The sequence below is a fragment of the Solanum lycopersicum genome, chromosome 10 (assembly GCF_036512215.1).
Source record: "Solanum lycopersicum chromosome 10, SLM_r2.1".
In the NCBI taxonomy this organism is placed as follows: Eukaryota; Viridiplantae; Streptophyta; class Magnoliopsida; order Solanales; family Solanaceae; genus Solanum; species Solanum lycopersicum.
The window spans coordinates 35,819,429-35,963,607 of record NC_090809.1 but is presented as its reverse complement, the minus strand read 5'-3'; the positions used below and the strand labels follow the sequence as shown (position 1 = coordinate 35,963,607).

At 35.1% G+C, this 144,179-nt stretch overlaps 2 pseudogenes; both read right to left on the bottom strand.

Annotated features, from left to right (window-relative positions):
- Positions 1 to 179: 179 nt before the first annotated feature.
- LOC109121265 (gibberellin 20 oxidase 2-like) lies at positions 180 to 1,942 on the bottom strand (annotated as a pseudogene).
- Positions 1,943 to 67,967: 66,025 nt separating this feature from the next.
- On the bottom strand, positions 67,968 to 130,730 carry LOC101256633 (gibberellin 20 oxidase 1-like; annotated as a pseudogene).
- Between the last annotated feature and the right edge of the window lie 13,449 nt (positions 130,731 to 144,179).

Genomic DNA, 144,179 nt, shown 5'->3' with positions numbered 1-144,179 from the left:
GTTGGATAGAAAATGATGAAACAAATGTATTTTATCCAGCTTCACCCACTTAAATGATGTATAGTAGGATAAATAATTCAACATATTGTAATGTTCCATTTCTTGTGAATTTATTTTTGATTCAGTATATATACAAAAGATTCCAAGGCCTTCAATCTTGAACTCCATATGCATAGCTATTAAACTTTTGTATTATTGTCTTGAAGCCACATCGAGTAAGCCCTAAGAGTGCCTGTATCAGCTCTATGATGCTTTCGAGTAAGCTCAAGGAGAGCAGGCCGTGTGAAGTTGCAATATAGTCGAGGATTGTTATAGTCCAATAATTCAGCTGGTGGACTCACCAATTTATCTTTATCTGGACAAACAAAAAGAAACAAGTGATATTCTAGAAGTCTTATTTGTAACCATTGCTCTATGCAAGCAACTTTTGTATCTTCCATTTGATAGCGCCTGCAAAAGGCCAAATATATTGTACGTCTAAGAATTCGTGATGTATCACATTGCGCTGTCATGTGAATAGATCTTATAATATTTGTCACCTATAAATGTATTGTTTGTCTATTTGACTCTATTTATATCACTTGTATACATAATACATTAGCTTATTATATAGTTCTGGTGTGTAAATTTTCTAACCATAAATGTGTCACCTATGTTAACCACAAAAGCAATGAAATTTGGACGGATGAAGTACGATATGTTGTCTACAAATACCTAAAGTCCGCTAACACAATATTGATGGAGAACAGTCAATGATATTGGATCATAAAGCAAATAGTTGAGTCTCGCTATGGATTCATTATCTTCGAAAAACTCTTTGAAGAGGCTGTTTTGTACACTTAAGCTCATCCCTAAGAGTTCCATGATCCTAAGAGAAAGTATGCTCATGGAATTGCAATATTCTTGATAAACATTCATGTGTAATTAAAGGCAAAAAATGTTAATTCATTTACATAATAAAAAAATAGAAAAATAGATAATCTTTTTATTTTAATTTGTTCGTCTATTTCGATATGACACGAAGTTTAAGAAAGTAAATAAAGACTTTTGAATCCAATAGTCTTAGATAAAAAAAACTTATGTAAAATGTAGAAGAATATCATTTAATTAAGTATTCTTAAAAAAGTAATTCCAAAAATTTAAAAAAATTATGTTTTTTATAGACATACCAAAAAGAAAAAATCGACAAACAAATTGATAGAGATAAGTACTAAGATAGTCAATTTTCCTTACCCGAGATTGTTAAAACTTTCACTAATGTCCTTTGAAAATACTGTTCAACTATGTGAGGTGAATCTTCTTTAGGAGAGTATCTTAAATATAGTGTATCTTTCCAAGGTACCTTCGAAGAAAACCTTCTGGTAAAGCTACTGGCATGACTACAATGCTCACAAATATTCCTACAAGACATGTGTAATTTCCCCATTTTAAAGAATCTTGATCAGCATCTGAACTATGCTGAAAGACAATGTAATCTATATCTTCTTTAACTCGCTCTCCTTTTTCCATCAATCCTTACACTAGCTCTGCTTATGGTGAAGTCTTTTCCCACAAACTTGGAGACCTTGCTTTTTTTTCTTTTTTTTACAGCGTTATTATCACATATCACTTCTATAATAGTTGTTGGAGGTTGTATCTTAGGATTCTAAACACTCACTCAATTTCCTCTTAAGGGAGTGTTCAATGTCATATGCAAAGAATGGATAATCTTTCAATGAATCAATCTTTAGCTGCTTCCATTTATATTTATCTCTAATTGTAACACTCTGCTATTTGGAAGAGTTGGAATTGGAAAGAATTATTTTTGGAAAGAATTAAAAATATCAAAATTTAGCAAGTACGTTAAGTATGAGTTAAATTTAAACGATCGTAACTGCTGGTACATGATGAGTTAGGTGAGCTACAAGGTATCAAATAAAAGGTCATTGAATTATCCTTCAAACGCCACAGAATTTGCTAATTTTTGAGTTTGTATGAGGGAGATATGCTCGTTTGAGGTTATGATGTCTAGATAAGGAAAGTCAACAAAATTTAAGAGAGGTATTTTGATATTTTCATTACCCAATTAATTTATTTCATTTTTAGTAATCTATTTGGGTCTAAATTAATTTAGTTCTATTTACGCAATTAAGAATTATGTTAGTTCATTGAGAGAAGATAAAATAGGAGAAAAGTCAAGGTGTTCATGGAGATTTCATGCGGAATCAAAGTCGTTTCGCCAAGGGGTGATTCCTAAAGAGATATGTGAGACTTTCACAACATGGGTTCGTTCAACCACGCGCAAATCATGTTTAGTTAAGCGAAATTCGTTCTAGAAAGTTGAATATTTGATGATCTTGAATTGTGTTCTTCAAATTGGCTTTCGTTCTTAAGATTTGATGGGTCTTACGTGACGGTTGTCAATTAGAGAAACTCCCACAGAGATATTTGTATTTTTATATACACAAAGTATACTTGTATTTTCATATGCAAACAAAGTTTACATTGTATCCTTGCATACAAATTGAGTATATTTTATTCTTAAATACATTGAGTTGTTTTCTACTATTTTAAAATCTTTCCATGCATTGCCTCTCTTATTGTTGCTTTATATTGAGTTGAGTATTCTGAGTTTGAGTACCACGAGTCGAGTGCATTATTTTTGAGTTGAGCCTTATTTTACTGAGTTGAATATCTTAATATTGATTTGAGTATCATATCTTTGAGTATCATATCTTATTGTTGAATTGAGTTGATTTGATTTGAGTATGTTTGAAAAAAAGTGAGAATGTTTCCTTGTTATTAAGTTCAAGCATATGTTATGCTTTAGTATTCCTCTTACATGCTCGTGTATTCCACGTACTGAGTCAGTTGGTCTGCATACTTTCATGATGAAGATTCAAGTATTCGAGATCATCAACAAGAGCTTCCTTGATACATCATGGAATTCGAGTTAGCTATGATGAGCCTCCTTGCTTCCGGATGAGTTTATTTACTTTTCTGTTTTGTCAGGATGTCATGGGATTTGTCCCGACTTTCATCTTTTTCATTTAGAGGCTTCATAGATAGAAATTAATGTTAGAGAAGTTCGTGGCTTGTTGAATATTCAGGGTTATTCATTTGAGTTAAGGATTTGTAAGTTTAAAGAATTTTATTCAATTTTTAAGCTTTTGCATGCTTTAGTTAGTCTTCCGCTTGTATTCAGTCAGGTTGAGGATTCTTTTGTGGTCCAGCAACGACCTTTGAGTGTCAGCCACGTCCATGGAGTAGACATACGTCGTGACGGATCATGTTTCATGTTTTATTTCATTTCTCTTATACTTAGTAAATTTCACGTATTAATACATATTTGTGCCTACATTGTTTCACTAATGTAGGGCTTGATGACTATTATGTCTGCGTTCATGGCTTGTTGAGCATTTTAGAGAGTAGAAGACTTGGTGGGTCCTCATACTTTGAGGACGATGTCACCTTTATTTCTTTTTTATATTTATATGTTTTGAATATTTTATGATGTGTACCAGTTACATCCCGACTAATCCTTTTGAAGTTATAGAAGACATGTCAATACTATATTAGACTTTCTTTTTAAATGTCAAAATCTTTTCTTGATATGAGGTTCTCTACTTTTACCTATTACTATGTGTATATGTATGGCAAGTGTATTTTGTAGGCGCCTCTCAGGATATTATATGTCATGTCACATCTAGGATATACTTGTGGTGGTGACATTTGCAGAAGACCTTACTCCTTTTTGAGTTGACGACCCAAAACTTAAAGTTGATTTGGATTATGCTTGGTGTTTGTTGTCCCGACATAGAGTCCTTGCTCCTCATTATAGCTTTGAAACTTGCAAAGGTAACACCAATGATTCCTTATTCTTCAACTTAGAACTTGTCTTCAATGGTCTAGAGGAAGTTGATTGGAAATTGAACTTCTCCGTTTCAATATTTTTTTTATGCTTGAAAAGTTTAGATGTGTGGTAGAGATTGTCCCACCGGGTAGATTAAAATTTAGAGACAGTATAATTTGCATTGAGAAAATAATAATCAAGACTGAAAAATATATCAAGAACCATAATATTTAATTTCAAATACCAATATTACAATCTCTATTAATCAGTTTATTCTTCTTTTTAAATATAAATTCAAGGGATCATAAACTTGATCTTGACTTGTACTTGGAGTCAAAGGAAGTTGAGCGTGATCTTGAATATAATCTTGGAGAACTTCAACTTGATCTTGACTTATACTTGAATCCAAGGGTTTTTGAGCTAGTTTTTGAATTCGTTGGTTTTGATCTTGAGTCGCTCTTGAACTTGTAGCTTGTAGAGAAATTTATTGCGGTTAATTACGAGCTCTCTTTGGCTTCTTGTTAGAATTTTGGCGTCTTTTCTAAATTATGAGACCCCTAGTTATAGTTATAAAATAGAGGAGTTATTATGAAAATGATTTTTCCTTAGGCAAATCAAATTTAAGTGACATGTCATATTGAACTTTACTAAAGTGGGATCATCATTTGTACGACAAACCAATGGACTATCCCAATGGAAATGAGTTTTGTTTAAATTTATATTTATTGAATTAAAATAATTAATCTAATTATATTAACTTATAATATTTATATAACTAATATATCCTGAATTTAATATATAACCCGAATCATTTTATAAACTTGTATCCATTAAACTTTGAATGATTGCACTTACACTTTTCTTTTGCTTCATTATGTTTTTGTAGTTAAAAAATATGTTATTAGGGTTAGGTTGATGACTATTCAAAAACATACAAGAATTGGGAAACAAAATACAAGAAACATGTTTTCCCATGGCAAAACACTTCAATTTCTTGGACTAGCACACATGGTCTTGTCTATCTATAACCTATGACATTCAATGCTGCTACTCTCTCCGCATTTCAATTAATTTATCTGATTTTAATTTGATATTTTTTTTTACTTATTTGGATGTGACTTTGAATTTAAAAATATATATAAAAAAAAATTCAATCTTGAGATATCAAACTAAAATTAAAGTATGTAGAATATATCACACTTTCATTTAATCTCGTAGTTTTAATCATATCATGTAAAAGTTATGAGTAAAGAAGAGTTATGAAAGAAAAAGTAGGACAAATAAATTAATACAAGGAAATCTAGTACATCTAATTATTTTCTTTAAGATAATATTTTTCTTCAAAAAAATATAAAATAAGTTATAGGAGCCGTATAAATAAAAAGAATAATAGACGACCTAGCTTATTTATTATTTCAAAGAAAAGATCAAATATATCTCTTAACTAGTCTAATACACTCTATTAAACGATGTTAAGTGATGGGAAAATGAGACAAAATTTCTATTGGGTAAAAACCTAATTGTATTGTGCTCATTTATTTTTATGTATAACTATTGAGTCACTTGTATGATTGACATTTGATATTCAACAATTTTGATTAATTGCCACATTGAACCCTTTTTTTTGTTATTGGGTATACAATGTTTTCAAAAAAATAAAATAAAATTGAGGCGAGTCTCGGGGCAGGCGGGGTGGAGCATACCAAAAACGTTTCGGGGCACAGAATGAAGGAGTATATCTTTAGGGCGTAAGTCCTAGAATTTAGAGTGTAAACTCCAAACTTAAAAACATATGCCCTGGGCGTTTATTTATTAATTTTTTTTTGAATTTTGAACCTTTTTTGCTATAAATCATATTTTTTTTAATATTTGGTGTAATGTTAATTCTCAAATAGTAATGTAATACTTTTTTACTTTATTATTAGTTATTAATACCTTTCTCGAATAAAAATCATAATATTTTTTCTATATATTATAAGTTATTTATTAAAGTTTAGTTGAAAAATAATTGAATGTTTTACTTTTGCTTATTTTCTTACTAGTAAAATTATAAAATTGAATATACATGAGACTATGCTCTGTAGATCCATATGACTCACATCATATGTCTTACATCTCGTCCCGTATTACAAAAAAATATCGCTTCACTCCCCCACCTTTTAAGACACTAATTGGGAGAGGATGACTTGATTTTGTTCTATCACATGACTATGCTTCATGGGTTGCATTCTTGTTCGATGTGTCACATATTCTCAATGGCATCGCGTCATAGTAGTCCCAACTTATCACTTTTGTTCGTGACATATTAGCTTATAAATTATAATTATAATTAACGATATTAGTAATCTTCAAAATCAAGAAAATCTAAGCAAACTTACTCTACGACAAGTTATGACTTATATCACAATAATTTGCACTTAATAATCCATTTTAAGACAAAACATACACAAGGAATAGAATGTGTACCAACGTAAGTCCTAATTGGCATACAGAAATGACCATATATATATATATATATATATAATATGGTTGTGCATGATGCTAAATAGAGTGACTAATGAGTAGATATTATGTTTGTTTTTCAATCTTACTATTAGGGTCTTCCCCATTTTCTTACCATAATTGTTGGAATGAAAATCGAGATAGAGTATCGAGAGTGAAGTGTTAAAAACAATATCGACACATCATAGTCCAAATCCAGAGCAGCCTTCGGTAGTAAAGTGATAATACAACATAATAGGTGAACATTAATCCCAAAATGAACTGAATTATTTGACAGTCTGTGACTAGCTTTTTCCACCAAGGCTTCTTTCCTACAGCACAAAGGAAATAATAAGCGTACATTACAACATGAACTGACGCATTGATGATAACAATAATATGGATCAATGACTGCCTAGTGTAGTTCCCAAGATAACAAAGAAGAGGCACCATCGTATGGTGGTACACGTGGAGGAATGAGAGACTTTGCGATCGAGATCTACGAAGAATGATCAGAAGAGTGTCTATAAATTCAAGAATCTTTGACAAGTAATAAAACTGGATCCAAAAGAACATGGATCCGCGTGGAAGAGTAACACTATTATTGTCGACAGGGGAGCAAAATACCCATCGTCTCCAATCATGTCGTGGCATTTGGTTGAGGACAACAAAGCTACAACCAAAGATCATGATAAGAGAGAAAAAGAAAAAGGATGAGGTTGTGCACTGCCGTGATGCGGTGGAGGGTGGTGATTCGGAATATGGGGAGGAGTGATGAAAAACGAAAAGATAATAGTGTAAGGAACAAGTAAATAGAAATTGAGAGTGTAAAGAAAAAATACTGGGTATCTTAATCTAACGAGGAATTGAGAAAAAGAATCGAATTCAAGCAAATTGGGGTTAGAAAACAAAGAAGGAAACAGTTGGACAGAAACTGGGTACGACACAGACTTGTTCGTCAAAAATAAAACTTTTCTCTCTGCGACGCAGAGAGATCCAAGACCCCTCTCCCTCAAAATTTATTTTGCGAACAACTATTAAAATGAATCTCTGTGTCTCGAACTTGCTTCCAGACTATGATTTCTTTATATATTTGTTCATGTTTTAATATCGAAAATCACCCTAAGCATCCTGAGACCTTTCCAATCACAAATCACAATCTTGAATTCATAAATCATATTCAAGGTAGAGTCGAGAGTCAAGTCTAGAGGGTTCTTCGAGTCATTCTTAAGGAGACTTTTACAATTCATTTAAACTTGTTTCAATAATTAAGCATTGAGATTGAGAATGAGTAGAGCCAAGTTCATTTTCTTTAATATGTTTTATGGGAACTATGTATTCCCAAAGAGTAAATTTTTTCACATTTAAGATGAAAGGAAACACTGATTGCCAAATGAGTTTTCATGAGTAATTTTGAGTTCCATATCTTTTAAGAGTTCTTAAGAGATAAGTTTTTTAGTAATAATATCAAACCATTGAGAAAGAGTTATGTTTTTAAACATATGAGCTGAGTATATTTTGGAGTAGTATTGAACGCCAATATGGGGGAAGAGTTCATCATAACTAAAGTCTCCATAAACTATTTAGCCAATGTGGGTAGAAAGAGTCATACCTTTTAGATTATTTCTTAATGCTTTTAGCATAGACTAGTGGATCCACTTATTTGAGGTGTTCTATATCCTGACAATTATAGGACAGTTTTGACAGCGTGAACAAGACGGTGTATCATCGCATAACTTATAATGATGGTTGTAGGTTAGAGAAACTCCCAATATATTGCTTTATTATATATATATATATATATATATATATATATAAAAGTTGAGTTGCTACTTAATATTTAAATATTTTATATAAACTGCATATTTAGTGTGGTTTATTTCTGCATTAAGTGGAGTATCTATGAGTTGAGTAAAGCTAAGGTAAGTATTTCTTTTAGAGTTTAGTCAAGCTTACATTTTTTTAGGATTCCCCTCACATGATCGTACATCAATGTACTGATGCCATTTGACCTGCATCGTTTTATGATGAAAATAAAGGTAACTAGTATAAGAATCCAGCACTTCGTGATCCAGTTGAGCATTTTGGAGTCATTTGGTGAGCCTCTTTGCTTTTTGGAGGATCCCTTTTATTATTTCTCTATCATTTTTGTATTTAGGATAATTAGGGGTCTTGTCCCAATATTCCTCATAATATTAGAGGTTCCATAGAAAGATAACTATAGTTCTTTAGTCTTTGCATGTCAATTGTTTTGTTGTAAGACACAAGACAATTTCATCAATTTTTATCCTTGTTGACTCTTGAATACAAAAGGAACAAACTAGGAAAAGAAAAGCAGATCAGGAACAGCCTGTGCATTCTTCCAAATCATATACTAAGTGAGGCTGGTTAATCTATGAAAAAGGATTTTACGACAACGGGAAATTCATCCAGTGATTGCAACGGAAGAAAAAGGTAACTATGACTATCTTGAGATGATGGAAGTAACTGAGTGATATGATGAAGCGAACCTATGTCAGTCTAAAGAAACAATCACGACATTAATGAATAGAACAACCTCAAAAGATGATGATGATGACAAGATGTCCAAGAATAAAATTTTCATTTGTATTCAAATAAGAAAATAGAATCTCTATTTTGTACCCTCATAGATGCATGTCACTGAACATATTCTTAAAAATCGAAAACGTCAACAACTATGCATCTCTAAGGAAAAAAATGAGAATCTTAATCAACATCTTCATGTAAAAATAATCAATGATTTCATATCCCACAGCAAAGAGAAAAATAATAAAAACAATGTTCACATGGAGATAGAGGAAACTGTAAAATTCTTAAGTAACAACGTGTATTCCATGATCAAAAGACAAAAATAAAATTAAAACATGTGAGATGGAATAAATCCTCCATAATGCTTGACAAAATCCGTCATTTAAGTAACTAACCTTCCCCAGACCCCATTGTTGAAATTATATTGGATATACATGTTCATACATCAATCTACAGAAAAAAAACTTGAAAGAGGCAATGCACATAACCGTGGTTGATAATTTTAACAACTCAAAAAGCAAGAAAGACAACATGTTAAGTGAATGACATAGACGTTCTTGTGAAGTAATTTCATTGACAAACTAACTGTACTTAAAGATAAATCAAGTTTGTCTACTATGAAAATAAGAAATTTCAGAGCTAATAAACACAACAAACAATAAAGAAGAACACGACCCAACAAGATTCAGCTAATGCTAGGGGGCTGCACTTGTAAGATCTTAGTCTCTGGACTTTCATTCAATGCTCAAATATTCATGTCTGGATACAACATAGACACCCATTCTCATTCCCGTCTTATCGTTACACAACATGGTGCCAACCGGATTCTTGAAGAATGAAGCAAATCTATGTCCTCCGCACTATTCTATATCTCTTTAAATCATAATCTCTCTCCTCACTTCAAACTCCAATGTTTGCTTCCGAGAAACCTCTTCTGCAATGATCTCTTTCCTAATACCCTGATTACAAATCTCATTCCTTATTTCCTCAAGCACATTGCCACTACTGTTCAATGAATCAGTCTCCATCGAACCAACTAAAACAAAAGGATGGTATACAAAAGTTTTTAACGCCATAGCCACAACAACAAAAGTTTTTAAGGCACCTTTACAAAAGTTTTTTGATATTTAAATCTAATTAAATATTTCTAACCAACATTCTTATATTCTTTAAATAGATTAAAGCCTTTTTTCAACATTCCATTTTTACCTTGGGTTTGTTGCTATTGCTTTGGATAAGGTGGATGTTAGTAGCCTGTTCTTCAATCTAGTTCATGTTATGGCTTTTTCACATATTTGTCTCAAAAATTTATGTTAACTCTTTATAATATTCTTTTGTCTTCTTATGATTAGTTTAGGTCAAACATATCATAAATTCTATTGATAGAATATGTGCGACCACTACCAGTCAACGGACCAGGTCCCTTGACAGAGCAAAAACAGTGCAGAAGATTAAACAGTATGAAGAACACAACAGAAGCACTTTACGTGGAAACCTATTTGCTCAAGGGAGTAAAACCATGACCTGTTGCACAGGATTTACAACCGTCTTCACTAATCTTCTCAAGCAAAAGTGAAACCCGGTTACAATCAATGTGAGAAAAAGTTATTAATCTCATGATCAAGTAATCTACCTATTACTTGAAGAGCCTAAGCGGATACCACACCGCCTACTAAACCACCTAACTCTAGATGACTTAGAATTTGACTAAGCAACAAAACAATGTTGCCCACTAAATCAGTTAACCTTAACTGATTTAGACTTTTACAAACCCAAAACAAATATCTGAATCCTTTATAGATTAGGAACAAATTTAAAATGTAAGTACATAGACACAAAGCTCTAAATATAACAAAGATTGTTCTTTACTCTATCAGGTCCTTCTGTTGAGTTGAGCAATGTTCTTCCTAGAAGATGGCCTTCTGTTAAAGCTTGTGAATTTTCAGAGAAAATCCAAATTTAATTTGCCATGTCTTTTATTTGTGTTTGTTGGAAAGAGATAATATAATTTCCCACAAATTCGTTGAAGTCATCCCATTGGCTGAAGGCCTGCTGTTGGAAAAGCTGTGCACCTACCGCATCATAGATGACAACTTTTCTGACAGCTGTCTTTTCGTCCTTTTAACGTCGCAATCTTGCGGGTACCAGGTCCCTTGCTTGGGGGAAACAGGTCCCTTGCAAACTTCTATATGTGTTCTTGAAAAGGCTTACTAGCTGACTTCCTTCTTTGGATGAATGAATATAATATGGTGTTTGTCATTCTAAAAGTATCAAACATGAAGAGTTATTATCCGTTGGACAAACACCCTCCTCCATTATGATTGGTGTAGTACACTGACGCCTTACCAACCTCTGACGTGACAGCTTTACAACTTTAACCAATTATGTATCTGATGGAGGAAACTCTTCTTGGTACCAGGTCCCTGAATTTGTGAGATACTGAAACATACAATCTCGTCCGCTTTTCTTATTGGTGTAGGATACTGCACTTTTTACCTACCACTTGACATGACAACTTTTATGACTGTACCCCATTTGTATCTGGATGAGAGCACTCTTCCAAGAACCAAGTCCCCACATTTGTGAGGATCATCAAAACACCTAGAATATAACATTTTCCCCTTTTTTGATAATAGCACACAAATATACCTCACACTGAGTTTATCATTTGTCTTATTGTCAGCAGTTCCAATAACAAGGATTTGGTTCCTTGTTAGATCGATAAGTTTGTTAAATCATCAAAACTTCATATCAAGTTCGAGCTATCATCTTAACTCAGCTTTGAACTAACATTTTCCCCCTTTTTGATGATAACATACTTATTCACCCGTTCCCCCTATCAAAAAGAATTCTTAGGGTAACTTGAGTTCATCATCTCGAAGTTTGTCAACTCATCAAGATATCAACATAGCATTTTCTTCCTTTTTGATGATGACATACTTATTAATCAGTTCCCCCTATCAAAAAGAATTCTTGGTGTAACTGGAGTTTAATCATCCCTAAAGTTTGTCAAATTATCAAAACATCAACATATCATCTTCCCCCTTTTTGATGATGACAAACATCTTCTTCTGCCTATCGACAAGACCAGGTCCTCACCAGGTAGCAAGCAGCAAGCATTTATTCCCGCTATCAGTATGACCTATTTCTTCAAGTAGCTACCATTGATTCCTCCTATCGATGTGACCATGTCTTCTTCAAGCAGTTATAACACTATTAATCTCATACCTTACCTTAACAACTTTCCCCCTTTTGACATCATAAAAAAGGGTTAAAGCAGTAAACCAAGTTGACAGAAATACAGTTCTTGCAAACTCATGGCCACTTGGGCAACACTGAGCAAGAGTAAAAGGCATAAAGTAATGAGACAAGCCAGTAGAAACAAGACATTTAACATCCATAAACAAAAGATCAGTCATCAAAGCATTGAAAAATTGATTACAAATGAAAACCAAAACAATGCCCAAAGAGATAAATAAAGACTGACATAGAGAGGTAGGAAGAGAAGGGATGATTCAGAGGCAAGGGATCAAAAGAATAAAATTAGTAGAGCATATCCCTAGCATAAGATTTTAAGAATCTTCTCTTAGCGTACAACATGATGTGCAGCCCAACCTGTATGTTTAACCTTCAGGGCTGCCAATTTTTATTTTTTACTTTTTTTTGGCACCTGGTCCCTCCGATAGTGTTGTTTCAGAAGCTGGACTTTTAAACAACCCATTTCAGTATTCCAGTTAACACGAGTAACTGCCAGAGCTTCCAACACCAGCCTAAGTTTTTCATAACAGAAAGATTGGTAATATAAACAACTCATGGCCTCTGAGATAAATTGATCAACAATTGAGGAACCAAGAAGATTTTCTTTCTTATTTTTTTTACACCTTCCTCTTCAGAAAACTTTGAGTTCTCAGAATATCAACTTCTCCTTTTTTTTTGAGCATCATCTTTTCCACTTCTTCAGTTTTCATGGCGGACCTGATCCCTCTTCACACTTAAAACATTTTCATCAAAGAATTCTCCAGCAAGAATCAAGGGGTTAACAATTTGAAGTGTGTTTGAAAAGAAGAGAAAAGAAAATTTTGAAGCACCTTGATATTTGGAAGGCAACTCAATTTTTCTTGGGAAATAGAAAGAAATATGGAATATAAAGAAAGAGAAAATAAGGTATCATTTTGGCACTCAAAAGATTAGACAATAGTTAGATTCCTGAAGGACAGACATGTGGCAATTTCAATGGTTCTCATGCATAATTTAAACTGCAATGTTAAGATTGCTAACCTTTGAGAAAGAACCAGGTCTGTAGTTTGAATGTCATTGCCTAGATCTATCCTGACTTCCCTTTTTCTTCATCCCCTTTTCCATGTGTGTATTACACCTACAAAAGGTATGAAAATGAATTTGCTAAAACATACATAACCGAAAAGCAAGGATACCTGCTACCTTTTCATAGTCATTAAAGAGTTGACTGCTTCAGGTAGGATCCATTCAAGAAGGTTTTAGCATTTCAATCATCATCTTGATTAATTCAGCCATATTTTTATGAGCTTCAAGATGTTTCCTGATCCACAAAAGTTGAACCCATCAAGCTGCACTTGCTACATTTATTGCCTCAATTGATGAAAGAGCAATTGAATCTTGCCTTTTAATTCCACATGAGTGAAAGATCAGTGCATAACATAATCCACTCTTGAGGTACTCAATCTATCATCTTGATACTTAGCATAATCAACAACACCATGTACAATAAATCAAAAAGTATCCTGATAGACAGAATAGATACAGGTCCTCTATCTTCTTCAGATTACTTAAGATTTTCTCAGCAACCTTTAAAATATTTTCCTTTGTACATGAGTAGAGTCTTTGAACCCAATTGATCAGCATCCAGCTTCTATTTAGTGCCCAAGAAAGTATGAATTGTCTATACACCCAAAACATGAAGCCCTTTCAGCAGCTTTTTTGAACTGGTACCAGGTTCTTTCTTTGATCAGAAATCAATGACCCCTGAATGTTGTGCTATCTTCTTCTCTGTAGCTAAGCTCCTATGAGAGTATTCGACTGGTCCGTTCTTAGAGCTTCAGTGAAGATGTCATCCACTTGATCTTCCTTTTTACAAAGCTTCATGATGACATTATCCCTCTTTATCATTGTCTTAACTTCAATTATTTTACGCCATTTGAATAGCTCATTAATGTGCTTTTCTAGACAACGAGGGTACCTTTAAAGGTGTGATAAATCTATAGCTCTAAGAAGAAATTTAATTCTTCCATTATGCTTATTTAAACACTCACTTTCAATGAGTGAAATAGAAATAAGCTCTTCATACAACACCTCAAAGATTCTCTCAAAGATGACATCATCAATATGTACCAGAATGATTAGCTATTCCTTGCATATTGAATTCAAAGATAAGAGTTTTTGACAATTTTACCTCTCTTGAAGACATTGTTGAGGAGCAACTTGGACAACCGATCAGCTTGTTGAGGAACCGACTATCAGAGTTTTTTTCTTTCAAACTGAGCTTGATTAGCTTATTCATTCTCACCTTCAAAATTCACATTATCAGTTTGAACTGCATCATCTTTGTTCAGCACTGTCTGGAGGACCAGGTCCCTCATCAGGTTCATCATCTGCATCATCTTCTTTGAGATTGTTGGATTCATGAAGAGGATGTTCTTCAGCAAGCTCACTATTAAAACCATCTCTCTAATTCTGAAGCAACTCTTCTATCTCAGAAACTTCTTTCCTTGCAAATTCTAAAATCTTCTGAAGGATGGTCTGATCTGCTTCTCCTTAACATCATCGTCACAACCTTTGTCATTTGGAAATATCATTTTATGCAAACTGGAGCAGGTTCCCCGACATAGGTTTGTGAAGCAAAGGAACACACACATGAGCACGTCTGTTGTGCCATACATCAACATTCTTACCTCGAGCATTAAGTTCAGTGAGACTGTCACAATGAGCATTAAACAGATAAGCAATTCACATGTTCTTGCATCTATCATCTACCAAGATCGTTGCCCGATAGTGCAAGTTGGTGACCACACATTCTTTCTAATAAGAACTTCACATAATTTCATTCATCACAAATCTATGAAACACTTGAAAGATTGTACTTCAATTATTGACATAGTACACATCCTCAATGGTGTATTCCGTAGAATTTCCAAACATGTCTTTAAAAAAACATACCTTTTTTTGCCATCACCAAATACGACACCTCGACCTTGAAGTGCCTTGAGAGAGAGGAAGTACAGTGCTTTTAGCATCCACTGTTCATGAATCGACACTGGTTGTTGCCACTTCCTCTCACAAGAATGTCATATCACGTGTTATCCTTGGGAACCCACTTCAGTTGAAGTTCCCAGTAAGCGGATAAAAGTGTGATAAGAGAATTCTTTTTCCAGTGAGGCAAATTGATATTTTTCAACTTAGGAACAGAAGCAAGACCAGGTCCCTTCTTCTGCAAGTTCTTCTGTTGTCCATACACAGGACCATGTCCCTTCTTCAGTCTATTCCGAGGTCTGGAATAGTTTGATGAACTTTCTCCACAATCTTTAAGCATAGGACAGTCTCTTTTGCAGCTCAGATCTCCTTTTATGTTGTTTCCTTGACCGAATATATTTGTAAGGATCTTAGAGGAATTAGTCCATTTGAGAGAATTTTAAAGTTCCTCTTTTACACGGTCCAGGTCCCTCTCCAATGCATGATTTCTCTCGAAAGCCACTTTAATCTTCATTTCAGCAGTATGCAGCTTATTTTCAAGGTCTGCAATCTGCTAGCCTCATTCTTTTCTTTGAAAATTTTAGTAGTCGCCCCTTTTATCTTTTCCTTTAGTTCTAGATTTTCTGTTTCTAAAACAACCATTTGACTTTCAATATCAGATATTTGGGCAACTAAAGCAATTTTTCCATCTTGAAAGATGTCTACGTTGTTGTTTACGAGATCATTATCATCCTTTATCTCACTTATCAAATCAATTAATACAACAACCAACTTTCTCAACTTACTAGTAGAAAAGGTATTCAAGTTTTGCTTGAAATAAGATAGAGTTACCTTTTCATCAGAATCTTCCTCGTCTGACTTTGCCATAAAGCCATTATCTGTGTTTTCAGAATCATCTGAATCATTTGAGGATTTTTCCCATGCAGCCATTTCTCTTTTTACTGCCCCGAAGAAGACTTCTCTTCTGCTTATCTTGGGACAGACCTGGTCCCCTTCTTTGTCTTTACCATCTACAGTCTTGACAATAGAAACAGGTTCTTCAAGGAACATGAGCTCATCTGTGATGTTAGAGAATCTGGTGCGCACTTCATGAATGAGTTCACCATCATTCATGGTGAAATCTTCAAACTGAGTAGAAAATAGATCTAACTTAGATTTCCTTATTTCCTTTGTGCCCTCATAAGTTGTTTTTAATAGATCCCAGATTTCCTTGTCTTATTCACAAGATTAAATCAGATCGTATTCATTTATACTAAGGCCACACATCAATAGCTTCCTTGCTTTATGATTTTTTTGGACAAATAGTCTGTCAGAGTCATTAAATTGTTTACTAGTTTTGGGAATAAATCTTGTGACCTCTCCATCTTTAACCTCCATAGTTGGCACATAAGGACCTTTACATATGATGTCCCATACTTCACTGTCCTCATCCATGAGATAGTCTCTCATCCGAATCTTCCAATATTTATAGAGCTTACTATCAAACAGAGGAGGTCTTGCAGGAGACTGATTTCTTTGCTTATTCAGTAGTGATGCCATTTCTCGCAGGAACTTCTCTCTTGGTGTTAACCAGATAGAGAGCACCCGCTCTGATACCACTTGATAGAATATGTGCGGCCACTACCAGTCAACGGAGCAGGTCCCTTGACACAGCAAAAACAGTGCAGAAGATTAAACAGTATGAAGAACACAACACAAGCAGTTTACGTGGAAACCTCCTTGCTCAAGGGAGTAAAACCACGACCTGTTGCACAGGATTTACAACCGTTTTCACTAATCTTCTCAAGCAAAAGTGAAACCCGGTTACAATCAATGTGAGAAAAAGTTATTAATCTCACGATAAAGTAATATACCTATTACTTGAAGAGCCTAAGCGGATACCACACCGCCTACTAAACCACCTAACTCTAGATGACTTAGAATTTGACTAAGCAACAAAACAATGTTGCCCACTAAATCAGTTAACCTTAACTGATTTAGACTTTTACAAACCCAAAACAAATATCTGAATCCTTTATAGATTAGGAACAAATTTACAATCTAACTACATAGACACAAAGCTCTAAATACAACAAAGATTCTTCTTTACTCTATGAGGTCCTTCTGTTGAGTTGAGCAATGTTCTTCCTTGAAGATGGCCTTCTGTTCAAGCTTGTGAATTTTCAGAGAAAATCCAAATTTAATTTGCCATGTCTTTTATTTGTGTTTGTTGGAAAGAGATAATATAATTTCCCACAAATTCGTTGAAGTCATCCCATTGGCTGAAGGCCTGCTTTTGGAAAATCTGTGCACATACCGCATTAGAGATGACAACTTTTCTGACAGCTGTCTTTTCGTCCTTTTCACGTCGCAGTCTTGCGGGTACCAGGTCCCTTGCTTGTGGGAACCAGGTCCCTTGCAAACTTCTATATGAGTTCTTGAAATGTCTTACTGGCTGACTTCCTTCTTTGGATGAATGAATATAATATGGTGTTTGTCATGCTAAAAGTATCAAACATAAAGAGTTATTATCCATCGGACAAACACCCTCCTCCATTCTGATTGGTGTTGTACACTGACGCCTTACCAACCTCTGACGTGACTGCTTTACAGCTGTAACCAATTATGTATCTGATGGAGGAAACTCTACTTGGTACCAGGTCCCTGCATTTGTGGGATACTGAAACATACAATCTCATCTGCTCTTCTTATTGGTGTAGGATACTGCACTTTTCACCTACCACCTGACATGACAACTTTTATGACTGTACCCCATTTGTATCTGGATGAGAACACTCTGCCAGGAACCAGGTCCCCGCATTTGTGAGGATCATCAAAACACCTAGAATATAACATCTATGTAATAAGGTTCCTTTGACCAAAAAATTGCATTATGGATACATGTCACGAAGCCTCGAGATAAATTTATTTTCATTTTCTTTTTGGCTTTTTTGTTTTCTAATCCCTAACTAGACTTAATTATGGTCTTTGAGATCAGTTATCTAAAAGCTTTTCAATAGCTTCAGGTCGTCGGAACTATGTCATGTCCTGTATTAATTGTAAAATCAAAAGCAACAGAATTGAACTTTTTTTCACTGGAATCGTGGACTCTATCTTTTTCAATTTTATTTTTCTTATGGTAGACCACTAATGGTCTTCATATGACAGTAAAAAGATAAAAATAATCTCCAACCTTGAAAAACAAGTACTTAGTGCATATTATCCTTTTTATAATGACGAAAGAACCAGATGAAGTGTTTAAACATTAAAATATGGCATAAGTGTAATAATTTTTCTAAAACTTTAATTTGAATTTTGGCATGAAAACAACCTCATCCAGAAAGTAGGCAAAAGATTGAGTGTCCTACCCTTTTCTCCTCGTTGACTTATAACTACAACTTGATTAGATAACTTCATCAAAGACACTTAATCTCGTTCAAAGAGTCAGCGATCGTTTGTCCATATATAACGCAACCAATTAGGTTGGGATCATTCCCACAGGGAGAGTTACATGTTAAATATTCAGTAGAAAAGTACGAATATGTTAAGTCAGCCGTAGGATTAGAAATTATCAATTAAAAAAATAATGTAAATCAGGGTTGGTACAAATGTCAAATAAGGAGGTTTTGGTTTTAATTATCAGCTACAACAAAAACAAATGACATGAAAATAACAATATCGAGACGGGTGAGTGGATTATAGGGTAATATAACAAATGGGTAATTGAAGTTGTTAGAAAATATCTATAAAATCAGTGAACAAGCTAGACTTTAGTGGGGATAAACTTTCTCTCGAACAATTTACCCCCGAATAAAGATGGTTTCTCTCAAACACCAACAAGCAAGAAATTAAGAACAATCGACGTTGTAGCACATTCACTCTCTCTACCTGAATGTGTGGAAAAAGGTTTATGATTCACTCTGTTAAGCTGAACCCATGGCCATCCATTACCGACATACCCTCAATAATGAATCTTTATTTTAAAACCTCTCTCTCGAGCAATCCAAAAACACAAAGGTAAAAGTGCATTTTCAACTATAATCCTTAAAAATAAACCTCATTATTGATTGAAATCACTTATAAACAACATTTAAACTAACAATTAGCAATACCCATAAACTAAATCAGCCCATAATCACACCCCAACAATTGGGGTTTTTGCTAGACATCATATAAAGATAGGAATAGTTACCAAACATAGTTTCCATCAACTCTGAAAGATTAATTTCATCTTTACAAAGGTCTAAATTGATGATTGTAGAAGACCCACTTCCAACTTCTCAAAAATGGAAATGTTGAATTCTTTGAAGTTAAGGAAAACTTGCTTCAATACTCGGAGTTCAAAATAAGATAGTAGATATTGATTGAAAACTCTCTATTATGATGATAAACTAACTGTTCAAAAACGTATTTATAGTCACCAAAAATATGTTGTGAAGGACCATTCAGTTCATTAAGCCGGCCTTGGCAATCAGCTCGGTGATCAGCCCTCTGGTCAGTTCCATCGCCTTTTTTACTTTGCCCTTCACCATCCTCAAGTTCTGCACTTTATACGATCCAAAACTGCATCGCGTAACCACTTGGTGACTCAAAAATTTTCCTTTCTTTTGCTTACTAGATTTTATCCTTCAGGGCTTGTCACACTGTAACTTTAGGCTAGGTAGTATCCATTCGCCGACTCACCAAAGGGACTTGGCGATAACTACACCTTTATTTCTTCATTATTTTAGCTCACTTTGTTCCTTTTTTTCAAATTAGTGTCCATGCTTTGTTCGTCAAACCAAATCCTTGAAATTCAAATATTTCACATCAGTTATTTGCACAAAATAAACATTTTAGGAGTCTAAATCAATCAAAATAAAGACCTAAACAAGTCCAGATTCAAGACTCATCAACACCCCAAACTTAAACATTTGCTTGTACTCAAGTAAATACCCAGCTTAGCAGTTCAAAAAGGATGTCTCAAACAGTTCTACACAAGACTAATCATGAATGCTCATAACAAGACCCAAATTGCTCATGCAAGGATCAACTCTGCACTTCAAAGATTCAAGTTGTGACTCTTATTAATCATTCTCAAGTTCACAATACTTGCTTCAAGTGCAAGCTCAAGCTCAACAAAGATATTCAAATGCCCTCACACAAATAATGATTCCATAATCACACACAATGGTTCAACCAGTTATAGCTTCAATATAACTCAAAATAACATCAAATCTAACACTCACAAAGATGTAGACATGAATGACTCAACCTATAGATTTGTCCTTGTTTTCCAACCAATAATTTTTTAAGCTCACTGAGGATCAAAAAGGTGCTTTTTCAAGGCTTAAAACAGGGTTGAATGTAGAGTTATGGTCAATTAGGCTCAGTGACTCCTATTCCCTATAAATGATGTGTGAACAACACTCATTTCCTTTTCTTCTTCATTCTAATTCATGCTCAAAATTCACCCCATTATTCATTTCCCATAAAAATTTGGACACCACATTTCTTTTTGCAACTTTATTTCAAAACTTTTTCATTCTTTTTCTTTTTGACTCCTATGCCCTATAAATGAGGTGTGAACAACACTCTTTTGCTTTTCTTATTCATTCTAATTCATGCTCAAAATTAACCACATTATTCATTTTCCATACAACTTTGGACACCACATTTCTTTTTGCAACTTTGTTTCAAAACTTTTTCATTCTTTTTCTTTTTCATTGTTATTTTCTTTTCACTATTTTTTTTGTATGGAGGGGTTACATCTCTTTCCAAACCATGGTAAGAGGGAAATTCCTTCACATTTCTTGAGTTACCTTCTCTTTTTTTCACTCAGCCAACTTAGGCTTTTGGAGTAAGTAGGCTACTCAAACAAATCACATCTCATGAGGATTAAGGCTGAAGGTTAAAACAAAGGTCACAATTTCATCCAATTTCATCCATGAATGAATAAGGCTCAAAGGGTATTTAAGAAACGTTCACACAGTCATAAGATAGGCCACAAAAGAGGCATAATATCAAATAGTTTCACTCTTTCAAATTGTTGCCTAAGATCATTTCAAAGCTCACATTACTTGGTCACCGGACCAACGGGGAAAATTCTAGGCATAATCATACATGGACCATTGTAAGCTCATCATACAAGGCATTGACACCAATGTAAAAGAAAACTCCATAATTTTGCTATTGTACAATGTTCATCACAAAAGACTAAATTTGATGGTTGGCTAGTAACAACAAGATGCAAAAAGTTCAGATATTGCATATGAAACTTCATTTGGCCTAATTGCAGCTGCACATTCATGTTTATTAGATTGATAAAACTATTAAAGTCATTGATATTAATAAGAATTGACACTCGAATATGCACGAGAACAACCATAATTAATTACCCAAGAGGTGGTACAAAATTTTCAAAATGTTTTGAATATCAGTTACATTTAAAATAAGAAGCCACAAGCTCAAGTATCAACAAAAACATAGTAAAAACACAATATATTTCATAAAACCGAATATATAAAAAATCATCAATCACAAGAAGTAGATATATAATATGTTACACCACCACAAAAAAAACAATTGTCCTCAAATGCAATGTAAATATCGAAAAAGTAAATAAAGATGAAAGAGCGGGAGGTAAAGACAAATTATGCCTAAAAGGTCACTCCATCTGTTGGGGAATCAATTCCAGATGCATCACTTTGATCTTGGGCCTCAGTTCTCGGAGTCACATCAACTGTACTGGAACAAGAGGAGTCACCAAAAGGTGTATCTGCCAAAGATGCTTGAATACGTGCATCTACCATGGCCTCCTCAGACTCTGTAAGTCCCTTGTAAGAATCCTCCTCGACATCACAAAGTGTCTCCTCATACGTCTCAACTTCTGACTCGGGATCAACAACATCTTTAACTCAAACATTATATCCGGTGGTAACCAAAGGCATATCTTGCTCAACTAGACAATCTGGGGATTGTCACCGCCCTGAAAATCATATACATGTTAGTGGACTTTAGCTGGTCCACATATCTTCTCAGTGCAACAATATTAACTTTTAGACCCATCACCTCCTTAGTGGGCCCTTATCCACACTCACACACTTTTATCATAGCCGCAAGGGTATTGATGGAAGCATGTAAAGGTGTCACAGAACAGGCGAGGGCTTTCTGAATAATGCCCAGAATGGAGGCCTCAAGTCTTGTAGCATGATGATTCGCAGAATGGTATAGCTGCCCCATCTGTAGCAATGCAACGTAGGTATGTGGAGGTCAGCCTGAAGCAGCAGCAGAATAAGATCTACGAGGCACATGAGTAGTAAAGGAATTAGAGTAACAAAAGAAGCAACACATGATGTACTTGAAGGACTAGGGGCCGAAACATGTTGCCTCTGTAGGTAGTGTCTAAGGATAAAAACCGGGGATATATCAAACGGGGCTGAATTATGCTTCACTGCCTAATCTTTCGAGTACCCTACTTCAATCCTCCGGATGAAAGTAGAAGATGTGGGAATCACTTTCTCATCCTTTTTCAAATCTCTAGGAACTCGAGCCCGTCTGAACAACTCTGCAATCAATACCGAAAAGAGAAGGGAAGTCTAGTGCTAATTGGAGCTCATAAGCATCTCTTGTGCAACAACCCAAATTCAGCCTTGTCCAATCAATGATGCAAACACAACATGATTCTTTTGTGTGTTTGAGAATTGACTTATTCTTGGATGACATGATGGTAATGCTAATGAAGCCAAACCAATACCTCCCTGCTACATTAGGTCCTTGTTTTTTTAATAGTTTCTCCAACCTTAGCCACGTAGGAGTATTGTCTGATATCAAGAGAGAAAACCACTTCTTCATGTATTTAGCATTTTTCTCCTAATCTTATGTTGACAACCATCCATAATTTTCGTATTACACTCTAGGACTGTACTTATGGAATCACTATCACACTTCACCTTTGTACCCTGAACGACTATATAGCAAACCAACTTGAATTTGGCTAGCGGCTTATTCCCTTGTTGCACCAGGGCACTTTAGTCACTTAGAATTCTATGGCCGACATTGGAACATTAAGGCCTCGGGGTCGAATGACCAAGTGAAACTTGTGTGACTCATTGCAACTCATAATCTTTTGATATCTATCAATGACCCCATCAATATTCTTCACTTCTATGATGGTAATCCATCCCTCGGTCTTTAGTTTTTTCATAGACCGGGGAGCAGGACCATATACAACCTATTGTGGAATAACCTGTGCTAGAGTAGGCACCGTTAGAGTGGCATGTGTAGCAATGATCCTAGAAGGATAATTCCCTTTCTTGGAATGAACCTCAAGCCTCTAGGCTGTTAGTAGCTCAAGTTCAGGCTCAAAATTTATAGCCTGATTCTGTTGTAGCTAACCCTCACTATTAGAAGTGGTGAATTTAGTTGCATAGATGGCGTCGTTGTTGGATCTGGCCTCTTGTGATGATGGTGCTATTACCTTTTCATTTCTTTTTTCCTTCCCATCTGTTTTGGGATGTTTGGTAGCCTTATTCCAACCATGGATGCCACTGCATCCTCGTTAAGTTTTTTTCCCTTGGCTCTATTGCGGGGCGACATGTCTCTACCAGCTACTTTAAGCCTATCCATATCTCCAAAACAACGAGGAAAGTTAGAAATGGCTCAAGAAAATGCTTAGAAATATGATTATAGACAGACTCACTGAATCGATCGATCAGTTGCCGAATAAGTTTAGCAAGCTAGATTGGGCTTGCTGAAACGATTGGCTCAAAATTATCTACAAATTTTTGCTTGTCGGTGATGAGAAGGGCATTTTGGGGAATCGCCGACACCATTCGGCGAGCAAGGAATGGCCCAACGAAAATTATAATGCTTTTAGGGATTAAGGGCACATAAAAAGGAAGATCGAGGAAAACATTCGACGAGTCAACGAGTGCAATTGGCAAACACAAGATTCTCGTTGAAAGTTATAGAATCTTGCTCAGCTCACCAAACGGTCCATAGTTCCTACTTTCAACCCTAACTTCCGAATGCGACCCCATAGACCCCAAAAATAAAATCAAAGCAAGCATAATTTCAATTATACCTAGACACATTATACCCTTGCCCCCGTGATACTCAATCTTCTCCTCGTTTGGAAAAATTTGGCAATTTGATGGCTTTTAAACTTAGGAATGATGTCATGTACTCCATCACTAGGAAAATTATGCCATTTGGAAAACATGTGGGTTACTTCTATTTCACCCGATTAGACTAAAAAACATTTAAGCAATACCCAATAATATTAATCAATTCGAAGGCACAAAATCTTTTAAAATCAATATTATGGCATTTTTGGCATCATATTTTAATTAAAATAGGCACATACATACACAATTATGAATCTAAGAGGCCCATCACACATCATAAGATAAATATCATTGCATAAGAATAAAAATCGCTAAATAATAATTTGGGGTTCAAAAAACCAATATGAAAAAATGAATAAACAAGATCTAAAGTTAGGCGGGAATAATATAAAAACCGACTATTGAATCACCAACTAATTCAACAAAATGCATGAATATAGGAAAATATAATGGGAGTGTGAGTTTGGAAAGTTTAAAAGTGAAGAAAAGTGAATGATTTTGAAAGTTTAAACCTTCGGCCTTTAAGAATTTTCTATTTCTCGCCCCTTCACTGACATTAGTCTTTCTTGCCAACCCACTCAACAACATGCCGAATAGGTACTTACCTGGATTAGTATTACATGACCTCCAATAAAAAGTAGGGGTCCAAACGGCGGTCAACAATGTCATCACTAACAAGGTCGACAATTGGCCAATCTTCTCCCAGGCTCGCTGAGTTTTACACACTTCTATTTTAAAAATATCATGAGTGAAACTGTGGTCTAACTCAGGCTTGCTCACCTATTCAGTGAGTAGTCGACCGGACATTTTGCTTGTTGATATGCACTTATTAATGATGTTCCACACATTAACCTGCACAATCAAGACACTATTTTCAAAAAGAAAAAGAAACCTATAAATATTTGGGTGTACTCCCAAGAAGTGCCTTAGTTAACGTTGTAGCATGATGCAAGTCCCCACATAGGTTTCGTTCCTTTGTTTTCCCTTAGTGTCACATTGCACCCTTCTTGTTGCTTTGGGTAGGAAAATATATCACTTGGTCCATTTTGGATGCTATTATCTACATGATCATAGAATGAGAGGTTGTCACCTAATTTAGCATCAAGACATTCTCTCTTATCTCCTTAAACATTTTGTCATGTTCTTCGAATTTAAGTAGAATGATCAAGAGGACCTCTTAAATTTTCCAACCCTCTTGCTTTTTCGTCCTTTGATGCTCGTGAGAGGCGACGTACCTGTCCTTCTTTTTTGACATTACCTCCAATTCTGTGAGTTTCTTGGTAACGAAATCCAGGTGAGTCAACAATGTCACCAATTCTTGGTATTTTTCTGTCTCCTTGTTGGTCTCAATCAATCAAGGAGTTGGGCTGTTATTTCATAGGGCTGTCGAACCAAACAACCCGAAAAGAGTTGATCGACCTCTATTCTATTTTCCGAACAAAGATCCCTGTAGAAGCATTTATTTTTTGAATTCCATGAGTTGTTTGTAACCATGATTTAAATCATGGCCACAACTCATGGATGTTTTCACGCTCTAATTTCATGAAAGTTAGGATACCATCCCTAAGAATCATCAATATCAAAAGGGGGTGGTCCATTTGTGCACGTTCCTGTAAGATGTCTTCAGTTTCTATGCTCAACAAGCAACACACAACCAAAAGTAATACTAAGTAGATTCAATGATAACTAAAAAGAACAAATTCAACTTAACCAAAGAATATTAACCAACAAAAATGCTCGGCAGCGACGTCATTTTGATTGAATAACCCTATCAAAGACACTTAATTGAGTTCTAAAAGTCATTGATTGTTAGTCAGTATATAAGCTAACCAATTGGGTTATGATCATTACAACAGTTAAATGTACATGTTTAATATTCAATAGATTAGTATGTATATGCTTAAGTCAGCCATAGGGATTTACCCCAATCAAGTTGCTTTCTCTCAAACACCAACAACCATGCAATTAAGAACAACCTACACTTTAGTCCATTCAGTCTCTCAAGATGAATGTGTGGAAAGGATTTTTGTATTGTCTCTCTCTAGCTAAATCCATGACAACCCATTACACATAAACAATCAATCAAGAACCTTGATTTTAAAACCTCTCTGTCAAAGAAGCCAAAACGTGAAGCTAGAACTACATTTGCAACTAAAATTCCTTAAATTAAACCTTTAATGATTAAAATCACTTCTAAACAACATTTAAACTAAAAATTAGCAATACCAATAAACTAAATAAACCCATAATCACACCCAAGAATTGGAGTTTTAGCTAGATATCATAAAAATATAAAAATATTACCAAATTGAGTTTACATCAACTGGGTAAGACTAATTTTGGCATTACAAAGTTCTAAATTCAAGAATCTCAAAGACCCACTTTCAATTACTCAAAAATGGAAAAATTTAATTCTTCGAAGCTAAGGAAAACATGTCCTAATGCTCCGAGATCAAAATAACATAAGAAATAATAAACGAAAACTCTTTATCATGAAGATAAAATAAATGATTAAAAAAACATAATTATAGTAACCAAAGATATGATGCAAAGGACCATTTGGTGAAATAATTTGGGCTCACCGATAAGCTAGGTGTTTTGCCCTTTAGTCAGTTCCATCGCCTTTTAGCTTTGGCCTTCAACATCTTCAAGTTATATAACTTTAGGCGATCCGAAGTGCGTCACGAAACCACTTGTCGCCTCGTTGGGTGCTCCTTTCTCTCAGTAACTTGATTATATCCTTCATGGCTTGGCACACTGAAACTTTAGGCGAGGTAGTGACCATTTGGTGACTCACCAAAGGGATTTGGGGATAACTAGGTTTTCATTTCTATGTTCTTTTAGCTTGCTTTGTTCCTTTTTGCAAGTTAGTGTCCATGCTTTATTCCTCAATACAAATATCTGAAATTCAAGGATTTTACAGTAGTTATTGACATAAACTAGGCATTCATGGACACTAAATCTATCCAAATATAGACCTTAATGAGTCCAAATGTAGGACCCATCACAACTTCACAAAAATATTTGTCTGGACGCATGAGATAAAAAATAGCAAGGCACGTGATCCTACAAAATAAGTACTAAATGGTTTGGAATATGTCAAAATACTTATCAAAATACCTTATGAAATTACTATAATCAATTTATGAAGTTGACTTCTAAACCTAACATGACTAAAAATGTACGGGATTAAAATGCTAACATTTACGGAGATTTTTTATGAAACAATTTTTGAAATGTGCCCTAGGTCATGGTATTTCTCTTATGCAAAACCTATTGGGTGATAATGAGTGATTTTTGGAGTTTTCCCTATATTTACAGAAACTTACACGACTATAGTGGCCCAAACCAACTACTTTTATGTCCGCTCGATTGCCTTTCTTTCACTTCTAATGATGGGATGTGTTGTTACACTATCATATCTTAAAACTAATAATATGATAGTATTAAAATTAGTTTTATTTATAAATTTTAAAAACCAACACGTAATTTATTTTGTATTTTGTAAACTCATAGCAACACGGTCTATATACATGGCTAAGCTTAATTATTTAATAATCATTCATTCAAGTAGTTGAATCTATTAAAAGGGTTGAAAAGTAGATGCAAGAGTTGTTTGAATGTCATCTACAAGATGAAGTACCGTACTGGCAAGGAATGATAGAACATTACTCAACAAAGCTACAATAACACAATTTCATTATGCTGGAAGAAATTTGATGTTAGCATCTTTCCAATGCACATATTATTTTCCTGTTTATGTGAATCAGATTCATTCCATAATCTAAAACACCAAAACCATGCGTCTGGAAGATGAGCAAAATTTCAGTAATTCACTATATTCAAAAAGGTATAAGTATAAATTTAGTTTCAAGAAATGAAAAACAAAGATTTTTTTTTAAAAATATTACAAATTATACTATCATAAATATTTCTAAAATTGATTTTTTTTATAAAAAAAGTGTATACATATGTCATGACTTAAAAATGAGTGTGTTGACACTTGTAACACATGTAGCCAAAACATACCAAAAACCATCTTTACATAAAAATCTACAGCTGCAACCAATGGTGTCATCGATGGACCGTAGCCTGGCCCACGGTCTGTCATGCACAATCATCGATGGGATCAGAAACACTCAAAAATTTCAGCCCAGAAATATTGGTTTAGTCTTGGACGACGGACGAACTTACGATCCGTAGGTCAGACGACGATCCCTAGTCCGTGACCGTCGATCGATATCACCATTCACCCACTCTCTGAAAAGAGCTACGGATGACCAGCAGGGTCCGTAGGTGGACCTACGGTCCGTAGGTGGGAATTACCAGAAAGTTAAGGGGAAAATGCAGTTGGGTCAACTTCAAATTGTCAAAACTCTTAGCACAAAATGAATTAGGTGTCACATGACCTAACCACATATAGTAATTGAATAAGCTTTCCATAGGCATTGATGTTGCTAAAATCAGACCTCTGAGTAAAAAGTTATGCCCATTTTAATAAAGGAGTGTCGAACAAGCCCAGTCGACGGACCCAACGATGGGGCGTCGGTCAGACGACAGACTGTCAGTCCTGGACATCATTTTGTCCGACAGACTGTCAGTCCTGGCCGTCGTTTGGTCCGACAACAACTTACCCAGGGGTCTTTTAATCTTTTCCCACTTCGCTTAAACTATAATATACGTCATTTTGATTCTAGATCGTCAGATATTAGTAGCTCCCACAATTCAATTAGACTCTTTGTGTTGACCAATTATCCGTATAATCAGTATTCTATTTCACCATGTTATAAATTTGTTATTGCATTCAGTTAGCTCAGAAATTAAGTATATCATGTTCAAATTATTATACTTACTTTTGTGCTTGTTCAGTTATGTTTTATTTCAACTTTGTTTTATCCTACATGCTCAGTACCTTTCAAGTATTGACGCATACGTGCGCTACATCTTCTCGTGATGTAGGTTCAGGTTCTCCGCATCCAGATCGCACAGATTTATTTCCGATCTCCAGTTCAGCAAATTCAATGGTGAGTCCTCATTCTTTGAGGACAACAGTCACGAGTGTCATTTTAGTCTTTAGTCATTTAGTTTCAGTTTTTTCTACATTTAGCTTGGGGCTTGTCCTAGTATTTCTAGTCCAGTTTAGAGGATTATTTCAAACATAGTAAATTTCATCTTAGTATTGATTTTATATTTCTTTTGTATTAAAATCATTGTTTTCAAATATCTCAGTTATAGAATATGGGTATTCCCCATCTTTTTCAGATTAAATTATGATTTAGCTTCTGCATCAGTTTATATTCTTTAGTATGTTCATGATTATGCCAGCAGGGTTAGTTTATGATCACTTGTGGTTCTAGGTTCTGTTTCCGCGTCTCGGGGGTAGCTCGGGGCGTGACAAAACTTTTCTTAGCCCATCAAGGCATTTTAGGATAAAAACAAAAAAATGACAGTAAAAGTGCAAAAAATAAAGTATAAATGACTTAAATGCGGATAACCTAATAAACTCATAAATAACCCAGAAATGTGGTTGTCTCACAAGTCATTAATGTATTACAACTGAATTGACAGAAATAACGCCACTCAAATGTCTTTTTTTAAAAGTTGAACAAGAACATAATAAAGGAACAAGATGGGCCACTTAGATTAAAAAAAACCTCTCAAGTATCCATAAGAAACCTCGAGCAAAGTAGAGAATAAAGATAGTAAAAAAGATCTAGGCTTGTAACCTAACAAGTGTAGAAGAAAGAAGTGAGTACCAACAACATAGATCTAATAAAGTATAACACTAAGTAAAATAAAGCAGGATACCGGAACTCCTAATCAAAACTCCATAATGTAAATTATGCATACGACTTAGACCAACCTAACATTCCACAAATCATGGAATACATAGTACAATAGTAACATATAAACAAGTACATATCAATCACTTTCAAGTATCAATTAAGTCAATCAAAAGTCTCATAAAGATGATCACAACATCACAAATGGAAATGATGTGCAATTAAATGATATATCAAGTGAAGTGATGCATGTCTTTCCTACAATAGACATCCGTAAAACTCGATATGGAATCTATGGGGTAATTCCTAGTAAATGCATATTCCATAAGCTTGTGGACCAATCCTAATTTAATCTCAATGTATCTGCCACGAACTTATAGATCGTTCCCTTTTTCTACTTCATGTTTGCGCAACGAGCGTGTTTCATAATACATGTTTCCTCTCATTCTCATCAATATTATTACAACAGTAGTACATTATCAACACATATATAATCATGCAATTATCAAATAGAGGATGATAATTCAACACCAATACCCAACAACAATCAATCAAAGCATATCACCAAGTGAATCATCTCTTTGGTCGATTGCCCACAGCATAATCAAGTCACACAAATCAACAAGATTCTCATTCCAGCCCAAGTTTAGCAAGTTAACATCATCAATCTACCATACACAATTCTCACATTTATGCATTCACTAATTTCCCATAAATCCCCAACACATAGAACAAGGAAGTACGAGACTCGACATGCTTAACAATGGTCTAGAAGTTCATTGGTCTGAATGAGTCAAGCAATTACTCTGACACTTATGCTTTCCTCTTCGAAACAATATCAAAATCAACACAATCTATTCAACAAAGTAAAAGAAACTATATTTCGAAACTAGAAACACCCATATCATGATTTTTGGAAAAGTAGTGTTAAATCGAAACCTAAAAACTTATTTTGAAAACAATGTTGTAAACACTATTAAGGTCATATTTGAATTTATTTATAAAAACTACAATTTTACCTCTACCGTTGTCTACACTGAGACATTTTATTGGATTTTGAAATTGATTACAAGCTTAGAGAAAAAAATTCAAATTATGAAAGGTATTTCGTAGACAAATTTTTATATATTGAAAAAAGTTGACAAAAGTCTTTTACTTGTCTAATAATAAGGCTAACTTGATAAAAAAATTTCACCTTTTTATCAGTTTCTTTAACCTTTTTCATACACGGTCACATCTGAATAATTGAATTTTCATCTCCATTGCAATATCATAATAAGTTATATGTACATTAACATAGTTCATCACTCAAACACCCACTACCCTTATAGTGTAATATAATGTTGTACTTATGTAAATCTTCAGATTCATCTATCATTTGAAAAGAAAATGTAGAATCTATTACTGTGAGTATAATATACATCTCTATTAGAATCGCAAATGATACAAATCCAACACAAAAATATGTAACCCATCATTAAAATCTAATTAATTTTGAATTTTAGTTATGAGAACTTTAGTTTTTAAAAGAGTTGAATTATTTGTATCACAGTTTATGATTACTGCACATTTAACTGTGTACACTTCTTAATTTTGATTTCCATCTTCTTCTTTTTTAAAAAAAGAAAGAATAGGTGTCATGGCAAAAAAAATGGATGTGATGGAACTCGTCTTATAAAACAAAGACATGTTAGTCTAAAACCCAAGTAATACGATAAACATGAAAGTAAACCTAGAATAAAGTCTAATACTATAAAATAATTTAGAAATACTTGATGAACATAAATATACCCCCAAAAAGTTGTTGATATGTTACAAGTTTCTATGTATTAGAATAGATTTGAATGAAATAAACAAGTCTTAAACGATATTGTCTCTAAAGTAAAACAAGATCATAAGTATGATTAAAATGTTTGCTGAAACGACAATAAACTACCTCAGAAATCTCCATACAAAGTTTTGGACGAGAAGATAAAAGAGAGTATCATGAATATTAGAGTTCATAACCTACACAAATGTAGAAGGAAAGGTTGAGTACTACTAACCCACACGATACTTAATAAATGAATTCCTAAGCACAAGTTAGGAATATAGAATATGGGTACTCCTACCACCCTAATCGAACCTCCAAATCTACAAATTTCAATCCATTTATACCAACAAAATACAAAAATCCTTGATTTCCTTTACACACGTATATTTCCTCGACTTTTTTTACCCCTAAGCTTGTCATTCTAATATCAATATGATGAAATTACCAATCCTAATAATATATGCGAAATACACATCACAACCTGAACACATTATTACCTTACAAAAATCCACCACTATAGTTTTCCTTAAAAACAATGATTAACCCCTTTTTTGGTCATCACAAACTAGTTGTCTCTCAAATATGAATGAAACATCAAGTATCATTTTATGAACATAACCGATAACTCCTTAAATAGTTAGCATTCAAACCATTACCATGTCGTGGAACTCAATCTGTTATATATCCACCACTAGAACATATCATACCTAACAAAATATTGTACCCAAATAGCCACATATTTCTTCCCATTAAATAACTACAATACACAGCCAAATCGACATACGTTCCTCCGCAGATAAGGTCGATAGCAGGAGTAACACACTTCATAACTCTAACCACGTAAGAATCAATATCATTGTAGTAGTCGTACCATGTCTCTATTGACATACACTCAATTTCTGATATCATAATTCTGAGTTACCTTGATTGATGCAACATAGGTCTTATCATACGCTAAGCAATCCATACCTGTTATGACATATTTACTAATTGTAGTTTTTAAAGACACAATGTTCATACCTAGTTATTCCTTTAATAATTTCACTTCTAATTGTTCAACTACTTCAAATTTTGCATATACCACATAATTGCTATTCACAATTGTTGGGTAACTATTTCAAAAAAGATAAAATTTTATGAAGTCCCTCAGACCATTTTTTCAACCTCATCATTCAAATATTCTCAAAATGCTTTGCCGAGCAACCTAACTCAAACCCTTTAATTTACTGAACATTTGGAAGATGACCACACATCATTTTAATTAGTCTAGCACTTCCACCTTACTACTAGGTCTAACATCAAAGCCATATATAACACATCAAATTCTTATAATAAGAAAGACGCGTGAATCACCATTATAAGTTACAGAGAATTGAATAAAGATATAAGAATCAGATCAAATCAAGGACGGACTATAAAGATTCAGAAAGTGATGATTTTCCTAAAAGTCACTTGCCTATTGAAGATAAGAACAAGTGTCTATGCGATAAAACTTGAAACTCTACAAGACATGGCTTGTAAATACACGAGAGCTATAAAATTGGGGATCTAATACCATTTACTCACAACCTGAAAATTGATTTGTTATCACTCATCTTATCCCACAAAGACAAGTTATCATTAAACCCAAATAATATAATTAATATAAAATAATATTTACAATAAAAGACTAACACTTTAAAATAATGTGGAAATTAAAGGATTATTTACAATATCCCCAAAATCATGTTGTCATGTATACATGACTCCAATGAATTACAATAGGTTTGGAAGAAATAAACACATCTCAAAAGATGTTTTCTCTAAAGTAGAACAACATCATAAGTAGGAGTAAAATTTTCAACCAAGATGACAATCATCTACCTTATAAACTTTAAGAAGAATATAAGACAGGGTATTATGAAGATTTGAGCTGATACCTATTCAAATGTAGAAGAAAGAAGTGAGTACCAAACCACACGGTACTCAATCAGTAAATTCCTAAATAGTAGTTAAGAATATAGAATACAGGTAGTCCTACCACACTAGCTGAACCTCCATAATTACAACATGCATAAAATCAATAAAACCTAATTGTGCACAATTTCATAGAACACAACTAAATTACAACAATTACAGATTAGTAACACACAAAATCAATTTCATCAATCACAAGTTCCACTAAAAGTCATTCACAACTTGACAAATGATAAAGATATGCAATGAAAAGAAATATAATGTCAAGTAGGGTGATGCCTGTCTGACCTAGGATGCACAATTGTTGTTTTTAATCCAGGACTCATAGAGGACATATCTGTCAATCCATTCATTGTAGCATATGATATTGTCCTCGATAATAAAAATTTGTCATGGCGTGTATAGCGTTCCTTGATAATAGAATCTATTGCAGCGTGCGACATGTCCATCTATAATAGAATCTATCGTATCAGCACATCTCTTGAATCATAATATATGTCGCTGTACGTAACACATCTTTCAAAATTTACATACTCTTTAATTTCTTATTCTTCCTCAATTTGCACAACACTTGTCACAATCATGCGTCTAAACCAATGGAAATGACATGTTCACACAATTTAAGAGGATATGAACTTTTACATAACAATGCACAATTCATAAAAACATATCGTTATACGACATCAAAAATTAACTAATATGTCTTTAAATATTTCTCCATACATCCGGCACAAATAATTAATCATATTCCCTTTTATTACCCCCTTTCATCATTAGATTTATTTAATATGGACAAGTGAAACCATGACCAAGTCCCATTTATCCCCAATACACACCAGAATGAAACACACAATTGTATAAATTTAACAAGGGTTGAGAAATCTACGTGCCTCAGATAATCGAAAAATCTATTCAAATAAATGATTAGTATAATATTTTGAAACTAAAAACACCAATGTGATTGTATTTCTAGCCTACACCAAAATTCACTTAAATCTAAAATCAAGTTCCTAAACATAATACCAAATAACATTTCAATTCTCATATTTCCTAATTGAAGTATAGGGTTAAATCCCAATTCGTCCAAATAACATACATCTAATGGTAGTCTTATAATACATATATACTTAATATTTTATTGCCTATATATATACGTCAAAACTTAAATCATAACACAATAACCACAAAAAAATTTCAAAGAACAACGGATTAAGACACTAGTAACCTTCACAATAAGTAAATATTTAAAATTGACATATATCATATAAAATAATCATCAAAATTTTATAGTTTCAAATGATTTACTCATATTCCTTGATTGTCTGGTCATCATTGCTTAATTTACAAAGTATTTTAGTCACTCTTTATGACCAAAACCCTTTTCAACTACAATAACATAAATGGCCTTGGCCTAGCCCCTCTCTTAAAACAAATTATTATGATATTTATATGCTTGTGGAATCATGCAATTTTATATATAAATCACAAAGGCAAATGATCTTTCCTGGAAAAAAGATGTAGCACTTATCTATCAATTAGAGCGCAACCAGGTTTTTTTGGAGGTACGACATCAAACCCCTCTTTTTGTAATTCAACTTTATATATGGGTAAAGTTGTATAGGGTCTTAAATAAATTTCAAATATTAACCATAATTATCGATTAAATTGATAACCTAAAAAATATCCATTAATTTAATATCTTAGTTAATTGAATGGTTCAATATTTCCATTTAAAAGTAATGGAAATAGTCTTTTATTAAAGAAAGAGGACTAGTTCTCAAAATGACATAACACGTTGTTAGAATAGTCTTATGTCATTCTAATAAGTAGAAGAAACACAAATGTAATATTTCATGCAAATTTAGAAAATGCACTACAAATATTTGATTATTATAATTCTATTAGCTTTTTCAAATATTTTTTTGATATTTATTCTTTATCTAAAATATTTTATGTTGCGTTAGTAATCCTATAACTCATTCTTTTATTCATATTTTTATATAATAAAAGATTTAGGCAATAACTAAATTAATTATCACACCTAAGCCTAGATCGTGGGCGGAACTGAAAATCAAGAAACATTGTTGGCCCCAAAGGAACTCGTAGCATGACTTAACTCTTAGCATAAGACTTAATAATGATAAAAATACTTTAAGAAGTAAACTGAAATATCAATAAATAACTTAAAATGAATAGAGAAACAGTCACTAGCCAAAATGGCTCTCAAGTCTCAAACATAAGAACATTAATAGAAAGACTCAAGAAATAACGTCAACTAACTATCTATGAAGCATCTAATAAATAATATGGACGTCCGAACAAGATCCACGACATCCCAATGAACTAAATTGATAAAGAAATAAATGGGGTGCTCAAGAATCAAGGAGACTTACCAACAACTTTGAAGCCAAATTATAATCAAGAATGCGCTAGATATATATCCTAGTTACCTGTATCTACATCATAACAAGATGCAGGAAAAATGACATCAGTACATTGAATGTACGAGCATGAAAGGGGAATTATAAACAATACATAAGTTTGAAAGGAAATATGAAAAAAAATACATAGGCTCAACTCAACTCAACTTAGCTCATTTCAATATAAGGCATAATATGAATGCAATATAAAGAAAATCTTTTAAAACATGGACAACAATTGTGTGTATTGAGAAATACAATCATATTAAAATATACAATATAAACTCTTATTGTACATAAAAATACAACTAACTTTGTGTATGTAAAGCTACATTGTACTTTTATTAGAGTTTTCTAACCGACAACCATGACTTAAGAGTTATGTGATGATACACCATTTTGCCTCACAATACCAAGGCCCTCCTATACCTTGTCACGATGGTGTTGAACCTAACTACTATGTAAATCCACTAGATTATGCTAAAAACACCAAGGAGTTTTTTAAAACGTATGACACTTTCCTACCCATAATGGCTACATGGTTTTTTGGGGTTGAGAGTTATGTGAACTGTCGCCCATGTCGGTGCTCAATACTACTCAAAAAATATAATTAGATCATATATTTAAAGACATTACACTTTATGTGGTTTGGTATAATTACTCAATAAAAAATATAATTAGATCATATATTTAAAGACATTACTCTTTCTGCGGTTTCATAAAATTACTCAATGACTATCCCTAAGGCTCTCTAGGAAATCAATGTTTCATCTCTTACTTAATTGTGAAAGCATTTATTCTTTACCAAAAGCTAGATCAAAGTCTCTTTTGGAAGTTGGTCTTTCCTTTCTTGTTGAAATGTGAAAACTTTTTACTCTTTAGGAATACGTAGTCCCCATATACTCTTTTGAAGATAAGAACTTCACTCTTTAGTCAACCCAAAAGTCAAGTCTTAAAATAAATTTAAAGAATTTGTAAAAGTTTTTTGAAAAGACTCTAAGAACTCTATAGAGTTGGCTTTAACTTTCTTGAATTCGAATATATGAATTCAAGGTTATGATTCATGTTTATGGATGCTATCATAATGTTTAGTCGTATCTAATATTGTAAAAATAAACTAGAAATCATTGGTATGATTCAAAGAAACTAAAACACAAAGAAGTGGGAAATTGTAGAAGACGAAGCGACCTTGCACTTTGAGTGGAACCGGGAGCCAGAAGAAAAACTACGGAAATAGGTTGGGGGATCTCTAAGTGGCATGGAAACCCAAATCCCTACTTACATACACTTATATGGGGTTCTACGAATGGTGCAATGCTTCTTTTCCCAGGATTATTGAAGAATTTCTTGTTCGCTTTTCGACCCTAATTTGTCTAGATTCATTTGGTCTTTCCAATAACACTTAAATTCGAATACCCAAAAAAAGTAAACAAGAATATACTCAAAACTAACTTCAGATTTCATGAAACTAATTCAAAAAATTCCCAAGAACTCAACAATCAAGAATCCAAAAGAAACTTCAAAAAAATAAATCCATCAAGAACTCAATTTCTCTACTTTCAAAAACGTAAAGCTTAAATTAATCATGATTTGCGTGTGGGTGAACAAACCCTATTCTATGTTATCTCACATACCTCATAGGGATTAACTCTTGTCTAACTCCCCAAGAGAAACTTCAAACATATGGTAACGGCTAGGAAAATGATAGTTGTACTAGATCCTCATCGTGTGGGTTAGTTTACCCTTAAGCTGATGTCTAGGCAGTTTTAGAACTTAATTAAGTAAGCCTAGAGTGAAAATTAAGGACCTAAGCTAGAAACATTTCATGGAAGAAACCTTGTTCCTTGATGGAACTTTTGGCGATGATAGTACTAGGTTGCGAAAGTGACCTGGAGATGCACCAAAGTGCACTTGAGGTCTCATAGTGGGCTATACCATTCACCTAGGGTCCTGAACAAAGGGCGAGATATGTTGTAGCTCGCTAACCAGATTGGCAAATCTCCCTTTTCTCCTCTAGATCACCTAGTATACTACCTCCTTTTGAAACCTACTCAAAAATTAGGCGAGCCAAGGGTGCAGTTGGCAAGTCGCATAGTTCCCTTGGCATCCATAACGGTCAAAGGGAGTGCTTAGACGGGTAAGGTGTGAATTTTGAAGTTAAAACATTGCAGGTCCTTAATTCTTTTCCAAAGTTGAGCCATTTATTATTTTATTCCTTTCCTAGTATGCACATAACTTTTCAAGACTTCATATTCCTTTTATTAAGTCACTTTTTATGAATACCCAAATCAAATCAAAAGAGTTATTCCTCTAAAAATATTTCTCTTTCTAGAAGTTTCTAATGAGGAAGAATAATAATTGGGAGCTAGGGTTTGGATTCAAGGCGTTTCCTCCTCCAATTTCTTGGTGAATCATAAGCAAGATATGGTGATCCTTCATGTAGGGGTTGATTTCACCCCTAGAGTCAATTTCAAAGTATTCAACTTCATGCAGAAACTAGGGTTTTACTCAATCTCAAGGGTTCTTTCACCAAATGATTTCAAATAGTTATTCATGGCATATTATAATTGTATTAGTGTTTGATTGATGATTAATGATGAAAATACTCTATGAACCCATGAATTATCTCAATTCCTAAATTTTTGCCTTTACGAATTGAGTTGTTGAGTATGCAAGCATGTGTATAGAAGTTTTCTAAATTTCTTTGTTTATTGAATTGTATCATTGTCCATCTTTAATTATAATGAATTGTTGGTGTGTTGATGAATTGGAAGCATTAACATTGAAGAGCAAGTAATTATGAAATTACTTGTTGTAATAGAATTGTGTTAATTTATTTATCCACTAGAAAGGTGGAGGTGGTTAATTACTATGTATATTGTGGTATTGAATTGATGTATACCTTCCTGACATCCCTACAAGTGAAAAATTGATTTATGATTATGATGTGGAACTTATGCATGGAAATATAATGAAAGTATAATATTCATCTTTATAATGCAATAATGTTGTGATTAAAGGTTTTTTCTCACTCGAACACTCATAAATGATGATGAAAGAATGTGAAGGGTTTCTTCAATGTATTGTACACTTTTAATTGGTAGACTCTTGTATCATATTGTTGTATAAATGGAAGTAAAGTTGTTTGAAGTATCTTATAATTGTAGGCTTAAGACATCATTTTCTTGAATAAATGAATGAAATGATCATCAATTGGTAGAACAAGAAATGGTAGCCCTTTCATAAATGAATGGTAATGTATTCTACGCTTGAGTGTTGAACCTGTAGACGTAGTGTTGTTAACCCTTGATGATGAGTCCAGAAACTAATGAATGATAATCCTTGGACCGCAATACCTATTATTAGTAACCCTTCCATGTGTGAAATAATAAACTTTGTATCAGTAGACCTAGTGTAGATGGCACCTTCATGGAAAAATATGAGTTATCCCTAATGTACCTTGAACCGGTAGACCTAGTATTGGTGACCCTTTCTTGGTTGTGGTAGTATTTGCTTTGAAATATGCCAACATTATCTTTATGGTGTTTATGTATATGTGTTCACCGATAAAAAGAGTCCTTAGTATTTTTTTATTCAACAGAGGATGGTTAGAGTTATCAAGGATTATGACATGAGTACTCTTGTCACATCCGGGGAACACCACCAGAAGTAACATGGCGTACTTCACCTCTCGAAGGTTCATCGCATAAACATAGTAAATTTAGCGGAAAATTTACAACTTTTCATAGAACCTCATATGCTAGAAACTTTACTTCATATACATATAAAATATAAGTCATAATATGTACTCTAAGTCTCTTTTCCATCTAAGACTCAATAACTCTGGAGTAAATTATGGACATGGCCCTTAAGACACATAACAAACTATACAATATTTAAAGACTTTACAATAGATACACATTAGGACATCCTTGGACTTAAGGATTACTTTCCTTGATCTTGTGAATCATCTATCAAGCTCTTTACCATTCAACACAACCTTTGAGCATCCATAACCTACACTTCGTTTAAAAAGAAGAGAAGAATGGGATTAGCACAAGAATGTACTAAGTATTACAACCATGCATTTTAAAAAGGGACATTTTCTTTGATATCATACTTCATGTCATGTTGAGTAAATCATCATAAAACCTTAATCAATAGCATATATGTCATTTTCATACTTCATAGAAACACAATCAAACGCAAAACATCATAGAAAAGCACATACCATCATAGAAGTATAATATCACATATACATAGTTAAGTCAAGACTTTCATCACATATTCAACAAGATAAACATCATGCATAAAGACTCATGTCATGCACATCTTCATAACAAGAAGAAAAAAAATACCACAATGTCATGCATAGGGAACACATACACAGTGACATGCGTTAGAACACCTTCCTACAACTTACTAAGGAGCTACTTATGCAATGTATTGATGGGTTCATTACTTCCACCTATCCTAAGTAATATTCCTTAAGCCATTCTATTTAGGGCCATAATCATTTAACTTCCATTGTACATTTTACTTTTGGGAAACTATAGCCTTAACCGACATAGACCATGTGATGCTAAACATGGAATTCAGTGTCATAAAACCCCACGCTGATAAAGGGTGGTCTACCGGCCAAAGTAAAACCCATCATAAACGTATATTTCTAGGTGGATCCACTAGCTAATATCCTATGGAGGAAACATAGTTTAAGGAACTTGGGGGATTCATGGAAATATCAACTCTACACTCTATCTTGGGTCATGAGGCTATCCACCCCATGAGATTTATGGTAGACCTACCTTCCCACATTGGAAAGGGACAGACACTCATATACAAGTTCACTCGGTGCTAACCGTAGTTCCCTTTATTGAAAAAGCCTTCATTAACATTTATTTATAAAAACATAGGCTTAGGAGAGTCATGCTCTCATATGCTTAGATAAGAGGTCATAGAAGAGAGTTCATGAACCTAAAATAATATGAGAATATCCTTTCACATGGACATAGAAATGTATTAGCAGTATCTAGTTTAAAATGAAGTTGAACACAACTTTCAATGCTCCTCTATTGACTAGATCATCATTCGTGTGTATGAGTGCATAAATAGATGTGAGAAAACCTTTCACATAACCCATAATATCACACATTTTCATATATCAGTGCATGAGTGTATAGGCTTAATTATATGATCAATCCTTTCATATAAACCCACTAAAACACTATGCACATTCACACTTCATCCTTTCATATACATCATATTCATACCATGGTCATATATTCATCTTTCATGTAGATAGAAACCAAAACGAGGAACTATCTGATCAAGATACACATGTGCAATGTATAGAGAAGGTCCCATACCCTTCCCCATACTAGTACACCTATTAAGTCATCCTAGTAAGGAATACATAACATACTTCACATACATATACCTTACATGCATAGTAGTGGACACTAGTGAATATGAGAGCTACCTTTAATTTAGACACAATGGCCTATTATACTTGTAACATGTATGTAAGTGAGAGTGTGTTTACATTGGTCAACATGATCACATAATGTATATAAATTACTCCATGAAGCAGCCACCCTCTTAGACCGCATTATATTTCCAAGAACATACCACACAACACATAATAGCATAAGAGGAAAGACACTAGAAACATTATAGCCAAGGCTCCTAACTTTAGCTATTTATACTTTCATATAAGGGGTACATGGGTAGAGCCTACAAAAATTTTTAACACATAATTGGCAGCACCTTTAAAATACCCTAACATGAATATACATATGCTCATTGATAGCTACACAACCTAGATCACAACAAGATACGAAGATAGGCACAATTACATCATAAGGTGATCATTTAAATCTCTAAATCATAAATTCATTAATTTTCCTTCAAGGCCATGGTCAACATATATATAATGACAATAAAGTAAACACACTGCCACCATAAGTGGACCATATCACACAATACCATACAACGCTTCATCAACATTACTATAAATAAATAGAGAAGTAGAAGAGTAGAGAGAATAAGCATTCTTACCAATTTCTCACCCTTTGATCATCATTGATCAATAGACCTTATTCATCAATAAAACACACATATGTCAGTATCTAAATGTAATTCAAACATATAAGAAACCATGTACGAGTCGCTACAAGATTATACTATATCATAATACAAAACATCAACATACTAGAAAAGTAGAATAACATAGATCATTAGCTAATTTACCTTGAATTGATTTAGATCATATTTAATACATATTATAAGTCTAAGGCAGTAGCTAAACCTACATTAACCATATTGCAATTATAATTACATACTATTAAGGTTACAACATAGGCATTTAGGCTTATCGATTTTCTAGAGTATAGAAGACTTTACCAATACAATGAACTATCTAATGATCTAATAATCATTCATATTTTATCAACAATACACTCATTAGGAATTAGCTAATTTTGTATGAAATCAAGAAGAAACCATGGTTGATCTAGCAACAACTCAAGATCCATCAAACTCTTAGTTTTTTAACTTCATATCCTAAAGAAATCTAGATCAATTTATGAAAGTCTTTATTTTATTGTTCATTAAGGGTTTATAACTAAAAATTCAACCATTATATCACCCTAAAACAGTAGCTACAACAGTTCATACATAATCACAAGCTTACACTAACGATTCCATAATCGACTTCATGATAACACATAGAAACATAGGCTATTCATGTTCAAATCTTCATATATTTATCATCATATACTTATTATCATCAATTAACCATCAATTAACATAAATAAAAATAAACACAAGCAATTCAACGTAGGAGAGTCACCATTTAATCAAGAACCAGCCATAATCACAAAGCTCATGCAAGAGCTAAACAAATTTTGGAAGAAATATGGGTTCATCATGCAATTGGAGTGTAATAACATTAAAATCAACGTATTAACTTCAATTAATCATGATTTAATCATTAAAAACGTCTTGATAAAGAACCCATGGCTAGATTAGAAGCATGGAAACTTGATCATAAGATTTCGTTGAAAAACATTGAGAAGAACACTCCAAGTGAAAGGTTAATTGAAGATGGAAAATTGCCATAACTTTGTCTAGTTCAAAATATATAAAACTTGATGATTCATCCATACAAAACCCAGCTTGAATGTGTTCTTCAGTTTCATCAACAATGGTGGTTTCTAGAGAGAGTATTTTTTGAGGGAAAGGTTTCAATCTTGTGTGAGGATTCCAGAATAGGGTGAACACTTTTTTGATGATTTATATACAAAAAAAATAGATAAATAAAACTATTATAGTAAGTTTAGTACATGTGGTGAATTTACCATTCGCCCCTTTAATTAACAGCACGTAGGCTGCCAGTTGCAGGCCACCTGCGACGAAGGCAGTGACGGGGTGTCGTTGACTTGAGGGGACGTGCCTGGCCTTCGTTGTTGGTTACTTAGCCAAATATTGGATTGAGACCTGATAAAGTCAATCCACCATCTATGAGACATGATCGACAGTCCGTTTGTGGACCAACGATCTGTCGTTGGGTCCGTCAATGGACACTGCGCAGGCAGTGTCTTAGGCAGCTTTGGGTCCTTCTTTTGGAGCCTCTTGTGTGGTTCTTTAGAAGTTGTACCCGTACGTTTCCAACGTGATTACGAACCTTAACAAGTTATATAACTTCCAAATAAATTTAATCCAAAACAAACACCTATAACACGTCCAAACAGCCTTGACCCCAACATGACATGGGATGAACGTCTTAGGGGCTATCTTTCAAACGCCTTGGACGTTCCTGGGATTTTTACCTCCAAACTTCACTTTACCTCATAAAACAACATTAAACATCATATTAAACAATTTTATGACTTATTAGGATCAGTTTATACAGTTTTAGGCATGCATAGACACATGAGGCACATAAGCGACTAGTCGTCGAACGTCTTGGTCGTCCCTTGACGTACGACTTCCGAATCACTTCAAACTTTGTAAACTGAATTAAAACCATATAATAAGACATTTTATAACCTTATAACAATAAAACTCATAAAAACATTGAACCACATATTAGGCATCTAGGTGACTTAGTCATCGAACGTCTAAGTCGTCCATTAACGTTCGACTTCCAGTACCTCTAATATTTTAGCTACTGCCTATATAATATTTTTAAAGCATATTTCGGAAATTATAAATTTAACAAAAAAAATTTTAGGATCTAGACACCTTATCTTATTTTCGGGGTCTTACAATATCCCCCTCTTGGGAACATTCTTCCTCGAACGACACTTAGGGTTCTTTAATCACAACAAGGACTTCAATGCATATAAGAGCACTTCATAACATTAAAAATATCATCAAATCATTTTGGCACTCAATTTACACAAGTAAGCAAAACCATTACTCACTCACTCATTAATGCATCAAACACAAAAGGTCCTTTTCATGTTCATAGGAGAACATCCTTCTCCTAATCATAACATGATCATTAAATCTAAATTCATTATAAGAAAATCTTGAAAAGATACTCATAGGCGGATCATAACCCATACTCAAAGTAACTTAACAACTCATACTTCAATGGACATAAACTTGAGTTAGTTAAATTCCAAAGATCTTCATTAGTTAGACCTAGTGCCATAAAGGTCATACTGAATCATACCATACTTAGTGGTGTCTATGGATGGATGTCCTTCTCCTCAAAACACTTACATGTATCATGAGTTTCACACCTTACCAAGTAGAAGGTAAATTTCTTTAAGAAAAAAAATGAGAAATCTCAACTTTCAAACCAAGACATGCTCATATTTTTCTTCCTAGTGAAGTCTAAGTGGCAAGTCACACCAAGTACATCACAACAAACTAGGAAGCCATTCCACAAATTTCTTTTCTTAATATAATACAGACCCTTATAGTAAGCCTCATTTTGAAAAAATAACATATTATAGGCGCACACATGGACACTAAGCTAAACATGCTTTCACTTTTCAAGAATGAGCCTACAATTATGCATTCCAAATCATAAATGTCACATAGTTTTTAAGAGACTCAACATAATTCATTTTAAAGAGACTCAACTTTTCATTTTAAGGCTAAACATTTTACCTTACAAATGACTATTACCATGCTTTTTATCTCATCTTGTAAAGTCAAATTCACAATTAGCATATAAAAATGCAAGTCAATATGAGAAAACATGGACTTTATCAAAAATTTCCTTTCATGCTCTTGAAAAATTCACCATGTCTCCAAGATGATGTTAATCAATTCATACCAATCATATAATGATCATGCAATTCACACTTTATGGAAGACTATATTCTTGAAAAAGATTACTAACAATTCATTATTTTCCAATTCAAGTGTGAATAGAAGCAAAATGTTGACAATTTCTACAAGCTCACTCCTCAAACACGATCCCCCACTTAAGTTAAACACTATTCAAATCAACTTAACCCAACCTATAGATGATCTTAACTACACAACCTTCATTTTCATCACTTAAAGTGATTAAAACTTTAGCGGGAATTTTTATTAATTCAATTTAGCAACACTAAGGCATTCTAAACCTTATTATTTTAGTCAAGTCATCCTCAACCATCAATTTAGATCATACTATTCAATTCACATAAGGTTACTACAATGCAATAGACACTAAGGTCATACATCATTTGAGGAAAATAACAAGGAAGTTCATGACATAAGAAGAAGTTTAGAAATAACTATATGACTCATCATGTCATAAGATTCTCATTATTTATTTCCAAATAGTAAAACTTCTTTGTCACATTCATTATCATGTTCATATACATCAATTCCATACACCTTTTTAACAACATCCAATCAAAAGACAATTTAGTTGATTCTCTAAAAATGTTATAGTAAGTTGCCTAGACTTTATAGTGAGCATGCTTCCAAATATCCAAAAATTCAACATTTAGACAATTGAGGGGACAAGCATAGCAATATAAGATACAAAACTTACCAACTTATCCTTCATAGCATGCATACTATCTTTAAAACTAGGATCAAGTCTCTACAAGGGGCTCCAATTTACTTTAGCAACTTATCAAGTATCCCTTATATAGAAAATGAGACAATGCACACTTTTAATCACATACATTCATAGGATAGCATTCTTCCATAGGTAATTATTAAACATTCCAGTCAAATCCTTGTATTTGGCTACCATCATATAAAACCATATATGATTTCAACAATCTAAGAGAATTCAGTTTAACCACCATAACTTCAAGCATGCTTTAACTATATTATGACATACATTTTTCGTTAGATCTTGCTATTTCAATGTAGATTTCATATATTGCCATAAGTGGCATCACATTATCCAATAAGAGATATTTCATACATAGTAAGGTAAGATAACCAATCATAATCCCCATAGAGTTAACATGTACAATTATCAAATAAAGCCCCATAAACCTACTAAATCAAGTAACCCAACAGGAACTACAATTAGCACCGTACTCCACTCATCTATAATCTTCATGCATGCATAAGTCCATATCATTAGCACACTAGGCTATTTACATGTTTATAAGCACAAAGATCATCACATAAGGACATTTACATTAATCATCATACACGTACATAATATTAACCTCCTAAGGTCTCCATCAAGGTAAACTAGTGCAAGACATAGGTAGAGTCCCATACCCCAACGTAAGTCTAGTTAACCCTTCAAGTCGCCCTAGTTAGTTTATACATCACCAAATAACGACAAGTGTCACATTCACACATACTCATTCAAACCATAAAAAAAAGATAAGCATTTTAAACTCACCTTTACTCCCTCAAGCATAGAGCAATATCATCCAAGCAATCACATCTAAAATACCACTAGATAAGAAAACATAAGAGTGAGATTTTATAAAGTTAAGTTCTATGGCACAACATGAGAATGATGAAGAAGGGAAATTCTATCGTCCTATAGCCTCTCGTACCATTTGATGTGTCGTGACTCACCACCAATGATACAGGACTCTACTAGACGTGGCAATATGCAACTTTTTTGAACCTAAGACTACTTTATAGTCCTCGTGCTCTGATACCACGTTTGTCACATACGAGGATTACCCCCTAGAAGTAACACGACTTACTTGACCTCTCGAAGGTCCTATACAAGATCATAGTTATCATTCATCGCATAAACATATTTAATTTAGCAGAAAATTTAAAACTTTTCACAACACCTCATATGCTAGAAACTTTACTTCACATACATATAACATATAAGTCATAATACATATATAGACTCTAAGTCTCTTTGCCATCTTAGACTCAATAACATAGGGTAAATTAGGGACACAACCCTCAATACATATTACAAACTATACAATATTTAAAGACTTTACAATAGATACACATTAGGACATCGTTGAACTTAAGGATTTCTTTCCTTGAGCTTCGGAATCATTTATCAAGCTCGTCACCATTCAAGACATCTTTTAAGCATCCATAAACTAAACTTCATGTAAAAAATAGAGAAGAATGGTATTAGTATAATAATGTACTAAGTATGGCAACCATGCAAAAACATGCATTTAAAAAAGGGACATTGTCTTTGAAATCATAATTCATGTCATTTGAGTAAATCATCATAAAACCTTTATCAATAATATATATATTATGTTCATACTTCATAGAAACACAATCAAAGGCCAAACATCATACTAAAGCACATACCATCATAGAAGTATAATATCACATAACATAGTTAAGTTAAGACCTTCATCATATAGTCAACAAGATCAATATCATGCATAAAGACTCATGTCATGCACATATTCATAACAAGTAGAAAAAAGTACTACAATATCATGCATAGGGAACACATACATAGTGACATGCATAAGAACACCTTCCTAGAACTTCCAAAGGAGCTACCTGTGCAATGAATAGATGGGTTCACTACTTCAACCTATCCTAAGTAACCTCCCCTATGTCATTTTGTTTAGGATCCTAGTCATTTAACTTCCATTGCCCATTTTACTTTAGGGAAACTATATTCTTAACCGACATATACCATGTGATGCTAAATATGGAATCCGATGTCATAAAACCCCACACCGATAAAGGGTGGTCTACCGGCCAAAGTAGAACCCATCATAAATATAGCTTTCTAGGTAGATCCGCTAGCTACTATCCTATAGTAGTAACATAGTTTATGGAACTTGGAGGATTCATGGAAATATAAACACTAGACCTTATGTTCGGTCATGAGGCTATCCACCCCATGAGATTTATAGTAGACCTACCATCCCACATTGGAAAGGGACACACACTCATATACAAGTTCACTCGCTGCTAAGATAAGTTCCCTTTATTGAAAAAGCCTTCATCAATATTTTTTGATAAAAACATAGGCTTAGAAGAGTCATCCCCACATATGCTTAGCTCATAGGTCATAGAAGAGAGTTCATCAACCTAAATCATATGAGAATATCCTTTCACATGGACATAACATATGTATTAGCACTATCTAGTTTAGCATGCACTTGAGAAAACCTTTCAATGCTCCTCTATTGACTAGATCATAATTCGTGTGTATGAGTGCATACCTAGATGTTAGCAAACCTTTCACATAACCCATAATATCACACTTGTCATATATCACTGCATGAGTCTATAGGAATAATTATATGATCAATCCTTTCATATAAACCCACTTAAACACTATGCACATTCATACTTCATCCTTTCATATACATCATATTCAGACCATGCTCATATATTTATCTTTCATATACATAGAAACCAAACCTAGGAACTATCCTATCAAGATACACATGTCCAATGTATAGAGACGGTCCCATACCCTTCCTCATACTAGTACACCTATCAAGTAATCCTAGAAAAAAATACATAACATAATTCACATACATATACTATATATGCATAGTTGTAGACACTAGTGAATATGATAACTACCTTTAATTTAGACACAATGACCTATTACACTTGTAACATGCATGTAACTGAGAGTGTGTGTACATTTGTTAACATGATCAGATAATGGATATCAATTACTCCTTGAGGCATCAACTCTCTTATACCACATTATACTTCCATGAACATACCAAACAACACATAATAGCATAGGAAGCAAGACAATTTAACATTATAACCAAGGCTCCTAACTTTAGCTATTTACACTTTCATATAAGGGGTACATGGGTAGGGGCGACTAACCATTTTAACAAATCAATGGAATAACCTATACAATACCCTAACATGAATATACACATGCTCATAAAATAGCCACACAACCTAGATCACAACAAGATAGGAAGATAGGCACAATTATATTGTAAGGTGATCATTTAAATCTCTAAACGATATATTCATCAATTTTCCTTCAAGGCCATGGTCAACACATTTATAATGACAATAAAGTACACCGACACCATAAGTGGACCATACCACACAATGCCATACAAGGCTTCATCAACATTACTTTAAAGAAATAGAGAAGTAGAAGAGTAGAGAGAATAAGCATTCTTACCTTTTTTTCACCCTTTGATCATCATTAATCAATACACCTTATTAATCAATAAAACACACATATGGAAGTAGATAAATTTACTTCAAACATATAAGAAACCATGTACGAGTTGCTACAAGAATATACTATATCATAATACAACACATCAACATACTAGGAAAGTAGAATAACATAGATCATTAGCTAATTTGCCTTGCATTGATTTAAATCATATTTCATACATATTATGAGTCTTAGTCGGTATATAAACCTACACTAACCATATTGAAATCATAATTACATGCCTTCAAGATTAAGGTTAAACCATAGGCATTTAGGCTTATCGATTTGGTAGAGTATAGAAGACTTTACCAATACAATGAACTCTCTAAGGCTCTAATCATCATTCATATTTTATAAACAATACACTCATTATAAAGTATCTAATTTTGTAGGAAAGCAAGAAGAAACCATGCTTGATATAACAACAACTCAAGATCCATCACGTACTTAGCTTTTTAACTTCATAGCCTAAAGAAATCTAAATCAATTATTGCAAGCCTTTATTAGACTGTTCATTAAGGATTTATAACTACAAAATTCATCATTGATATCACCCTAAAACAATGTTACATCAGTTCATACATAATCAAAACCTTTAAAAAATGATTCCACAATCGACTACAAGATAACGCACAAACATAGGCTATTCATGTTCAAATCTTCATATATTTATCATCATGTAATTATAATAATGAATTCACCATTAATTAACATAAATAACAATAAACACAAGCAATTAAACGTAAGAGAATCACTATTTAATCAAGAACAAGCCATAATCACAAAGCCCATGCAAGAGCTAAACCAATTTTTGAAGGAACATGGGTTCATCATGCAATTGGAGTGTACTCACATTAAAATCACAGTATTAAATTCAATTAATCATGATTTCATCATTAAAAACGTCTTGATAAATAACCCATGTCTAGATTGAAAGGATGGAAACTTGATCATAAGATTTCGTTGAAAAACATTGAGAAGAACTCTCCAAGTGAAAGGTTAATTGAAGATGAAGGATTTCCATACCTTTTGTCTAGTTTAAAATATCTAAAAATTTATGATTCATCCATATAAAACCCAGCCTGAATGTGTTCTTGAGCTTAACCAACAATGGTGGTTTCTAGAGAGAGTATTTTTGGAGGGAAAGGTTTCAATCATGTGAGAGGATTCTAGAATGGGGTGATCACTTTTTTTGATGATTTATATACAAAAAAAATATAAATAAACCTATTATAGTCAGGTTAGGACATGGGGTGAATTTTCCATTAACCCTTTTTAAGTGACAACACGTAGGCTGCCAGTTGCAGGTCACTTGCGACGAAGGCACTGACGGGGCGTCGTGGCCTTTTTGGGCCATGATTGGCCTCCGTCGTTGGGTAATTAGCCAAATATTTTCTTGAGACCGTCCCAAGTCAAGAACCCATCGACGATACTTTATCAACGGTCCGTTTGTGGACAAACGATCCGTCATTGGGTCCGTCAATGGACACTGCCCAAGCAATGACTTAGGCAGCTTTTGGTCCTTCTTTTTGGGTCTCTTGTGGGTCCCTTTAGAAGTCGTACCCGGACGTTTACAATGTGATTACAAAATTTAACATGTTATAGACTGTCCACATAAATTTCATTTAAAAAAACACCTATAAGAGGTCCAAACAACCTTGGCCCCAACATGACATACGATGAACGTCTTTGGGGCAATATTTCGAACACCTTGGACGTTCTTGGGCATTTGACCTCCAAATTTCACGAAACTTCATATAAAAACATTAAACATCATTTTAGACAATTTTAAGACTTATTAGGCTCATTTAATACATATTAAGTCATGAATAGATACATAATGCACATAAGCGACTAGTCATCAAATGTCTTGGTCGTCCCTTGACGTTCGACTTCCAAATCACATAGAACTTTGTAAACTTCCTATAAACCATATAATAATAAATTTTAGAACCTTATATAATCATAAAAAACCCATAAATACATAGAACCACATATTAGGCATCTAGGTGACTTAGTCGTCGAACGTCTAAGTTGTTCCTTAACGTTCGACTTTCAATATCTCTAATATTTTAGATACTGCCTATATACTATATTTTAAGAATATATAGTACATTGTAACTTCAATAATAAAAATTTAGGCTCTAAACACCTTATCTCATTTTTGGGGTCTTACAATTATCTATCATCCAAATAAGCTAATGTTGTTGCTGATGCCTTGAGTATATTGTCTATGTGTAGTACTTCCTAATTTGAGGAATAAAATAAATATATAAAAAAATATGTGCATAGACTCTAATTTTAGTAGTCTGATAAAAGGATTCCATTGAATGAGGAGTAGTGGTGATGATCGGGGCTGAACCATCATTATTGTTTGAGTTTAAAGAGAAGCAAGACTAAGATCCTACTTTGCCTGAATTGAAGATAAATGTTCATAAGAAAAAATGGATGACTTTTGAACAAGGGGGAGATGTTTTATTGAGATATTAATGTAGTTTGTGTGTACCAAGGGTGATGAACTTCAAGAGAGGATAATGGTGGAAGCTCATAACTCCTGATATTCTATCCATCTAGGTTCAACAAAGATGTATCGTGACTTTAGAGGGGTTTATTGGTGGAGTAGTATGAAGAAGGGCAACATTGTAGAGTTTGTTGCGAAGTTTACTAAGTGTCAACAAGTGAAGGTAGAGAACCACATGCTCGGCAGTATGGATCTGAATATAAAGATTACTTAATTGAAGTGGGAGGTGATGAACATAGACTTTATTATTGGTTTGCTGAGATCTCACTGTCAGCAGTATTCCATTTCGGTGATTGTAGATCAAATTACTAAATCAACCTATTCAGCAAAGGATTATTCCAAGTAGTTTGATCAAGATATAATTAAACTTCACAGAATTCCAGTGCCCATTATTTCAGATAGAGATGAAGAATTTACTACAAAATTTTGGAATTCATTCCAAAAAGTTTTGGTTTGAATGTGTATTTGAGTACGACTTTTAATCAGCAGACTGATGGTCAAGCATAGTTCACTATTAATACTTTATAATATATGTTGAAGGATTTTTTTATTGATTTCAAAGGTAATTGGGATGATGACTTACCTCTTATTGAGTTTACCTATAATGATAGCTACCACTCTAGCATATAATAGGCTCCATATGAAGCTCTTTATGTGAGAAGATGCAGTTCTCCTATTGCATGGTTAGAGGCTAGTGAAGCTGTATTTATAGGACCATACTTAGTTCATCAAGCTATGGATAATGTGAGAGTTATTCAATAAAGGTTAAAAATAACGCAGATTCATAAAAGAACCTACACTGATGTTAGAAGAAGGGACTTAGAGTTTGAAGTAGATGATTTGGTATACTTAAAGGTTTCAACCATAAAGGGTGTTATGAGATTTTGTAAGAAGGGAAACTCATTTCTCGGTATATTGGTCCTTACATAATATCCAAGAGGATCGGTAATGCGGCTTATGAGTGGGAGCTACCACATGAGTTACCACCGGTCCTTCTGGTATTTCATATTTGAAGAAGCGCATGGGTGATCCATCATTTGTCATACCTACTAAATATATTGGTAATAAGGATAAATTTTCTTATGAGGAGATTCCTATATAGATTCTAAATCGTTAAGTTCACAAATAGAAGACCACGGAAGTAGCATCAATCAAAGTTCTATGGAGAAATCAGTTTGTTGAGGACGCTAAGTGGGAAGATGAGGAGGACATGAATAATAGGTACCCGCATCACTTCGATTTTAGATAAATTCTAAATTAAGATACTGATTCTTTTCTTGGTATTTACTTTAAGTTGACTTGTTGTGTTTACATTTTTTTTATTGTGTGTTTGATCTGGATGTTAGATGTTGCACCTTAGCCTACTATGAGTAATCTAATTCAAGGACAAATGTTCCTAAGGGGGAGATATTGTAACACCCTGCTATTTGAAAAAGTTGAAATTAGAAAGAATCATTTTTGGAAACAATAACAAATCTGAAATTTGGCAAGTATGAGTATTGGGTTAACTTTAATGAACTAACTCCTGGTACAGGATGAGTTAGGTGGTCTTAAAGGTATAAAATGAAAGTTATTTAACATATCGTTCCAAAGCCACCGAGTTTGCTAATTTTTGAGTTTGTATGAAGGAGATATGCCTATTTGAAGTTCGGCTGTCTGGATAAGAAAAGTTAACCAAATTGTAGAGGGGTATTTTGGTCTTTGAATTACCAAATCAATTTATTTATATTTTAATAATTTATTTGGGGTCTACAATTGGTTATTTAAGTTTACGCAATTAAAAATTATGCTAGGGCTTTGATATAAGAGAAAGAGGAGAGAAGAGGAGGCTTTCTTGGAGGTTTCTTGCGGAATTGAAGTGGTTTCGCCATGTTTTGATCCATAAAAAGGTATGATACTTTCATAGTATTGAGTTCTTCCTCACACACAAATAATTTTTAGTTCAGAGAAATTTGTTCTAGAGAGTTGAAAGTTTGATGATCTTGAATTTTCTTCTTGAATTTTGCTTTCGTACATGGAATTTGATGGGATTATTTAGTTCTTGATGGAATCATATTGATTATAGATTCTTTGAGGAGTACATTGTTGCTTATATGTAGTGGGTATATGAATATAAAAAGTGTTGAGAAAAGGCAAATCGGGGTTAGATAATGAAGAAGAAAAAAATCGGGCAAAATTTGGGTAGACGCGGACCTGTTCCTCATAAAAGGAAAATTTTCTCCAGGCATTGTGGAGACGTTTAGGATCCCTTTGGCTCAAAATTTATTTAGCAACCAAATATTAAAATGCATCTCCGCATCCCGAATTCACTTCTTGACAGTGATTTCTTTATCTTTTCTGATGCTTAACTATCTAAAAACACTCCTAAGCATCACAAAATCTTTCCTATCACAAATCAAAACCTTTGTTCATAAATCAAATTCAAGTTAGAGTTGAGAGTCAAGTCTCGATTATTCTTCGAGTAAATTTTCAGAAGTCTTTTAAAAATCTTTTCAACTTGTTTTAAGACATAAGCATTGATATTGATAAAAGTAAAGTCGATTTCATTTTATTTAAAATGTTATGTAAGGACTATGTATTCCCAAGGAGTAAATATTTTTACATTTAAGATGAGACGAAACACCGATTTCTAAATGAGTTTTCATGAGTACTTTTGAGTTTCATCTCTTTTAAGAGAATAAGTTTTTGAGTAATATTGTCAAACCATTGACAAAGAGTTACATTTTTAAACATATGAGATGAGTATATTTTTGAAGTAGTATTGAGCATCTATATGGGGACAAATTCATAATAACTCAAGTCTCCTTAAACCATGCATCAAACATGGGTTGAAAGATTCATACTTTTAGATGATTCCTCAATGATTTTAGCATAGAGTAGTGGATCCACTTAGTTTAGGCATTCTATATCCTGACAAGTTATAGGACATTTTGAAAAGTGTGGGCAAGACGTTGTATTATCACATAGCTCACATAATGGTTGTTAGTTAGAGAAACTCCCACAAAATTATATTACATTATTATATATGCAAATTGAGTTGCTACTTACTCTTTAAATGCTTTATATAAAATGCATATTTTCTGTTTTATATTTCTGCATTAAGTTAAGTATTAATGAGTTGAGTAAAACTTAGATAAGTATTTCTTTCATATTCCAATCAAGCATATGGTTTTTTTAGAATTCTCCTTGCATGCTTGTAGATTCAATGTACTTACGTCGTTTAGCCTGCATCATGTTATAATGCCGATATATGTATCTAAGATCAACATCCAGCACTTCGTTGATCTAGTTAAGAATTTCATAGTCATTGATGAGCCTCCTCACTTTATGGAGGATCCCTTCATTATTGATTTATAATTTCATTTGTTAGGATGATCAGGGATCTTGTCCCGGAATCACCCATAGTATTAGAGGCTTCACAGACACATCACTATAGTTCTTTAGTCTTTGCATTTCAGGTGCTTTGTTATAAGACTTGAGTCGCCACCTCGGCTAGTTGAATGTTTATTTTCTAAGACATTCTATGTTATTTTGAGATAGTTGAGTTAAATTGCATTTGTTTTCCTTTATTAATTCTTAAAATCATCAATAGAGAGTTTAGCAGGCCAACGATATTCTTGGGGCCAATAATGGTTCTCGAGTGCCAGTGGGCGCCCAGGGTGTAGGCTCGGGGCATTGCATCTAACCCTTTATTATCTACTGTTTAATAAACCAGTGTCACCAATGTGACCGTCATCATAATGCACATTATTTTTCTTACACTTTTAACAATAGAACTATACAAATCTGTCTCTCTTAAGTTTCTCTTCTTCAAATTTTTTATACTTAAATCGTGTCACATGGAGAGAAGAGAAATTCAAGGATGTTATAAAGTTCAAAGTAAGATATCTTAAGATATGCCCACATGAAGATGATTCTCAAATGATCTTATTTTTTTATTTTGCATACAATTCTGCTTCACTAAAATTCAGTTATTTGGCAGGACCACATGTTGATGGCCATTTTTATTAGTGGGAGAATTACCAATAATGTTCGAGATTCTACTAATTGAGGTTCCCTTATTGTTTGTTTTGATATTGTATGAGGACACTAGCTAAACCTGCATGTTAGGCTTCAATTTATGATAAATAATTTTAATGATATGTTGTCGGAGGCAGATAGTACGTATCTTCTATAGGTCAAACTAAACCTAACCTTTTCAATGTGAACATAGAAATATACGTGGCAAAGAACGAAAATTATTAAAAATTGAAATATATTATATAATTGTGAACATATAGTTTCAAATGTACAGTGAGATTAACATTAGGATCTTAAAGACTTAAAGGTTGAACTTATCTAGTTTAAATTATAAATCTTATATTCGTCTACGCATTGATGTCATAATTTTGATTTTAAATTTCTAGTAAGCAACCGTGAACATATTATCATGAGAAACTTCTAAAGCCCCACAAAACGTAACACTCCACCATTTACTTTTTCAGACAACAAAACAATAACTTTAAGTACATTTTCTAGGAAAAAATAGCTTAGCAGGATACTCAAGTTTTAGAAAAAGAAATATTGTTTTAACATCATACTCCACTAAATTTGCCTAAAATTTAAGGGCATTTTTAGAATAGAAGATTTATTTTGAGAAACGTGAAAAGAAAAACATTGAAATATTTAGGAATAAGAGAGAGTTATACATCGTATCAGATACTATACACTTATAACGATTTACATGCACTGTTTACATAAAATTATGTGAATTTAGACATAGATATGCATACATGTATATTTACATAGAAAGCACAAAAGTCTGGAAATTAAGATAATAAATTCAGAGCTTATATGAAATCATAAATGAAGTAATATAATATTTTGCATGTCTGTAAGTATGTTTTATGTTGTAAATACATACGGAATCATGATTTATTTTTAGTACAAGGATAGAAAAACAATCCAGTGCAAACAACATTGCAAACTGAAGAAAATAGATGAGTAATTATATCAAGAACAATAAAAAAAAGTATTAAAAATCTACATTAGATGTCAACAAAAATCAACGATTTTGTAGATCATCCATTCAAAACATGCAACATGAGTGGTTAGTTCTGTTTAGCTTCGAAAACGAAAGAAAAAACATCCAACTTACTAAATAGAAAAAACCAAAAGACCATTTGTCACGACCGAAATTGAGCCGCGAGTGGCACCCACACTTATACTCCTATATGAGCGAACCAACCAATACAAAACGCAACATTTCAATATAATAACAAAAATTAATGCGGAAGACTTAAATCTCATTAATGAACATTGATTAAATAACTTCTAAAAGTCAATAACTATTATATTCCCCAAAATCTGGAAGTCATCATCACAAGAACATCTATCTCAAATTACTAAATCTAAGAGTATCTAGGAAGCTAAAATAAATGAAAAGCTAGTCCATGCCAGAACATCAAGGTATCAAGACACGAAGGAGAAGACCCAGTCCAAGCTAGAAGCATTAGCTCACCTTGAAATCCGGTGTTGAAATCCGGTGTAATGAAGACTGGCTAGAGTTGCGGTTGAGTTGAAGACGACGGTATGTTTGCTGCACTCCACAAATAACAAAGAAAGAAACATACAAGTAGGGGTCAGTACAAACACAAGTACTGAGTAGGTATCATCGGCCAACTCAAAATAGAAAATAGTATATATCAGATCATATCATAAATCAACTAAAATACTCAATCTGTAGCAACAACATGTACAAGAAGCTTTGATAAATAACGTCAAGTACACCCATGAGGACTCAAGCCTGCATATCATACTCATTTGGGAAATAGGTTCTTTTCATTCGAATTTATTAACATAATTTCAAGATTCATTATCTTTATTCCTCTTGTGTCGGTACGTGACACTCCGCTACCTCACTACTATGTGTCGGAACGTGACACTCCGATCCCCTAATTCTACGTGTCGGTTTGTGACTCTCGATCTCCTAATTCTATGTGTCGGTTCGTGACACCCGATCCCCTAATTCTACGTGTCAGTTCGTGACACCCGATCCCCCTAATTCTACGTGTCGGTTCGTGACACTCGATCCCCTAATCTCATTCTATTAATTCATCAATCCTTCTTTTATACCAAGGCATCATCAATCTCATTACTTTAGTTCATCAAGACTTCTCTTATACCAAGGCATAATCAATCTTATTACTTTAGTTCATCAAGCCTTCTTTTATACCAAGGCATCATCAATATCATTACTTTAGTTCATCAAGCCTTCTTTTAAACCAAGGCATCATCATTAACAAGACGTTTTCAAGATTTAGGATTCAATAGCTTCATCATGCTTATTTTATCACAATTATATAAGCACATCATGCAAGCATACAATTAAGCATATAGAAGAGTTTACAATACTACCCAATACATATCATTCGCTATTAAGAGTTTACTATGAAAAGCATAAAAACCATAACCTACCTCCACCGAAGAATTGTGATCCCGCAATCTACTTTCCAAGCCTTTTCGTTTTCCTCTTCGTTCTTCTCTCTCTCGATCGATCTCCCTCTCTTGTTCTTTTTATTTTTCTTATTCAAACCCTCTTTCTTTTACCCTAATTAGCATATAATTAAGTGTAAAAGATGATGAATTAACCTATTAATTAATTCAAGGTTATCTCTTTTAACCCCCAAGTAATTAAATTATTAACATTAACCCACTAAATTTATAATTATAGCAGCAATAGTCCACAAAGCCCCTTAAAATATTTAACAGAAATCTGACCCAGCCTGGGATTACGCAGTCTATGACGGCCCATCGTGCCTACGACGGTCCGCCTGGCTGCTTCCGTCACAGAGTTCAGAGACTCAATTCCCTGAAGAGTCTGTGACAGTCCGTCGTGTCCACGACGGTCCGTTCTGCCATGTCGTCACGAAGTTTAGAGAGTCGATTTCAGTACAAAAATTTCAGAATTCTAATTATTTTGGAATGAGACCCCCTGACGGTCCGTCGTGGGATCTGTTGACCAAGCCACTTTTTCCAGAATAAAATCTGCTGCTCAAAACGACTAAACAGGTCGTTAAAATAGATACCAATTTACCCATCGTTCATCCTCGAACGATCATAAGAAAAAAACAAGAGCGAAAAGGAGTACCTGAATCTGTAAACAGGTGTGGGCATCTTTCTTGCATATCAGCCTCTTTCTCCCAACTGGATTCTTCAACCAGCCGATTCTTCCATTGAACTTTGTTAGATGCAATTTCCCTTGACCTCAACTTGCGAACTTCTCTGTCTAAAATAGCAACAGACTCCTCCTCATAAGACAAATTCTCATCGAGCAGAACTGAATCCAACCGGATGATGTAGTTTCCATCCCCATGATATCTTTTCAGCATAGACACATGAAATACCGGATGCACTCCAGACAGTCTGGGAGCAAGGCTAATTCATAAGCTACCTCCCCCACGCGTTTCAGAACTTCGAAGGGACCAATATACCTCGGACTAAGCTTACCTCGCTTACCAAACCGCATCACCCCTTTCATGGGTGAAACCTTCAGCAAGACTTGCTTACCTTTCATAAACTCCAAGTCTCTAACCTTCCGATCTTCATATTCTTTCTGCCTACTTTGAGCCGCTAAAAGCTTTCTTGAATGCATTTCACTTTATATAACTATTCCCTCAGAAGGTCAGTACCCCAAGGTCTAACCTCAAATGAATCAAACCAACCAATGGGAGATCTACATCTCCTCCCATACAGGGCCTCAAATGGGGCCATATCAATACTTGAGTGATAGCTATTGTTGTACGAGAATTCTGCTAAGGGTAATGTTTGAGATGTAATGTTTGGCTAACTTCTCTGTATTGTAAGTCACCTTAACCTGAATGAAGTGAGCAGACTTAGTTAACCTGTCAACAATTACCCAAATGGAGTCATACTTACCCATTGTCTTTTGAAGACCAACCACGAAGTCCATTGCAATTTTCTCCCACTTCCATTCCGGAATGGGCATTCTCTGAAGTGTTCCACCAGGACTCTGGTGTTCATACATCACTTGATGACAATTTGGACATTTGGCGACAAACTCCACAGTGTCACGCTTCATTCTACTCCACCGAAAATGTTGCTTTAGGTCACGATACATCTTGTTTGCACCAGGGTGTATACAATACCTTGAACTATGAGCCTCTGTCAGAATAGTGTTGATCAAATCATCGACGCGGGGTACACATACCCTTCCCTTGATTCTCAAAACACCTTTCTCATCGATTGTTGCTTCTTTAGCCTCTCCTCGCAACACTTTATCTCGGATCTAGATCAACTTCTCATCATTAAACTACTTTCCCTTAATCTTGTCAAGAAAAGAAGATCATGCCTCCACACTGGCCAAAAATCCTTCCTTCTCATTTACTTCTAGCCTCATAAAGTTATTAGCCAGAGTCTGAACTTCTCTAGCCAATGGGCGTCTAGAAACTTGCAAGTGAGCTAGACTTCTCATGCTCCCTGCCTTTCTACTTAAAGCATCTGCCACAACATTAGCTTTTCCCGAACGATACAAGATAGTGATGTCATAATCCTTCAGTAGTTCCATCCACCTCCTCTGTCTCAAGTTAAAATCTTTTTGGGTAAAAACATACTGTAGGCTACGATGATCCATGTAGACTTCACACTTAACCCCATATAAATAATGTCTCCATTGTTTTAATGCAAACACTACCGCAGCCAATTCCAAATCATGGGTTGGGTAATTGCGTTCGTGCACCTTTAATTTCCTTGAAGAATAAGCAATTACATTCTTCTCTTGCATTAGCACTGCACCCACACCAGAATAGGATGCATCACAATAAACAATGAAGTTCTTACCTTCCACGGGCAAGGTGAGAATCGATGCAGTAGTCAACAAAGTCTTGAACTTCTAAAAGCTTTCTTCACCCTCGTCCGACCATACGAATGGAATATTCTGTTTAGTCAAGCTTGACAATTGGTAAGCAATAGAAGAGAACCCTTTGACAAATCAGCGGTAGTAGCTAGCTAAACCAACAAAGCTCCTTACTTCTGACACATTAGTAGGTCTTACCCAATTCCTCACTGTTTCAATATTAGATGGATCCACCATCACTCCATCCTTAGAAATCACGTGTCCCAAGAAGGACACATAATCTAGCCAAAACTCACACTTGGAGAATTTGGCATAAAGCTTTTTCTCCATCAACATTTCCTACACAATTCTCAAGTGCTCCTCATGTTCTTTCTTGCTCTTTGAGTATACCAGTATATCATCAATGAATACAATGACAAAGAGATCCTGATATGGCTTAAAAATCCCATTCATCAAGATCATGAAAGTAGAAGGGGCATTCGTAAGCCCAAAAGACATTACGAAGAACTCATAATGCCTATACCTGGTCCGAAAAGCAGTCTTGGGCACATCTGTTGCCCGTATTTTCAATTGATGGTAGCCAGATGTCAAATAGATTTTTGAGAAGGTACAAGCACCTTGTAACTGATCGACCAAATCATCAATGCGAGGAAGAGGATACTTGTTCTTAACCGTTACCTTATTCAGTTGTGTGTAGTCTATGCATATCCGTAAGCTTCTATCCTTCTTCTTCACAAACAAAATAGGAGCACCCCAAGGAGATGCACTTGGTCTAATAAAGCCCTTTCCTAACAATTCTTGAAGTTGAGCCTTTAACTCTCTCAACTTCGCGGGAGCCATTCTATAAGGGGGTCTAGAAATGGAGCGAGTACCCGGTTCAAGATCGATGCAGAAGTCAATATCTCTATCCGGTGGCATACCCAGAAGGTCTGCAGGAAACACATCTAGAAACTCACTGACTATCGAAACCGACTCAATTGAAGGTACTTGGGTAGTATCATCCCTTAGATGTTCCAAGAAAGCTAAACACCCTTTACTAACCATTCTCTTAGCACGAAGAAAGGAGATGATACGAACTGGAGTGGAAGTGTAGTCGCCCTCCCACACTAACGGATCTGTCCCAGGCTTGGCTAACGTCACTGTTTTAGCATTACAATCCAAGATCACAGAATTTGGAGAAAGCCAAGTCATACCCAGAATTACATCAAAATCAACCATTTCTAAGATAAACAAGTCTACATAAGTATTGATCCTCAAAAAAGTCACCAAACAAGACCTATATACTTTTTCAACAATCACAGACTCACCCATCGGAGTAGACACACGAATAGGTATGTTAAGCAATTCACAATGTAAATTAAGACCATTAGCAAATGAGGAAGATACATAAGAAAATGTGGATCCAGGATCAAATAATACAGAAGACATGCAATCACAAATCAAAAGATTACCTGTGATGACAGCATCAGATGTCTCCGCTTCAGACCTTCCAGGGAAAGCATAACAATGGGCCCTATCACCTGTTTGCCCGTTGCCTCTACCATGTTGTGCCGCAGTAGTCCAATTTTGCCCGTTACCCCAGCCGTTTTGGTGACCACCATTACCTTGGCCACCACGTTCTCCAGAATAACGGCCTCTACCATGACCACCTCTACCTCTAGCTATTGGGGGTCTATAATTCTGTTTTGGACAATTCCTCCTAATATGTCCAGTCTCCCCACATCCATAACACTCCCTGTAGTCAACCATAGGTCTCTCAGAGAAGTGTTGACCGGTCTGAGGTAGACCCCCAACTACAGTCTGTAGGGAAGACTGAATTGGTCGGACTGAACCCTGTCCTCTAGAGTAAGAACCATTAAACTCACCTCCCTTTCAAAGCCTTTTTGATGTCGATGCCATGGTGAAGTCATCTGGCTTCACTCCTTCCACCTCTATCACGAAGTCTACCACTTCTTGAAAGGATTTTGCCATAGCCGCTACCTGTAAGGCTGAAATCCGCAATTCTGACCTCAACTCCTTCACAAAAAGGCGAATCCACTATTGTGGACTGAAACAAAGTTGGGTGGCATACCTGGATAATGAACGAAACATAGCCTCATATGCCGTAACCGACATCCTACCTTGCTCTAGGCTCAAGAACTCATCTCTTTTCCTATCCCTCAATGTCCGAGGGATATACTTCTCTATAAACAAGCTAGAGAATGATGCCCAAGTCATAGGTAGTGCCTCTGTTGGTTGACACTCAACATGTGACCGCCACCACGTTTTGGCCTTCCCTTGAAACTGATAAGTCACAAACTCAACACCAAACCGTTCTAATATACCCATATTGTGTAGTAGCTCATGAGAGTCAACCAGAAAATCATAGGCATCCTCAGATTCAGCAGCCTTGAAGACTGGAGGTTTCAATTTCAAGAACTTACTGAAAAGTTCATGCTGATCATTTCTCATTATAGGCCCTGTAGTAAGATGAGGAAACGTGCCTATTTCCAATGAGGCATCCATGCGGGGAGCCACAGTAGCTGCATGTTGTACCTCCGAAACCTGAGGTGCTGGTGCAGAAAACACTGGAGGTGTCTGGCCGTGATTAGATAACCCGCTAAGATAAGCAAGAACCTGATTGATCATCTCTGGGGTAGGTTGGGGTGGCAATTCCTCAGTCTGCACTTGTTCATTCTCCCCATCCTCACCCTTTCTTACCATTTCCTCCGATGGTGGAGGAGTCACCACCCTGGTACCAGATTGGCTAGGTGCTTGTCCTCTTCCTCTAGAGGACGTCCTCCCACGACCTCTTCCACGGCCTCTTGCTACTACTCCTCTTCGAGCTACAGCCCCAGTGGCTGGCTCAGACGCTTCTTGTCTTACCGGTGTTGGCGTTGGAGCAGTCGTTGCTCTAGTTCTAACCATCTACGAAATAGAGTGAATATTGTCAGATACCAATATGTATCACCTAGATACCAATTGGATCCAAGTAATAGCACGAAAGAAAGAAAGAAAGAACGCAGTTTTCCTAAAGTCTTATATCCTCTCAAAGAAAAGTAAAGGCGTCCCCCTACCGTTCCTTAAGGCTCTACTAGACTCGTTCTTGTGTGACGAGACCAACGAACCTAATGCTCTGATACCAAGTTTGTCACGACCCAAATCGAGCCGCGAGTGGCACCTACACTTACCCTCCTATGTGAGCGAACCAACCAATACAAAACCCAACATTTCAATATAATAACAGAAAGTTATGCGGAAGACTTAAATCTCATTAATGAACATTGATTAAATAACTTCTAAAACTCAATAACTATTATATTCCCCAAAATCTAGAAGTCATCATCACCAGAACATCTATCTCAAATTACTAAATATAATAGTATCTAGGAAGCTAAAATAAATGAAAAGTTAATCCATGCCGAAACTTCAAGGCATCAAGACACGAAGGAGAAGACCCAGTCCAAGCTAGAAGCATTAGCTCACCCTGAAATCTGGTGTAATGAAGAGTGGCTAGAGTTGCGGTTGAGTTGAAGACGACGGTACGTTTGCTGCACTTCACAAATAACACAGAAAGAAACATACAAGTAGGGGTCAGTACAAACACAAGTACTGAGTAGGTATCATCGGCCAACTCAAAATAGAAAATAGTATATATCAGATCATATCATAAATCAACTACAATACTCAATCTGTAGCAACAACATGTACAAAAATCTTTGATAAATAACGTCAAGTACATTCATGAGGACTCAAGCCTCCATATCCTACTCATTTGGGAAATAGGTTCTATTCATTCAAATTTATTAACATAATTTCATTCATTATCTTCATTCCTCTTGTGTCGGTACGTGACACTCCGCTCCCCTAGTACTATGTATCGGAACGTGACACTCTGATCCCCTAATTCTACGTGTCGGTTCGTTATAACCGATCCCCTAATTCTACGTGTCGGTTCGTGACACTCGATCCCCTAATTCTACATGTCGGTTCGTGACACCCGATCCCCCTAATTCTATGTGTCGGTTTGTGACACCCGATCCCCTAATCTCATTCTATTAATTCATCAATCCTTCTTTTATACCAAGGCATCATCAATCTCATTACTTTAGTTCATCAAGCCTTCTCTTATACCAAGGCATCATCAATATCATTACTTTAGTTCATCAATCCTTCTTTTATACCAAAGCATCATCAATCTCATTACATTAGTTCATCAAGCCTTCTTTTATACCAAGGCATCATCATTAACAAGAGGTTTTCAAGATTTAGGATTCAATAGCTTTATCATGCTTATGTTATCGCAATTATATAAGCTCATCATGCAAGCACACAATTAAGCATATAGAAGGGTTTACAATACTACCCAATACATATCATTCGCTATTTAGAGTTTACTATGAAAAGCATAAAAACCATAACCTACATCCACCGAAGAATTGTGATCACGCAATCTACTTTCCAAGCCTTTTCGTTTTCCTCTTCGTTCTTCTCTCGATCGATCGATCTCCCTCTCTTGTTCTTTATATTTTTTTTATTAAAACCCTCTTTCTTTTACCCTAATTATCATATAATTAAGTATAAAAGATGATGAATTAACCCATTAATTAATTCAAGGTTATCTCCTTTAACCCCCAAATAATTAAATTATTAACATTAACCAACTAAATTTATAATTATATTAGGAATAGTCCACAACGCCCCTTAAAATATTTAACAGAAATCCCACCCAGCCTGGGATTACGCAGTCTGTGACAGCCCGTCGTGCCTGCAAAGGTCCGTCCTGCTGCTTCCGTCACAGAGTTCAGAGACTCAATTCCCTGAAAAGTCTGTGAAGGTCCGTCGTGTCCACGACGGTCCGTCCTTCCATGTCGTCACGAAGTTCAGAGAGTTTGATTTCAGTACCCAAATTTTAGAATTCTAAGTATTTTGGAACGAGACCCCCTCGACGGTCCGTGGTGCCCATGACGGTCCGTTGTGGGATCCGTCGACCAAGCAAGTTTTTCCTGAATAAAATCTGTTTCTTAAAATGACTAAACAGGTTCGTTACACCATTATTTTTCTAAGTTTTTCTGAATTAAAATATCTAACATCTTTCAATGTTTTGCTGAACTTTCTTGAATTTTTCCAAAATAACTTGGTCTAGAAAGATCCCACCGAAATCAGTTCAGTGGGTCTGTAAAGTTTACTAGTTATAGTGGAGTTACAAAGGAATGCACGAATTCTCAATGTAAAATAGAAAATAACAACCATTTTGTCTTGCATATGGGGCCACTGTTCTAGATCTTTTTCCATTCTTTGGGGAAATCAATATGGTATATATGGCCACAATCGATTCTTGCAAGGTCCTCCCTATCAAAGTTCTCCTCCTAAGACACAAAAAAAATCTTTAAATTTAGCTATGAACTTCATCGATAATCATTGTTAATTTGTTCATAGATAATTTTCTTAAAATAACCCGTCACTAGCTTTCCTTATGTTTCAGTATTTCCCCACAGACTTTGAGATCCTTGCTTTTTTTAATTACAACTATTATCACATGCCATTTCTATAATATCATGGGAAGGTTGAGTCTCAAGATTCTTGCATTAATTCTATATCCTCTTAATGTAGTCTTTAATATCACATTCAAAGAATGGTATTATGGAATATTTACTAAAGCGAATTTTTCAATGAATCAACCTTTGACTACTTGTATTTATATTTATGATCCATTATTTTATAAACCAGTCCCTCCAATGTAATCTTCATCACAATGTACATCTTTCTCTCTTATGTTCCTCATCTTAAAGAATATTCCACTTCTGCACTACATAGAGACACAATGCAATCTAGATCTTGTCTGACTCGCTCTCTCTTCTTACATCTACCTTTTCCCACGGACTTGGAAACCCTTGATTTCTTTTATTTGTAAAAGTCGCTATCTTATCTCTCTTGTATAATATGTTGAGTGGAAGTTGTGTATTATAATTCTGGCATTCACTCTATTTCTTCTTAATTATGGGAGTTTGTAATATCACATCAAAAGAAAGTCTTTCTGGAATTCTTTTCTAAAGACAAATTATTCAATGAACCAACATTTGGCTACTTGTGCTTATATTTATTTATTACCTTTTCAGATACAGTGCTTAGAAATTTTACCTTTTTAAAAAAGCAAAAGAATCTATTAGAGCATTCTTTGATTTTCTCGGAGTCTTTCATTCTTTATAACTCAAATTCCTTCACCTCCAGGATCCAACATATTCTTTCTTTAGATAATTTCAAATTTCATTTGGTGATATGAGAAACATAATTCTCTTGAAAATAATGGGTTGAGACAAAAACATTGTTGCTTTAGCTGGGAATTCATGATTTTCTTTACCATGTGATTCTTGATTTGAACTTTGGTGGGAATATTTTGAAGAGGATTAATTTCCTCTTCCACAAATTTTTAAGGGCCTCCTAGTAAGTTTCCATTATCATAAATCAGAATTGGTAATTTTATTACAAAAAGCACATGAGTCATTTGTAAAAACCTATTTTGTCAATCAATCTATACTCACATGTTCCTTCAGAAAAATAACTCTTAATTAGAACTATCAGTTTTTGGAAGAAAAGAAATGCACGGAGATAAGAATGGAAGAAAACTTGAATGATAAATTTTTATCGCAGTACAAAACTTTATATTATTGACTAACAAATCACAAGTATTTACACACTAAAAACAAAACTGAAATAGAAATAAACTCCAAAATACTATGTCTCTAACTTAATAGAACTATTGTAGCAAAAATATACGTAGTTCTAAATAAAAGATTCAACAGATATAAAAAAAGATTTCAAGGACTTCAACATTAAACTTCATATGTATAACTCTTAAACTTCTGCATTATTGTCGTGAAACTACATCGTGAAAGCTTGAATAGTGTTCATATCAGCTCTATGATGCTTTTGAGTAAACTCAAGGAGAGCAGGCCATGTGAAGTCAGGATATAGTTGAGGTTTTTTGTTGTCCACAAATTCAGTTGGTGGATTCACCACCTTATCTTTGTGAGGATAAAGAGATAAAGCAAGTTATTTTGTAGGAGTCTAGTTGTTAACCACTAGTTTAAGCAAACAACTCTTGTATCTACCATTTGATAGCACCTCCAATACGCCAAACACCAAATATGTTATATTCATGTTTTACGAGTAAGAATTAATGATATATATCATTGCTCATCACGTGGAAATATCTTATACTATTTTTCACCTATAAATATATTGCTTGTGTAACTGACTTTGTTTACATTATTTGCATGTTATAAATAATACATTAGCTTATTATATAGTTCTACTGTGTAAATTTTCATACCATAAACCTGCTGCCTATGTTAACCACATATCTATTAAAATTTTGATGGATGGAATACCATTTGTTGTCCACAAAAACCTGAAGTCCAATAACGTAATCTTGACGGAGAACGTTTAATGGGGTTGGATCATAGTGAGACCTTGTTTCGAAGGTGAGCTCTGGTTTCTGTCACGTGGGATAGTAGTTAAGTCTCATTATGAATTAATTGTGTTTGAAAAAATCTTTAAAGTTGTTTTTGCGTACACTTACGATCATCCCTAAGAGTTCCATAATCCTAAGAGTAAGTGTACTCATGGAATTGGAATATTATTGATAAAAATTCTTGTGTAATTAATGTTAAAAAAGGTTAATTCATTTATATAACAAAAAATCGAAAAAATAGATATTCTTTTTGTTTCAATTTGTTTTTTTTATTTTGATTTACATGACATTTAAGAAAGTAAAAAAAGACTTTTGAATACAATAGTTTTAGACAAAACATAAGTAGAATGTACAAGAATATAATTTAATTTAGTGGCCTTAAACTTGTCTTGCCAAAAAAGGAAAAAATATGTTTTTGAAACATACCAAAAAGAAAAGTACGACAAACAAATTGAAAGAGAGTACTTACATAGAAAATTTTCCATACCCGAGACCGTTAAAACATTCACCCAATAACCTTTGGAATACTCTTCAACTATGTTCGATTAGTCTTCTTTCTCAGAGTGTCATAAAGAGAGTCTCTTTCCAAGGCAACTTCACAGAAAACCTTCTAGTAAAGCTGCTGGCATTGCTTTTTGTTTTCTCAAAGAGAGGCATGCAAAACAATGTATCCATGTAACGATGAACATTGGAGATGAGATTGGCATCAACTTTGTGGTTCACTACAAGAAAGAAACCATGACTTCTACACGCTTCATCAACAAGCCTAGATTCATATTGAGGCGCGACACAGTCACTAAAAAGAAACACTGTAATTCAATAAGGGGAAGATGAAGTACCTGTGCTACATAACAAGGCTTCTCGTTCTTTGACAATATAAATATTGTGTTGAAATTTTGGACTCATTTTTCATATTGGATTCATCAAAAATCAATATTTTTCCTCAACAAGCACATGAGAATTCCATTTGTGATTATACTATCGTTGGTAATTGTAAGCAAGAGTTCTATTGTTCTTTCTTGTGCAATACGTCATAATGGGGAAAAGGAAGTAGAAGTAGTTCATTGCGAGGAGCCAAAATTTAGGATTATATAGGATTTAAGGATGCTTAAAATTTTTACAGAGGTTCATATGTTGTTTGAATTAGTTTTGAAAGAAGAAAACACTTTCAACTAGATATTTTACCATATATTTTGAAGATTTTCCTTAAAAAGTTCTCAACTGTCAAAAATGGGTCCGAACAGTTTGTTGAGAAGGGCTTAATAATGCTTAAATTTGTGGATGGAGAGTTTTCTTATATTTTGAATCAAATTTTTTAAATAGAAAATATTTGTAAAGATATATTTGACCATAGATTTCAAGTCAGAGTTTGAAAATTTTTGCTTAAAAAGCTTTGAAGTATAAAAATGGGTCAAAACAATTTTCTAAGAATGACTGAATAATTCTTAGATCATAAGTAGAGATATTTAAAGAAATTTTCCGACTTATTTTTCTTAGATAGATATCCATATATATCTACAAATAACTTATATTATTAAAATAATACTATGGCAAAACATCACTAAATTTATATGAGTGAGCTTACCAATTTTTTTTTAAAGATATATGATTTAGTACATAAATTATTATTTATTAATGTCACGCCCTAAAATTTCAGATTGTGATAGTAATTACTACGTCCCACAAGTAGGTAAGCTTAACATATAGCCTGGAACTAAAAACAGAGGGCTACTGCATGGAAGAAAAAAAAAATAAGAAGAAGGAAAAGGAAAAGAGAGAATAAAATCAGTACAAAATCTAACCCAAGAATTGGTATCAACCGGTACTTGAGAAAGTATTCAAAACAAGAGTACAATAATGATAAAATAATACAAAACTATCTCAGTATCCAAATTAATGACTAGTCCTAGTCCAAAATAGAGGGAGAGTGAGACAACTCCGAATGTGAGGAGCTCACCTAAATTTCTAAATCCAAGAGATGCTCCGCAGGAGACCAATATCAACGACTAGAACCCGTACTTTGATTTGTACGGTATAGAAGTGTAGTATTAGTACGAACAAGTAGCACTCAGTAGTAGGGCTGGGCATTTGATTAGTTCGGTCCAGTTTGGGAAATTCAGTTCGGTCTTTTGGTTTGCAGTTTGATGAAAATTCTACTCATAACCAAACTGAAATATATTCAATTTAGTTCGGTTTTTATAGTTTTGGTTTGATTTATTTCAGTTTGATTTTTTTGGTTTGAGTATTATCCTTATGAGCCTTTGTTTGATCATAAATTAAAATTAAAATTATATCAATTTTAAAAAGAAATAGATTTTCAATGTAATTTTAAGGATTGAGGGCTCTGGCTTCTAGACATCAATAGTCGGCAATGGAAAAGATGATCAAACTCAAAATGTCGAGGTGCAAGAAGCTTATGCAATGTGTTGAGACTTTGTGAATTTAGGCATTTATCTATTCAGAAATTGGGTGACCCTTTTATTTTACCTTTCAATGGGCTAACATTTTGATTGGGCTTAAATTTGGATTGGATTTGTTTAAAATAATAAATGTATCAAATAAAATCTGTTTTTTGGGTTGACTTAAAAAATAAATAAAGTAAAACCTAAAATCGAACCAAAGTACAAAATTTTTAAAATTAAAAATCAAAACCGACAGATTGAATCAAAACCAAAATTAAAAAAAACTTCGTCAATTTTTTTTCGATTTGAAAAAATTAACCCCAACCCTACGAAGTAGGCATAGGAAGACAGAGCTCCAAAGAAAAAATAACCATAAACAACATGTAAGAAAGGAGCATATATCACATATAACTAATAGAACAACTGGAATATCAACATAAGAAACAAATTTGTGCAAAGAACAAAGAGTAAATGAAGCAGATAAAGGAATTACATGAGAAACATTGATGTGATGGCCCATCAATCTAAACATGACAAATCTCTACTAAAGGAGACAAACTAGCCCAAAAGTATACTAACTTAAACAATCATAGATATAGAGTAAGAGCAAAGATGTATATCCCAAACTATACTTGCACGAAATAATAATCAAGGGGAACTACGGCAGTATCTACCTTAAAAAAAAGAAAAACTCTTCATACTACCACAGGCAGGAAAATAATCAAACAATAACCTTTTGCGCCCCTATGTGCTAAGAAGGTGTACAACAAACTATATCCTTAGGGCCCCCATATGTCAAAAAGGTAAGCACAACAATCAATGATGTTGGTGATAGGAAATTCATAATGAATTATAGTTATGAAATAACATCAGTACTACAATAGTGCCAAGATATATACACCTACCCTTAGTCTTATAATGTGAGCTAGGACCCATGCACACCTCTTTCTTCTTTTTCAATGGGCCACACAGACAAAGGAATTTGTGGGGGACTCAGGAGTGTCAATGTCTACCTTCCTAATCCTTATCTTTTCAGTCTTCTAGTATGACTTGAGATAATAAACATAACTATAATAGTATAGAAAGGTCGGGAAACTTCTTTGCCAGTAAGGTAAATATGAGCACATGCTAGAGGCCTCAAATCTGTAAAAGTAAATGGTTCCCTGATGCCTCTAAATATGCAAATATGAGACCATACAGATCTTCTAAACCTCAAATCCATTTGTACAATAATAAATGTAGTAGAAACCTCCCCCCCCCCATAAAAGATCAAGTTAAAAAGTAATTGGGTTAAACCCCTACACTGTACAAAGTATGTTGAGTACAAAAATGCATATACTAGGTCGTACAGTGAGTCATGTGATCATTAGGATATCAATGAAATGTATGCCATTACCATCATCTAAACAACACATTCACCATTACAAATAGTATAGATATCAACCATCTTCCTTATAGAGTATAAGAACTAACATGTGATCCAGCTAGTCCTCGACTGGTAGAGAAAACCAAACCCGAGAATAACTTCATAATGAAACTATAAAATATAAGGATAAAATAAAACTTATTTAAAGGTAGTAATTCAATGACTACCCACAAGGTACCCATAAATAATTTAAGGAGATTAAAAGTACTAAACAAAAGGGACAAGTAAAATAATCACTACTAAACAGAGGATTTAACCATTCTAAATAGAGAAAGACTCAAGCAGGAATCAAAGGTAAGGTTAAGGGAGATAAGCCTAACCCGCCCCACATAATTCCTACTCACATGCAATATATACTAAAAATCATCTAAGAAAGCTCAATTAAAGAACAAGTTGACCGTTGCCTATCTCGAAGCTAAACACGCGTGCTTTAAAATAATTGAACTAGATTACTCCTTATTAAATCACCTCCAATCACCGCCACACTGGAAATTAAATGATCATAATGCAAACACATGCATTAAGACACCAAAATTTCCATAATTGGAGATTGACCAAAAATCTAGTTGAACGAAAAAGTGGGAGCAATATGAAAAATCTCAATTTGACTCTATTTATAATTCCTGAACTTTTTACAAGATATTTTTCAAAAGATGGGACACATTTCGATGCTTAAAAAAGGAGAAAACAACCAATGCAATTAAACACCATAAAAGAGCAAAAAACAGGGCTGGGCATCCTCTTTCTAGAGGAATATACCTTGAATAGTCCAACCCGCAGCAATTCCAATAACGAACAAGATGGTTCTCGAATAAATCAAATCAGAGCTTCATAGCTCAAGATATTGAATTTTCAAAAAAGGGAAACAAATGAGATTTAATCCAAGTGATGTTCCCAAAAGTGGATAAAATTTTTCATAAGGGGACATCGCTTAAGCGACTGGGCTGGTCGCTTAAGCAACTCACACCTAAAAGGGGCCAACACCTTAAGCGACTCCTGTCCCCTGGTGCTTTTTGAATATGCGATCAAGGATCAGAAAAAGCAAGTGCACCCAGCAGCTGAAACCAGAAAATTGTCTTGATGTTCCCAAACTTCGAACAAGGCCTCGAAATTTATTTGTAGCCAAAAAAACATAAACCTGAAGTGCAAACCACTTTGACTGATATCTCAGAATCAAAAGAATCAATTAAACAATCATGCAAAAAATTTCATCAAAATTTTGACGAAGTAAAAAAATTAACAAAGAAACACAAACAAAAAGCTAAAATGTAGAAACTCAACATGAAAACCTCAGGAACTAAAACAAATGTTATTCTATACCACACTTGGCATTTCGAAGCTTACTACACTAATGGAGTTGTATTCAGATCATGTTTATAGAGAAAGTTTACCAAAGTCAAACTTTAGGTAAAAGTTTAAAACTAAAATGCCTAATCACACCAACTCCAAATGGAAGCCTTGAAACCCAAACCAATCATCACACTAGACAAAAATGGCCCTACAAGAGGTAATGAAACTGACAAAATTCTTATCCGCCACCAGAATATCTAGATGTTGACTAAAGTGTACTCTTTCAACCTTAAAGTCTACAAAGTAAGAAATTCGCACCAAACCCAACCAAACATCTTAGGAAGCATGCCACCAAACCAAGCATCACACCAAGGCCAGAAGGAAGCTACAGAAAGGGGAAAATGGTAAAAACATGTGAAATAGTAGAATGACCCATGAGGGTCAGTATATAAATACCACAATAAGGGACTTTGGTCCTCTAAAGTCTTGGCAATGAAAGAACATATGGTCTCCAAAAATAAGGAAACAAGACCCCTAGGTTTGACAAATCAATAGATACCCTCTCGATTCAGGCAACACCAACTCAGAACTCAGGCTACTAGGAATTGCATGAATCCACGACATTATTCCAAAAATCAAAGTGCAACCTAACTCTTTCCTTTGACAGTGCCTTCCGTTAACCCTAAAAAAACTCAACTGAACGCATCTGACTAAAAGACAAGAGAAAATTCCCAATATCACAAAATGGATTATCCGATTCAAACTCCAAAACCAACACCTCCTAGACTTCACAGATTTTCTTCCAATATGTAACCTTAGCAATAATTATAGATACCATATGAATATTTCCCACATAAACATGAAACTAAACTAAGATGAACTCCAACAATAATCTTTTTTAGATGATCATATGAGAATATTGAAGTAATGTGGAGATTAAAGTTAGTTGTAATAGAGATAAATGCTATTAAACCATGAATCTCACAACGAATGAGAATATAAGAAAACCTTCATATTTTAAGAAAAATTGAGTTGATACATGAAGGAAAATCACATCCAATATATCAATATCAACAAAGAAAAACAAGACCACCGCAAGCTAGCAACAATATAACATATATACGTCGTATCCTAAAACGAGTGAACAATGTCGACCCACGAATTAATTTGACTTCACCTTGAAGGTGATCCTTTCTGATAGATCCAAAACTGTAGCAAAATAAAAATTGAGAAGCTAACAATGAAGACCACCATATATAACTCAATTCATAAGCATGACTTCTTATGTAACACCCCTAAGATACTAGACCATGATTTACATGTCGATACATCATTCCTTAGTAACTATAAGGTGTTTTATTCTCATTTTAGGAACTTGACATTTTGTGGTAATTGTAAATGTGCCTAACGTAAGTGTTATCACAATTAAGGTATTCTATGGGGTTATTTATGTAAATAGACTAATTAGAATTAAAAGTAAATTGGAAGTATTGACATCAAGTATATACATATAGGTGTATATGTATGCATTTTGGGCAACATACAAGATTTTGGGCAGCACCTTTTGGTGACATCTGTCCATGTGATGAGGATCATTTGTGTAGCTATATATTTAACACCTCCTCTTATGAATTTTTGTATAACTTGAAGTATAGGAACCTCAAAACATTATCTAAAGTTTGTTTATTTAAAATCAAGAGAAAAACTAGCTCCTTTTTGCTGGAATTCGACATACACACTTCATCTTTGTAAGTGATAAAGAATTTATTATAATACTAGGTAGTGTTTGGTAGTTTAATCATATCTCGTTCAATATAAATTTATTTACTTGAGTAAATATTATTTTGAGAGATAACTCATAAATCGACAACTCTTATGGTTATCAAGAACTCTACTTTTGCTGTTATGGATTCGACATATGGGACGCACAAAGGAAAAGTTTTGTCTAGCCTCTGGAATTAGAAATTTTGTCTGTTCAACTGTTAGTGTTTTAATTATATCTTTTATCACAAAACGTATTTTGAGGTGATTCTTGATTATTTGCAAGTTTAATAGATGTACCGACATATTTTATGAAGGATATAATGCCCATTTTTTCAATTTTCTCTTATTAATCTTAGTTGAAAAATGAGACAATAAGCTGGCCGAAATCACTATATTGGTAGAAATAGTTATATTTGTAAAGGCTAAGAATACTTGTGATGGTTAACCTATTTTAATTCGACATTCTTGAGATACTAGGAACTAGAAAAGTTATTTAATTTCATTTTAAAGGTTGTATAAACTCCTGAAAAATTTGAGGACCTTGATTCGTTGGTTGGTCTACAATTGAACTTTTGAAGTCATGTTGGACTGTTTCCTTGCTAAAGTGTTGAGTTTGTGTATAAACTTGTACTTGTACTATTTTTACATGCTGGTTTATCTGAATGTTTATTTTAGTATCTTGGTTACATCTTCTCGCTTGGCATTGTTGTGTTGTTCCCGTTTAAGACGTTAAAGCCTCTTGTGTAACTCGCCCTCTTGTAGGGTTTGTTTGATCACTTAACCATCTTGACTCTGGATTTTTAGTTCGTCTTAAGTAAGTGAGTTGTCCATTTTATGTACGACCTAGAAATCCATTTTTAATATTGTTTCCGGTTCTCTTGTTTATTCGGATTTGACCCTTCTTGATATAGGGGGTCGACCCTTCTTGATACCTACTCGTGCTTGGTGTGACGACATGATGCATATATTGGGTGATTCTTGCTATTGAACCTCTTGAAATTTTTTACTATGAACGTTATTGACATTTGGAGCTTTAATTATCCAACTTGATACTCTTTCTATATTGTTTACTTGATTTACTGATTATATTTCTATTATGCTTCCATTGAATTCAGAATGATGACTTGGTGAATCTAAGGGCTCCGGATCTATAGTTTTTACTACACTTAGCTATATGCTTATCCACAATTTTTCTATAGTAGGGAATGTTCGAGAGGACGCTTGAAGTCAGTCATTTAAGAACGATATTTTGAAAGCCTTATGGAAGATTACACTTTCATATAGGCATATATATATATTTTGTATAAACCTTGGGACATGTACATGATCTATGTGTAGCATATTTACATGAACTTTTGAGGGATGATTTGGTCATGTTACCATGGGTTGTAATATATATACTACTATATGTTTTTATCTTTTGGGTTGTGTAAACCGATGTCTTGTAAAATACTAATATGTTTTGTATTTTTTTGTGAAGCATGAACTGGCTGATTTTGGTTCTCGAAAGTTGATAATATTATTGTTATTTCGTCCTTAAGTGTGAAGATAATATATGCATGAAAAGCTTATAGATCTTGGTTAACAGATTTTAGGAGGTTTTTTTGTCAATAGTTAAAATTTCGTGCCATATAAATCTTGACCTCGAATTAATATTTAAAATGGGCAAGATGCACATCCTTAACTAAATTATTCGTTATGAACCTAATTCCTCAACTAGATTAAAATCAGTATGTCATCATTAATCTCTTTTAAATGTCGCAAGTATTAAATTAGGTTTCTTGTAAGGTTGTAGTATCTATCCGAAAGAATCGCTACATATTAAACCTCTGACACGAACCACGTATAACATTAGCAAAACCAAGAATCACCATTAAAGATAGTAGTCATTCTTGCGTTGTAGAATATCCCCATAACCAAGAACTGGAACAATTATATCTAAACATTAGTAACCCATGAATGGAAATAGTAGAAAACCTCGCTCAAAATATACTCCTCTTCGCTTGTCGTCAATGGAATATAATAAAATTTCTTAATATTACCTTTTAACCCCTAAAAAGTACAACCATACATGAAATGCCACCGACCAACTCATCACTGTACTTAGATCCTTTTAAGACAACTCCATTCCCAACCTCATTAACTCAAACATACCCATTTAGTACTTAAACAACAAAGAGAATCAAACGTCGGCAAAACCATCAATCTAAAATAAGAGCTCACAAATAAGAGACACTTCAAGAAGAAGTAAGATAGAAAAACCTCATCCTTACAACCAAGGAGATTAGAATAAGACTTCGACAAGGGGAAGGAATCAATAGAAAGATTTGGAACAAAAACCACCAATGATCACACATCCCCATCACAACTCTCACATACCAACTATCCAGAGCACAAAAAATGGGAAATACAGCCTTCTATGTTTTGCAAACAAGAGAATAAAAAATAAAGTAACAAACTCGAGAAAGACATTTAAGCATAAAGGCACAAAGTTCTACTCCACAACTACTCAAAACACAACAACAATGATAAACAATCCACTGCTAAATTAAATCATCTACATGGCTAATAATCATCTACATATAATACCAAATAGGGATTTCACCACAAATAAAAAGTAGAAACTAAGTTACAAAGGCATGAATGGGTATGAAAACCCCAAATCTACACAACACAAGCAATCAAGGGTAAGAAAAATATAAGATCACAACCAATCTAGAAATACTTGGAAAATGGACTACATCTAGAAGAACCACCTTTAGCTGAATACACTGGGCCCTGAACCTAACAAGCCTGTCATTGACGATGAGTAACTTTAAGGCATTCACTAGAAAAATTCCCTAACTCTCTGAATGCATACCACTTTGTACTTATAACGACCTTCTAAAGTGACCCAGTTAAACGCGAATGAACCCTTGAGAAAGATACTCAGAATGTGAAGCCTTTCATGATCTTCATTCACCGTGGGTATAATACTTACAGTGAACAACCTAGAACTTGAGATGCTCTTTGTAATGTCCAAAAAAAATAAGGTCAAATATAACCTCATGAATTGTTATTAAGTTAATTTGAAGCTAAAGTGATTTAATTTAGTGTTTTTAGTCAGTGCGTGATGTTTGGTTAAGTTTGGAGGTCAAACGTCCAAGAACGTCCATGATGTATTGAAGGTGTGTCTTATGTAGCACTTGTGTGTCTTGAGGTGTTTGAGTGAGTTTTATGCGTTCGTTTTTCTTGAAACTTGCATGAGATGTTACTAAGACCTAGATGACTTAGTTTTGGGGTTTAACGTTTGGGTAAAATCTCACCTAGGACCAATAAGGGGCCCTAGATAAAGGGACCAACACTTGGACCAAAACTGCCTTGGCAGTGTCTAACAACGAAGGTAACGACGGGCAGTGGTCCAACCAACGACCTGTCGTTTTGCTTAGTCGGTTAGAACTACAAGGTTAGTTAGTCAGGCTCCATGTGGAGCTAAGTGTCAACTGATGATACCCCACCAACGGTCCATTGAGGCACAGACAGTTCATTGGTTAGGTCTCGTCTGTGAGGGGTTCAAACACTGTAAGTTTTCTGCCAAGGTTTGGGATGTTTGGTAAATTCACCCCAAGTATTTGATGACCGTATGGAGATTGTTTTATGGTTTATTAGATATATTAATGTTGTATAAACTCTAAGACCTAATTTTAGACCCCTCTTCCTGAAACCCAAAACCAATCTCCCTTAGATTTCTCTCTCAAATCTCTATGAAAGCTAGAACTCAAGAAATGTTAGGAGGGCTATTGATGTTCGTTTCTTCATAAAAAATCATTGGTATTTCTTCAATGTGATGTATGGTATCCATCCTTGAACTCTATTCCATTTAAGAAGTCCCTTCTAATGAATTTTCAAAATGGGTTCTCAACCCTAGTTCCTTCTATCTTCACTCTAAATATAGGTCTTGCATGAAAACGTTTCTAATTAATTAATAATGGTATTTTTAATGTTAGTTCATTCTTTTAAGGTTAAAACTTTAATGAAATCATGTTAAATTTTTTCATGTAATGTTCACTTAAGAAATGAGTTAAATGAGCATGAATTGGTAGTCTTTGAGCTTTGGTTTCTTATGGTTGTTATTGTTGTTCAGCTACTGACCAAAGGGATTTATCATGATTAAACATTGCAATAAATGTTATAGGCGATGAAATCTTTGATTAAAGTATGTTGGTTGTGTTATTTAGTTTCAATTTCGAAATGCTCTTGAGTGATATGGTCCACCTTCTTGGTGGCGGTGTTTACTTAAATTGTATGAATGTGAAGTTACTAGGTTATTGTGAATTAGGATATTAGTGCTTGTTATGTGAAGTAATATGATAAGTATTCCATTCTTGTTAAATTTGCCTTATGATGTTATTATGTGTAGTAGACTAGAGTGTATGCTTAAATGAAGTTATTCGTTTAAATTTTTTATGAAACTTGTTATGAGTTTATTTTGTGAAGTATGTAAAGTGTGTGTTGTGATGAATCAAGGTTTAAGCATGTATAGAAGTTAGAGGTAAATGAAATTTAGCTTATAGGCAAGGTGGAGACCACATGTACACACACACTCACACTTGAATGAATGAATGAAGTTAGTTTAAGCCCTAACGGGGAGTTATGGGTGAACACTCTTTGTGAGTTGAGATGAAGTGTTTAGTACCAGACCCACTACATCCCATAAGCTTTATAAGATAAGTTGGAGGATTAATGCCCTTCTTTAGTTGAGATGTGCTGTTCACTAGATATCCTCAACATATAGTTTATGATGTTTAGAATCCGTGAAAAGTTATGCCTAGCACCGTTGAAAAAGATGTGGTTACACATCATGAGATGAGATGTTGTATTCCAATGTACCTCTGAGATGAGTACACCTCGTTAGTATAGAATGAGTTACTTAGTGGAAATCTCCTTATCCCTTAACTATGATCCCTCATAGGTCTAGCTATTGGAAAAGCCATGTAAAAGCAAAAAGAATGTCCTCATTTTAAGAAAGTGAGAATCCCTCATCCGATAGGGGTTAATATCGGGATTTCATGCCTTGCTCTTATTGTCTATGTCGGTTAAGCTAACTACTATAAAAGCAATGAATGTGATAAGTATCCTAAAGAAGTGTTCTACTTAGGGTAGGTAGTGGAATGAGACGCTATGTATTTATTGCACTAGGTAGGCAATCCGAAAGGGGAGTCTTTGTGATCCTTATTTATTGATTGAATTAATTCTTCATAAAAACTTGCTACTTAGGGTGCGTGGTGATGTGGGACGATATCTACTCATTGCACTAGGTAGGACCTTCCGAAAGGGAAGACTTGGTGACAAACTTTCTAAAAGAGTGTTCTACTTAGGGTAGGTAGTGGTATGGGACACCATCTACTCATTGCACTAAGTAGGCATTCTGAAAAGTAAGACTTTGATGGCTTGTTGGGTGTCCTTTTAAGGTCTTGTCATTGAGTTAGAGGCTTGTTTTTCCGAGTTCAGTAAGCCGAAAAGGGTAGTCTTGAGGATTTCATTGGTGAGTGTTGAAGGAGGCAAATGGATACTTTCTTCATGTCTTACCTTCGTGAGTCTTAGGATAATCCCGAGGTAGGGAAACTCTTGCAGAAATGAGTTTACTTTCTCTTCGCTTGGCCTTGGAAGTTTACTCATTTAGAATAGGATAATTCATTGTAATTGCTCAAGTTGAATTCATTGTGAATGCTTTGAATGATTCGTTGTAAATGCTTAAATGGATTTGCTGTAAATGCATAAGTAGTACACTATAAGTTTGGGAGTTTACTTTAAATGGTTCTTATGATATTTTGCTTCAAGATTCATGAAAGTTTTACTTAATTGGCATAAAATGTTATTCTACTAAAACGTCCCTTTTTGCATTTTTTGGCATATGCCATACTTAGTACATTATTTGTACTAACCCCATACATTTCTATACTGTAAGTTAAGGTTGGAAGCTTTTGAGGTTTTGAAGGTGAAGCATGGGAAAGTTCCTATCACGACAAATATGTCCTCACATATTTGAGGGCATATTCCCTTTCTTTATTTCTTATTGAATGAATTATTATGTATTTTATTTCAATGTAAAGGGCTGTGTCCCCAAGTTAATTATATAGTGTCTTTAAGTTTAGCTTGTTAAGATGAGATTTTCTTGGTATTTATAAAATATTCCTTTTTATGTCAATTTTCTTGAACAGTTTTATTTTTTCACTTATTTTTATGACTTATGTAAAGAACGATAGTTAAATGGCTTGTACAAGACCTGACATGGTAAAGTACGCCCAGTCACAAAATGAGGGTTCTCCCAAACTTCTATAGGGTACTTTTGGGTTGTGGACTTTGTATCAAAGCATAAGGTTAAGGGAACTAGTTTAGGTTCTAAAAGTCTCACAAACCACATCTAGTAGTATCTTGGTCATTACTGTGAGTCTCGACACATCCATGACAAGAGACTATAGGAGGATAGAGTTTTACTTTCTCATTACTCTTGAATCGTGCCATAGAACATAACTCCATAAGGCCTCTCTCTCTTATGTTTCTTTGTACGGTTGTCTTCTAGGTGTAATTTCTTGGAAGGGGAGTTGTTTCTAAGTTTGAGGGATAGAAAAGGTGATTTCTGATGATATGATAGTTTTGTGGCTAGTAGACCTGATATGAGGGTAAGTGGTGAGAATTGTGATGTGATGCCATTTATGGCTAGGTGTGATTTATGAGTTTGGGAGTGTTGTGATGAGAAACTTTATGGCGATTTAGTTCTAAGCATGGTAAGAGTTATAAGTATTTAATAAAGTGCTTTAGAGAATAAATGAGTTATCTTGTGATTATGTTCAATGACGGTAGATATGCTTTAAGGTGTAAATTTGAGAAATGTTGAGATAATGTGGAGATTTTATAGAAGTTGAATGCAAGTCCCTTGTGTGACTAATGTTTAATAGTTGTTCTTGTTATATGTTGATGTTGTCGTGTAGTCTTACACTAAGATGGAAATGTGGTACGATTATTAGTGAAGAAGTTTGTTCCATGAAGGTGAGTTAAGTGATGCTTTATAGTTAAATGAAGTTATGTTTAAGAGAGTTTGTGTAGGCATGAATCCAAAAAGGGAAGTGTTGTTCTTAACTTGTAAGGTTGATGTGTAATCTTGATATCCACGAGTCGAGCGTATTGTGAGTTCTTACCTTGTGAAGAATTATTGCGGTACTTTGAAGTGTGATACCTTGAAGCTTGATTTACCTTAAGTGGGGGAGAGTGAGTTGAGTAGAATTTCATAAATGTACTTTGACCAAGAGAATCATCAAGTGTCACTTATGTGGGAGTGGTAGTATGGGATGCTACCCTCACATTGCACTTAGTTAAACTTACTATGTCTCTTTGGAGTAAGTTAGTATGGTCTTGTGTCTCATAGTGTCATGACATCTAGTTAAAGTTTCTTGACATGTGCATTATGGAAAGTTTAAGCATGTGACATAGTGATGTTATGAATTAACTGTAAGTGAGTCCAATTTTTTAAAGAAAATTGCATTCTCCATGAATCATGGTTTTGAATGTTTCATGAGATGAGTTTATATGATATTATAATTCACATGATCATGCCTTCTTGATTAATTGCTCAAAGAATGAAAATTTGAAATTTTAAGCATGTGTAATGGTGTTACAGTGATGTTCACTATAAGATTTTTGAATTTTTAGAGAATTTTTCTTACCTTAGATTGAAGTTTCAATGTGTGCGTAGGTGTTGTATTAGAGCATGTTTAAGGTTGGAGAAGGTAGTTCCTCAATAAAAAGTTTAAGTGTGAGTTTTGAAGTTTGTAAAGTTTGACCAAAGTTGCTTATGTTGCTAAGTTTGTGAAAGTGTTAATTGATGCTCCTTTCTAGTTGATATTTTAATTTTGAGTATTTTTTCTGATCATGATTGTAATTTTTTATGTTATTCTAACTGAGTCATTAATGATCTTGATGTTTTAGTGTCATTCGAGGAAGAATGTTATTCTAAGTGGGGAAGAATGTAACGCACCAAAATGAAGTAAGGTGAACTAGAGTCTCATGAGTGTTTCATAAGTTAATTTGGAGTTAAAATGAGTTACTTTAGTATTATAATGCAGTGTGAGAAGTTTGGTTATGTTTGGAGGTCAAAAATCCAAGAACGTCCATGACGTTCGTAAGGTGTGCCTTAGATCGCACTTGTCTGTCTTGAGGAGTTTTATGTGTTTTTTATGCTTGAAACTTACATAAGATATTCGTAAGACCTAGATGACTAATTTTAGGTGTTTAATGTTTGGGTAAAACCCCACTTAGGACCCACAAGGGGCCCTAGAGAAAGGTCCCAAGACTTGGACCAAAACTGCCTTGGCAGTGTCCACCAACGAAGGCAACGACGACCATTGGTCCTACCAAAGGCCCGTCATCTTGATCCGTCCGTTGGAAGTTAAAGGCTGGTTAGTCAGTCTACATGTGGAGTTAAGTTTCAACCCATAAGACCCCACCAACAGTCCATTGATGCATGGATGGTCCGTTGGTTAGATCTCGTCTGTGATGAGTTCAAACAACGTAAGTTTTCTGCTAAGGCTTGGCGTGTTTGGTAAATTTACCCCAAGTCTTTTATGAACCTGTAACATTTTTTTAAGGGTTAATTAGATATATTAATGACTTCTAAACACAAAGACCTCATTTTAGACCCTTCTCCCTAGTTAGTCAGTCTCCATGAAGCTAGAAGTTAAAAAATGCTAGGAGAGATGGTGATGGTCATTTATTTATAAAAAATCATTGGTATTTATTCAATTTGATGTATTTTATCCATACTTGAACTCTCTTCCATTCAAGGAGTCCCTTCTAATGAATTTTCAAACTTTGTTCCTACCTTGGTTTCTTCTATCTTCAGATCTCAATATGGGTCTTGTAGGAAAACATTTATAATGACTTAATAATGGTACTTGAAATATTAGTTGATTATATAATGTTAAAACTTCAATGAAATCAGGTTAAAACTTTTCATCTAATGGTGGCTTAAGAAATGGGTTAAATGAGCATGAATTGATAGTCATTGAGCTTTGGTTTCTGATGGTTGTTATTGTTGTTTAGCTACTGACCAAAGGGATTTATAATAATGAAATATAGATAAAAATTTAATAGGTGAAAAAGATTGGATAAAAGGGTAAGTTGTTTGTGTTATTTAGTTTAAATTTTGAAATGCTCTTGAGTGGTATGGTCCACCTTCTTGGTGGCGGTGTTCACTTAAATTGTATGAATTTGAAGTGACTAGATTATTGTGAATTAGGATATTAAGGATTATTATGTGAAGTAAGATGATAAATATGCCATTCTTGTTAAATGAGCCTCATGAAGTTATTATGTGTAGTAGACTAGAGTGTTTGCTTAAATGAAGTTTTTCGTGTTAATTTCTTATGAAGCTTGTTATGAGTGTGCTAAGGATTATGTCTAAAGGAATTCTATGATTTTGTGAAGTATGTAAAGTGTGTGACGTGATGAATGAAGGTTTAAGCATCTATAGAAGTTAGAGGTAGATGAAATGAAGCTTATGTGCAAAGTGTGCTCACATTTACACTTTCACTCACATTTGAATGAATGAACTAAGTTAAGTTAAGAACTAATGGGGAGTTTTTTGGTGAACACTCTTAGTGTGTTGAGATGAAGTGTTTAGTAGCAACCACACTACATCCCATGAGCTTTCTATGATAGTGTTCGAGGATGAATGCCCTTCGTGAGTTGAGATGTGATGTTCACTAGTTATCCTAAACCTATAGTTTATAATGATTAGAATCCGTAAGAAGTTATGCTTAGAAATGAGAGGATATGAAGAAGAGGTGGTTACACTTTGTTAATTGAGTAGTTGTAATCAAACATACCTCTTGAGATGAATACTCCTCGTTAGTATAGAATGAGTTACTTATTAGTAATATCCTTATCCTATAACTATGCGCCCATATAGGTCTAGCTATTGAAAAAGCCATGTAAAAGCAAAGAGAATGTCCGCATTCTAGGCAAGTGACAATCCTTCATCCGATAGGGTTAATATTGGGATTCCATGTCTAACTCTCATGGTCTATGTTGGTTAAGCTAACTCCCACAAAAGAATAAATGTGCTAAGTTTCCTAAAGGAGTGTTCTACTCAGGGTAGGTAGTGGAATGGGACGTTATTTATCCATCACTAGGTAGGCAATCTGGAAGGGGATTCTTGGGGAGACTTATTTGAATTGATTGAACTAAGTCTTCTTAAAGAACGTGCTACTATGGGTATGTGGTGGTATGAGACGCTATCTACTCATTACACTACGTAGGACCTTCCGAAAGGGAAGACTTGGTGCCAAACCTTCTAAAAGAGTGTGCTACTTAGGGAAAGTGGTGGTATGGGACGCCATCTAATCATTGCACTAAGTAGGCTTTCAGAAAGGGAAGACTTTGGTGGTTTATTGGGTGTTCCTTTAATGTCTTGTCATTGAGTGAGGGGCTAGTTCTCCCGAGGGAGTAAGCTGAAACGACAGTCTTGAGGATTGCTTTTCTTTGTATGGAGGGAGACATATGCATAATTTCTTTATGGCTTACCTTAGTGAGTTTTAGGATAATTCCGAGGTAGGGTAACTCTTACGGAAATTAGTTCACTTTCTATTCGCTTGGACTTGAAACTTCACCCATTTAGAATAGGATAGTTCATTTTAATTGCTCAAGTTAAATTCATTGTAAATTATTTAAATGATTCGTTGTAATTTCAAATGGATTCACTGCAAATGCATAAGTGGTTCACTGTAATTCGCAAGTTGAGTTCACTATAAGTTTGGGAGTTTACTGTTAATGGTGTCTTTTGGTCTAAAATTATGGAAACTCTTATCAAGTATTAAATGATAGTTTTTGTTATATTTTGATTCTAGATTCATGAATGTTTACTTAATTGGCATTAAATGTTATTTTACTAAAATGTCCCTTTTTGCATGTTTTTGCATATGACATACTTAGTACATTATTTGTACTAACCCCATACATTTCTATACTTTTAGTAGAGGTTGGAAGATTTTGATGTTTTGAAGGTGAAGCTTGGGAAATTTCCTCTCAACAGAAAGTATGTCCTCATATATTCAAGGGCATAATCCTCTCTTAATTTCTTAGTTAAAGAATTATTATGTATTTTATTTCAATGTAAAGGGCCGTGTTCCTGAGTTAATTATGCCCCATCTTTAAAATTTGGCTGGTGACGATGAGATTTTCATAGTATTTATAAAAGATATCTCTTTATATCAAATGACTTGAAAGTTTTAATTCCACAATACTTCATGTTTTATGTAATGAACGATAGTTAAAGGGCTTGGAAAAGACCCCAAAGGGTCAAGTTCGCCAAGTCACGAAATGAGGGTTCTCCCTAACTTTTAGGGGGTACTCTTGGTTCGTGACACTCTTGCCATTAATCAGGTAGGTTGAAAGAGAGGATCACTCTCACTGGGATGATGCCAACCTCAATAGGAAGTGCTATTACCAAAGTGCTGAAAACGGGTTCTCTTACCTCTACTAGAGTAAGCCCTACTACATGCTTTCTATAAGACCCTCTCAATGAAAAACTACTCGTGTAAAAGTGCACCCAACTACTATGAATTTCTCCAGTGCTAGGCGCATTAAAAATTCAAGTATCTAATGAACCGATGATTCATGACCTACCCTGTAAAACACAATGTCAGAGTATGGGGGATTAAATCAAAAAACACTGTCACATATTCAAGAAATACCTAACAAATCTTGTTCGAAATCTTCTAACTCTACTCTAGCCATTGAACTAATTACTTACCTAAGAGTTACATCAGTTTGTGGTGTACCCTTGAAGATACCTTGAACTCCCATTATTGAGTCTTGAGGAGTCAACACAAACACTAACTCTTTTAGAACCTATTCTGCTCCTAGACCCTCTAACAGCTGCTGAACATCTAGGACATCAATAAAAAACGTGTTCCTATTCATCTCAAAAGTAGATTCCAAAGATGTATATTTAAAGGATATTTAAGTGAAATCACACGATAGCGAATCAAGATTTGAATTTGCTTAGAATACACGATAACGTGCAAATATTGGATATAAACGTCTTCGCACTGATCCACATGACTCTACAAGACACATTCTCCTATATTGAAAGCCTAATAGTGCATACTACATCCCACAAGATTGAAAGCCTAATTCATATCCCAGAACTAGAAATAGAGGGCTATTGGAAGAAGAATAAAATCATTGTTAATGACAAGTCACAACTTGATTCCTTGAGTGCATAATTGATCCTTGCATGATTAAGTTGAGTCTTTTTGTGAGAATTCATGATTGAGTCTTGTATAGCACTGTTTGAGGCACTCTTATTGAACTCTTGAACTTGAGCTTAACTTGTCACGACCCAAATTCGGACCGCGACTGACACCCACACTTTCCCTCCTATGTGAGCGAACCAACAAATCTAACCTTAACATTTCAATATAATATCAACAGAAAGTAATGCAGAAGACTTAAACTCATAAGTAAAATCAATAATCACCTTCTATAACTCAAAAACTTATCACTATCCCTAGAATCTGGAAGTCATCACCACAAGAACATCTACTTTAAACTACTAATTCTAAGAGTTTCTAAGAAGCTAAAAATACATAAGAAGCTAGTCCATGCCGGAAGTTCAAGGCATCAAGACATGAAGGAGAAGATCCAGTCCAAGCTAGAAGCGTTAGCTCACCCTGAAGATCTGGTATGACGAAGACTTGCTTGAGTTACAGTTGGGTCGAAGATGACGGCACGTTTGCTGCACTCCACAAATAACAAGAAGAAAAACATAAAAGTAGGGGTCAGTACAAAACACGGGTACTGAGTAGATATCATCGGCAAACTCAAAATAGGGAACAGTATATATCAATATTACCGTAAATCAACTATAAAACTCAACATGTAGCAACAACAAGTATTATAATTATCAATAAGTACCATCAAGTTCATCCATGAGGGCTCAAGCCTCAACACCATACTCATTTGGGAATTAAGTATATTAAGTTGAGTATATTATCATCTTTCAAGATTCATTATCTTTTCTCTTCTTGTGTCGGTACGTGACACTCCGATCCCCTACTACTATGTGTCAGTACGTGACACTCGGATCCCCTAATTCTATGTGTCGTAACGTGACACTCCGATCCCCTACATGTGTCGGTACGTGACACTCTGATCCCCTACATGTGTCGGAACGTGACACTCTGATCCCCTACATTTGTCGGTACGTGACACTCCGATCCCCTAATTCTATGTGTCAGAACGTGACACTCCGATCCCCTACATGTGTCGGTACGTGACACTACGATCCCCTACATGTGTCGGAACGTGATACTCCGATCCACTAATACTATGTGTCGGAACGTGACACTCCGATACACTAAATCTATGTGTCGGAACGTGACACTCCAATCCACTAAATCTATGTGTCGGAACGTGACACTCCGATCCACTAATATCATTCTGTAAATCATCAAGCCTTCTCTATACAAAGGCATCCTCAATCCCATTACTTTAATTCATCAAGCCTTCTTCTATACCAAGGCATCATCATTAATAATGTATATTAAAGTTTCTTTTCAAGATTCGGGATTCAATATTTTCATCATGCTTATCTTATCACAATCACATATTCATATTCATGCAAACATACAATTAAGCATATAGTAGGGTTTACAATACTACCAATACATATCATTCACTATTAAGAGTTTACTTATGAAGCATGAAAACCATAACCTACCTCCACCGAAGAATTGGAATCAACAAGCAATTTCCCAAGCTTTGATCTTCCCTTTGCCTCTTGATCGATCAATCTCTCTCTCTCCTTATTCTCTCTATTTTCTTTATTCAAACCCTCTTTCTTTTACCCTAATTAACATATAATTAAGTGTAAATGATGGAAATAATACCCCACTAATTAACCCAAAGTTACCTCTTTTATCCCTCAAGAATTTGAGTTATTAATATAAACCCACGAAATCTATAATTAAGGAAAGAATAGTCAAAAACGTTCCTTAAAACTTAACCAGAAATCCGACTCCAACTGGGATTGCGCAGTCTGTGACGGGCCATCGTGCCTCCGACGGTCCGTCCTGCAGGTCGTCGCAAGGCTCAGAGAATGGATTTTCACTGAGGTCTCTATGACGGTCCGTCACGCCTGTGACGGTCCGTCCTGCCATTCCGTCACGAAGTTCAGAGAGTCGATTTTCAGTACCCAATTTCAGATTTTCTAAGTGTTTTGAAACGAGACCCTGCGACGGTCCGTCATGCCTATGACGGTCCGTCGTGGGGTCCGTCGCTTCTGCCAGTTTTTCCAGAATTGAAGTCTGCTACTCAAAATGACTAAACAGGTCGTTACAATAGATACCAATTTACCCATCGTTCGTCCCCGAACGATCAAAAGAAGGAAAACAAGGGCGAAAAGGAGTACATGAATCTGTAAACAGATGTGGGTATTTTTCTCGCATATCCGCCTCCTTCTCCCAAGTGGCTTCTTCAACCGGTCGATTCTTCCATTGCACCTTGATGGATGAGATCTCTCTTGACCTCAACTTGCGAACTTCTCTATCTGAAATAGCAACAGGCTCCTTCTCATAAGACAAGTTCTCATCAAGCAAAACAGAATCCCAACGGATAATGTAGTTTCCATCCCCATGGTATCTTTTCAACATCGACACATGGAATACCGGATGTACTCCGGACAGCCCTGGAGGCAAGGCTAACTCATAAGCCACCTCTCCTACTCGCTTAAGTACTTCAAATGGTCAAATGTACCTTGGACTTAGTTTACCCCTTTTACCAAACCGCATCACCCCTTTCATTGGTGAAACTTTCAACAAGACTTGTTCACCCTCCATGAACTCTAAGTCTCTAACCTTTCGATCTTCATATTCTTTTTGTCTACTTTGCGCCGCTAGAAGCTTTTCTTGAATAGACTTCACTTTTTCCATCGAATCCCTCAAAAGGTCAGTACCCCAAGGCCTAACCTCAAATGCATCAAACCAACCAATGGGGGACCTACATCTCCTACCATACAATGCTTCAAATGGAGCCATATCAATGCCTGAGTGATAGCTATTATTTTATGAAAACTCTGCTAAGGGTAAGAAGCTATCCCAATAGCCACCAAATTCTATCACACACGCACGAAGCATATCCTCCAACACTTGAATCGTTCGCTCAGACTGACCATCGGTCTGGGGATGGAACGCAGTACTAAGGTCCATCCTAGTACCCAATTTTGCATGCAATGTTTTCCAAAACTTAGAAGTAAACTACGTACATCTATCTGATATGATGGATAGTGGAACCCCATGCAATCGCACCACTTCCGAGATGTAAAGTTTGGCTAACTTTTCTGCATTGTAAGTCACCTTGACCGGAATGAAATGAGCAGATTTAGTTAACCTATCAACAATCACCCAAATGGAGTCATACTTACCCATTATCTTTGGAAGACCAACCACAAAATCCATTGCAATTCTTTCCCACTTCCATTCCGGAATGGGCATTCTCTGAAGTGTTCCTCCGGGCCTTTGGTGTTCACACTTTACTTGTTGACAGTTTGGACACTTGGCAATAAAGTCAACAATATCACGCTTCATTCTACTCCACCAAAAGTGTTGCTTTAGGTCACGATACATCTTGGTTGCACCCGGATGTATAGAATACCTTGAACTATGAGCCTCTGTCAGAATAGTGTTGATCAAATCATCGACGCGGGGTACACATACCCTTCCCTTGATTCTCAAAACACTTTCCTCATCGATTTGTGCTTCCTTAGCCTCTCCTCGCAATACTTTATCTTGAATTCTTCGCATTTTCTCATCATCAGACTGTCTTCCCTTAATCTTGTCAAGAAAGGAAGAGCTTGCCTCCACAGAAGCCAACAATCCTCCCCTCTCATTTACTTCTAATCTCATCAACTCATTAGCTAGAGTTTGAACCTCTCTAGCCAGTGGGCGTCTAGAAGCTTGCAAGTGAGCTAGGCTTCCCATGCTTCCCGCCTTTCTACTTAAATCATCCGCTACAACATTCGCCTTCCCCGGATGATACAAAATAGTGATGTCGTAGTCCTTCAGTAGTTCCATCCATCTCCTCTGTCTTAAGTTCAAATCTGTCTGAGTAAAGACATACTGAAGGCTACGATGATCCATGTAGACCTCACACTTAACCCGATATAAATAGTGTCTCCATTGCTTTAATGCAAACACTACTGCAGCCAATTCCAAATCATGAGTTGGATAGTTACGTTCATGCACTTTTAATTGTCTTGAAGCATAAGCAATCACACTCTTCTCTTGCATTAGTACTGCACCCAACCCAGAATAGGATGCATCACAATAAACAATGAAGTTCTTACCCTCTACTGGCAAGGTAAGGATAGGTGCGGTAGTCAACAAAGTCTTGAGCTTCTGAAAGCTTTCCTCACATTCGTCCGACCATACAAATCGAACATTCTGCTTAGTCAAGTTCGTCAATTGGAAAGCAATAGAAGAGAATCCCTTGACAAATCGGCGGTAGTAGCTTGCTAACCCAACAAAGCTCCTTTTTTCCGATACATTAGTAGGTCTTACCCAATTCTTCACTGTCTCAATCTTAGAAAGATCCACCATCACTCAATCCTTAGAAACCACATGTCCCAAGAAGGACACTGCATCTAGCCAAAACTCACACTTAGAGAACTTGGCATAAAGCTTTTTCTCCCTCAACATTTCCAATACCATTCTCAAATTCTCTTCATGTTCCTTCTTTCTCTTTGAGTATACCAATATATCATCAATAAATACGATCACGAAGAGGTCCAAATATGGCTTAAAAATACCATTCATCAAGCTCATGAATGCAGAAGGGGCATTCGTAAGACCAAAGGACATCACTACAAATTCGTAATGCCCATACCTCGTTCGAAAAGCAGTATTTGGCACATCCGTTGCCCGTATTTTCAATTGATGATAACCGGATCTCAAGTCAATCTTAGAGAAGACAGAAGCACCTTGTAACTGACCGAACAAGTCATCAATGCGAGGAAGAGGATACTTGTTCTTAATAGTTACTTTATTCAGTTATCTGTAGTCTATACACATCCGAAAACTCCCATCCTTCTTCTTTACAAAAAAAATCGGAGCACCCCAAGGAGATGCACTTGGTCTAATAAAGCCTTTGTTTAACAGTTCTTGAAGTTGGGCTTTCAACACTCTTAACTCCGCGGGAGCCATTCTATAAGGGGGTATCGAAATGGGGCGAGTACCCGGTTCAAGGTCAATACAGAAACCAATATCCCTATCTGGTGGCATACCATGAAGATCTGCAGGGAACACATCCAGAAACTCGTGGACTACCGAAACCGACTCAATCAAAGGTACTTGGGTAGTGTCATCCTTGAGATGTGCCAAGAAAGCTAAAAACCCTTTATTAACCATTTTCTTAGCACGAAGAAAGGAGATAATACGCACTGGATTGGAAGTGTAGTCACCCTCCCAAACTAACGGATCTATCCCAGGCTTGGCTAACGTCACCGTTTTAGCATTACAATCCAAGATCGCAAATTGCGGAGAAAGCCAAGTCATACCAAGAATTACATCAAAATCATCAATTTCTATAATAACCAAATCTACATAAGTGTTGCTCCCCACAAAGTTCACTAACCAAGACCTATATACCTTTTCAACTACCACAGACTCACCCACCGGAGTAGAAACACGAATAGGCATATAAAGAACTCATCCCTTTTCCTATCCCTCAAAGTTCGGGGGATATACTTCTCCATAAACAAGCTATAGAATGAGGCCCAAGTCATAGGTGGTGCCTCTGTTGGCTGACACTCAATATGTGACCGCCACCACATTTTGGCGTTCCCTTGAAACTGATAAGTCACAAACTCCACACCAAACCGTTCTACTATACCCATCTTGTGTAGTAGCTCGTGACAGTCAACCAGAAAATCATAAGCATCCTCCGATTCAGCACCCTTGAAGACCGGAGGTTTCAATTTTAAGAACTTACTGAAAAGTCCATGCTGATCATTTGTCATTATAGGCACAGTAGTCAGACGTGAAAATATGCCTATGTCCAATGAGGCTTCCATACGAGGAGCCCTAGTGGCTGCATGTTGTACTTCTGAAACCGGAGGTGTTGGCGTAGAAAACACTGGAGGTGCCTGACCTTGATCAGACAACCCACTAAGATAAGCCAGAACCTGATTGATCATCTCTGGGGTAGGTTGGGGTGGCAATCCCTCATTCTGCACTTGTTCAGTTTCCCCATCCTCCCCTTCTCTTATTACCTCCTCAGTCGGTGGAGGAGTCACTGCCCTAGTATAAGATGGACTAGGTGTTCATCCTCTTCCTCTAGAGGAGGTCTTCCCATGACCTCTACCACGGCCTCTTGCCGCTACTCTTCCTCGAGCTATAGCCCCAGTGGCTGGCTCAGATGCTTCTTTTCTTGCCGATGTTGGTGTTGGCGCAGTCGTTGCTCTAGCTCTAACCATCCGGTAAAGAGAGTGATGGTGGTCAGATACCAATTCGTATCGCCTAGATACCAATTGGACTCAAGTAGTAGCACGAAAGAAAGAATGAAAGAGTGAAGTTTTCCTAAAGTCTTATAGCCTCTCAAGGAAAAGTAAAAGCGTCCCCCTACCGTTCCTTAAGAATCTACTAGACCTGTTTTTGTGTGATGAGACAAATGAAGCTAATGCTGTGATACCAAGTTTTGTCACGACCCAAATTCGGACCGCGACTGGCACCCACACTTTCCCTCCTATGTGAGCGAACCAACCAATCTAACCTTAACATTTAAATATAATATCAACAGAAAGTAATGCGGAAGACTTAAACTCATAAGTAAAATCAATAATCAACTTCTATAACTCAAAAACTTATCATTATCTCCAGAATCTGGAAGTCATCACCACAAGAACATCTACTTTAAGCTACTAATTCTAAGAGTTTCTAAGAAGCTAAAAATACATAAGAAGCTAGTCCATGCTGGAAGTTCAAGGCATCAAGACATGAAGGAGAAGATCCAGTCCAAGCTAGAAGCGTTAGCTCACCCTGAAGATCCGGTGTGACGAAGACTGGCTTGAGTTACTGTTGGGTCGAAGATGACGGCACGTTTGCTGCACTCCACAAATAACAAGAAGAAAAACATAAAAGTAGGGGTCAGTACAAAACACGGGTACTGAGTAGATACCATCGGCCAACTAAAAATAGGGAACAATATATATCAATATTACCGTAAATCAACTATAAAACTCAACATGTAGCAACAACAAGTATTATAATCATCAATAAGTACCATCAAGTTCATCCATGAAGGCTCAAGCCTCAACACCATACTCATTTGGGAATTAAGTATATTAAGTTGAGTATATTATCATCTTTCAAGATTCATTATCTTTCCTCATCTTGTGTCGGTACGTGACACTCTGATCCCCTACTACCATGTGTCGGTACGTGACACTCGGATCCCCTAATTCTATGTGTCGGAACGTGACACTCCGATCCCCTACATGTGTCGATACGTGACACTCCGATCTCCTACATGTGTCGGAACATGACACTCCGATCCCCTACATGTGTCGGTACGTGACACTCCGATCCCCTAATTCTATGTGTCGAAATGTGACACTCCGATCCCCTACATGTGTCGGTACGTGACACTCCGATCCCCTACATGTGTCGGAATGTGATACTCCGATCCACTAATACTATGTGTCGGAACGTGACACTCCGATCCACTAAATCTATGTGTCGGAACGTGACACTCCGATCCACTAAATCTATGTGTCGGAACGTGACACTCCGATCCACTAATATCATTCTGTAAATCATCAAGCCTTCTCTATACCAAGGCATCCTCAATCCCATTACTTTAATTCATCAAGCCTTCTTCTATACCAAGGCATCATCATTAATAATGTATATTAAAGTTTCTTTTCAAGATTTGGGATTCAATATTTTCATCATGCTTATCTTATCACAATCACACAATCATATTCATGCAAACATACAATTAAGCATATAGTAGGGTTTACAATACTACCAATACATATCATTCACTATTAAGAGTTTACTTATGAATCATGAAAACCATAACCTACCTCCACCGAAGAATTGGAATCAACAAGCAATTTCCCAAGCTTTGATATTCCCTCTGCCTCTTGATCGATCAATCTCTCTCTCTCCTTGTTCTCTCTATTTTCTTTATTCAAACCCTCTTTCATTTACCCTAATTAACATATAATTAAGTGTAAAAGATGGCAATAATACCCCACTAATTAACCCAAAGTTACCTCTTTTATCCCTCAAGAATTTGAGTTATTAATATAAACCCACGAAATCTATAATTAAGGCAAGAATAGTCAAAAACGTCCCTTAAAACTTAACAAGAAATTCGACTCCAACTGGGATTGCGCAGTCTGTGAAGGGCCGTCGTGCCTGCGACGGTCCGTCCTGCAGGTCGTCGCAAGGCTCAGAGAATGGATTTTCACTGAGGTCTCTTTGACGGTCCGTCACGCCTGTGACGGTCCGTCCTGCCATTCCGTCACGAAGTTCAGAGAGTCGATTTTCAGTACCCAATTTCAGATTTTCTAAGTGTTTTGAAACGAGACCCTGCGACGGTCCGTCGTGCCTGTGACGGTCCGTCGTGGGGTCCGTCGCTTCTGCCAGTTTTTCCAGAATTGAAGTCTGCTACTCAAAACGACTAAATAGGTCGTTACATAACTTGAGGACAACCAAAAGTATATGTTGGGGGTGTTGATGAGTCCAAGATTTGGACTCGGTAGGGCTTTATTTAGATATTTTATAAGCTCACAATACTTTCTTTAAATGCAAGTTTTAGCTCAATAAATGTGCTCAATGCCCTCTGACAAAGAATGATTCCACATTCACGCATTATTTTTGAACAATTTAAATCTTTTGAAACATATACAACACTCAGACTCACAAAGATGAACACATAGATTATCCCTTATTTTGCAAACAACACTTGTTTAATCTCATTGGATATAGAAAAGGTGTTTTTTAAGGCTTGTTATGGGGTTAAGTGTAAGGGTATAATCATCAAGACTCAGTGGATTTACAACTCATTAAATGTGGTGTGAACAATACTTTCTTCCCTTTTCATCGATAATTTTATCGGTGCTCAAAATTCATCATGATTCACTTTCTATGGAACATTGGAAAGCCAATTTCTTTTGCAACATCTTTCACAACTTTGTCATTCTTTTCCCTGTTTTCTTTATTTTTTTTTTTCATATGGAGATATTCCATTTTTTTCAAAATGATGGCTCAAAGGGGACCTTTCATGCAATTTCTTGATTTACTTAAACCCAACTTAAGATTTTTGACTAAGTTGTCTATTCAAACGAGCCACATCTCATGAGTATTATGGGTGAAGATATAAAGAAAGGTAACAATTATAACAAGTTTCTTCCAAGAAAAGGGTAAGGCTCAAAGGGTTTTTAAGCAAACTTCACACACTCACAAGGTTGGCCATAAAAGAGGTACAATGTCAAATTGTTTCACAATTCAATAGTTTCCTAAGATCATTTGAAGAGATTGCTTCACTTAGTCAACTGGACCAACAGGGAAAATGCTAGGTGTAATCTGGCATGGTTCACGGTAAGCTCATTATACAAGACATTGCCATCAATCTTAAACAAGACTCCACACTTTTGCTAGAGTGTAATATTCATCAAAAGAGACTCAATTTGATAACCGGCTAGTCATAACGAGATGCAAAAAGTTCACATATTGACTATACAACTTCATTTGACCGTATCGTAAACGCACATTTATTTTTTTCAATTATGAGAAATATTCAAGTCATCCGTATTGATCAATATTGATACCCAAATTTGCCAAAGAATATCCATATTCAAACACAATCAAGAGGTAGCACAATTTTTTTCAAAAAGGGGCGAAACCCGTTTACAATTATTAACAAGGAGCCATAACTTCAAACATCCACCAAACATGGTGCAAAAACACAATTTATCTAGATAACCCAACATATATATATATATATATATTTACATATATATAAGAGATATGTATGGAACTACCTTACCCCATAACAAAACAAAAAAAAAATTGTCCTCATATTCTAGAAAAAATCTGGAAAACCAATAAAAAGATGACAAAGAAGGTAATAAAGAAAATCATGTCTAAGCAGTCTCTTCATCTATCGGGGAATCAATGCCCAGTGTAATACTATAATCTTGGGCTTCTGTGTTCGGAGTGATATAAAAAATACTAGATCTACTAGGGCTAGCCAATGGTGTGTTTGCTAAAAAAGCTTCTACCATGGCCTCTTCAATCTCCGTAAGGCCCTCATATGAGGCCTCCTTAGCGGTCTTAACCTCATACTCTTGATCAACTACTTTCTCATGTCGAACATCATGTCATGTAGTATCCGAATACATATCTAGTTCAAATAGAACATCTACGATCTCCATTGTCCCAAAAATCATTGGCATGTCAATGGACTTTAGGTTGTCCTCATCTCTCTTCAACACATCAAGAGTAGTATTTAGAGTCATGACTTCATCATGGGACCTTGGCCACGCTCGCACACCATTATCCTATTTGAAAGGGCATCAATGGTAGCACTTAGGGGTGTCACAACATTAGCTAGGGCTGTTTGAATAATCCCGGATTAGTGGCCTCATGTCTAGCATCATGACCATCAACAAAAAAAGAATAGTTGTGTCATCTTTAAAAATACAACCTGAGTGAGCGGGCTTGGAGGTAAAAGCAACAACAATACTTCTCTGGGAGGCAATGGGGAAGTAGAGGATTCATGAGTATTAGAAGGTACACCACTAGATGTACATGAAGGCATAAGGGCCAAAGTAGACAATGTTGCCTCTCCATTTGGTTCTTGGGTTTCAACAACCAGGGTCGTATCCACCGGGGTTGCATGCTTCTTCTCGGCCTTATCTTTTAAGCACTACGCCTTAATATTCTTGATATCAGTAGAAGATGTGGGAATCACCTCCACATAATTTCTCTAATCCCTATAAAATTGAGATTTACTGGACAAATTAGTAATCAATATCAGAAAATGAGTGAAGTCTGTCACTAATTGGCTCGTATGAGCATCTCGTTTGCAATAATAATTCCCAACATCAACCTTGTCCTAACAATGTTGCAGCGTAGTCTGAACTCTTTGGTTTTGTGGTGAACAAACTCATTTTAGGAGGTAATGATTGTGTTGTGATGAATCCAAACTAGTACCCTCGCTGCCATATTGAGGTCCTTCCTCTAGATAGGTGCTCCAATCTCGATCACTTTAGAGTACCATCTAATCTGATAGGAGCAAACAAAATTTTCATGTATTGCAATGATGTTTTCTTGATGTTGTATTGATAATCATCTCCAATTATTGTAGAATATTCCAGGACTACATTTATAGGGTCACTATCATATTTCACCTTTCTACCCTTGACGACCACATAGTCAACTAACTTAAATTGGGTTGTCATATTTTTTCATTGTGGCACAAGGGCACTGTAGAATTCTCTGACTCAATTTGGTATGTATGGGCCAAAGGTCTTACTGAAGAGATGGAACTCGTCGGACCTCAAAGAACTCATGATCTCCTAGTCCTTATCAATGACTCTATCATTTTATAGCCTCTTCTCCTCTATAATGGTCCTTAATCCCTCAATCTTCAGTTTATTCATAAACAGGGGAGGATAACCCTAGACCGGTAGTGCTAGGACCATGGCCTGTGCTGGAGCGAGGGGAGAAGTAGTAGCATGATGTGTCCTAGTCTTAAAAGAATCAGTCTGCCTCTTGAAGCACAACTCCACTCTTTAGGCGTCTAGTAGCTCATATTGAAGCTTAGAAGTTGAAGCCTGATTATCTTGTGGCTCACACTCACAATCAGAAGTAGTGAGGTGAGATTCACAAGTACCATTACTGTCAGAGCGGGCCTCCGGTGACGCAAGATTAGGTGCCTTGGCCTTTCCCTTTTCACCTGTTGTGGGAAGTTTGGTATCCTTTGCTGTTGATGCAGCTCCATCCTAGTTTATATTTATTCCCTTGGACTAGTTACGGGGTGGAATGCTTCTACCGGACACATTTGGTCTAGCCATGTCTGCAAAAACATAAACAAGAGTTAGAAACACTTTTTTAAAAATTACAAAAAAATAGTTGCAGATAGGCTCGTAAACCGATCGGCGAGTCGCTGAATCCTTATCGTGAGCCAAATCGGGCTTCCCGAGAGGATTGGCTAATAATTCCTAGAAAATTTGGTGTCTCGCTCATGGGAATGACCTTTCGGTGTACTGCCGATAACATTCGGTGAGAAAGGTATAGCCTACAAAACTTTACATTGTATTGTAGGGGTTAGGGGCGTATAAAGAGCGATCAAGAAAAACTTTTGGTGATTTGTTGTGTGCGTTTGGTGAGTCGCTGGGTGCATTTGGTGAGTCTCTAGTGCTCTCAGCAAACAGAGTCTTCTCACCAAAAGTTACATAGACCAATCTATATGTTTAGCATGAAAATAAAGGTATAAGCGGTGAACTGCCGAGTGGTTCAGCACGCTTGACCCAACTAGCCAAAATGCCCAACATACCTATTTTCAAGCACGACTACAAATTTAAACCGCACAATCTCTGAAGTCAAAATCAAAACATGCCATCATATAATTAGACCTAGACCCATTACACCCATGCCCTATGGATACTTAGACTTCTACTAATTTTGTCAAATTTTGCAATTTGATGACTTTTGCCCTTATGAATGATGTCAAATGCTCGATCAATTGGAAAATTATGTCATTTGACACAAATATGAGTACATAGAATTCACCGGACTAGACCTAACAACATTTAAAAACAACCCTACAACATTAATCAATTCTATGGCACAAAATTTTCATGAAATATACAATAAAGTCATTACCAGCATTATATTCAAAATAAAACAGGCACACACATACACATTTATGTATAGAGAGGCCCAACACACATCACTAAGCTAAATATCATTGAATATGATTAAAATTGCACTAAACCTTAGGGTTCAGAAAACCAACCTTAAAAGCCAAATATGGGAAGTTATTAAGCCAGGAGTTAACAATCCAACTCATAACACAGAAGTGAAAACTAGAAAGTGATAATAAAGAAACTTTATGGGAAAATATAATGCAAGTGTGAGTTTGTAAAGTTTAAAAGTTAGGAAATGGAAAATATTTTTAATTTTGTCCCTTAGAACATTCCAGTTCTCGCCCATATGACGACATAAGTTGTAACATTTCGAAAATGACTTTGGTGACACTAGAGCCTAACACTTGTGTACTGATGATTTGATGTCCTAAAATGGGTTATAATGATTTTAGGAGACATTTTTTTAAAATTTCATGATGTTTGAAGTTTAAACATCCAAGAACATCCATGACGTTTGAAAGGTTTAACTTGAAACGTCCTTGTGTGTCTTGGTATGTTTTGTCTAGGTTTATGTGTTATTTTGGATGAAATTTATGTGAGAGGTCATAAACTTGTATACAGACATATTTTTCTTGAAAACATCTGGGTAAAATTCCCCATAGACCTACCAAGGGTCCTTGAGGGAGGACCCATCGTTTGAGCCAAAAACTGGAAAAAAAAGTCTCACTTATGAAGGACAACCTACGCCCCGTAGGTGGAAGGCGTGGATCAGGACATAGCCTATGGATATAAAGATCCCAAAAAAAATTCTATGATCTCATCGACGGTCATACAATACGGTATGTTAGTAGAACAACATTTCGTAAATGAACAATCGTCGATGGTGGCCTGCAACTGCGCTGGTTCACTATAATGTGTAGGGTTGAATTGGTAAGTTCTACCCACGCCCAAATAACTAAAATTCTTGTTTCATAGGGGTGTTTTGGGTAATTTATGTGGGTTTATAAGTCCTAAACGCCCATATGAATTCATTATTCCTATCAAAATCCAAAATCACTAAGAAACTCTCTAGATCTCCATTTAAGTCAAAACTCAAGTAAGAGCTTGGATTGAAGATTCTTGATGATTTCTTCATCAATTATTCATAAATTTCGTGGTATATAATCATTTTATTTATTTATTGAGTTGATTTTAATTGGATGATTTAAACCTAAAAAGTTTATGAACCTATGCAATTCATGCGACCCGAGATTTGTCTATTTTTTGGGTGAATTGATTCTGTCTTATTGTTATTGAATTCTTATGTTTTTTTATTAGTTCAACTGAATTATGATAGAATCATGTTAGAATTTTTATTAATATGCCCTAAATTCATAAATTCACGTTTTAGTATCTTGAATTCATTGTACAGTGTAATTATTAGGTTGAATTGTAAACTATTGCTATTGGTAAGAGCCTTGGTATATTGTATTGGATGAATTGGCTAGGTATTGAAGTTGTGAGGTTGAATCAATAGTATATTTACCTAACCTTCCCTATATTTTGTAGTATATGATTTAGTTTGTAATGATGTTTGGTATGATCCACTTATGGAGGCGGTGCTAATGTTGTATACTTGTGATTGATGTGGCCTTGTCAGCATTACTTTATGAATTGTGAATCAATGTGGACTCATTGGCATTTCTTTATGTATTATGGATTTATCATGTTATAACTTCAACATATGGGTAGTATGAATGTCTTCATGACTTATGCGTATGCGTGGAGTAAAAACATGAGTTCTTTTAGTTGATGGTATGTGTCTCTAGTAGACTATAGTATAGTAAATTACTTGATATTTAAGTATGATGTTCTTAATATATTATACGATACTTTTGACACTTAGATTGATGATTATGTAGTAGGGAATAGGGTGACCTATAGATGATGTTGGTTATGCCTATGTTCCTCTTTGAATGACATGATATATGTGAAGTATGTATATGTATTGTTTAGGTAGACTTGTGTCCCTTACTTGATAGTTGTATGATGTGAATATGAATTCTTGACGTAGTTGGATAAAGTTTCTTAGTCTTTTACGTGTGATTGACATGTGACATTGAACATTGTGAAGAAGGTCCTTTATGTGGAACCTTGTACTTAGTTCGAAGGTTATGATATCCTTGAAGTTGAATGCTCTAATGGTGTCCTTCTTGTGTGAATGGTGCACTTAAGGTTCGTTGGCTGGAACGACATGAAATCTTCCTTAGCAAAGTCATTGATCTATCCTCTTAGCCATTGTAGGTAGCCTATTGGACCCTATTTTGTAATTTGTAATGTAATTGGGTTGTGAACTAGATATGTACTATTTTATTAAAACACTCTATGAGAACAAAGGCTAGCACCGAGCAAGTATGGTTTCGGAAGTTTCTCTATATAATATGACATTAGAGAACAAATAAATCCTTCATATTCCATAACCATGTGCCAACATGGGTTGTGTCGTAGTTACACTATTTGTAAGTAAAACACCCCCATCAGAGTAGGTTCATGACTCCGGATTCCATGCATAGCTAGTAATATAGGTCGGTTATTTCCTATTTAATCATATGATATATCTACTAGTGTTGGAGAATTTCTATGAAGTTTAGGTGGTGGCATGGGACACTATCTAGACATTTCACGAATAGGCTTTGAAGATTTTAGTGAGTGAGTCCCTAGCTCTTCTCGAAGACCATTGCATGAATGTCCTTATTCTTTTAATGACTCTTAAATGAACTAAAGAAGATAATGACTTAACTTAGAAATCATGTAAACGAATAAGTACTTATCGACGTAGTTCAAGAGTTGCCTTGTTAGGTGTGAAGGGCATAGAAAGGATGTTTCATCATGTCTTACCTACAGAAGACTTAAGAATCAATATAGATAGGGAAGTAAATTTTTAAAATAGACATGATTTAAGTTAGGTAGCCTTAAGGATTATTTAGGTAATCTTTTAGAGGGTCTATGGGCGTTCTCTTCTTGAACTACTGAAATATTTTTGAGAACCTTTGAGAGGAAAATGTCGTATATATACATACATACATACATATATATATATATATATATACATATATATATATATATACATACATATATATAGATATAGATATATATATATACACATATATATACATACATACATATATATATATATATATGTATGTATATATGTTTATATGCATATATATATGTATGTATATATGTTTGTGTAGTGAGAATTATCCTATCCTAGCTACTCTAAAGAATCTCTTAGGTGTGTGTGAATGGATTGTATGGGCGATCACTTCATAACTTACTCAAGTGAGCCTTAGAATCACCTATGGTAGGAGGATCTTATGTTTATGTATGTTGTACGTGTTGATGATGCTATATTTTAATGTGTGAGTTTTACTTGAAGTTAAAGTAAAGTTCACTGTAAGGTCTTATAGTTTGGTATAAATATCCTAGGACTTATATTGTGTTCTAATTATGATGTTTGGTGCTTAAATGTGGTCTTATGCTTTTAATGTGACTTCTAATCAAAAAGAGCATATTTCTCATCAATGTTCGTTTATCATGATTTTATGCATTAAGTCATACTTAGTACATGTGTTTGTACTAATTCCATACTTTTTGTCTATCTATAAAGGTGTGATAAACATGTGAGAGGTATCTTGGAGAATGTTTGGAATCTAGTAATCGTTCGACCAAACTGGAAGTATATCCTCAGTTGACTCGAGGGCATAGTTATCATTTAGACTTCTTTTATTCAAGTATTGTAATAGATTAAATTTCTTTTTTGTGTATTATATGGGATGTGTACCAATTACTATTGAGGCTATGATTGGGATATGTTGATACTTAGTGTTTTCAGTGATTTTAATATGAAATATGTCTTGAAGATATTTTATGTGAAAAATTTTAATTCCGCACTAATTTTCATACATGTATAAAATGAATGATGTGAAGGGCTTGTATAAGACCTCTGAGAGGTCAAGTACGCCACATCACACTTCGAGAGTACCATATCTTCTAGGATGTGATATATGTTTTGCTCGCCAACCTACTAGGGTGAATATCTAAGTGGGCAATTACCTTGTCGCCTTTAACATGACTCTAGATAATCCAGAGGACCAAACAATGAAGAAATCATGATCACCGAGCTGGTTGGTGATTCACCAATTTACTCATGGGCTCACCGAGTTTTACAAACTCCAATTTCAAAATTCTTTGAGTTCAATGGTGGTCCAAGTTTGGCGTCGATCGAACATTTTTCTCGCAAACTTGCACTTTCCAAACACATTGCACACTTTAACTTATACAATCAACACACAAATAATTACAAAATAAATAAAAGCAAACAAAAACTTGGTGGCCTCCCAAAAAGAACCTTAGTTAAAGTCGTGGCATGTAGGAAGTACTCACCAAGGTTGCATTCCGTGGGTTCGCCCCAGTGTAACAAGGAAACCCTTCTCGTTGTTTTGGGTAGATACAAAACCGAAAATGATCCACTTGGGACTTTAGTAGTTGAATGCGCATGGAATGAAAGATTTTCATCTAACTTAGCATCAAGACCTTCTCTCTTATCTCCTTTAACAGGTTTTCATTCTCTTTGAATTTGTATAGAATGAGTGAAATGACCTCTTTAATTTGACAACCCTCTTGCTTCATCATCCTTCGACGCTAGTGAGGTGGAATTTACATGTCCTTGTTTTTTGACAATGCCTCCAATTCTGTTACTTTCTTGGTTAAGACATCCACTTGATTCAACAATGTAATCAATTCTTGGTCTTTTTCTATCTCATTTTATTTTTCTTGGTCATACCATAAAGGAATTGGGCTATTGTCTCATGGGGTAGTCAAATAAAACAACACGGGGAGAGTTGGTCAAAAACCACTCCATTTTTTGGACGAAACCCTGTATAGAAGTTTTCCAGTAGCATCTTATATTGAATTCTATGAGTTGACATTGTTGCAGTAATGCGTTAAATCTTTGCCACAACTCATGGATAGTATCACCCTCCAATTGATTAAAAATTATTTTATTATCCTTAAGAATCATGAATCTCAAAAGAGGGTTGTCCATCTGGTAACCATTGCTATCGTTCACACTCATACTTCCTATTCAAAACATCAGCACACAAACCAAAACTAAAAAGAAGTAGATTTAACTAAGGCTAAAAAGAACAAAATTCAGCTTAACAAGAAATTCTCAAACACCACCACCACACAATAGCGGCACCTTTTATATTAAATAACGCTATTAAAGACACTTCAACTGTTTCTAAGCATAAATGACATTAGTTAGTATGTAACCCAACTAAATGAGTTTGGGCACTAAGAGTTGTACATGTTTGATAATCAATCAAAAAGTGTGAATATGATCAAATCAGTCATAGGAAAAGATATTACACAATAATGACTTGATTCAAATTAATGAGATACACGAATGTCAAATGGGGAGTTTTTGTTTGAAATTATTCACTACATCAGCAATAAATAACACAAAACATAATAATAATAAGATGGGTTCGTGGGATGTGATTTGATTATCGGCAAATGTAGAAAATTGGGTACTTAAAATTATTATATAACAGTTGTATATGAGTGACTAAACTAGACTATAGAGGGGATAAACTTTCTCTTAAACTATCTTCCCCAAATCAAGTTGGTTTCTCTCAAACACTAATAAGCAACAAAATAAGAACAACTTGCTCTTCAGTCCATTCAATCTCTCAAGCTTAATGTGTCAAAAATAATTTAGGATTCACTCTCTCGCGCTGAACCCATGAAAACCCAATACCCAGAAGCCATTAATCAAAAAATTTTGTTTTTAAACCTCTCTCTCGAACAAGCCAAAAACACAAAGGTAGAATTGTATTTGCAATTGAAATCCTTTAAAATAAATAATAATTAATGATTGAGATCACTTCTAAAAAACAATTAGCAATACCATAAACTAAATCATCCCATAATCACACCCTTTTGAGATTATATCTAGACATCATAAAAATATAAAATAGTTACCAAGATTTATTTCCATTGATCGAGTAAGATTAATTTCATCTATACAGAGGTCTAAATTGAAGAATATGGAACACCCATTTCCAATTTCTGAAAAATGGAAAACATCAATTCTTCAAAACAAAGGAAAACTTAGTTTCAATACTTAGTGTTCAAAGTCAAATACTCAAAAGTAATTTCAAAGATTAAAATTTAATTCCAAAAACTCCCTAAACATAATGTTTGCAAAATGTATTTATAGTCGCCAAAAATTTGTTGTAAAAGAACATTTGGCGCAGTATGTTGGGCTATTTGATTCGTTCGCGATCCTTCCTTCAATTAATGTCATCAGTGTTTTACTTTGGCCTTCAACATCCTCAAGTTTTATAACTTTGGATGATCAAACATTTAGTCACGTAATCACTCAATGATAGACCGACTGCTCATTTTTCTTGAAAACTGTGTTATCTCTTTCATGGTTCAGCACACTGGAACATTAGGCAAAGTAATATCCATCGGGTAACTCACCGAAGGGACTTGGTGATCACCACACCTTCATTTCTTTGCTCTTCCATATCGCTTTATTCCGTTGTGCTAATTAATGTCCATGCTTTGTTCCTCAATACAAGTACCCAGAATCAATAATTCTATATCAGTTATTGTCACAAAATAAATATTTGAGGACACTAAATCTATCAAACTAAAGCCCTAAATGAGTCCAAATCTAGGGTTCATCAATGCCCCTTTTGTTTGATTTTAGTGTTTTATGAAAATACTGGTGAAATATCAAAAAGTACTGAAAATTTAAGAAAATCTAAATACAATATAAAATTCATCGTCCCACCTATGGGCCACGTATGATATCATCGGTCTTTACACCAGTTCTGTGGAAAACTAAAATTTGCCTTTTTGAAGTAAGGTGTTACACCTACAAAACTGTTTGGGACTGAGGGATAGTTGAATATATATTGCAACTATTGCTACTGGTGTTTTTATTGCATAAATCTCATTTATTATGTATTCGTTATCACGATATTGTTTGTACATGTTGATCATATTTGGGTCGTATAGGTTTAATTTATTTTTGTGTACCTTCTTGGTACATATGGGATCCTAAGGTATTGCTTGACTCTTCCTTACATATGGTTGTATGTTTGGTGGTTCTCTGTTTGAAGGTAGATAATTCCCTTGTTCCCCCTGTTTGATGCTTTTGTGCATGTTTGATTTGGGATAACCTTCTTAGCATTTACTTGATATTATATATTGTTTTTGTTAGTATGCTTTAGGGCTAGTTGTCTCCTTTAAAAGAGACTTTTCATTTTTAGGTTGAGGGGATATCACATCAATGTTTGTCCCTTGCTTTGGTTATCTATTTCAGTTACTCTGTCTAATTTACATTAGTTTGTTTCTTATATTGATATTACTTTTGTTCCTTTAGTTATATGTTATAGATGATCCTTGCTTAGTGTTGTTGATCCTAATTTTATCTTTAGAGCTCAGTCGTCCTATGCCTATTGAGTGAAACTTGTTGGTACTCATACTACACTTCTGTAACTTGTAGATAGTCCTATGAGTTCTCGTTGGTGATTCGGTCTCCTACGGAGCAACTTTTGGATTCAAAGATTTGGATGAACTTCTTGTATTTAGAGTTGCCTCACTCTCCTTTTATTTTTGACTATCGAAATATAGACTTACTTCTGCTACGTTGTTGACTTTACTAGTAGGAATGGATTGCTTTGTGGTAAATTGTGATGCCTCTAGAGTTGGGTTAGGATCCACACATATGCAAAATGGTAAGGTGCTTGCTTATGATTCAAGCAAAATAAAGGTTCATAAGAAATATCCTACCTATGACCTTAACTTTGTGGTAGTGGTGTTTGCCTTATAGATTCGGAGGAGTTATATGTATGGGGTCCGTGTTGATGTTTTTATCAACCACAAATGATTAAATATGTGTTTACCCAAAAAGATCTAAATCTTTGCCAAAGGAGGTGACTTGAATTATTGGAAGATTATGATACTAGTTTTCTCTATAAAAACAGTACAAATGTAGTTGATTCCCCTAGTCGGTTGTCCATGGGTAGCGTTGTAGATCTTGATGATGGTAAAAAAGAATTGTCCTTAGGTGTCCATAGGCTGGCCTTATTGGGTTTTCGATGGGTAGAATCTGCTAAGGGTTATGTCATGGTTACTAAAAGTCTTAATTGTGTTTTTGCGCATTATAAGGCAAACCAATGTGTCGATCCGACTTTTGGTAGGGTTGAAAGAGGCGGTGCTTAGAAATTCCATTGAGGCTTTGTCCTAAGCGGGCGATGGCGTCCTTAGATATCAAATGTAACACTTCGAAAGTACATGAGTTGGTCTAGATCCTCAAATGAAGATTTGAGATTTAAAACAATGTGTCTCAAATTAAATTAATTTATCAAAAGTAGTTAGGAAGTGTTAGAGTCAAAACGTCAACAATCTTCGAAAACTAGTGTAATAGAACTATTGAAACGTCCTTAGGTTGTGTGAGGGTTTGGAAGTGTTGTATGGAGTCTAAAACATTAAGAATAACTTTAAATAGGTAAAATTATGTATATAGAGTGAAAACGTGTAGGTCCAGCTCCCCAAGGATCGCCCTAGGGGCTCACGAAGGGATTCTAACCTTGACCAAAAAACAGCCCAATGGCAACAACCAATTATACTATGGTGCAGTGTCTCCGCTTCACGGACATAGTCCCCCAAGGACCAAAAGTCTTGATACACGTCACGTACACATAGAGAACTCTTGTGGTTCAAAATTTAATTTAGAAAATCTTGTGGGAACAACTTCACGTCGCGAACTTGTTCCCCAACAAAAATTTGAAAATAGGAATTCAAGTTTGACTTCATTAAAAGGTAAACTTAAGTGAGCGTATTTTGGTTATTTAGTTGGAGGGTTATATATTGATTTTGAATAAGTTTCATATCACATTTTCCCACTCAAATCAAATCCCCAATTCAAAACCCAAAAGATCTCACCACTCTCTACTTTCTATCTCTATTCATCCTTCATTGAAGAGAGCAAGAAGTTTGAAGGAGAACACCAAAATCCATAGGATTTCACTCCAATTTTCGTGGATTAAGTATCAATAAGGTATAAATTCCTCACTCTTGGGTTTCCTTTCCCTAGAGGTCCTTTCAAAGTTGATTCCTAAATCTCCCAATTCACACGGTTTTCTTCTACAAAAGGGTTTTCTTATAAACTTGAAATTGGTTAATTATTATGATTGTTGTGATTACACATGGCTTATTAAGTGTAGATTTTTTAGTAGTTGATGCTAATTAAGGGTAATTTTGCGTAGATCATGTTGTTATATTCGGGGAGCACCATGTATCATTCCGGAAGTTCCACAGCATAGACTAGGTCTTAGCTTATTGAAAAATGATTAAAATAATGTTTCTAGAACTATATCAATGTAATGAACTCAATTAAAAAATCTTAGAGACAAAATGGTAAACAAAAACCGTGATATTCGGAAACTAGCTAATTTGAACTATTACATCCCTATGTTTGGTGAAGGTTTAGTAGTGTCGAATGAAGTCCAAAACATGTAAAAAACTTTAATTAGGTGGCACGTAGTACAAAGGGTCCAAACGTCTTTGAACAACCCCCCAAGGACCGCCTCATTGCTCAATGAATAAAAGTTACTCTAGGGATAACAAACTGATCTTCCCTAGGAGCTCACATCAAAAGGAAGGTTTGACATCTCGATGTCGGCTATTCTCCACCTGGGGCTGTAGTATGTTGCTAGGGTTGGGCTATTCCCCCATTACAGTGGTACGTGAGATGGGTTCAAAACGTCCTGAGACAGTTTGGTCCATATCCGTTGTGGGCATTCGAGCATTGAGACGACCTTTCCATGAAAGGTCCTTGAGGAGGATCCGAACATGGGCGATTAGGCTGCCAAAGCAGCCTACATTCAACAAGGAAATGAGGGCTGCTGCATGAACCACACCCAACACGTGGAGGACCAACAGTTTCCCCGTGAAGCAGAGAATCCATGAGGCTCTCTTTCTCAAATCTTATTTTAAAATTTAAATGAGAATTTGATCACGGACTCTCATAAACTTCCCAAATTCGTCCGTGTCATTTTGAAGTCAACTTAACATCCAAAAAAGTCCCATTTAAGTAAAGGGTATTTTGGGTATTTCGGTTATGAGTTTATAATTATTTTTCGGTTAGTTTAAGACAATTTTCAATAACTTCAAATCATATTAAACGAATCCCTCTCAACTCTCTCAAGTGCTCTCTCTTTTCACACTCCATTGAAGAACAAGAAAAGCTTGTGGAGGAAGACGAAGACTTCAAGATTTTCATTGGAAATTCATTGAATATTCGTTAATAAGGTATGGATTCTTCACTCTTGGGATTCCTTTCCCAATAGGTCCTTCCAAAGATGATTTTTGAAAATTTAACTCCTTGGGGTTTTACCCTACAAAACAGCTTTTCTTTCTAACTCAAGATTTATGACTAATCATAAAAAATAACAATTTTCTATGGTTAAATAATTATGTATTGTTGGGTAATTGGTTTGTAATGTTTCATTTTCATGTGAAGCATGTTCCTTCTCTGAATAATGATTTTAAGTGCGTCATATTTATATCACTTGATATCATGTAAACGTTGGGATTGGAAATATAGCTTGAATGAACTCTTTAATGACCTTTTCCCCTATCCTTAACTAAAAATTAGCCCTGTATAATACTTGAAGGGTTGGTATTGGTTATGTTATTGAGTATTTCACTATGTTGTTGGATGATTGTTGTAAATTGACCGTTAGTTCTTGATGAAGTTTTTTGGAAGCAATAGGTAAGTCTTCTAAATTCATGATTTCTCAATTATGTTGATGTTGGCCTATAGTAGATGTAGCTATGAGTTGAAGTATGTATGATGTTGCTATACATATATGCTGGCCTATGAATACGTTTAATGTGGGAACATGGTAAGGATATGATAATACAAGTTGATGATGAATATATTTTATGGCTTACACACTATGGTTATGATATGTTAATCCCACAAATCAAGTGTTTGATGAAAGGAAATTCTCACCCTAAACCTAAAGAGCATATTATCATGTTTATACAAGGAGTTAATCTACAATGACCTATGATAAGATTTATGAATAAATGATGACTTAAGGTAGTCCACAACGGGACTTTAGCATAGCAGTGCTGAACTAGACTTGAGAGGTGTCCCTTCACTAGTTGGAAGGTAGGTTAACAATGACTCTCATAAGATACGTGATGCTATGTAATGTGCAACTATGATTCTTTTATATATCTCCTAGTTCTTTAAATATGTTTCCACTTGATGAATAATAGCTAGTGGATCCTCCTAGAATGTTATGTTCATGTTTTAGTTCTACCTTGGGAAGTAGACCACCTTCTTTCGGTGTGGGGTTATATGACACCAGATTCCATGTTTGACTCACATGATCTAATGTCGGTTAAGGCATTTGTTCTATCAAATAAAATGAAATACAAGTAAATGGACATTGACTAGGATGACTTAGTATACTTAGTATAGGGAGGGGTATGGGACTCTATCTAGACATTACCCAAGTTGACTCTAAGTGAAGTCCTAGGAGACTGTTCTTATGTAATATGATAATATGAAATGTATAATGCTTATGATATATGATGTTAATTATTTTGATGAACTTGTTATTGGTGTATATTTCTATATTTCATGATAAGTACCTATGATACACATTGTATGAAGCGAAACTCTACTTATGTTCTCCTATCTTGTTTAATAATATGTGGTATAATGCGGCTTTAAATGATCTTTGTAGTTGTAGGATTGGGATGGGATCATTGTTAAGTGTCTAGTATGTTATGTTATATGATATAATGAACATGAAATGTTATATGATTTTATGATATTATATCTTTAGTTATGGTCATGCTTTACGTTTTTGTGATCCTCATCTTGTATATGCTCTATTATGCAATACAGTTTTCAAATGACTTAGCATGCTTTCTAAAGAACTAGTCCTTTTTTATGCATGTCCTTTAATGTTATGGGCATATACCCATGCTTAGTACATGTGGAATACTAACACCTTACTTTATATAACTACGAATGTAGGGTCTGACCATTGAATATTAAGAACATCTATTAAAGAGGCTTTAGAACTCTTTCTCCATGTATTAGTACGTACTCATGTTTGGTGATGTTGTCTTTTATGTTATTCTATCTTATGAAGACTTTATTAGTTCTGAGAGACACTCTTTACTTCCTTTTATCATTTGTATTCTATTGTAGTAAGGACTATATGGCGTATTAACTTTTTATTGTCTAAGTCCAAGACTCATATTCTTTAGATGGTTTGTATGTGAGACAAGTTTTTAACAAAATTAGTATCAGAGCATGAGGTTGAATATCGTTAGGATCAGTGTATCACTAAATCACATTAGATTGTGTCTTGTTCATGGTTTAAAGTAAGCCACAATTTTGGATGAGAAGCTATGTGATGATTAGGTGATGAACATAAGAAGGACATCCGCGATAAGAGTAGGAGAAGAGATTGCGAATGCGGGACAAGGTAATCGAGTTTCTCCTCAAGTGCAAGCTGCTTCGAATGAGATAGTTCCAGTCAATTCTCCTGCTCTGACGGATGGTGTGGTGAGTGCAACCTTGTTCCAAATTGCCCAAGACATCAGCACTTAAGCTGAAGCAATCACGACTCAATCTAACAGGGAGGTTGTTCCTAGAGAGAACTAGCATGCAAGTACTATTGCTGGACGTCTAAAGGATTTTATGAGGATGTATCCTCCTATTTTTCTTGGATCAAAGTAGATGAAGAGCCCCAAGATTTCGTTGATGAAGTCTATTAGATGTTGTTTTCCATGGGGGTGAGTACTACTAAAAAGCCTGATCTTGCTGCCAATAAACTCAAGGAAGTGGTTCAAACATGATACAATCAGTGGAAGGATAGTCGGGCTTTAGGAAGTGGTATGTGACTTGGGAGACTTCTAAAAAGGCCTTGGTTGACACGTTCTTCCCAATGGAGCAATGGGATGCTAAGGTGTAGGAATTCATCAACCTTTTTCAAGGAGGTATGAGTGTTAAGGAATACTCCTTAAAGTTTAGTTAGCTGTCAAAATATGCTTCGTCTTCGGTTTCGAATGCAAGGGATGAAATGAACCATTATGTAATGGGCGTGCACCAAGAGCTTGAAGAAGAGTGTCTTTAAACTATGCTTCATTACAACATGGATCTTTCTAGGTTTATGGTTCATTTTCAAAATGTAGAGGAGAGACTTGTAATGAAGAGGAATAGGGAAGATAATTAGGCAAGATATTTTTAAAGTTGTTCTTCCAAGAGTAGGCTTGAATTTACGGCAAGCCTATGTTCAAGAAGAGATTATTATACCTGGTTCTTCAAATGTCTCCAAGACTGGCAATGATCAAGTTTCTAAAGCTAAACCTTAAAAAAGGAGAAATGTGGATCCACCTAGAGAAATACCAACTTGTGATGTGTGTGGTAAGAAACATGTTAGGGAATGCCTTGTTTGAACTAATAGTTTCTATGATTGTGGAAAAGGTGTCTATATGGTAAAATATTTTCCGATTGTGAATACTTATGGAAATTTGAATAGACAAGATCAATGAAGCGGTCATAGCTTTAAAGCTAAAAAAAAGGAACTGTTTTTATGCACTCAGGGCTAGGGTTGAAAGAGATGACTGTGTTTATCTTGTGACTGGTTGTTATAAATCTTCTCTGTTAATGTTAATGCTTTGCTTGATCCAGGTGCTACCCTTTTGTTTTAAAAAAAAAATTTATCTAGGAAGTTTGATGTACTTCCTGATGTTTTGATTGAGCACTTTTCGGTTTGTACCCCAATGGGTGACTCTAGAGTTGCAAAAAGAGTCTATTGGAAATGTCCTATAATGCTGCCCAATAGAGGTACTCTTGTTGATTTGGTAGAACTTGAAATGTTTGATTTTTATATTGTCTTCGGCATGGATTGGCTTCATGCTTTTTTTGCTTCCGTTGTTTGTACAACGAGGCTAGTGAATTTCAATTCCCAAATGAACCCATTTTTAGAGTGGAAGGGGGGAAATTCTATAGCAAGGGGTCAAATCATTTCTTGCTTAAAGTCTTGTAAGATGATAGCCAAGCGTTGTCTATACAATTTATTGTGGGTTAAATATCTAAACCATGAAACCCCTTCTATTATGTCAGTCTTTGTAAAGAGGGATTTCCCAAAGGTTTTTCCTAATGACCTTTCAGGAGTTACTTTGGAACATGAAATTATCTTTGGCATATACTTGTTACCGGATATGAATCGAATTTCAATTCCTCCATATCGGAGGGATTCGACCGAATTAAAAGAGTTAAATCTCCAAATCAAAGATTCACTAGACAAGGGTTTCATTGAACCTAGTGTCTATCCATGGGGTGATTTGGTCTTATTTATGAAGAAGAAGGATGGGTCCCTTAGAATGTGCATTGATTATCACCAACTCAATAAGGTCACAATAAAGAACATGTATCCCCTCCCTCGAATTGATGTTCTATTTGATCAACTCCGAGGTGCTAGTTACTTTCCAAGATTGACTAAAGGTCGTTATATCACAAAATAGGGCAAGGGGTGATGATGTTCCCAAAAAAACATTCCGAACTAGATATGGTCTCTATGAATTTCTAGTTATGTCTTTTGGGTTAACAAATGCTCTGGCAGCATTTATGGACCTAGTGAATATAGTTTTCCGAGATTACCTCGACTCATTTGTAATAGTATTTTGTGATGATATTTTGATATACTCCAAGAATGAAAATAAATATGAGAGTAACTTGTGGTTGGCCTTGCAAGTCTTCAATGAACATGTAAAAACCCTAAGAATGTATATGATATGTAATGCTTAATGTGTCTAGAATGCCTACGATTAGACCGGGTTCACACAGATTGATGCGCATAGAACAAGACCTCGAAATCCTTAATATAGAAAAACCAACTAACTTAGGGAGTTAGTTGATCTTGGAATGGTTGGGTCTAATCATCTAGGGTTCTCGAATATGAAGATTTACTTGAAAGAGTCTTTACCGGACTTAAAAAGAGGAAATCTTATGTTTGGAGGGTCTAGGGGTAAAATTGTGTTTTTCCAGGATGAGGGTAATATGTTATTACCATAAATAAATATTTTATTATTTAAGTAATAAGGTGGAGGAAAAATTTGGAGACAGAAGGTCGAAATTGAGCCCTTGAAGAGTCTTGCTCCCCCCGGGTTCGATCCTAGGTGGGAGCAATGATTTAATGTTATTTTTTTAATTGGTGAATTGATTTAATAAATTAATAATTAATGTCTGATTTAGAAAGGAAATTCAGATTTTATTATTAATATTATTATTTATTTATTAATTAATATGTTTTTATTACTAAGTCTCCTAGTTGACTTAGTCTAAACTACTTCACCTCTTTTAACTCTCTCTCACACTCATCTCTCTCACCTTTCTTCACTCTTTTCATGTTCTGTCAGCTAAAAAAACAGAACTGATCTGCAGCTACACGTTCTTGACCCTGGAAGAACTTTCACGTTAAAAACTTATTCAAACATAGCCAAAAACGTTACGCAAACATAGGAGTTTTTCCGTCGAGTTAGTGTTGAAGCTTTTGTACTTTGACCTTTTCTTGGGAGGAGATTTTGGGAAAACTAGGATTTTTCCCCTTTTGCATGACCCTGTCACTAGCTCCTAATAAATTATAGGTTGGGTATGATTTCTTGTAGATTTAGGTTTATGTTATGTTTCCGTGATGAATATAATTATGTTTGTGTACTTGAAATTGTTTGAAAGAAAATCATGTATTCGAAAGTTTGTGCAAGTATGTGCTTGTGAAAAATGTTATTGTGAATGAGGTTTTGGGTTAAGGCTTCAAGTTTGATATTGTTTTGGTTGTCATTTTACGTGCATAAACCTATGTAAATCGTGATTTTCATTAAAATGGAAGTGGGGCTAATTTTAGTATCAATATTTTGTATAAACGAATCCATGAAATACACCCCAAAAAGTGTGACATGATCCATGAATTTTCCTAAGTTTTCAAGTGGAACTATTGGTGAAAATAAGCTAGAAAATGATTAGGTTTCCAGCAAAAATTGTAAGTTTAGTTTAGGCTTAAGTATAGCGGAATAAATCTTGAAACTTAATTTTTTTTAATGGTATGAGGCTACGAAGATTCGAATTTGTGAACTCAACTGTGTGATACCTTAAACTCGCAAGGAAAAAATGGGGTCAGAGGGATTCGAAATGGGGTATACTGGCTGAGAAAGGAGAATGCAGAAAATTAAATAAATAAAATGGGAGGCGTGAGAATCGAACCCATGACCTCCAGGCAGCGAATGAAGTGAAAGAAAAATAAAAGAAAGGAAGTGTGAGGCGTGGGAATCAAACCCATGACCTCAAGGTTGCGAAGTTAAAAGGGAAAATAAAAGAAAATAAATTGAGTTTGTGGGGGTTCGATCCCAAAACCTTAATGCCAATGCTTAGAAAAGTCAATATTAACATGAAAATAAAATAAGGAGTCTGTGGGGGTTCGAATCCACAACCTTTCAGTCCCTAGTGAAATAAAGAAAAATAAAGAGAGGTTGTGGGGGTTTGATCCCATAACCTCCTGGTTTATGCGAAATGAAAAAGAAAAATAGGTAGAAAAATAGAAGAGGGTTGTGGGGGTTCGAACCCACAACCCCTCCGCCAAGGGAGAGACTTCCTAAAGAAAAGGAACTAAAAAGAAATGTTAATGTTGGGGATCAATCTAGGGTCCTAATGTCATGAGAACTAAAACTTAAATCAAGGTAAAATGTAAGTGTTTTTCAAGGGATTCTAACTTGGGTTCCCTTGAACAAATATCCGTATTGATACACAAGTCATACGTGAATGAAAATGTTCAAGAATAATGCCACCTACTTAGATCAAATCGAGATCTTGGAATACATAGAAGATACATAAGTCTTGTACTACATACTCTTAGGAAGATATGATTCACTTAACCAACTATGCATGAAGACTCATGGATTGTATGTGTAGACCCATAAGTCTTTCATACGTTCAAATATAAGTGAACCTAAGATGTATGTAATGAAATGATGTAACCCTAGACTTGTTAAGTACGAGTGTACAACACACTAAATGGACAAGTGCATTGTCATATGATGAAATTATTATTATATAATGAAATGATTATACCCTAGAAAGGTTAAGTAAGAGTGTGAAACATATAAATGGCCAAGTGCATTGACATATGCTAAAATGAACATTAAAGGGGGTGAGTAATTATGAAGATCAAATCTGCTAATGTTCATGAATGTGGTGACAACATAATAAGAGGCTAATGTAAAAAATAATAGCAATCTCAAACAAGCCTAATTAAATGTTACAAAAACGTACTCACCTATGATAGTATAAAGTTAATGAAGATACCAGTTTCTATGAACACTCTATTGAAATTATTGAGATTAACACACTTAATACTAATGATGAGATGAGAAATCATCTATTGATCTATGATGTCCTCATACTGGAAGTCAACTTCTATGACGTATGAATTGAATGTAATGGAACTTTATACTGAGCACTGATAGACTAGCTATGAGTGGTGATGCCTTCTTTCAGGAAGACCGGAGGTTCACGAAACTCTCAGGAGATGAGACTGTCCGGCATGACGGGTATGGGTCTCCTTATATCTCCTAGTGTTTGAACCTATATTGCAAATATAGGGATCTAGTGGGGTTAAATTCCCATGTACGCTAGCATGTTTGGGGCATCTTGGACGGTGATTCCACCTCTTTTCGGTGTAGGGAGACACTGGATTTAATGATGCTCACATGATATATGTTGGTTAAAGTTAAAGTTCCCAATGAATGAATGAGGCCATCCTCAAATGATACACATAATGAAATAAAAGATACCAAAGGTGTTAGGATTGAATAATCAAGAGATGAGCTAGAGTCAAGTAATGACACTAGGTTATTCTTGATCATTGTGCAACAAACCCGTTGAAAGTCATAAGCTACATCCTAGTTATAAATGGTCTTCAGATTAGCCTATGAATGAGTACGTATGAACGAATGAAGCAGGCTCTGTGTTTGTTAATGAAGACTCCCTAATTGAGGTCCCATTTGTTGAGCCCTCAATTTAGAAAGTCTTAATGTCATGTCCATGATTCAAAGGTCTCACGGCATATGAATGAATGCTATAAAAGATTTTATGTGCTATATGAAATATGATATGTGCTATATGAAATATGATATGTGCTATGTGTAAGATGTTTTCTGCTATATGCAATATGATATCTGCTATGTGTAAGATGTTATGTGATGTGTGCAATATGATAAGTATGATGATGCATGTTACTATCATGGAATGACTTGCGTAGTCTAAATTTTAAAAGCTCACTGAATCACGTATTCCAAATTTGAAAAGCTCAGTGACTGTCCTAATCCAAATTTTGAAAGCTCACTGCCTTTCCTAATCCAAATTTTGCAAGTCCACTGACTTGACTTTCCATAATTATGTTGTTAGGAAAGAGCTATTCTTATTCATGCATGTCCTTGGTGTGTGCTTGTATATACCCATACTAGTACAAGTGTATACTATCCCATATAAGTCTATATTTTTAGGTGCAGGCATAGGTGGACGCTAGAGTTTACAGGTTGACGTGCAGCTATTCAAACGTTGCGCTTTCATCCGGACATGGTAGGCCCTCATGCTTTGGAGGATGTCTACCGTGATTATGTAGTTTGGATATAGGATATAGATAGTGGATCATGTTGCACTAGTGTTTCTTTCAACTTTTATTCAAGACTTTGTATTGGTGCGGTTTAGGCAAAAATACTTTTAATGCAGTTATGAACTATTTTTTTTTCATTTGATTATCTTTATATTAGATGGTTAAATTGTTAATGCCTATGATGTAAATTTTAAAATGTTTATCATGAAATAAGAATTCAAAATTTTTTATTTTTCTGCAAAAATTTACCTAGATGAAGTGAGAATGACATATGTAGGCTTCTCAGCGACCTCATAGAGGTCAACGACCCCGGTCTAGTCTGGGGTCTAGGTTTTGGTTGTGACAGAACACCTACTTTATGCAAAAGTTAGTATGTGTGAATTTTAGTTGACGTTTATTGATTTTCTTGTTCATGTTATCTCTTGTGAGAGTTTAGAGGTTGATCCAAAAAAGACGAACCCGGTCAGAAATTGGGCTAAACCTTTGACTTCCACCGACATAAGGTGTTTTTTGGATTTAGCCAGATACTATAGAAGGATTTCTGATGGATTTTTGTCCATCGCTTTTCCATTGACAACTTTGACCCAAAAGAAGGTTAAGTTTGAGCTGTTAGAAGCTTGTGAAAAATGTATTCACGAGTTCAAAGATAAGCTTACCTCCGCTCCGATGTTGATCTTACCAAAGGGTAATGAAGTCTTTGTAATGTATTGTGATGCTTCCCCAGTAGTCTTGGGATGTGTCCTCATGTAACACGACAATGTGATAGCCTATGCTTCTAGGAAACTCAAAGTTCAATAAAAGAATTATCCAACTCATGACCTTGAATTAGCTGCTGTAGTTTTTTCCTTGATAATATGGATACATTACTTGTATAGTGTGTATGTTCATGTGTTTACAATCAATAAAAGTTTTCAATATGAGTATTAAAACTATTGAAGGATTACGACATGAGTGTCCTTTAGCACCCCTGCAAGGCGAACGTGGTTGTGGATGCTTTGAGTTGTATGACTATGGTAAATGTGTCTCATGTGGATGAAGAGAAGAAAGAACTTGTTAAACATGATCGTAGGTTTGCTAGTTCAGGTGTGCTATTAGAAGATTCTACAAATAGTGGTTTCATGGTCCATCATAACTTGGATTAATCATTAGTGGTTGAGGTGAAATCTAACAAACATCTTGATCCTCTATTGATGGAGTTGAAGGAACCGGTACTTAGTATGCTCAATGAGTCATTCTCCCGAGGGGATGGTGTTCTTAGGTACCAAAGGAAATATGTCTACCAAATGTTGTGGATTTGAGTAATCGAATTCTAGAACAAGCCCATGGTTCCCGTTATTCTATTCATCCGTGTGCTGCCAAAATGTATGATGACCTTATAGAGGACTTTTGGCGCGATGGTTTAAAAAGGGACATAATATAGTTTATTACCAGGTGTCCAAATTACCAACACGTAAAAGATGAGCATCTTCAACCGGGTGGTTTAACCCAAATTATGGATGTTCCTACATAAAAGTGGGACGCCATCAATATGGACCTTGTTTGGTTTCCTTGAACTCGGAGGCAAAATGATTCCATATCTCTTATTGTTGATAAGTTGACCAAAACTTCCCACTTTATTCCTATTAGCTCTACTCATACCACGGAAGATTATGCAATAATCTACATTATGGATATTGTGAGTATTAATGGGATTTCCCCCCATAATTTTGAATATAGTTCCCCAATTAACTTCACGTTTTTGGAAAGCATCCCAAAAGGATTTAGGTACTCAAGTAAAACATAGCACCCCTTTTCGTCCTCAAACGGATGGGAAAGTGGAATATACAATTCCGACCCTTGAAGATATGTTAAGTGCATGTGTTATTGATTTAAAAGGAAGTTTGGATGATCACCTACTATTGATTGGGTTCTCCTACAACAGTAGTTACCATTCGAGCATCTCCATTTTACCTTTTGAAGCTCTTTATGGTAGAAGATGTAGCTCCTTATGAGTCATCACTCCTTTAGAGAAAATTCGAGTCATTAGAAATAGATTAAAGTGAACCTATAGTCGGCAAAAGTCTTATGATGACAATAGGAGAACATGTCTTGATATTCAAATAGGTTATCATTTATGTTTGAAGATTTCACCTATGAAAGGGGTAATGAGATTTCGTAAGAGCGTGAATTTAAGTCCCCGATATCTTGTTCCTTATGAGGTTCTACAACGAATTGGAAAAGATTCTTATGCGATGAAACTACCTAATTAACTAGCTTTAGTTAATCTGTTGTTTCATGTTTCTATGCTCAAGAAATGCATAGGCGAAGCGGTGTCTATTCTGTCTATTGAAGGTTTAGGGATGGATGAGAACCTATCCTTTGAAGAGCTTGCGATTTAAATCCTAGATTGACAGTTTAAAATGATGAGGAACAAATTATTTGCCTCCGTAAAAGTTGTATGGAGGAACCATCTTGTTGAAGGTGCAACATGGGTAACCGAAGCCGACAAGATGTCCCACTACCCTCATCTCTTTATTCCTTGAGGTTAGACATTCCTCTTAATAAGTCAAATAATAAAGAAATATGAAATTGTTTTTTGTATATTTGTGCATGTTTTGGAAAATGTTTTACCATCTTGAGTTTTAACAAAATGTCTTCATACTCTATTCTTTAACTTACATGAAATAGTTATGTATGTTATTTTGTTGATATTTTGTTGTTTCATTGTTTTCTTGAAAAAAATGATACCATGGTAACTCTTTGATGTTTTTTTGATCTTATGTTGATGTTGAGAAGGAAATTCTATGTTATGTGTTATGAAATGTTAATCTCTAATATATTTTGTATCATGAATTGAGTTGCTATATGAAATGTTGTGATATGTGTTTAAAGGAGTTGTGAAGTACTCCTTGAGACTTTATTCCTTGTGATTTTATGTTGTTGTTGGTTGGGCTGCTAGTATTGAGTCTATCCTTACCCTCCAAACAATTTTATTCTCATTCGGGGACGAATGTTCCAAAGGGGGGATAATGTAACACTTCCAAATTTCAATGACTTATACTACACATTAGACTATTTAAAATGATTAAATGATGTTTTCATACCTATATTAATGCAATGAACTCAATTATACAAGCTTAGGGCCAAAACTACAAAGAATGACCTTGATGTCCAGAAACTAGCTAATTTGAAGTAGTTGACGTCCCTATTTTTGGTGAAGTTTTAAGAGTATCAAATGGAAGTACAAAAGTTGTAAATTAAACTTTAAATAGGTAGTATGTAGTATAAATGAACAAAAATTCTAGTAATGACACCCCAAGAACACCCGAACGGTCCTTGAGGAGGACCGAACAGGGGCGAGCAGGCAGCCAAAGCAGCCTACGTGCAGCGCAAACGTGGAGGCCCAAAAGTTACCTCCAAATGCAGAGCCTCCACGAGGCTCACTTTCTAAATCAGATTTTCAAAAATAAATGTGAAATTGACGCCGCAACGCACAACAACTTCCTAAATTCGTCGCACAATTTTAAAGTAAATTTAACTTTAGAAAAAGACCCATTTAAGATAGAGGTATTTTGGGTATCTTAGGGGACGAGTTTAAAATGATTTTAGGTCAGTTTTAGACCACTTTCACGCACTTGAAATATTATTAAACAAATCCCTCTCAAAAACTCTCTCTTTTCGATCTCCATCGAAGAATAAGAAATATAAAGAAGAAGACGAAGACTTCAAGATTTTCATTCGAAATTCGTGGAATATTCATAAATATGGTATGAGTTATTCACTCTTGGGATTCCTCTGCCAAAACGGTCCTTCCAAAGATTATTCTCAAGAATTCAACTACTAGGGTTTTTACTCTACAAACAGTTTTCTTCCTAATTCAACATTTATGACTAATGATGAAAAATAACAATTTTCTATGGTTAATTAAATATGAATTTTTTGTGTAATTGGTTTTTAATGTTTGATTTTTGTGTGAAACATGTTCTTTCTCTAAATAATGGTTTGTATTGTGTTACATCTATCACTTGATAAAATGTAAACATTGGGATTGAAACAATAGCTTGAATGAGCTCTTTAATGACCTTTTTTCTTAACCTTAACTACAAATTGGACTTGTATATGACCTTAAGGATGGTATTGGTTATGTTATTAAGCATTTTACTATGTTGTTAGATGATTGTTTTAAATTGAACGTAAGTTCTTGATGAAGCTTCTTGGAAGTTATAGGTAAGTCTTATAAAGTCATAATTTCACTATTATGTTGATGTTGGCCAATGATTGATGTAGCTATGAATTGAAGTATGGATGAGTTAGCTATGCATATATGTTGTCCTACAAGTACGTTAAATGTGGAATTATGGTAAGTATATGATAATTCTAGTTGGTGATATTTATCTTGTATGCCTTAAACGATATGATTATGACATGTTAATCCCACAAATATAGGTTTTGATGAAAGGAAATTGTCATCCTAAAATTAAAGATCTTACGATCATGTTTATATAAGTAGTTAATATCCTATGACCTATAATAAGATCTACGAATAAATGATGACTTAAAGGTTATTTACAAAGTGACTTTAGCTTAGCATCGATGAACTAGATATGAGAGGTGTCACGTCTCTACTTGGAAATAGGTTCACAAATAATCTCATGAGATACAAGATGCGATGTAATGTGGAACTATAGGTCTCTAATATTCTCCTATATTTTGAACTATGTTCCTACCATAGGAATACTAGCTAGTGGATCCACCTTGAATGCTATGTTCATGTTTCGGTTCTACATTGCCAAGTAGCCAACCTTCTTGTAAGACACCAAAAATGACCTAGGTTAACTAGAGAATAAAATGTTGGTATTGATGTCCTAATGTCCTAAATATGTATAATACACTGTGTATAGTTAGTAGCTAAAGTATTAGAGGTGTTGGTAGTGAAACGTTCAGGGACGACTAAGATGTTCGACAACTAAGTCCCCTCTATGTCTAAAATGATGTTCTATGTTATTAAGAGTGTTTCATGATTTTTAATGTTCTTAATTGATTTAATATATCATTTATAGGAAGTCATGGACGGTTTATTAAGGGTCTTTTGGGTATTTTAGTTAAATATATAAAGGGTAATCATATGGAAGACCTCATTCTTCAAAAATCAGAAACCCAAAACTCTTAGAAAATACTCCAAAACCTCCATTGAAGTCGAACATGAAGAGGAATCTTGGTGAGGGGTTTTTGTGTCGAAATTATTCATCAAACTGAATAATCATCATCCTTGATGGATGTCGTTTTAACGTTGAAACTCGTTTCATCAAGGAGCCCAATTCTCAACATGTTTTCAAAGTTTTCTAAATTGAATTGTCTATTTTCATGATTCTACCATGGGTTCATGCATAAATGATTTCTAAACATTGAATTATGATATAATTGATATTCTATTGATGATTTCAATCTAAATTACCTATGAACTCTTGTAAATTGATGAACCCTAGTTTCAGGCTTTAATGTGGGTTACTCTATATTAAGTTAATGTTGTTGAATTGTTATGTAGTTTCTTATGGTCTTTCTAATGATATAAGAATTTTATTCAATTGTTATATAATTTATACTATATTAGTAAACCTATATTTAATTGATAGAGAATTCATTGGATTTTATGATTATTGCTTGAATTGTTGGTTATGGCCTTGGGTAAGGGCTTACAGATGTTGAATTGGATGATTTAGCATTGAAAAAAAGCGTGAATAATTGAATGAAGGTATGCTGCAATATCTATTAATTTGATATTAATTATACTTTGATTCAATTGTGATTGGTATGGTCCACATATGGTGGCAGTGTTATCTGTTTTAACTTGCAATTGACGTGGCATTGTCGGCGTTACTTTGTGCAATATGACGAGCATGGCCTTATTGGAAACTACGTGAAGTTATGTGGCTATTTGTGTAGTTTGATTATGTGAATCATGATGTTATCTATCTACATGTGAAGTTTGATTATGTGAATCATGATGTTATCTTTTATGCGGCTTTCAATATTTCTTATTATACTTTCATGATTTATTTCTGGAATTTAAAATTCTGAATTATGAGAGCATGCATATGGAGCTGACTACAAGGTTTTTCAGATGACTGGACCTGCCAAATAATGGTGGAGGGATTGTATTACTAGTAGGCCATCTGGATCCCATCAACTATCATGGACTAATTTTACTCAAGTATTTCTAGACATGTTTGTTTGACGGAGTGAGAAGGATTATAACAAGTTCAAGTTTAAGGGTTTGGAGAAAGATGGTATGTCAGTCCTCGAGTATGATGGTAAATTTCATGCCATGGTATGAATGCTTCGATGATACATTCCACAAAGATTGAAAGAGTGACAAGGTTTGTTAAAGTGCTGATTATTCCTATTCTTCTAGGAGTTTCTAAGCTTGTTGATTCTGGATTATTAGACGTGAGGTATTTGAGTAGTGTGAGTGTAAGAGGATCCTTTATTCAGGTCATTATGGTTTTGCTTCTCGTAGTAGTCGAGGTTACTTGGGAGAAGTTATCATTCTCAGTCTAGCATAGCAATTGATGCAACATTACGAGTGTCTAAGACTAGTTATGCTGGGCTTAGTTCATCGAGTTCACTTCATATATCACAGGGTTTTTCTTCTAAACCTGTAGGCTGTGGAGGACTTTATTGTTATTTAGGTTCCTCTCGTCAGCCTATGTCTTGTATGGGTTATTTTGAGTGTGGTGATATGGGATAATTTGTGAGAGATTGACCTAGGACCGGGCATGGAGGATAACTTAAGGGTTCTCAAGCTTCAACTTCATAGGCTTCACAACCTCGGTCTAGGGGAGGTGTATAGAGTGGCAGAGTTGGTTCTCATTCAGCTAGAGGCGTCTCTCCTTGTATTCGAGGTGGTCGTCCCGGAGGTTCACAATCCGAGGATGGTCATTCTCACTGTTATCTTTTTCCGGGTAGGGAAGATGCTGAGGCTTCAGATGCTACTATCACATGTATTATTCTGGTTTGTCATCAACCAAATGCCATATTATTTGATCCAGGTTCTACGTATTATGATGTGTCCACATATTTTTCTCTAAGTCTAGATATATTATGTGAGTCTCTTGATTAGCAAGTACATTTTTCTACTCCTATATGGTATTTTATAGTGGTAAACTGGGTGTAACGATTGTGTATTGTTATCTTTATGGAATATGACAGTCGTTTAGGTTTAAAGGTTTTAGAAGTAGTAGAGTTTTATGTGGTTCAAGGTAAGGATTGTTTATATCCTCATCATAATTTTAAAATTCCATGCCAAGACAATTACATTAGTTATGGCTGGAATTCCTATAGTAGAATAGAGAAGTTCTCTTAGTCACCCTCGTAAAGGGATGATATCATTTCTTAAGGCTCATCATTTGAAGACAGATGATGTTTAACTTATGTGGCACACATTTGAGATACTAGTGTTAAGAATTCTATGCTTGATGTTTATTCCGGTGGTGAGTGAGTTTTTGAAGGATTTTCTGACAGATTTACCAGGTCTTTCACCTTATTGTCAGATTGATTTTTGTATTGATTTAGAAGCGAACAGTCAACCCCATTGACATTCGTCCTCATTGTATGGCACCGGATGAATTGAAATAGTTGAAAGATCAGTTGCAATATCTATGAATGTGAAGAAAAGAACACTAAATCGAAGGAGAAAAACTTGGAAAATCAATCTTTTTCCTTGGAGCTTTAAATATCTATAAATGGAAGTGTTTGGAGAGGAGTTGGATAGGTTATGTTTTGGACTTGAGGGCTTTGATTTGAATGGTGAATTGGGGTTTATAAATGCTGAATAACCTCTTATAATTAGTCCCAAAAATATCCAAATGACACCAGCACTAATAATAACTTTTAAGCAGGTGAAACTCACCTTAAATTTTAAAAATAAATGTCGGTAAAATAGTCCACGACGCGGAGCTGTTCCCACATGATTTTTGAAATTAATTTCAAAAATAGTGGAGTCCGCCTTGTTTGCGCGCATGGACAAAAAATGTGGTCCTTGATGAATCAAGTTCGCGACGTGGACAGGTTCCCTCCATGAGTAAATAGCTGCTGTCTTGGGTAGCTTGCTAACTTAATGTTGGTTCCTCCTCAAGGAGCCCCATAGTTGTTCTTGGGGAGTCGTGACCAATTGTTTTATACCTAAATAGGTTTTTCTAGATGTTAGGAATCTCCCATATAAACTTGAACTCCAAATAACACATAAAACATGCAAAGACACAATAGAATATAGAAGCACGTCTAATGTAAAATCTTTCAGACGTCATGGACTTTGTTGGATGTTTGAGCTCCAAACACTTCCAAACTAAACATAATTCTTCAAAACATAATTATTAACCATTTTAATACTTTAACACCTCATGATGCACATATTAGGATGTAGCTTCACCTATGTAATTTTAGAAGTGTTCCAATAGTCAGTAAGACACTTAAGAGAAAGTAAAATTTACAAGAATTCACATAATGGCCTTGGAAGACCTAGGAAACCACATAATAGCACCTTCAAAGACTACTCATGCAATGTATAGATAGTGCTCCATTTCACTACCTACATGGTTTAGAACCTATCAAATACTAGAATGCATCCCACATGATTACAATAGTCATAAACAAACATAGACAATACTAGCTACGAATGGAATCCCGACTCTACGCTACTCCAACAGAGGCTGTTCTACCTACCAAGTATAGAACTAGGACACATATTGTCTAGTTACATGGTTAATGAAAATCAAGGGAGTCATTTCACTCTAGTCTCCTTGTAAAGTAGAGCTATTACCACAAGCATATTCACTTGGTGGTAGCCATGTTCTCATAGAGTAAGTTCAATGACATAGGCACATATGAGTATGTACAATTTCTTAGTAATTACCTAACAATAATGCACCTACGAGATGGTTCCTCTTGTGGTTAAACACAATGGTTAATAAGGATAACTCAATGACTTCTTCAAGATTGTTTCATGTTTTTCCAGCCAACTTAACCCTAAGTCAATCATTCACACAAGATGGTTTGCATTATAACTTTCAACATCAAGGATATAATAACCTTCTTTCTATATAGAAGGTTCAAAGTTATTGACCTTAATTAGATGTTCAAGGTCCTATATTAGTAATCTCTTGGAGAGCTCCACCATATTAGGTCTAATGATTTTATACTTTTATTAAACATTCATTCATACACATATATGAAAAATGTGATTAAGCCTTCTAAGTCAATATATTAATATTCACATTCTTCATGCATCACGTAGAGGGACCTAGGTCTACCAAAAAAAAAATACACCATCATGTTTTCATATGTACAATCACATTCAAGTAGAACATATGGACAACTTAGTCTACTAGAACGAACCTTAGCCTTTCCTATAGAGATATCAAAATAGAGAATCATAAGTCTCATATAGTTCATTAGGAGAAATCATGCTTGAAATTCACTAATACACATAAGCCGTATTAGCCTTCACAATGATCATATATATACCTACAATATGATAACATCACAATTCACAAAGTAAGGTTTACAAGGCCATGTTCTTACCACCCTTTCTTCCCTTAACATCATCATCGCAAAGCCATCTAAATCAAATTCACTTCACCAACGACTCTTACCTTAACATCATCATCGCAAAGCCATCTAAATCAAATTCACTTCACCAGCGACTCTTACCAATAACCACACACACAATTACAAGCTAATATGAATCAAACCGATGAAACAATACAATAGAATATTAACATGATTAAATTAAGGCAGCTTATTTAAAATTCAAACATAATCTCTAAATAAATAGTAAGGCCAAAGTCATCTATTCAATAATTCTATACAATAGTTTAATGATCAAATCACCCAATTGGAGCTAAAAATTAGGATTCTTGAATTGCATGTGTTCATAGAAAATTTTTATCTAAAATAATTAAATTAAGATAATATATAATATAAATTATATATTCAAATCATTCTATACAAGAACCCATGGCTAGAAGTCAAAATAGAAGATTTCATGTTTTTAAAGTCTTAGAAAAGCCTTTCAAGGTTGACTGCTTGAAGAAAGAGAGTTCAAGGAATAACCACCATAACTTGATTTATGAAAATCAATGAAATTGATGAATATTTTATTGAGAAATCAAGCTTCTAGCGTCAACCTTGATTCAAGCTCCAATGGTGTTCTAGGGAATTCTATTTGGGGTATTCGGGTTTAGATTTGAAAATAAACTCAATCATTTGTCTAGACTTATAAGGTCACTTCAAATACCAAAAAAAAATAATTAACCACCGAATATAGAAACCTCTATCATCAATTTGAACTCGAACCAACACTTAAAAAATGCAAAGGCACACTAGAACACACAAGCACGTCTCTAGGCAAAACCTTCGAACCTCTTGGACGTTCTTGGATGTTTAACCTCCAAACTCTTCCAAACTCATATGCACTGCCTCTTAACACTATAAATAACCATTTAAAACTCCCTTTGAACTCATAAGATACATGTTAAGATCTAGTTTCACCTAGTTTGTGTTTAGGGTGTTACATTCTCTCCTACTTGGAAACATTTGTCTTCGAATGACAATAAAACACTTTTAACACCATTAAGAGATGAAGAAACAATAGTAGTAGTTAATAACCATACCACACCATATAAAATTAACCTAGATAGAAGAAAATGAAATCCACATAATCAAGAGACTCAAAAAAAAACAAGAAAGTATAAACTACATCTACAACTCATAATGCAACAAGACTCACATTTTTTATTTGACATAGAAGAATTCCTTCTCCACATATCATCATGCTCATATACAAAATTTTTAATCACATAAAGATAACTTCAGATGAAAATGCAATTAAGTAAGGATTTCAAGTACTTCACTATAATGCATGCTCCATAATTATATAATGCATATTTAAAGAAATTTATTATGAAGGCATGATATTATGAGATACAAAATCATATAGACTTATTATACAACATGAACATAACTCCATGGGATGCACAATGCACTGAGAACTATGAACTTCATTTTCACTTAGACTCCTAACAACATGAAACATGCTACTATATCTTTATAGCTCTAAATTTTGAATATAATATAAGTGAAGAGGCACCATATCAACGCCCAACAACTCACCATGGTCCCCCACTCATAAGGAACCCATCAATTCTAAACTCTGAAAACTATATCTTATAGGCATCATTACCCGAATTTTGATTAGATTTGAGAACATAGTAGTGATTCCTCTTTGGAGAACCACAATCCAGAGCATTAGGTGGACCCTTCATGGCCTCTCATCACATTGCCAGAATAGTCGGACAATTTCTAAACTTATGATCATCCTTACCACAATCAAGGAAACCACCGGTATTATCTAAACTCTTCCCAAAATTCTTCTAGCCACAAGTAGCACAAGTAGGCCTAACTCTTTGAGAACCATCACCTCTCTCATTGTCGGTCTTAGGATCATTAGAACCATCTTGCATTGGAGACCTCTTCTCAATCCTAGGTTGAACTTGCTCATCAATCCTTCCCCTCTTATCATCTCTACTCCTCATCCCATGTTTAGTTTCTTCAATGGATTGAGAAAACACCATAAGCTAAGATATAGTCATATCACCGTGGAACAAACATGTTCAACACTTTTCCTTTACAATATTCGAAACACCAGTCACAAACCTACTCATCTCATCGCTAGGGTTAGACACCAAGGATGGAGTATACTTAGACAACAGGGCAAGCTTTAAATACTCTTCAAAAATCATGTTACCTTGACTAAGATTAATGAAATATTCAACCTTAACCTCCATCTTTTCCTGGGAAAAGACCAGACTCAACCAACCTATTTTTTATTCCATTGAGTAAACCATACTTAACCAACCTTTTTCAATTGGTACGAAGCTAACTCTGTTTTTTATCCCTAGAAGTCAATCAAATAGAATGCAATATCCTATACAGACAATCAAGAAACTCTTGGGGATCTTCTCCTACCGTAGAGCTAATGAAGATAGAAGGAATAATCCGTAAAATTCCCTGATCTTGGAAGTCATAGTACTCTCCAAAGCATTCACCGTAGGCTAAATATCCATATTCATATGCTTTGTCATGGCTAAGGCTAAGGCAAGAATAACCTCTATAATCTAATCATTAGTAATGTAAAAAAGAACCACCAAAACACTATTACCTTCACAAACAAGGGGCTTGATTAACTCGGGGAGGAACTTGGACACTTTGGGGAGGATCATCCTCCACTTCCTGTTCCAATCTTCTTGTGGCCATTCTTCTTGTAGCCATATCATGTAATCACAAGAGAAGAGATTCGTTATAGACACTTATAATCTCATCTCTATTGCATGACAAAGGAGTGACGAAGAAATTGAAACTCAATCGTCATATAGCCTCTCACTCATATATGATTCATGACTCACACCTATGAACAAAAGTCTACTAAACATTGCTTACATAGTTAGCTCAGCGAAAGACAATATAAAATAATACTGCTGATCAAACTGAACTGAACTGATAAAGCATACTAAATGAGAATGTTGTAAAGGTTTAAGACATTCAATTGGGCGAAAGATGCAACCCATGTCTTAAAAATAGAAAGAAATAGAAAGACTAAAGGACATACATCTAGCTTTCTATCTATGAAGCCTTCTAAAAAAGAGATGGATGTTGGGACAGACCCCATAACATACTAATAAAGAAAATACTAAAAAAATAATTAAAGGATTCCTTTGATATGAAAAGAGGCCTACCAACTTATGGTGGAGTGCTCAACTAGATCAATTTTGGGCTTAATGCCGGACCTTGTTACCTGCGTCTGCATCATGCTACGATGAAGGCAAATTAACATCATTACATTGAATTGAAGAGTATGCAGGTTGGACTACTACAACAACTTAAGCTTCAAAAATGTAAGAATGAACACTTACCTTGGCTCTACATAGCTCATGAATAACAGTATTCAATATAAATGACTCCTTTAAATATAACCATTTAAAAGAATGTGCAATATGAAGAAAACTTTTTTGAAAACATGGTATAAACTCTAATGGTATACATGGGTGCAATTATGTCTGAGATGTACGTAAAAATACAATAAAACTAAGGTATAAATATATAAATACATTTATCTTCAGTGGCATTTTCTCTAACCGATAGTTATCACTTAAGATCAAAAGTGCTATTACAAAGATCTACCGCCCGCTACGAGTGCATCCTATACTCGACACGATTTATAAGACATGAACTTCCTAATGGATCCATTATTTTAGTGTGGTAAGGGCTCATCTAAAAAGTATGATTCGTATAGTAGCAACATAGTTTTATGGAGATATGAGTTATATGAACTTATGATCATCCCCAATTCAATGCTAAATACTACTCCCAAAATATATTGACTCTTATGTTATCAAAACATATTAATTCTGTTGTTTGAGATTACTACTAAAAATCATTGCTGAAAAGCTATCTTTGAAATAACAGTTTCGCTGGTTTCTTCATATATAAAGCTATACTTTTTTTAAAAACTAGCCCGAAGGCTCTTTTGAATTCACGTTTCCCTTCATTTTAAATGTGAAAACATTTTGTACTTCTTTCGAAATACTTGATACCATCAAATTACACCTATATAAAGAATTATAAGTTGTCCTAATCAAATAGAGAACCTAACTAATATCTAGGGGTCGATCCCACGAAGAAAATGCTCTACACAATTATGTCTATTTAGCCTATGTCATTCCCAAAACATGTAATTAAGAGCGGGGATTTTATGAAACAGTTTTCTTCAATAGTCTAAGTTAACGAGTGAATGAAAATAACTGTTGAGTGTTTATAAAGTTGTGATAATAACAAGGGTATATGTGTTTCCCACAGGTTCATAACGGCGTATTCCTAGCAATAGCAATTCATTCCTAGTGTTTTGCATGTGAAGTGGTTAGTTATGTATCGCTAAATCCTTGGTATTTCATCTAGAGAATTTCATCTCGTACCTTGGTTTGGATACGTGTGTTTAAGATTCAAACCCTTATATTTACCATATATTAGAAATCATAATCAATGTGTCACGTAGTTATTACTTTGCATCAATAGACACTAGCTCGTTAGGTAGTATCAACCTAAATATATTTTAATAATTCTTTTACAGTTCCTAACAAATGAACTCGATAAAAAGACTTCAAAGCGAAAAAATTATCAATACTTGCAAAAAAACACTACTTGAGAATTACTTAATTGTTAGATTTACTTTGTTCATTATCCATGGTTCCCACAAAGCTAGATGTGGATTCAGTTACCCATGCTAACAAGATAACACTTTCTAATATTAAATAAGATGTCCATGAACACACTTAAAAATAAGAAGCAAACAAAAAATTAAACTTGAAATTGCAAGAAAATAGATTCAAACAAAATCTTGAAATTGATTAATTGCCGAAGTTTATAACAACACAATCTCAAAAAAAAAGAGAACAATATCAAGAGTAGATAACCCAAAAATGAGGTTTCAATCCCCTATTTATAGAAAAATAATCCTAAATAAAAAAAATTAAAATAAGGAATGTTTTTTTCCAGAAACACGACTATAATAGACAATCGCACTGTAAGCGACATCCACACCAGATAGAACCTTCTCTGAAATGAAACGATGCACAAGAAGTACGGTTCGTCGATACATATATTCCCCTTCGGAGATCCTCCATCATTCCACACTTATAATATTGAAAGGTCAGGTACTAGAATCTTCTTTGAACCAATCGACGGTTCACCAGTAATGTTGGTCGATTAATCGATGAACCGTCGTTTATTTTCGTTGTTCAACACTTATTTTGATTTCCCTGAGATTTGTTAGCCTCAACTTCACATCAACAATTTCAACCTACAACCCATGGATTGAACGACAGGCCATTGATAGCCTTCATAGGTCACGTTATGCACTATTTTTTACTGCCTTATCCGCTTTAAAACATGACATATTTCCTACAAAACAAGACTTAAAATTTGATAGAACTACTACAAAGAGGATCGATACACAAACAAATAATGGTACATCAACATCCTCAACATTAATTTTTTTTACCCTTAAGAGACACATAATTACTCAAAATAACATTTGTATAAAAGTATACACTTACATGGTTATCAATCCCAAATCATTATTTTGTTTACAACAGGAAATCTCTTATTCTAAAAATTAACTTAGTTGATTAAATCATGACCCAAACCTACCATGCATAGACACATACCCTTTTGCTCCTCACCAAGGTACAATCTTTCCAATACTGTAATTAGTGCGCTATCTTCAAAAGAAATCCTCATTTTTCACACTATGATCATGAATTTGGGTACAAGGATCATTGTTCAATCTCACGCTGAAGAACAAGTTTATATAGTTGTAGTATTCTTCACCATAGGATTGCCCTTATTTTCACTGCTTAGGTTCACCATACATACTCTAGAATCACATTATGACTTTCTTGGGTCCTAACGTAGGCTCAGGGTTAGGTGTGGTACATTTGGATAAATTTTTAGTTGTTTTTTCTCTCTTTAACATTACCTCTAAGCTTCCTAGTTCTTTTCATTACATCTTCAAAACCTTATTTTTCTTTTCGTCTCTTCTTTTCTTTGATCCCTTTTTTGATGTAACTTTAACTTATTTTTCATCTATTTCTATTACAATTATTTTATTTGGTTGCTTTCAATTTTTTTTTTCAATCAATTCATAATTTTACTAGAAATCACATCTTTTGCTCACTTAAGAATTTCTTTTAAACATCCAACTCTTGTCATACATATTTTTGGGTCCTCGCTCATAAAGCCACCCTCAACACATGGTTGGTCAATAAGTCGTGGTACACAATACACAAAGCCGGGTCACGGCCAAGACGAGACCACTTAATGAATTAGCCACCCTCAACTTAGGCACTTGGCCTAACTCAAGGTACACCTGTCAAGGGATAGACTGTGGAAAAAAACACTAGGCCATGGGAAGGGGAGTTGGTTAATCAAACAAATTCATTTTATTACCGGCTTAACATATTTGGATCATAAGGGGAAATTCATTCAGTTGGTTACCTTCTTATAGGAATTATATGGGATATATCGCAGAAGGCCCTATTATCAGTTCCTAGATTCTAGCATAGATTCCTTTCACTAGACTAACCGCACAAGATCTAGTAAGGCGAAAACTATTGAAAATTAAGATTATTAGCTTTCCTAGTTCATGTGTTAGTTGAAGGTTATATAGTCGGTGCGTATTTATGTCATGCTTACATGCAATACACTTAACGTATTTTAACACTATCCATAACGGGGTATCATTTTGTCAAGTATCATGCTTCATTTTTCATGTTTTATACTTGTTAAAATTATTACATGCCGGTTCAACAAAAAATTAAACAATCTCTTTGGGGAAAAGACCACACGTATGAAAAAACAAAGAGAGGAATGTTAGATGGGTTACTCAGACTTCACCCTACCTCTCACACTCCATTTACCCCAATCCCAACAAAAATAATTGCAATTGTTCCCAATGAAATAAAATCAAAATAATCGGGTGGTAGGTGAAGCATACCTATGGCGCATAGCGCGGAAGAACCATGAACATGTTGGTGGGTCCGGTTTCCTGGAACCCACAAGATCAACACTTGTGTCACCCACAATGTCAACACATGTGTCGCCTTAGTAGTGACAACACGACCTCTACACCATCAATATTGCTCTTATCATCAATCATCATTACAGAACATGATGTCTTAAGAACAATCTATAGTGATGTCGTCTAACATTGCTCGTCCTCTACGAAGGAAACCTCTGTGTGCTGCTCTTTCTTTAGAATGGGCATCATCAACGGCCTTAATGGTTTGGCTGGATCAGTGCCTCTTGGCACACTCATGCAACACAGTAGGTGTCTCATCATTGACATTAAACAAATCATCGAGCATTGAGTCTCTTGCGATCTGAGAGGGAGCAATATCTGGCTTAGTTGCCTCATCTGTATAATGGCAATTACATTATCTCTTGGAATGGATAACTAAGTAAGTAGATCATTTATGTCAGTGTAGGGGCTGGTCGTTCTAGAACCTGTAGTTCAAAGGAATCATTACATTTGTGGAATGAGTGAATGTGTTTCTCGTCCTGCTTTCTGAACAACTTCTTAATACGTTCCTTAGTCTGAACAATTGATTTTTGCATCTGAAGCTTTATGTAGTGGAGTAGAGTGGCCATTTGGGCTTCTAACTGCTGGACCCAAGCTAAATGGCATAGAGATAAAGATGGGCGAGTTGATCATGATATGCTGGGGGACTTGCTGGCTTCATGAAAAGAAAAAGACTGAGTGGGATCAGCATGCTTTGGTGTAACACTGTTAACCGCTTGGGCTCGTTATAAAGCGTTTGCAAAGTTCTTGCTTAATGGTTGAAACTCAATCCAAGACCCTCTACAAATTGCTTCTACACTGGCCTCATCCAGTACCGATATTAGATCTCCTAATAGCACAACCCTATCCCATATGACTACATGATCCATTTGCATTGGAGATAACCTGTGTCGAACCAGCAGCCAGGAGACCTTGTCTACAGAGGTGAGGGTCACATTCCTTATCAACCCTCATGGTTCTATCACTTAATCTTCCCTCTAACCATCGATTTCAAGATATTGACCCTACCATTTATTTGGAAACTCACGATGCGTAACACTCCATCCAAAGTCGTAACTCTTTACACCCAACCACTTGTAGTCAAACTCTATTGTATTGCGACTCCTCTCTGGCTAGTGATGGGGACATATTGGAAACGACAAATGAAAGCCTCAAATGCACCAACCCGTGAGCTCTGGACTAATGAATAGGTGAGAGAGTCCTTTTTGTGCAGTTCTTGCCCTGTTGTCTATAGAACCTGTGAGAGTAGATACGTAGGAATAACAAAATTCCTGGACTATCTCCTCACTATAGGTGCACAAATCCTGAGCTATCAACTCAAACTTGTACAAATTGAATGTTATGTGCAACTCGATGACAATGTGTAGACTCCCCATAACGACTCAAGATTCATCACCCCATTTTTATTCATCATTATGGAATCCTTATTCCATGGTATTTTTCCATCGAAGGCCCTCTTCTTTTTTTTAATCAGTAATTTGTGCGGGTTCATATGCTCGGTATGCGGGTGCAGACTCCAAATAGGTAGCCTCAACACACAAGGCTTGGTGATCTTGGCCCTCCGACCTCGTGGCTCCCCATTAGGGGAAACCGGAAGTAGTTGCCTCCTTGATCCAAGGATTGGGGCGACCCTGAAGCGGAGGCACACTCTAGAGTCAAATGGTGAACGTTTCGTTGTTCCCTCCTCATCATACTCGGAGGCAGTGTGTAATCCAGAAGTCACCTTCCTGGGGTACCAGTTGTGACCCTAACATCTACAGTAAATGTAGTGGAACCTGGCGGGAGATAAGTTGGGCCTTGCACGTTATCACAATCTACGATCATATGACTAGGCAGGGAAATGGACTTGGAATTTCCCCTCTTGGCATAGAAAATGTCCTTCTTGGGACCCATCGGTACCTATGTAGTAGTTGTTAGTTTAAATTCAGCATAACATTGGTGTCATAAAGTTTTGAATTCCTAAAATTGGTTATAATGAGGATAGGAGAAAGTGATTAAAGTTTCATGAAATTTGGAGGTAAAACGTCCATGACGTTTGAAAGGTTTTCCTTAAAACAACCTTTTGTGTCTTAGTATGTTTAGTGGAGTTTTAGGTGTTCATTTTGGATGAAATTGATGTGAGAGATCTAAACTCGTATACGAACATATTTGCGTTCGAAACATCCGTGCAAAAGTGTCCAAGGACCAACCAAGGTTCCTTGGGGAAGGACCCATCTTTGTGGCCAAAAATTCCTAAGTTAGTTCCACCTACGGAGGCAATTGATGCCTTGTAGGTAGCTGGCATCTACGGGTACTTAGGCATGTGAGTTTGTCCTTCAAAGGACCAGGATCTCATCCGAACCACGGACGAACAGGATGGTCAGTTTGTTGGCTAATACCCCTTCGATGGGAAATTATAGGTGTAGCTTCAATTTAACTGGTTCACTAGAAAGCTAAGCGGTGACTTAGCAAATTCACCCCACGTTCATATAATTGAAAGGGTGGTTCCCTAATTTTATTTTGGGGTAGTATAAATAGTTTAATAAGTCCTAATGTAACACTTAAAAAATCCAAGACGTTTTCTAAGGACAAACAAGAGTGTAAAAAGATTAAGGCACTTTTTTAAGGTCAATTTTAATGAATATATATCATTTAGGGAGTATATAATCCAAAACATCAAATAACGTGCATGAAGTTCGGAAAGTAGTTTAATGAGATACTAGCGTCCCTTAGCCTATTTTACAAGATTTTAGGAGTCGAAAAATGGTGAAATTTTTTGGAAGGGTGTCTAATATTTAGTATAGTTAGTTCATAATCGAAACATCTGGGCATGACTCCACATGAACCAGCCAAGAGCTAAGATAAAGAGTAAAGACTCGAAGAGAGCAAGGTCATTTAATAGTGGTTCTTCAAATGGTATGCTTGATATACAAGACAAGCATATGTTTATGAAGTTGTTTTATAATCAAGTTCCTTTTGAGTTACGTAAGGCTCTAGATTATATGGTGTCTAACTGTAATCCTATAAAGGGAACTGATATTAGTTCACTAAACAAGAAGACTACTTGTGCAAAGTGTGGAAAGGGTTATTTTGGAGAATGTTTAATTGGAATGGGCAATTGCATTGGTTGTGGAAAGAGTGGAAACAAGGTTAGGGATTGTCCTAATGTGAAGGGTGAAGAAAAGAGTAGTGGCCAAGATAAATAAAGTGGTTCAAATATTGATCATCGATTGAAGAATCTCTTTTATGGTCTCCGCCCTAGGGTTAGAAAGAGACTTTTCCGGGCGTGGTGACCGGTATGTTGAAAGTCTATTCCAATTATGTATATGATTTAGTTTATCTGGGCACTACATTGTCTTTTTTTACTCCCTTGATACCTAAGAAGTTTTAGATTTTACCAGATATTCTAAATGAATCTTTCATAGTGACTACCCTAATGGGTGAGTTGGTGGTTGCATAGAGGATTATAGAAGTTGTTCTATAATGTTGCCCAATAGAGTTACCTATGTTAAACTAGTAGAACTTGATATGCTTGATTTGGATGGCATATTGGGTATGGATTGGTTGCATGTGTATTTTTGCTCTAAAGATTGTACAACATGGGTGGTGAAGTTCAATATCCAAATAATCCCATTTTATAGGGAAAGGGGGAAAAATTCTATTCGTACTGGTAGTACCATCTCTTTTTTGAAATCTTGTAAAATGATCTCTAAGAGGTGTTTATACCATATAGTAAGAGTCAAAGATTTAGACTCTAAAATTCCTCCTATAGAGTCGGTCTCTGTAGTGAGGTAATTTTAGGAGGTGTATCCCAACTATCTTCACGGTATTTCTCGACAACGAGAAAATTTATTTTTGTATGGACTTGTTATCGGATACAAATCCCATTTAATTCTCCTTATCGGATGGTTTTGGCCGAATTGAAACAGTTGAAGGCCCAACTCAAAGATTTACTAGACAAAGGCTTTATAATACCTAGCATTTCTCCATGGGTTTCCATGGTTTTATTTGTGATGAAGAATGATGATTCCCATAGGATGTGCACTTATTATTGCAAACTCAATATCTATTATAAATAAGTATCGTCTCCCTCTGATTGACAACTTGTTTGATCAACTCCAAGGGGAAACAATCATTAGTAATTTATTGCGTCTAGAGGGTCATTATCGAAAGTTTGTGGATCGTTTTACATTCATTGCATCTCACTTGACCACTTTGACCTAAAAGAGTAAGAAATATAAGTGGTTGGAGGAATATGAGAGAGCTTCCAAATCTTGAAGGATAGACTTACTTCCTCTCTGATGTTGACTTTACTAGAGGATACAAATGTCTTCGTTTTATATTGTATTTCATCCGTAGCAGGTTTAGGGTGTGTGCTTATGCAACATGAGAAAGTGGTAGCCTATGCTTCTAGAAAACATTAGGTGCATAAGAGAAGCTATAAAACTCATGATGTTGAGTTAACGACCATGGTATTTTCCTTTATAATATTGAGATATTACTTGTATTTTGTCCATGTTAATGTTAAACCAACCATAAGAGTCTCCAATATGTGTTTGTTAAAAAGTAGTTCAATCTCTTATAAACAAGGTGGATGGAATTTTTGAAAGATTACAAGATGAGTTTTCTTTATCACCCTAGCAAGGCCAACATGGTTGTGGATACTCTAAGTCATATGACCATGGGTAATGTGTTTCATGTAGAGGAGCCAAGAAAGACCTAGTTAATGATTTTCATAATTTTTCTAGAATAGGCGTGAGGCTTGAAGATTCATCAAATGCTTGTTTTATGGTCCTTTATAACTTATAGTTATGTTTGGTTGTTGAGGTGAAATCCAAACAATACCTTGATCAACTATTGATGGAGTTTAAGGAATCATTTCTAGGTAAGTTTTATGACTTATTCACCTTAGGGGGGAGATGGTGTCTTTGAGGAAGCAAGGAAGGTTGTGTTTTCAAAATGTAGATGGTTTGACGGACCAGATCATTGAGGAAGCTCATGCGTCCCATTACTCTATTCATATAGGTTAGACAAAGATATACCATGACCTTAAGGAAGTGTTTTTGTTGGAAGGTTTGAAATAGGGCATAACGGAATATGTTGCAAACTATCCAGATTGCCAACAAGGCAAAGCTGAACCCAAAAACCCGGTGGTTTACTACAAGAAATAAATATTCCTACTTTTAAGTGGGAAGACATATATATGGAGTTTGTGTATGGTTTTCCTCTAAAACAAAAGAAATATGACTCTATATGGGTGGTTGTTAATAGGTTGACCAAATACGCTAATTTTATTCCAATAAAGTCTACCTATTCGGTAGAGGATTAAACAAGTATCTTCATAGATGAGATTGTGTGTAGCGATTGTATTCCATTATCAATCATAATAGATCAGGGTGGACATTTCATATCTAGGTTTTGGAGATCATTCCAAGAAAGGTTGGGTACTAAGGTAAAGCTAAGCACCACTTTTCATCCCCAAAAAGATGGTCAAGAGGAGTGTACTATTCAAACCCTTGAGGATATGCTTAATCTTGTGTCATTGATTTCAAGGAAAATTGGGATAAGCATTTGCCTTTTGTGGATTTTGCTTACAACAATAGCAATGATTAAGGTATATTTATGGCTTCTTATGAAGCCTTATATGGTAGGAGATGTAGATCTCAAATGGATGGTTTGAAGTGGTTGAGTTTTTACTTTTGTGTCCCGATTTTATGTATACGGCTTCAGAGAAGGCTCATATCATAAGGAACCGATTACAAACAACCTATTGTCGGCAAAAGTCTTATGATGATCATAGGAGAAGCGAATTAGAATTTGGATAAGGTGATACAGTGTATTTGAAAATTTCGCCTGCGAATGGGGTTGTTACTGATTATGTGGGTCCCTATAAAATCTGTACAAATATTGGTAAGGTAGCCTATGATTTAAGGTTGCCAACTGAATTGGCTTCGGTTCATCCGGTTTTCCATCTTTCCATGCTCAAGAAGTGTATTTGTGATCCCGAGTGTATTCTTCGTATTAAGGGTCATGGTGTGAAAGATAAACTCTCCTATGAGGAGGTTCCGGTTCAAATCATTGATAGGCAAGTAAATATGTTAAGGAACCAAGAGGTGGATTCCGTAATGGTGTTATCAAAGAATAACCTTATTAATGGTGCCACATGGGAGGCTGAGGCCGACATGAAGTCCCGTTACCCTCATCTATTTGATAACTAAGGTTCGTTGCTCTTACCTATAGTGAAAGTAATGACTAAAAAATTATGTTTCTTGATTTTTCGTAATGATTTGAAATAATGTTCATTTTTATGTCATTCGAGTAAGTTATAGCGAATGTGTTCAAAACATGGAAATTTTGCAATTTTTCTTATTTTGAGTTATGTTGTGCACTTTTATATGGTGACTCTTTATGAAAAGATATGTAACATGTTGGGAAGTTGAACATTGGCATAATTGACTCATGTAAGGTATATTGAGCTCTTCTTGTTTTGAAATGGATATTCCTCATTATTTAATGTTGAGCAATATGTTTGGTAATTGACGCTTTTGAACTGCCTTTTGTAAACAATATGATTGATGTTGGAAATTATATTATAATGTATCGTTGTTTGTTGGGCAGATTTTCTTGAGTTAGTTCTTTCCTCTCTATGATTTTAGTGTCATTCGGGGACGAGTGTTTAAGGACGGTATATTGTAACAGTTTGAAAATCCAAGACGTTTTCTTGGGATAAATCTCAGTGTGAAAACATTTAGAAACTGTTTTAAGTTCAATTTTAATGAATATAGGTCAATTAGGAATTCTTGAAACCAAAACGTCAAAGAACATCCATGATTTCGGAACACTTGTTCAATGAGGTACTAGCGTGCCTTAGCATATTGGACTAGTTTTTAGGAGTAGCAAAATGATGAAAATTTGTGGAAGGGTGTCTAATATGTATAATAGTTAGTTCATAGTGGAAACTTCTTGGCAAAACTCCCCAAGGACCAACCAAGGGCCCTTGAGGAGGACCTTTGCCAAAGGTGGCAAAATCTTTCAAGAGACAGTGTTGACAGATGGAGGCCACTAACGAGGCGTGGTCTTGTCGATGATGCGTTGATATACACAGAAGATGGACACTCATTCAATTTGGAAAAAGGGTTATTTTCTACAGTTTCTAAAGTAATCAACATATATACAACACAATGGTGAACAGTGACCGTCGATCGACACAAGATACATCGATCATGGTATCGTATGCAAGGACTGGTATTACTGCACATTTTCATTTAAGTAAATTAATTAGTTTCTTAGTTAGAAGGTTAATTAGTGGTTATGGAAGTTCGAATTAATTTGGTTAACCACCTATATAAGTCCCTAACCTAATTAGACTAACCTATGCTCTCAAAATTCCCAAACCCAAAACTCTCTTCCTTCTCTCTCCCAAAGAAACCCCATTGAAAACTAAACTACAGGTTTATTGAAGGGATGAAACGTGTAAAGTTTTCCATTAATCTTCATTAATTAGTAAGGTATTATATTCCTTTCACCTTTGAGACCTTTTAAATTGATGTGTTTATTGTTTATTTTAGATATTATGAATATATTAATAAGTATTTTCAGTTAATTTTGTTTTTATTAATTGATCTAGTTTGTAGAAGATGGCCTATTCCCTTTAACCCTAGGTTATGATCTTGAAATGAATTGTATAATGTTAGTTCAATTAAATTGGTTAATGGCTGAATTACTACTAGATGATATGATTCTATCAATTATGAATATATTAAGATAAATTTAAGTCCTATCATTCAAATTCTTGATTTATTAATCTATATTATGACTTTGACCTATATCTCGTGTCTTAAACTATGTAGTGTTGGATTGTAATATCGTGATTCAATTATAGTTGTTATCATGTTGTTTATTGTTATATGAAGATACTACATCCTAATTGGGTTGAGTTTAGGGTTAACGGTAACACCTTGATAATAGATTATTAAGGAGATTTGGTAACTCTTATGATACCTATTATTTACATCAATTATGGTTAAATGTGACTAAGTCATGATTTTATATTGGAGTATGCCTTATATTAGGATTGATAGGGTAGGTATGATGTTGAATTCAAATGTATTTACTATGCATGGTGAGGTGTTGCCTAAGATGTAAATGTAATAAGGACGGTGATGATTTACCAATGTGCCTTAATATGATGTCACTATGTAAATGTGTTAACTTCACGTGTATGAATTTTATGAATGTATTATGTTCATGCAATTCTTATTGTGAAAAGATGATGATGATTACACAAGGTACATACACTATGACCAGCATAAATTTATGATTAATGAATACATTAAAGACATTTCAAAGATGAACTTATCTGAGGATCGAGTAAACATGATAATAGGAGGTGTTGACTTTACATAGAGGA